The sequence below is a fragment of the Scomber scombrus genome, chromosome 11 (genome assembly GCF_963691925.1).
Source record: "Scomber scombrus chromosome 11, fScoSco1.1, whole genome shotgun sequence".
NCBI classification, from domain to species: Eukaryota; Metazoa; Chordata; class Actinopteri; order Scombriformes; family Scombridae; genus Scomber; species Scomber scombrus.
The window spans coordinates 22721560-22865738 of record NC_084980.1 but is presented as its reverse complement, the minus strand read 5'-3'; the positions used below and the strand labels follow the sequence as shown (position 1 = coordinate 22865738).

The 144179-nt window shown below is 38.6% G+C and overlaps 1 protein-coding gene across 1 annotated transcript; it reads right to left on the bottom strand.

The window, feature by feature from the left end:
* Positions 1 to 78684: 78684 nt before the first annotated feature.
* On the bottom strand, positions 78685 to 143705 carry LOC133990405 (rho GTPase-activating protein 12-like). Its single transcript, XM_062428710.1, has 18 exons — positions 143028 to 143705; positions 100091 to 100360; positions 96774 to 96980; positions 96156 to 96236; positions 94981 to 95109; positions 94702 to 94764; positions 94064 to 94138; positions 93203 to 93264; positions 92044 to 92125; positions 89744 to 89845; positions 89185 to 89283; positions 87546 to 87648; positions 86999 to 87118; positions 86401 to 86499; positions 86063 to 86140; positions 85762 to 85896; positions 84814 to 84919; positions 78685 to 80265 (listed from the first exon to the last, which is right to left on the bottom strand). The coding sequence occupies exons 1-18, from the start codon at positions 143703 to 143705 to the stop codon at positions 80091 to 80093; spliced, it is 2664 nt and encodes an 887-aa protein (XP_062284694.1). The 3' UTR covers positions 78685 to 80090.
* Between the last annotated feature and the right edge of the window lie 474 nt (positions 143706 to 144179).

Below are 144179 nucleotides of genomic sequence, written 5' to 3'. Positions count from 1 at the left end.
GCTCAGCAGGTTGAAGCTCCGGCGGTCTGGACTACATTAGGATGTTTGGTTGTGCCTGATTACCGACCACTGGATGCCTTCAGTGTGACAGCAAAGGATCCTGGGTCAACCTCATGGAGCGAGGCGGAAGAAATCTGCGAGCTCTCCATCAGGCTCAAAGAAATCGAGTTATGCGACATGATAGGAGAGACCTTGGGCATCCCACAATGTAGGCAGACGATAATAATTATCTGTGCTAGGCCATTCAATAGCCCACTAGTGCTAAGGCTGGGTAGCTTTTCAGTCATAAGTCGCGATCAATAAAGTCAGACAGCTTTACAGTCACTTCAGCTTTATGACACGAGCAGAGGAAAAGAGATATTGGAGAAAAGGAGAGATGCTGTCATTCATATACCATATATTTTTTAATCCACTTGCAATATGTGCGTCTCTCTGTTTCAGATACATTTCTGAGGAACATCAAGTATTACAGGGCCAAGCAGAGGAGAAAATGGAAATGAAGGAGCCCCGTCATGAAGCCAGAAAGACATTATTTTTTAATAGATGCAGCTCACTTTTTGTGTAAATTTTTTGAGTAAATCTTTAAAACCAAAACAAACCATCTACAACCTTTTTTCCTCAGTTATCTAAGCAGGGGATTGTGTGGAAGAGTTAATAATACAAAATGTTTATTTTGGTGACAGAATATAGTCTATTCAAGTCATTTCAATAGCTGTAAATGGAACAGTGCATTTATAAGTTTATTCAGCTGAGGTCGGTGGTTATAATTACAACAGGTGGGTCAAAGCAACATTGATTCAACACACAGCGGGAGTCTCTTGAGCAATTTGTGTAACACAGAGTGGCTTGGGGGACGAGGTTATGGTGTCACATTGAACAGAGCAGCTACAGTGCTGAATATTACCTGAATACATTTATGAGTGGAGAAGCTTATGGTTGAATTCTGCAGATGGGAGAAAGAAAAGGGATTGAAAACACGGAGCACGGAGGAGAGGTGGAGGGCGTGCTGAGAGAGTCAGCAGGGGAATCTGATAATGAAAACCCACTGAGAGTGTAGACAGTGGGGGAATCAGGTGATAAAAAACCTGTTGAGAGCAAACACAGCAGGGGAATTCAAAGTCCTGTCCTCCCACGGAAAAATAAACCACATTAGCTCGAAATGTCAGTCAGCCAAAATGATGCATAGTTGGTAATTACGACTCAGAGAAGTGATACAGTTCGGATGACGTCTATATAACAAATTGATATATTCAGAGGTGACAGTTTTTTTAAATGACGTAGCTATGATAGTCGTGATGTTTACTATTGCTATGACGACAATGGTTGCCTAACTTTAAGGAAGTAGTGATCCACGCCATGTTTCAAGTGATCAGTTGAACCCCAAAAAAGTTCTTTCCCTACTACTAACTAAGTGTTTTTTGTGCCTAAACCTAACCAGACCTTACACACTTGCTATGTCTTAAATTGCATACTTACACTTAATATTTTGAACGCATAAGTGCGCTCACACTGCTAAGTATGAAAAAATGCAGTGCACTATGGGCCTGATTTACTAAAGGTTTGCATGTGTGAAAAAACGTGTGTAAACTTGACATCACCCGCAAAAAAATGTGGAAGCTGATGTACTAACACGATGCACTGAGGCTTGCGTCTTTCAAATGTGCAAGATAATACGCACTGTCCATTTAGTACGTTTGCCATAATGAATATGCAATGTGGGGTGTTTTTACCCCAGTGTGCAAAATAGAGGGAGGTAACTGCGTTCTATAAATAATACGCTTGAAGGGTAGGTATTAACTGGCTGCACGCTGCACACAGATGACTGCTGTTACTGTGGAGAGGAGGAGATGGAGGCACAATGGCAGAATATGCAAAGAACAGGTTTTTTCCAACCATGGTAATATTTTTGGAGTGGAATATTTTTAGCTTTGTCACAAAGATTTTTTTTGCTGTAACTCAATATATTTGTTAACCTCTTCCACTAGAACTTCTAATTCCATGGGATCAAATTTAATTTTGCGCTTGCAGGCTTTCTGCTCATTCAAACTCTCTATTAAGATGCAAGACCCTCAATTAAATACTGCTGTCTGTACCTGTTGACATTTGGGCAGGTATTCTTAGTAGATTATCTGCAAAACGCACCCTAACCAAACGTGAAACCTGTTGAACTGCAGACGCAATTTAGTACCCTATATGGGGGATCTTTGTAAATCAGGCCCTATGAGTACCCAGATGGTGCACTCAGAACGGTCAAAAAGTTGAGTGTGATATTATGGACACTTCTCCCCCTCAATGGTCACAATCTTGGCTACGTCGTAGAAGGGGTGGGACCAATTTTCAAACTGGAAATGGTAGCCGAGGATGTTGTAACTACGGTGAACATCGCAGCGTTATACAAATGTAAATTATACATGTGTTTTTTTGCACTAAGCACCACTATACTGTTGTCACATATAAGCCATCTGTAGATTTACTGTAGAACTAGTTAACTCTAAATTTGTGTACACAAGTACACAGTGCACTAACGGAAGTATGTGATTTGAGGTGCAGCAACAGTGTCGTCACATCATATAACATCATTATTTTTAACAGTGATTTAACAAATGATGTCCTCTTGATTAGAAAACACTCCTATGGGTTGTGATGGAGAGCGTGTGGTCAAACCGCCTATGTGGTGGTTTAATTTGGAGGACTTATTCAGGAAATTAAATAACACTGAAACCAGAGTCAATCCGGAAACAAAGGATCACAACTCGCTCACGCACAAACACTCATCATGTGAACGTCACACAGCTCGCTGGCCTGCAGACACACGCTGCACACAGAGGAACCAGCTGGCTGTTTTAATGTTTAAATCAGCCGGCTGAGACATTTTAAATTCATGTGAACCTGAGATATACTGAGGCTCACATGAAAGGGAAGAGAAAACAGCGGGCTCCTCATCGCAGAAAGACTTGAAAGACTTAACAATACAGTCAGAGACAAACGCAAACAGTGACACACAGCGGGAGAGCTGGCGAGATAAAGAGGAAATGAAAATTCACAAAAATTTAGCAGCAGAAAAGAGAAGAAAGCAACTGAAACAGTGTTTGATGCTCACATTATTTTCTCAAATAGCTTTCCTCTCTGGAGTTCACGGCTGGTATTTATCAAACCTCTCAGAATCACTCATAGGAATTTCACTGAAAGTTAAATCAGGACTAAAAATACTCGTATGGCTTAAGCCTCATTATGTCAGTGTCACTCTTTTATGACACTCAGAACAAAAAGTAGAAACTATGTGTTGTAGTTCTCTTACACAGATACGTACACCACTGTATGCCATCTTCTCTTCCACTGTCCAACTCCTTTTTAACTAAACCTCTTCTTAGCTTCTGTTCCCTACATGAGGGGGGAGAAATGATTATTAATGTAATGTCACAGTGTTGGGAAATGAACCATGTGAATATAGCCACTCTCACATGTGCAATATCTGTATAAGCACAAAAAAATCTTTCAACATGCTTTTTCTCCTCAAGCTTTTTATGTTCTCACAGAATATCTCTTAGTATGCTTTTCATATCTGTTTTACATATATTTGGTGCACAGTATGGTCTAACATTCAGTCAGTGGAAATGTCTGATGCCAGGGTTTCTAAACTTACTGGAAAGTGCTTACACATTGGACAAAAATACTTGGCAAGGCCCCAGCTGCCTGGATCATATTCAGTTTAGGTTACCTCCTGGGAAACACCTGACATGCCAGAAATACTACTGTTATAGCAATACTGTTAACTCTCGTATTAAACTAAACATATTAAAATAATCACGCATTAAACGTGTATTAAAGAAATAACTCCTGATTTTATCTCATCTTTGCATCTTCAACATCCTCACAGAAACATCTGCTCTCAATATCTCACCTCTGGAGCTCTTCTTAATATCAACTGAGATAGGAGCGATTTCCTAAGCTAAAAAAATTGATAAGATGGTCTTACTCATAGTCCTAAAAATAGGACCAGAAATACATTACAGTGAGAATGTTTTTGGGCAGTTAGGAGTGATTTCCCACTCTGAGAAGCTTGATAAATACAGCCCCAGAGTTTCTTCTTTCCTCTAGTGAAGAAAAATGCTTTACCATCGCAATTTTTAAAGTGTTTATTTATGGATTAAGTTTCTCCTGTGAAAAGAGACTGGTGCTGTTTATGTTTTGTTACATGAAGATTAGTTGCTTCGTCCCAGAGGTTTGATAAAAAAATCCCCTGGCAGTCGTGAGTGAAACTGGGCCACAATAGAAAAGGTGAGATAAGCAATTAGTTTAATTTCATAGAGAAATTACATTTTTCCTCTTGGCTGACTACAGTAGTTGTGTGAAATTGGACCTGATTTTTATTCCACAAGTAGAAGAAAAAAGTCTTTGTAGTAATGAATACTGTGCTGTGGATGAATTGTGGCCAACATGTTATCTGTGAATATTATGTCACTCTACATCCCTTCAGGGGCCAGTTTCACAAAGAGATTTCAGACTGGTTTTAAGTGTTATGCCAAACTTTTTATTTTGCTCTTAGATTAGTCTATGCAAATTAGACAAGCTTCGCAAAAATAATGAGAATCAGTGACATCTGCTTACCAGCGCCAATGACCCAAAACAGTCAAATATGGCTCATAAATTGTGTTTTGCCAGCAGTAATAAGGGAAATGGTTTTAGAGACCACAGTAACTGGTTGAAAATATACTCCAGTAAGGACACTGCCAAGGAAATACTTCTGGGCCCGACTAACGAGTTAGCAGAAGTACTAAATCCTGAGATGTCACAGTGTATTAACTCTGCAAAAGGTCTGCACTGACATTATATGCTACTGGAAGTTGTTTTTGTTTTTTGTTGCACTTTGTCAATTTTGATTTTTCCCAGTAAAAAATCCATGAAACTTTTGATAACCTTTCCAGGTTTGTTTCCTGCAGTTTTTCCAGGTTACTCCACATTTATCTTGGATGAAAGTTGAGTTTTCAAGGTTCAGTTGTTGCTAGACTCCAGATGGCCTCACTCGCACTTGGCCAAATGAATCAACCTAAGCTGAGTGAAAGTGTTCAGAAATGGAGTAAACTGCTCCACGTGCTTTTTATTCAATTGAGCGCTCATTCAGCCGGTGACTCCCAAATGGTCTCTTCACTGCTAAACCAACTCCACCGTTTCTGCCAAAAAAACTGTTCAAAGAGGTTTTCTGTGTCTGACCTGCCAAGTTAGTAAGTCAAAGCTGTTTCCAGTGATGACATTTAGAGAGAGGTGCGACGATAACAACCTCTCTCTAAATGTCAATAAGACAAAAGGAATCATTGTTCAGAAAGATCAGAGAAAATCATGTTTTTTCCTCAATTTCATCAATGAGTCATCTGTTGAAATTGTTGATAGTTTTCTTAGCGTCACTTGCTCTCTCAACACCGATGGCATCCTTAAGAAAGCACAGCAGAGACTAAGTACATTCAAATTCAAAGTACAATTAAAATACAATTTAAGAAACAGCTTAAAATCCACCTCATGAATTTTCAAGATATATACTGCATTTGTGTTTATGTGTGACTGTCTAGATGCTCACATGTATTGGAGGAGGTGTGTGTGTGTGTAAATGTATGGATATGGACCTGTCTTTTCGTTCTCTGGTATGGTTTAGGAGTTGTGAGGTTGTCTCTTCACCTTGCTGTACATTTCTGAATAATGGTTATAGTATTGTTGATTAGCTGTATATTTTTTATTATTATAGGTTTGGTATAATGTGGCAAGAGACTACCATGCGTGTCATCCTGAACTAATGGGGGATGACATTATTTTATTTTACAATCTTGTTTAAATTTGTGTGTTTTACATTTATTTTTCCTCTTTCTAGTGTTTTTTACCTATGCTTTTAGCATATATTGCTGCTCTTTTTTTTTCCTTTCATTTTGTTTGTTGAATTTTTGTATAATATTGTAGGTTTATATAACTGTATTGTTTTTTAATGTGTTAATTTTGGAAGAGTAGCTGGTACCCAGCGCGATGGCTAATGGGGATCCTAATAAACTAAAGTCAACTTTCTAATGCGTCTTAAGAGGTTTGGTATGAGCGCCAAAACTCTGCTACACAGGACTGTAACATCAAAAATTATTGGCACGGACATACCAGAGCAAAAAGAAAGCTGAAAACATCATTAAGGACATCAGCTATCCCACATATTCAAATCACATACCACTCATCTCCATAACAGCTTCTTTTCACAGGTAGTCAGGTTGCTGAACAGCTAACATGTATTGTATACTGTGTTTATAACGTATGTATTAATGCACTGTGTATAGTCTATATACTGTAGGTCTGTAGTGTTTTGTAAGTTTGTTTTTTTGCTGTGTTGGGATGATATGTCCTTTGTCTTCACCTAGAAAGAACCAGAGCACAAGTGTTTGATTGTATGTTTAATACACACGACAATAGAGATGAACTTGAACTTGATCCCCGCGGAGAGGCAATACGTTACTTCTGCACCAAACATTCATCAATGGAGTGGTTTGTGTCACCATGGCAACTTTGAAAACAGCCAAACAGAGTTGTTGAATGGACTTTTAGAAAAAAACAGAGAAATGAGAGAGGCATGAGAATGAGCTTAGTGATACACTGTTGTGGCTGTGGATAAAACAGAAACTAAAGGAGAGATTATGAGTAAATACACCATGTAGTGAATAGGGAGTGTTTCACAGCTGTTACAGCTAATCATTAGCATTCACCTTGACTTTTTTTCAATAGCTATCAGTGTGTGTTGTAAGAGGTCAAAGCTGCAGTGTGCTCTCTGTTAAATGCTCAAAGGGGCTCCGACATGAAGACTCAGTTTGCTGCTGAATGATGTGTTGTTTTATTGTTTGTTTTTTTGTTTTGCGGCTGTTCCTCACCTTTTTCCACGCTAGTATTTATGTTGAATACCAGATGGAGCGAGATGGTGATCGATGCACTCTGACTCTGCTTTATATTCACAGTAGCAGCTACAGGCTGTTGGAGGCCTGCTGCCCAACCTGCCGGCCAGTTGGCTGAAACAGAAAAGACACTCAAAGTTTCTTTGAGAGTGGAGCAGAGATCAAGCTGCTGGCTGCCAGGCGAGAGGAAGAGAAATCAAGTAGTTTCACAGAGGAGTCAACTCTTCTGGGTACTGTACACTGATGTATTGCATTGTAGGTTGTGATGACTGGAATAAAAGTAGCTCCTCTCTGCTGTAAAAACCCATTTAAGCCAAATATTACTCTGGGTTATGTCTACAAGAAAATTGCATTTTTGGCTGAGCTTTTTTTTTTTTACAGCTCAAAAAGCATGCATGCTCATTATCACATAAGAAATGTTGCAGCTCCCTTTGGGTTTGTATGTGTGGTTTGGAGCCGGAGGGGCAATAAAGTAGGTGGTGTGCAGAGGCTGGAGTTTGACCATGATGTCAAATTATTTCGTCATTTAGTCAGAATATATGACAAGCCCCCGAAAAACCAAAAGGTCTCTCCAGAGTGGGAAATTCTTGTATTTTTTGTATTGTCAGTGATGATAATACAGTTACAAAGTAGTGATTGATGTCTCAGTGCATTGATGCAGTAATCAACAGGAAGCCTCTATAAACCAAGATCTAATCACTTTTATATTTATCCATTTGTGCGACAACAGAAACAAAAAAAATAAGCACAAGATCAACTTAAGAGATCAGCTCTATTAAAACACAGTGTAGATTATCACAAAGAGGAGGGGATTGAATTGAGGAGGTTTAATCAGAAACAAGTGCATCAACTAAGTGCGTTTCCATCCACAGATTTTATTTTGTATTTTTAATTTTTATGCATAGAAATGTTTTTTACAGACAAGAGTTGTTGTATTGATAAAAGTAAAAATGTGATAGGAACAGACATAAATCATGAAGCGCAGGAAACAAGTGATTTAATGATCACTGCGATGTTTACTCCAATGAAGAGACAAAAATTTGCTACAGGTGATCTACGTGGACCAATGAGGAGACTGCAACTTTCCTAAAATTAGTTCATGAAACCAACATAAATGCCATATTTCCATCATGTTTTTACAACATTGTTTTTTCTCTGTTTGAGATTTGACTGGTGCTTTTTTAATGACATCATCTTGTAGCACCTTCTTCTTTTGCAATGGTTTAATGAGCTTGAGCTGATTTTACCAATTGTTCACTTTTTTCCCCATTAATGTTTATTTTTTAGGGGTTTTTTTTCTGGAGGAGTTTCTCCTTTATATGAGTCTACAGTCCAAGGATAGATGATGTATGCTCTACAGGCTCTAAAACTCCCCTGAGGAAAATTTATGATTTGTGATATTGGTCTAAAAATTGACTTGACTTCAGGCGTTATAGTGTAGGTGGAGATTTGTGATGCTCTCTTGAGGCTGCTCCAATTTGTACTCCCCTGACTATAGCGCATGTGTTCCCATACAAAACTGTACACTTCCATGTTTATAACCTTCAGAAACTGGCTGACGGTCACGGCTTTGGCCTGCAGCCTTATCAATAACACATCAAGATGGAGGAGCGTGTGTGTGTGTGTCCTGAGGTGCCAGTAATGCTTATTTCAGCGTATTTATGTGGTTGAGATTTCTTGTCCTTTACAATTAAAATTGATTTGAAACGTATTCCTACAGAGATCCACACTGGAAAACTTTTAGCGCTTCACAACAAAATTATTTCTGAATTGTGCATAATCCACACAATATTAGAAACAGTTATAAAAATCATACTAATATTCTAAAACATTATGATTTCCCTCTGGTTTTTGCAGAGTGAGATTAATTAAAGCCTGTTATGCAGATCCTATAAAATGTGAAAGTAGACACATTTGAATAGATTTCCATTTCAATGCAACTGACACCGTTTTTGTTGTTTGTTTTTTTTTGCATTCCTTTCTCTGAATCATGTTCCAGTTTTATTTCGAGCTAATTCATTTATTCATGTAACACATTTCCACGTTGGCACAGCTGCACAGAAAGTTCCCGCCGGGTTTCGATGTCTCGGAGTCACGCTGTCGGCTAACAACATACTGATCCCAAAATCCCATTCTGCGTTCATGATGAAAGTATTTGTTTCCAGTTTATATATCACTCTTTAAAGGTGCAATATGAGAATTTAGTGGGAATCTATTATAATCATAAGTGTGTTTTAATTAGTTTATATGAAAATAATAATTTTATAAATATATATATACAAATGGACCTGGTCCTCCTCCACTGAAGCCACCATTTTGCACCACCATGTTTCTACAGTAGCCCAGAACGGACAACAAAATACTGGCTGTAGCAGACATCCCAACTCTCCCGGAAGTTCCGGGAGTCTCCCGCTTATTGATAGCGTCTCCCTGACGCCCGCAAATTAGATAAAACCCCCCCAGAATCTGAAGCGAACGAGCAAGAGTGCGCGCTAGAGAGTGACTGCGTGTGTCTGTTTGTATGACTATCAATGCAGTGCATATGAGAGCAAAGTGTCCTGATAGCTCTGTGTTGCTGCTTAGTAGACCAATCGCCAATCTGCCCTCTGAACTTTTTTCTTTGTGAAAGCTTTCGGAAATGTTTGAATTGTTCTATTTATTGTTTTTACAACTTTTTCTTAGTCTGATCTTAGTCTTCTGTGCCTCTATCTTTATCTCTGTGCTCCTCGTTGCTTTACTTTCATCTGCATTGTTTGGTTTTATTTCTTCTGTAAAGAGCTTTGTAACATTGTAAAGAAAAGTGCTATATAAATAAAGAATATTCTTCTTCTTGTTACGTGCTTGAAAGGGGAGATGTGCCATTTGTAAGGAGCCCACAGAGAGACCCTCCAGCCGTACTCCAGGTGTCACCATCAACAGAGCAAGAAAACACAGGTATGAGTTGTTCTGGAGTGCATGGACTAACAACATATTTTGTCATTAAAATTTGGAGGACTTGCTGTAGTAAAATCTATATAAAATGTAAGTGTTTAGTGTAAGACATGATGTGAAAGATGCAGTCCCTTTACAAGGAGTCAATTACTGAAGGTGATGACAAACAACCTCAGATTGATCTGCTTTCTATTTTTTTGCCTTTAAGCAGCAAAAGAGTCAAGAGTAAAGTCTAAAGTCAAGTAACTTTATAAAATACACTTATAGCAACATCTTAACAAACCACTGTCAGCATAGAGGTGGTGTGGAGATGTAAATATGTTCACCTTGTACTGATTTCAATGCATTGTATCTTTAAAAAAAAGAAAAAAGACAGCGCTCAAAATGGGATCACAGGTGTATTAATTAACCTTCTGGTTGTCTTCCAACTTTTGTCCTCCTGTGTCAAAACTGACCTGGTTTGGTTTGACTGTTTATAAAGCATAAGGTGTAAATTATCATCCAATTCTATGTTAGACCTTTTTAGCCAACTTCATTCCAACTTATTACCTCAGGTTTTACAAATATTATGTTGGAAATTATGGTCAATAGGCCTCATTTAAAGAAACTAACGTCTGTTGTCCTCCTGGGTCAAAATTGACAACAGGAGGGTTAACTGGAGTAAAGAGCAGTGGTATTTTACTGATTCTGAATTCACGTGAAAAAAACTTTAAATGGCTTACATAATTTAACAAATTATTGTTACTTCATGTAAAAGACAACAAAGCTGATTAACACAGTGATTAGCAGCAGATAATAAGATTCAACACTGTAATAAGACTAATGGCCCCGATATGTTGACTCTTCTAGGACAAACAAGAATCTGTACTCCATAAAACAAATGAACAGCACTCAAATTATCTTCACGTTTTTCTGACATAATCCTCTGACGATCGATGATTAATCAAGTCCCTATCTTACGAGATCAAATCTAAGAATATGTGATATTAATCAGAGATTTGACGGGAAAAACACCTACCAGCCATGCACTTTAATGACTTATGTAATTATCTCTGCTGTCTGGATTTTAATGAACTTCTCTAGGAATTAATGACTGAAAAAAAAAATCTCTGAAAAGTGCACAAAAAGTCTAGATCCATACTTTTCTTCTTCTTCTTTTTTTTTTTTTTTTTTACCTCTTTTGTGTGAGAAGGTAGATTGTTAGTGTGTGTGAGAGAGAGCCTCAAGAATGGATAACTCAGCATTGTTTAATCCTTACCTGACAGATGGTGCGAAATGCCCGCAGGCTGCCAGTCAGATGATGAAGACGGCGGGCAGGTTTCCTCAAAAAGAGACACTTCCTGGCTCTGCCGGTGAGAGTACAGGTGAGCTTTTCTTTATGTGATCTTAGGAGAGGAGAGAAGATTTGTTGAGATAGTGGGTTTGCTTGTCTGTCTGGAGCTGTACGTCTTCATCACTGCTGGCTCCTAGGGGGGGGGGGGAAAGGAGTAGGAGGTCAGTATTGTGAAGATGTGTCTAGAGAGAAAACAAAAAGTCAGTGTTTATCCACTCCAAACAGCCATTTTACCAACTGTACCCAACATAAACCCTTTCTCCTTTTTTCCTCTTTTCATTTTATTTTTATGAGGCAATGCTGCATTAATTAAGCCCCAAATGTTTTGCTCAAGTTAACACATTTTCCACTTGTAGGGATGTGTCTTGGTCTCATTTCTTGCTGCCTCAGGCGAACTTGCGCCCATTCACCTCTTTCCATCAGCTTTATACTGTATGCAACCGCACCGCCTCCAACATTTGCATCCTCAGTGTATCTGTAGCCAAAGTTTAAAACTCTCACATAATCAGTTTTTACTTGTTAAATATTGTGCTGGTGGTAAGCAGGTGTTTGGATTTTGGGAAGAGCCAAGCTAGCAGTTTTCCCCCCTGCTTCCAGTCTTTATGCTAAGATAAAGACTCCCGGCTCCAACTCAATACTTAACACACAGACATGAGAAAGGTATTAATCTTTTTATCTACTGTAACTCTCAGGAATAACGTGTATAAGCTTAATTTTAATTATCAATTTATCAAACTTTTCCAATAGCTAATTGACTGAGCCACCAGTTAGCATTTAAGCATTTGTTGCTAGCAGAGATTGCTACTTGTTTAGGCTCTATGGATCCGAGGAACACTGACCTCTGCACACCTTAAAATTGTCACTAGTGCCTAAAAAAATGACCAGTGAAGTTGGAAAAGTGCAAGAGCAGCTCCTGTTAATCCTAAAATATCTAGCAATATATTAATCAACCAGTGAAATGTTTGTACATCTCCAGAAGTCAAAAATTAGCTCATATAGCAGCTTTCAAATGCAGTAATGTCACAGAAGAAATAAAGTAAAAAACATACATACAGATATAAAACACAATAAAAACAGAATTTAATAGAAAATAGAAAAAAATACATACAGGCAAGTCTAAACGAATGGCTGTTAAGCTGCTTTTTAAAGGTGCTAACAGATCTTACATCCAAAGGGAGAGAGAAATTTAGGAGATTTAAAGCTACCCTTACCTTTGTTGCATTTTTACAATTTTTTTTGTTTAGGTTAAAATGCTATTAATATGGTAATGGAACTCTAAAATCTTAGAGAGATCAACCAGGCACAGAAATAAAACATTATTCCATTCTCATAATATTCAGTGAAAACTCCAACCATTAGGGAAAATAAAGTTAGCCGGCTTCATAGCGTGTCACACAATAACCGGGCAGGGAGGAAACCATGGCAACAACAAATTTAGGTTCCACCTTCAGTCTTTCTAACAACATCATATGTGATAACGTTACGTTTGACTGTATTTGTTGTAACATTACAGTTACCGGATCAAGTTTAGATAGGTAATTACCTAGTGTTGGGTAACCTGTGCGTAAATAATGGCAGATCTCTCGTGATTGGTGCTTTTTCCATGTTTGGTAAAATGTACAATGTACAAATTTATCAGAATTTAACTTTCCGCTGTAACAACCCTTCCACTCACGTTACAATATGTATGTGCATGTGCATTGTCTTGGTCATCAATATTGTAGTGCGTGTTTGCGAAGGTGGAGGGGAAGGGAGTGCGGGGGTGGGACATAGGAGGGAGGAGGGGTTGTTGTTATTCAAGTTTTTTCAATGTGTTGTGTGAAATGCAAGAAAGGTAAGAGTAGCTTTAATAGATTTAAGCCCAGATCGATGATCCGCCAGCAAACCCTGATCAGAGTCCATTAGAGACCTGTTGCAGTACATCTCTAATGTAGGCAGGTGGTTGACCATGCAGACCCCTATATATATGTTAAGTGTGAATACAGGAAGTAGAGCAGAGATGCTGTCTGTTTCTGTGTAATCCAGCAGTAAGTGTGAGAAACCAACTGGTTTAGTGAAGGCAATGTCTGGACTGCTGTATCACTTTCCCCCGCCCAGATTTACCGAGCTGGTCTGAGGACTGAACCGATCACCTTCCGATTACATGCTGGCTTATCTAACCTCTTAGGCCATCACTGTCCACTATGTGGTTCCTTGTGTACCACCATAGAGCCTTTGGGTGAGGTATTAGGCCCCTTCATGGTCAAAGTGTTGGATTGAAGTGAACAGAGTTATCTCGTCTGCCTTTCTCTCACCTTGCTTCGACTCCTTTCTGATGTTATAAATATGAATGCTGTTTTTACTTGACTCGCCTGGTGCAGTAAGGGCTTATGAAACTCAAGGTGTTTTATAAGCCTGGATTTATGAAACCATGTCAGAGAAGAAAGAAGAGCCAAGTGGCATTAAAAATGAGCTCGGCATAACCTTCTGCTGTTTTATCCTTGAAACACTGATGTTAGACAACTGCAGACGTTGCCTTCGCTAATCCTGTTGGTTCCTCTTTCAGGGCAACTCAGGTTTCTGTTGTTTCAGAACAAAGCTGATCAGCCTGGCAGCAGCCTGCTGAAGCTTCAGACAGTAGAGTTGTTGGTCGGTACACCACAGCGAGTCTCTGCCAGGAATTAACAAGCTTACTGCTGGATTACACCGCAACAGGCAACAACCTCCGCTCAGACAAAACTCTCAAACAGTTTTTTGTTCCCTTCTTGGAGTGAAACATGAGAGTTTTTCTACTTTATTTCTACTAAGATGAGAAAATAAATAAAACTCAAACTATTTGATGTCAAAATGGCAAAAAGGAAGTCAGTCTAGTAGATGTAAATATTCTGTTTTCTTCTATATCAAAGTCATATTTGAATAACTGAATGTAGTAATTAACATTGGAGACTGCTCAGTTTGTTCTGTAGTAAATACAAATGGTATTTGATGTTTTAATGAAGTCAAAAGCTCAGTTTTCATCATTTTTTTTCCATTTCTTGGATAGAAATTTGCAATGTGAGTGTTGGTTAATAGGACTGGGTGTTACATTCCCTGTAATTCAGCACTTTACTTGATTTTGTCTGGTGAATAACAATAAGTAAACGAGTAGAAATTTTCTAAAACATCAGCGTACCTCATTACTCATATTCATCTTGGTCAAAAATCCCACATAAGAGATGTTTAACATCCTGTATCCTCTTAAGGGGATATTACACTTTGGGTTTGCAGGATCTTATACTTCATTCTGCTTAACTCTGACCTGTTGACCTCGTTCGTACACACAGTTTTTCAGGATGCAAGGATTGATCGGGATGAAAAGTACTTCATTGATACCTGTGGCGAAACTGATCCTCTGGATATGAACCATCCTATACTCAATTAAAGTTTTATATCATCTGACAGTGCTTTTTCTACAACAGAGGGTTCGGGAAACTTTGACAAAAAATAAAAATTTCAAGAATGATTTGTGAATCGTGAAGCAGCTAGTTACAGAAATGGCTGCTGTAAAGAAGCAGCTGGCCAGCAAAGAACTGACCTGGGAGCAAGAACGCAGAGAACTGCTTCGTGAAAAACAAGATTTGAAAGCAAATCTGTGTCAGACCAAAACAGACATTAAGGACACGATGAAAGACTATACAGACCGTATAGCGCAGTTGGATGACCTGCGCTTGGAGATGGGACAAAAAATTCAACAAAAGGACAAAGAACTTCACTCCCTGAAGGAAACTCAGGACCAGGAAGTCAGAAAACTAAATTCAGAGTGGGAAAGTCGGCTCCTTAAACAGGAGACGGTCGCTTTTAACCACAAACATCAGCATGAGGACCTGGAGAACAAGCTGCACCAGGCAACCCTTGAGAAGACCTACTTGATTGCCACCATCAAGGAAAAGAAGAAGGAGCTTATGGGCAGTTTGGCCCAGCTGAGCCAAAAGGAATTTGCCTTCAAAAAGAACGGCTCAGAGTGGAAAACTAAATATGAAGCTCTGGAGGTTCGGCTCAACATCGAGGTGGCAGAAAAAATGGCCATTTCAGAGAAAGCACAGGAACTGCAGAAGGACCATCTCAAAAAGAAGAAGGAGTTTATGGGCACTTTGGCCAAGCTGAGCCAAAAGGAAATAGCCTTCAAAAAGAACGACTCTGAGTGGAAAACTAAATATGAAGCTCTGGAGGATCGGCTCAACATCGAGGTGGCAGAAAAAACATCCAGTTCGGAGAAAGCACAGGAACTGCAGAAAGAACATACAACAAACAAAAGATGAGTAGCTCCAGAAAGAAAGCCAAATGGAGGAGGAGATCAAGCTCCTGAAACAGCAAAATGCTGAACTGCATTTTGCCCAACCCCTTCTTCCTTTCACCTCTACTCTTCAAACCTTCACCCACCTTTTAGGGCGAACTCACACTAGGGCCATTTGATCCGTAACGTGCTGAAGCACAAAAGGCCCCCCCTCCCCTCCCCGCTGTCCTGCACTCACATTATCCCAACCGTACCGTACTCAAGCACAGTTACCTCCCACACATTGCGCAAAAACATATAGACAGTTGACTCTCATAAAACATGCACAGGTGTGTGTTCGCGTGCTGTGCGCTGGTAAAACATAACACAGCCGATCAATTAACACAACGCACTATGATTAAAAAGTGCAAGCTTGTTCTTCTGAGTCATGCCTGTGTAGTATGCAGTACTAGATACTTGTGTAAAAAAGACTAGTAAAAGCAGACATCCTGATTCAACTCTTTACGCCAGTAAAAGTGAGACTTAGTTTAATGACTTAGAAGTCGCCAAATGACTTACTTTAATGAATTTCGTTAGTTTATATAATGCAGATTTGTAAAATATTACTTTTATGAAGTTCACAGCCACAGACAGTAAACTTACCATTTCATAATTGTGGTAGCAGCGGTGCAGCAGATGTAATGAAGTCAACACAGCACGCTGGATGCAAACTAATATTAAGCCTATTCATTATAATGTCGATGGACATAAATTGAGTTCTTTTGCCTTAATAATGTTACAATAATACACAAAAAATGGTTGGATTGGGAACCCATACATACATAATGTCTCCACGTTGCATTTAGTGTTGCTTGTGAAATGACCAGGGCTCAGCTAGTGTTGCCTTTTTGCCAGGGATTTAAAATGTCGTATTTTCGGGAAAAATATTAATCCCTAGTGCATGCGTGACCAAGTGTACCGTGCCTAAACACACCTCTTCCAACCGTACCGTACCAGGGAAGTGTACCGTACTCAAGCACGGTACACTTGCACTCACACCAGTCAAATAATCTGGATTTTAGGGGGCAAACGTGCTTGGGCACGGTACGATTGCCTAGTGTGAGTACGCCCTTAACCTCTTACTACCTTCCCTCAAACCCCCTCCCTCCATCCAGACTCATCTCATCTCTCTATTCATCCACCCTTCAAACCAGAAATCAAAACTATGATGCACCTCATTACTGAATAATTTATTAAATAATTAATTTTAAAAAGATAGAAAAAAAATAATACTATAACAATTAGAAATATATCTGTAAAATATAATGCAGAATATATAATGTAAATCATACTGTAAATACATAGAATAATAGTGTAATTACAAGACAATATAAAAATAATCTAAATTAAATGTTAAATAATGTAAATACTAAATAAAAATAAAATAATAATAATCATAATTTATAATCAATCAAATATTTTAATAATAAATCATATATTTTATAGTTAATCATATATTTTTTTATAATAATCATATTTTATAATCAATCATATTTATAGTTAATCATATTTTATAATAATCATATGTTTTTATAATAAATTATATATTTATAGTTAATCATATATTTTTTTTATAGTAAATCATATATTTTTATAGTAAATCATCTATATTTGAATAATTAATAAATTCAAATAAATAAAATAATATAATAAATGAAAAGTTGTTTCTTGTTTTGTTTTTTTGCATTTTTATTTTCAATAGAAAGCATTCAGTCTATTGTACAATATATAAAATGCATGTTACTAACTTCACTTCTTCCCTGGAGTGTTTGTGCTCTCTCTTCTCACAGGTTGCTGTTGACTCGGTCCTGCCTGACATCCATCTACCATGTTCTGTTTGACGTTCATGCTCCCTGCTGTTACTATTATTGTCATTGTTGTTGCTGTGCTTCTCTGAGTCTCCCTCTCTCATCTCCTTCTCTCTCTTTCCTTCCTACTCTCTCAACCCAACAGGTCGAGGCAGATGGCCGCCCACCCAGAGCCCGGTTCTGCTCGAGGTTTCTTCCTGTTAAAGGGGAGTTTTTCCTTGCCGCTGTCGCCGAGTGCTTGTTCATGGGGAAATGTTGGGTGTCTTTAAATTAAATTAAAGAGTACTGTCTCAACCTGCTGTGTGTGAAAACTGTATTGAGATGACTTTTGTTGGCACCATGTAGTAAATAAAACTAAATTGAAAATGTAATTCTTTATTCTGTGAAGCACCTCAGCATCAATGTATAATAACCAATGTTTTATCTTAAGAAAAGAAACAAGGAGAGAAAAAAAAAATAAATAAATAAATAACAAAGTGCTTAAATTTCCTTTATAAATGAAAGCAGACTTGGTTTAATCACTCATTATATGAGGGCTGAAGCCTCTCCTGGAGTTGTCCACTGAGAGGGAAGTCATAGTTGACCATAACAAGGTGGTTGAATGGCCCGAAAACAGTTTATTACTTTATTTATTTTTGGGGGTAAGAATTACCAAAGTGAAAGGGTGTTTTTACTGTCACTTCTGCATTTATAGTCAGTGACGCAAGTACCATCCATTTACTAGAGTAAGATGATATCATCTCTGATAATCTATTGATTAGTCTGTGCAGTTACTGGAACACACATTGATTTATATTTGCTTTAAAAAAAAAAAAAAAAAAAGGATACTACCGTTAACATAATAAACAAAGTTAAAAGTGGAAGTTGTGAAGAGAGTGTCAAATGTGATCCTTGAATGTTGTCAATAAGTAATTAATCAACTTGACAATCAGTGCTCTGTAGATAATTTGAGTGTAAATGGAGCTTCACCGTTTTTGTGCATTAATGACCTCATTAGAGGAATAGGCGGGAACAGGTTTAATTAAACCTGAAAATAGCATCTCAGTTCACTTTCATTAAAAGTGTTTTTCAGCTGAAACTTGTCTGGACCCAATTCATTATTTTTGTGGAGGAGCAGCTCGAACATAGCGAGGATTTAATCATGGAGTTCATACATAATCAATGCACAAGTTTAATATGGATTTACTTGGACAGATTTTCTGTTGTAATGTGATGTTATTGAATGTAGATTGGTTTCTTCATTTCAGTCACTGCTGCCAATGTGCTGTTCTCCCTCACTATCACTATAACTATGCTGTATTGCAGAGGGGAATAAGAAAAGCTTTATCCAAAATAGCTCAATTACCCAGAATATTGGCTGGCTAACATGGTGTGCAGACAGGCGGGAATAAAGAAAAGAAGCCAGATAGACTGAGGGGTCGGATGGCTGGACAGCCAGCAGAGTCCTGGGAAGATGAAATTATTATGGGGGAATAATCAGTTCAATTCAGTTTCACTTCCTGACAAAATCTTATTAGTTGACAGCAAATATTTTTAGTAAATACTTGAAACTAGAAATACAGCCTCGCAGTTGTATGTGAAGTAAGAGTTTACATGCATGTCTGTCCAGAATACAGTAATTACTTTATTCACATGTATGATTCAAGTGAATAATTTCATGAGAGAAACATGCTGTCCTCACTTAGAGGCTATTTTTTTCAGAGGGGTGCAGAGGACTGATAGAGAGCTTTGTCACATGGTGCAACAATAATCACCTGAAGCTCAATATCAGAGAAACTAATGAGTTTGTGGTGGACTGCCATAGGAACAGGAGGGCCCTAAGGAAAGCAATTGTCACAGACGCTTCAAATACTAAAACATGGATGCTTCACACACACACACACACACACACACACACACACACACACACACACACACACACACACACACACACACACACACACACACACACACACACATCTTCAACCCAGCAGCACAGAAGATCCAAACAATCACCACAGTTTCAAGGTGGAAACCAAAAATTAGTGTCACCAATTTAGCATCTGACCAACGGTGTGAATTGTCTCCCCTTCTATTCCTGAGCTTTAAGGTTGAATAATGGCCAGAAAAGTGTTTTTGCAGAACATTATGATGTTACAGTGAAGCTGACCTTTAGACTTATGGATATAAAATGTCACCACTTCATCATTTTATCTTATTAGGCATTTGTGTGAAATGTTGTAATCTTTAGTGTATGAATTTGTGAGTTGTGGCTCACAGTGACTTTGACATTTGACCATTAAATTGTAATCACTTCATCCTTGAATCCAGTTGGACCATTGTGCCAGATGTCATCAAAACCCCTCCAGGTGTTCTTGAGATATTGCTTTGCGGATCTCACATCTGTCCTGTTCTGCTCATCCTATCATAGTGACCTTGATCTTTTACCTTTAACCACCAAAATCTAACCAGTTCATCCTTGAGTTCAAGTGGACGTTTGTGCAAAATTTGAAGTAATTCCCTCGCGGTGTTCCTGAGGTATCGCATTCACGAGAGTGGGACGGACAGATATGCCGAAAACATAATGCCTCTGGTCACAGCTGTCACTGCTGCAGAGGAATAATAAAGAGAAAGAAATGGAGAGAAAAGCTGAACAGAGAGCAGAGCAGCTGGCTAATGAGGAAGCAGTGCGACAAACCTGTTTTTGTCAAACCGACTGGATGACTGCAGGAGCAGCCTGCAGCGCATAGCCGAGGCTCTGGAGGATGAGCCCACTGAGAGCCCCCAAAAACCACCAGGAACACTCTTGGATCTGTGGCATTAAATTTACCCAAAGTGAGTCAGATGAAGATGCAAAAGCTCACGAATCAAACCTGCAGGAACCCATGGAGGCTCTCCTACTGACTCTCTGAGTAATGCTCAATGAAACCTGAATGATGGGCTTGCTGACACAGAAACAAATAAAGGACTGGCTGACAGAGACGCAGGCAGGGGGCTCTTCGGTGTAGATGCAGGTAGGGGGTTAGCTGGAGGGGGTCATGGAGAGAAAACTCCAGAGAAGCAACTTAACGAGCCGTGGCTCAGAAGAAACCTGCAGCATCTTCATCTTCCACTAGAAGCAGTTCGTAGGCAGTAAACACAGTAAGAAAGCTTTGCAGATTGTCAAAAAGACACAAAGAAAGTAAAGTTGTAGACAATTTTCTGGATGGTTGGCAGGCTTACCATTTGAAGAAGGAATAACAGGACAACAGGTTTATGAAGCTCACTGGAGTCAGAACGAGAGAGAGAGAGAGAGAGAGAGAGAGAGAGAGAGACCACTGCTACTGTTCTGACCAATTTTAACCTTGAATATTACCCTTAGAAAGTGAATATCTTACTTTTTGAAACATGTATGAACTATGTAGTTATCATATAGTTAGGACTATAGATATGGGTCAGAAGCCTCATGAATTCTGTGCAAAGGCGCACATCGCCTGCTGCCCATTGGCTCCCCCTTTTGCTGCACCTGCAGGCCCCCCCTTTGCGCTCAGAGGCCCTGAGGGGCTGCTCCCCCAGACTGAGTGGTGCCTTCGAGCAGGCTGGGAGGGGCCAGGCACGTGCCGGGAGGGGGAGTTGCAGGTGACTTGCTGACTGCACATTTTAGCTAGTCAGGCGACAGTATATTCATAACATCATGGCTTCCGGGGTTGGGTGTTAAAACAATACACATAAATTAGGTTAGGAGGAGTTAGAACAGCGCAGATGTGTCTTTTGGTTGTCATCAAAAAACCCTGAGTGGCCCTTAGCCAGCCGTCTAGACCGCTTGTAGATTTGTTGTACTCTTTGATCATTGCTAGCTCAATAAACCTCCTATTTTCCAGTGGTCTTCTTGCTTCGTCTGATTTGCTCTTCAACCTCTGATTTAAGACACAACACTACACTCACTCAAGCATTGATTGGTGACGAGGAGCAGCTGGGGAGGCAGAAGATCAGGACTGATTAAGAAATGCTACAACAAACAATAAAATAGACGAAAAGAGATTATGCATCTTACTTCAAATCCTACTCTTTTCCCATTTGCTCGTAGATCTCAAGTCCTAAGACACAAGGTCCACAGTTGGACACTATTTGGACAAGGGAGCATACAGAAGTCATGGTGGACAGGTGAAGAACAGTGGTAAAATATACAGGAAAGGGCAGGAAAGCCAGAGACAGCACAGGAGCAACAACTGAGGGCAGAGGAGGATGGATAGAAGATAGACAGATAGAAAACTAGGGTACAATGCTTTAGCTGCACTTTGTGGCACCATGCTGTTAAGATTGTTGTTTTCATTACAATTTCACAGCAGGCGTGGCGTGATGGTCCGCACTTTTAAGTATGAGCATTGTTGAAATCTATTATTTCCATGCTCCTACAGACAGACCTCTTGCCCTTTTCATCTCTCTCACTTACACCTCAGTGCATTACTATGAGTACCCAAAATATAAAGGACTAACCAGGACTGTCTCGGGAGAATCTCCAGCAGAGTGCATCCTCCTGCAGACTGAGACGGTCCGCTCTTGTTCCCAAATGGTACATGCCAAAACTCTTCTGGGATAAGTCAGCACCTTATTTTAAAAAAACAAAAATGACCACTTTATTTACTTGTATTTAATAGTAGAAGCTTTATGAAGTGCTGACAGAAAAAAGCATTTATTTATCACCTTCATGGTCATAAGAAAACATGATTGAAGCTTCTGAAGCTTTCAATCATCCAATGAACTCTGATTCAGAGAGTTAGTGAGAAGCTACAGTACTGTACAAAGGTTTTAGGCCACCACCACCATACAAAATGCAGTAAATATGTACACACAATTTAACAATTATTAAATATTACTATTAATTAAGGTTTCATTTAGGTTTAAGAGAACCAGGTTCCTGCAATTGCTCACGTGTAAGGAGAGGTCACACTAAATACTTTAGCCACTTTAGCCAATAGAAACTGTTTTTCCTCTATTTTTTAATACTGTATACAAATTCCTGTATTTTCTGGTTGTATTCTAATAAAAAGACTGAGAAATAATTATATTTGGTCATTATAGCATTGGTAAAACAACAAATCTAATGGTGGCCTAAGACTCTTGCACAGTATGTCAAAAAAATTCTACCAATTCAAGGTACATACAATTGAACAACCACCTAAACTAATCATACTCCATACAGGGTGATAAAGAGTCTGTATCTCCTGGTGCACAATGCCTGTTTAAGTAAGAAAAACAAGTTTACAGAAAATCAGTCATGTCACATTTGAGATATTTCCATATAAATTTGACACCTAGGTTTCATATTGTGATGTCCGTACCAGCAGTGGAGCTGAAATGATCAGTGTTGACAACAGAAACACATAGTGTAGTCATAATGTTAATAATGGGAGAGGAAAAAATACACATCACTCATCAGGAAATTGTTTTTTTTTTCTTCTCTCTTCTGAGTGTTCAAAGAAAAATGCCTATAAAGTATGAAATACCTGCACGATTTGAGGTGTGTAACACCTTCAGAAATGTGATATTCTATCTGTTTTGTTTCACTTCAGATCTCTGTTCACTTTACTCAGATTAGATTTATTCACACAATGTCAGACAGGAGTAAAAATGTGCATAAAAATGGTGTGAATTGTCTGAAGCTGCTTTTTTATCTGTGTGGTTTTATCTCTCCAGACACACTAACAGCCTCAGAATTGGAAACGTCGGCTTCAAGATAAGGGACAGCAAAGCTCCTTAAGCTTTCTCTCAAACATATGAAGGATATACAAATTACTGTGTATCTCACATTAGTGTCCGGCGGATATCTTTTGGTCAAAATGTCACGTTGATCTATAATCTTATCTTCCAGTGTGCATATTCCTTTCACTTCTCCTGATATGAAGAAAATCAGAGTCTGAGTTGATTTTAAATGAGACAAACTCATTCCCTGATATTTAATAAAGGCTGGTTTGATTTCTGGTTGAAATAATTGACCTCTGTGGATCTGACAACACGCTATGAAACAATCATAATGTTTCTGCTGATTATCTCCGTCTTTTCAAGTGAATAAAGATTTGAACTGCCATCCTGTTTACTGTGACACACTCAGAAAGAGATTAATAGAGAAACAGAGTCGGCGAAGTTGCGTTTGCCTGCAGATATTTTCCATGGAGAACAAGATGCTGCAGTAATTTCACCGAGGACAGTGAGACAGATACCGGAGTCAGCAGAGAAATGTTTACTTGCTGTTAAATCTGTGAGCCCCTCCGGCTATTCCAGCAGGAGGAGAGAGAAGAGAAAAATGGACTGAGGTTAATAGAAACAGACTGAAATATACTGCTGTAATTATACCCACGTTCAGATACCCTCAGTGTGATATGTGAAGAGGCGGGTTGTAAGAAGGCATACATTACATTGATTTTAGGCCGAGATTGAAACTCAGATCTGAGCCTGAAGCTAGTGCAGGACTAGGGGGGGAGGATGGGGGTTTCTGACACAAGCTTAAATCTGTTGGTGGGAAAAGCTGACATGTGATTTTCCACTTTATGATAGACTTAATGTGTAATGGACTGATGGATTGTTACTGTATTTCTTTATGATTTAATTCATCTGATCATCATCATTGTTTTGTTTGACCAGTTATCTAAAACCTAAGAACACTGGTAAGACTTTACTTTAAACTCCCCAATTTATCATTTATAACCAGTGTTTATACATATAATAAGAGGTAATGGTGGGGAAACAGGTGGCTGATATGAACAATGGTGAATTTAAGAAAAACCGAGATGAGATATTGCAGAATAAACCTGATATCAGTCTGAAAAATGTCCTTCTAGCATCTTATATCATTCATACGCTTCTATTTTATTTATATTAAGAAACACAATGTCTCTGCTTTGGAGTTAATAAAAGGGAATAACGTTAAATATAACTGACTACATTTTTATTACTGAACATTGTCCCAAAAAAAGCCCAGATACTAAGACACCATCATCATTTCAAATGTGATTTTATGTTATTTAATTTAATTCAGTCATAATTTCTGAGATTAATACTAAATCACAAGCAGCATGTGTCATTTCCTCTGGTGAATTTAAAAGCAGCAGAAACAACTTCATTAAACAACTGGTTGATTAAAAGTGTGAAAGGCATTCTGTGTAGACAGAGGAAATTAATAGTTCATTTAAAAGATAATTAAATTAAAGGACATAAAGGGACAATACTAATAAAGCTGCTTGTGCTGCTTCTAAACTACATTTCACACACTTTAACTTCACTCTGAACAAACAGGCTGTGATGACCTTTCATCAGATTATAGATCAGTGAAGTCTGGAAGACAAAGAAAGCTTAAAATGCAAATCTGCCTCCAATGTTTTGGATGGGATTTTGGGAGAAAGCTGCTGTATAAAAAAAATATACTTGTGCAAATTTAGAAAGCCTGAAGCCATCCTGCTTGAGTGCCAAGGACATCTTCAGCTGGGAGTCCAGAGCTTACAGCTTTGTCCTGTGATTCAAAGCAATTTTTTTGTATATAAATGTGTGTATATATATATGTACATATAGAAACATATTTTGTGTGTTTGTGTGTGTGTGTATTGTATCATCTTTTGTGTATGTTTTATCTTGCTTATGTATGGCACATTCAGGGTTGGTAAGGTTACTTTGGAAATGTAATAGGTTACAGATTACTAGTTACCCCATTTAAAATGTAATAAGTAATGTAACTATTTCAATTACTTAATCAAAGTAATGTAACTTATTACATTTGATTACTTTTTGATTACTTTTCTAACCAGTGTTTTCAGCTGTTAGGGTAAGTGATCAAACCAAAATCTAAGTTCAGGTGTTTTTAATGGATACTGACATGATTTATAAGGGAGATACGGAAGAGCATTAGGGCCACGGAGTAATATATTAATTCTAAATCTCTGAGAAAAAAAGTCAAAATTTTAAAAAGTCGAAATTTTCGAGAAAAAAGTCGAAATTTTCGAGAAAAAAGTCAGAAATGTAGGCTACCAGGAAGAACCAGGTCATTCAGAGCTGGAGCTGACAGACTTCGTGTCCTGGCATAGTGCTGCTGAAATGGAGGATTTAATTAAATGTTACTTCGAGATTGGATTATCTAACAAAGAGATCCTTGCAGTCTTAGCACAGAATCACAGTATTGTGATTTCTATTCGGACCTTGAAGAGGCGGTGTCGTGAACTTGGACTGTGTAGGAGGCGAAATCAGTCGGACATAGACAATGTGATAGCCTTCGTGCAGGAGGAACTGCATGGGAATGGACAGATGCAGGGGTATCGTTGGCTACACCTACGAGCTATCCAGAGGGGGTTTGTGGTGTCTCAAAGGACTATAAGGCTGATACTCAGGGCACTTGATCCTCGTGGGTTGGAAATTAGACGGGCACGAAAGTTTTGACTTTTTTCTCGAAAATTTCGACTTTTTTTCTCGAAAATTTTGACATTTTTCTCGAAAATTTTGACATTTTTCTCAGAGATTTAGAATTAATATATTACTCCGTGGCCCTAATGCTCTTCCGTAGGGAGATCATTTCTTATGAAGCAACATTTATCTCTCATTTGAAAATGTATTCATTAGGTCATGTAGATTTTGGAATATAAAATAAAGATATTTGATGAAAGAAATCAAAAGTCTGGCATGGGCTTAATTGGTACTGTGACACCATTTAAGCCCATGTGTGCTCCAAATAAGCCCACATCATGATTTATTTACAAAATATAAAAAATATATTGTTCTCAAAGAATTAAACCAGCAATATTAAGAATCATGTTAAACATTAAAAAATAAGGGGGAGAAAAAAACCCTCCTCCTGACCAAAATCTTAAAGGTCGGAATCTTGTAATCATCAGCATTTTCATAAGTAACTGTAATTGAATTACAAATTTATTCTCAGTAACTATAACGGATTACAGTTACATTTATTTAGTAATTAAATTACGTAACACTGTTACATGTAACTAGTTACTCTCCAACACTGGGCACATTTCGACTCATGTCTGTGAAAAGCGTTATATAAATTAATTTTACTTCCATACTTACTTACCTATAAGCTCATGCTTTTAAAAATGAATGTTGTCAGTAAGAACAAATAGTCTTTGAGGTTGAAAGCCACAGACAAGGAAGTGGGAAAGTATTGAAAACCGATGCTGATGAGATTATTGATCATCCCTGAACTCCATTCAGCTTTAATGTTGCCCCAAAAATCCCTCACACAGTCTCGTGTACAATATTTTCTGCATCATAAACAACTATAAAGCTGGAGGTCACGTAGTGGGTGTTGCTTTTCAGTCTACTGTATGTATGACATGCTGCCAAATGTCAACAAAAAACCTTCAGTGTTTTTGTTAACTTCAGCATCACTGAAGGACTGTCAACACACACTTAGAGGAGATGCTGGGAGGAGATTCAGGCGTGTTGAAAAGCCTGACATGACACGGCAGATGAGATCCTGAAGCTGTCTAACTTGACGTCTGCCGCTGCTGAGATTTATCTGCAACAAAGTGCTGCAGGAGTTATCACCAGTTTTGTGTATTGTAGCATGCTGAAAGGAGTTTGTCAAAACATTTCAGTGAAGAGCTTTTTGCCCCAATTATATACACGACCGTAACTGACATGTTTCCTTCAAAGAAAAATGCAGCATTCATCATGTTATAAAAGTACGTACACAAGCCTCAGCTCCAAAAGACAAGAGGTAGAAGTTGGAGACTAATTCAAGTGTCTTTTCTTCATATTATTTGTACTTTATTTGATTTAATGCACAATATGTGGAAGGCTTTTTTGAAACCTAGAATAGTACCTTATAGAGCAGAAGTATTCAATGAAAATTCACTGAGGTCCAACTTGTGAAAATGAGAGTACATCCAGTATTTCATAATGTCCATGTTATTTTTCAGTACCTTGAAGTAGCGTTGTAGTTACATCAGCATCTGTGTCTAGTGGGTCGATTGTAGACTGTCAAATAAATACAGTAGAATTAGAAAGCAGATAAGTATATTTTCTTTTCTTATATCAAATAAAGATGGCATTTTAATATTAAGTGCATTACAAAAAGCTTTTGATTGTGCTTCTTAAATAAAGTGCTTAGTTTTCTGGCTCTTATCTGCTACCGCTGTCTCTCCTCTTCCCTCTGCGGGGTCATCCCTCATTTCTAAGAAATGTTTCTCCCATTTAAAATGAGGCCTTATGTTCCCTTGGCCTTATGTCCCTCAAGGATTTTTCCACCATTTTCCCTAATGCAAATAATGTGTTTCATGTATGAAAATGCTTGAAAGACAGGTGAAATTATTTATTTTATTACTAAACTGAGGGAACATAGACATGCTCTGTTCTCCGTGTGCATCTCGCTGACAGTCGAGTTTATCTGCGTGTGTGAATGCACAGATTTGATTGGCTGATTAGCGTCATGTGAGAACATTGGCTATGCACAGTGGTCTGTGAGTTTCTGAGGGCTGCTCCATTAATAACAGTAAAAGCTGTAGAAGCTGCGCACGTTAAAATAGAACCGCCTGGACAAAATTTAACAACCCTTAAAGCGATGGTTCGGCGTAATTTCGACCTAGCGTCATATGCACCATGACGTCTATCTAATCACCGCCTCAGCCCTTTTTCATTTTGTCGCAAATTAGTGGAGTTAGAGCACTTTCCTATGCATCGATTTATGAGTCAAGACCCTATCTGTACTACTATAGAAGTTTGATAACAATCCAGGCATTATTAGTGGGGTAATTTACGAGATACACTGGTGGTCCCGTTAGCGACTGTACTAAGCCATTCGGCTGATGGCTCTAACTCCACTATTTTGCGACCAAATGAAAAAAAAGGGCTGAGGCGGTGATTAGACAGACGTCATGGTGCATATGACGCTAGGTCAAAATTACGCCGAACCATCGCTTTAATATTTCATCAGTTACAGGTCCGGGTCCGGATAGGACGATGTCTGGATCCAGCAGCGGTCAGCCTATTAGTGACCTCTATCCTAGCGTGTAGAATCAGCTCTATAAAAGAAATGTCAGGGATTTACTTCATGAACCAGCTGATTTGTGAGAACCCATCCTGTTAGGCTTCAAGTAATGCAGTTACGTCTGAATCACCGGTCGCTCGGACCAATCAGTGTCATACGAGTATTTTTGCCTGATCTCTCAAAGCTGCCTTTCAAGGTAAGACGGTGATAAACAGATGGTTCATCCAATCACCTATAGCCAAGTATTTCTCGAAAGCGCTTACCCCTCTCTTTTCCAAAACAGTTTCCAAGGACAACTTCTCAGATGGTTCTGTGTAACAAACAATCTGGCGAGATAGAAGAGGATAGCAGCCCAAAGGAAAGAAAAAACAGACTTGAGGAAAAGCAGTGATTGAACCATCGCAGCAAGACAGGAAAAAAAAAAAAAAAGCTCCAACTCCTCCTGCTGAGACTCTTCTTACAATCTGGAAACACACTGAGAAGTGGTCTCACTTGGCAAAAAAACTCACTCAGGCCCCAAAAAGCTCCCAAAACACCAAGAGCATAACTAAGTGAACTAAGTAAAACTAAGCACAGTCCGGTTTGTTTATCGTCTACTTGTTTAATGAGTTATATGAGTATTTTAAAGGGTAGCAATTAGGATATTTAGTCTTTAGTCAGCTTTATCTAATCTCATCACACACCTAAACAACGCAGCGCTCCTTAACATCTTTTGCCTTTCTGTAATTAATGTTTTATACTATTTGATGCCTTTATTTATGTCTTCATGGACTTTTTATGTTTTGGGTTTTTTTGGTTTTGCTTGCTGCAGATGGGGGGACGTTGAGGTGTTGTGCATTCTGGTTTTATGTGCGTTAGTTTTTTGGGAAGAGGATTGTTTAAAGACTGTAAAGTGAATTTTTCTTCTAAACACATTAAATAGGTCATAAATGTATTTCTAAAAAAGGTGTAAAAAGCATTTCAACCATTTAGATTTGAATTGTGGAGCTAGGTTTCACAAACTGTTTCAAGATTTCTGTGTCTGGATTTAATGGGCGGGTCTGAAAATCTCCGCCGGGTTACGTAACCCGACAATTACGTAACCGGTGACCAATAGCAAGGTTACACACCGGAGCATAAACCCGCCCCTGCTGCTGTAGAGGTATAAATACATTCAGCGCACACTACTACTACTACAGTCTTCAGTTAGCTGAGTTAGCCGCCGAGTTAGCCACCGAGCTGGCCACCGAGTTAGGCACCGAGCTAGCCGCCGAGTTATCAGCTGAGTTAGCCGCCGAGCTAGCAGCTGAGTTAGCAGCAGAAAGCTCTCAGGCCTAGCGTCCATGTTTCTGTTAGAAGTGGTGACTTTGATTGACAGGTGACACTTGGTAGGGAGCGGGGTTTCAGCGAACTCGGCGGCCGCTCCCACAGCGTTTGGGAAAAGAGAAATAGGTAGACTTTTACACAACTTTGAAGCCTAATTTAATATATTTGGAGTTTTTTTTAATCATTCAAATTTTACAGGGTGGTTAACAACACATTTTTCTGTGGTATGTCAAACTCAGAACACATTTATTTTCACTTTACAGACTTTAAGGGAGTTTTAGTTTTCTGTTTTTATTCTATACTGATTTTCCCTCCTTTGCCCATCTACACACCTGCCTTGCATCTAGCCTCGTTAGCCCTGCCCTGTTCCCGGTGTCTTTCCCAGCCAATCAGCTCCTTGCTTTTTCCCCCCACTGTTCCCTCATTATTTCAGTTTATATTTTAGCCCTTTGTGGGTTTCAGTTCAGTGTTTTTTGGATCCTTTTGTTCTGTCCTGTTCAGTTTGATGTGCTCCTGCTGTATTCTTCACACGAGCCTTTAATAAAGAAAGGTCTTCAGCCTCGCTCAGCCTGAAGTCTCTGTATTTGGATCCGCCTGCTGCCTTTTTTTTGTCCTTTTTGTTCCTCCATAAACTCTGTTTATCATAACCCTAACCCAATTCTGATCATTAAAAATATCTTGGAGACGATGATAGGTAACACAAGAGGTAACAAAATCTTCATATTGTCTTTTACATCCTCTATTCATAAAGCTTATATTCATAAATCATCACATTGAATCTTTTAATTAATAGACACTTATTGACACTCTCTTGACACTTATATTAATATATTTGTAATGATATTAACAGTTTTATGGTAAACAAAATTAGGTCCATCTCATGTCTCCAAATATTTATTTTACAACCAGACTAACTAACCTGATTATACATTATACATATCATTATTTGACACTGGCTTTCATCTCTTTAATATTTGTATTTTATTTAAATGCTTTCAGACTTTGTCCTAAACTGACTCTACAACTGGCTATAAATACCTGTTTTTACCACCAACTGTCTGCCCATTTGACTGACTTTTGAGGTGCACCGTATATCCAGCTGTGGTACTCTGAGGAGTGTTGTGAAGCGTGATATTAGACCCCAAGCTTCGCAGCTGGAGGCGTCAGAGTACTAACAACCTCTGAGCATCTCCGACCCGTCAGCGGTGACTGACAGCTGCTCTTATCTGGAACGAAACGCTGCTAAAAGAGAGAATATGGCTTCAGTGAAATGAAATGAGGAGGAGAGGGTCAGAGGAATAAACCTGCTATTAGGACAGAGTGACTGTCTACAGATCGCTGAATGCTCCAAGGACACCGATAGATTTGGCTGAGACTAAGTTGCTGTTTTTTTAGGGACAGTCAACCAACCACACATCACTGGACAACACGATGACACTGCAGCAAGTCCCAGTAAAGAGACAGAAAATCTATGAACACTTGAGGAAAGAAGGAAGTAACCACAAATCTTGAATCTTGAAATCTAGGATCCCTAAGTAACACATGATAGGATACCACGACCACGAATCTAGGATCCCAGGACCACGAAGCTCCAAGCTGAAATTTTTCTAAGCGTTTTACCTCTGCAGTGGGATATGCCAAACCCTTTGGCATGGAGTGATTTTGGTCTCAGTTTGGGGGTTAAGACCAAGCTACCATCTGCGAGATTTCAGAAACCCAGTTTTCGGAAACGTAAAGCTCCATAAAGCGACGCCCACAACCCACCACACACAACAAGGTTGAACTTACACTGCATGGTATGGTTACTGAGCTTTAAGGAAGGTGTTGTTGAGTCTCTGGTTCATAAACATGGACAAAAGGTATTATTCTTGAAAAAAAAGGAGCATATTTTTGGTGAGAATTCCCAATATTCATATACAAGTAAACTGAGTTTAAATGGAAATGTGGGTTTTGAAGGGGCTGAATTCTGAGGGTTTTGTATCACATGCTGGTTGGAGTCATTTTATGAAATGCTGCAGTACTGATGTACTAGTTTGAGGGCTCAAACCTATAAAAGGGAAATTGCTCGCATAAAACTTTTGGACAATTATTCATTTCTAATAACCTGCTTCACACTCCTTGGTAATAACATAATTTCCTGCTCTTCACTAACTCTTTATGCATTTAGCGTTGCCTCAGGCTACATTCTACATGTAGATTAGGTTTTCCTGCACACATGTAATTTCCTCCTCTGACTCTGCTGCTGTCTCGCTGTGTCTCTGCATTGTCCTCCTGTCTGTCTGTCTCTCTCCATCCGTCTATCCATCTCGTATCGGCTCGTTCTCTCTCTCTCTTTTTCCTCTCACTCCTTCTCTTTCTTCCTTCCTGTCAGTGTCGGTCATTTTTTTCTCTGCAGGGCTCCCTCCTGTCACAGCTGACACTCATTTCCCCCCTCTACCAATCTCCTGCTGACAGCAGCCGAGCTGATCTGAGCAAACTATTTCTCCTTCCCATGTAAACATCCATTAGTGACCACCGACAGACACAGAGAGACACGGGAGGGGTGGGAGTAGGGGTGAGAGAGGTTAAGATGCCACGAGGTGTTCCTGCCTCCACAGCTGTGTCAGACGTCTTAAAAAAATCAAACCTTGTAAAAGTTTGACCTTAATTCCACAACAGGTGAAGACATGATCTATACTGTACATACAACAAGTGTATAATCAGCATTATGGATTGGAATATTATTGACATTAAATGTATCCCCCTGTAAACACTATCTTTATTATGATCAAAGATGATAAATATAATCACACATAAGTTGCATTCATTGATTCTGCCACTATGAGGCAGAATACTGTGACACCTTAACCCTTACATACTGTTCATATTCTGACTCCTAATTAATCTCACATTCATAAATTTCCCATCAGTCATTAATAAATGTTTAATTAATCCTCCTGTTTGATTAATTGTATGGAAAAAATACATTCAAAATCACTATTTTATGATCTAGGAGAACATTTTATAGAATATGATTAAGAATACAGTATTGTATCCACACCAACATGTTTTGTTATTAACCCTTACATAGGATACTGTTCAGGGTCAATAACATAACATGTTGGTGTGAATACAAGACAATACTGTATTCTTGAAATTCAATCAATCAATCTTTCTTTATATAGCGCCAAATGACAACACAAATGATCTCAAGGCACTTTTCACGTATAGAGCAGGTCTAGACCGTACTCTTTTAATTTAATTTAATGAGACACGACATTCCCACATGAGCAAGCACTTGGTGACAGCAGCAAGGAAAAACTTTCCCTTTAACGGGAAGAAACCTCAAGCAGGACTGGCCTCTAGGTGGGCGGCCATCTGCCTTAACCAGTTGGGGTATGACTAATGATGACTACATATGAAAAAGTGCGCTCGTCTTTATATTTTAGACAGTTATGTGTTCAAAACCCTACATATTCTTTTATGAATGACAAGGTTTAACACTGGCTCCTACAGAAAGTATTGCATTATAGGTTGTTTCTTTGCCCTAATGTTGCTAAGCACGTACTAGTATGTCTTTTTTGGAGTCATTGAGCCCTAAAAGTGTCTTATCCTTAGCCCAGTTTAACTTGGAGGAGTTTCTGTGATGCATTTTTGCAATTTACGGCAAGTTTATGCAGCTACGAGAGTTTGATGAACTTGGAACATTTCCACGTCCATCCACAAAAATTATTTCTGGTCGATGACGAGCTCGATGAGGAGCTCGAGACAACAAAAAAACTGCCTGGAAAATGCTAAACTGCCAGAGAAAATAATTTTGACTGCTTACAAGAGCCTGACAGGAGAGAATGTGAGTGTGTGACTGACAGATAAGCGACACAAATGTGGGATTTATGCTCTGCTTTATATGGAAGTATTTAACCTCTTACACTAAGATTGAAAAGGTTTCCTGTATGAAGACTCTCTTCTCCTCCTTGAACTGCTTCTCACCAGCTCCTTAAAAACATATCTGGCTCTTTAGCTCCTAAATGCTCCACTTTCTTCACCAAGAAAGGTTTTTGCCTTCTTGTTCGGTACAGGGCAGTCGGTAAACACTTGAATTGACTGAGTTTATTTGCTGTAACAGCTGCCTACTTCTGCTTGAAAAGGTGGTTATTGAAAGCTAAACTTAAATGAAAGTGCTATTAGAAGCTTCAAAGCTCTATGGAGCATTTTTGGAGTATTTTGGCTGATTAAATTTTCTTGAAAGCTGAAGTTGAGTGCAGTTAGCTACTCTGGGAATCAAGTGAGAGATATGTGTATAATTTCAATAATAATCTGAGAAACTTGTTGACAGCCAAATTAAGTTTGGGAAGGCCACATCATTTTAATAAGTGGTGCTTTATACTTTTTTATACTGAGAATCACTAAATGTAAGTTAGAGGTTTTCAAAGCTATGGTTAAAAGTGACAGAATTGCAGATTATAATAAACACTTCATGTTTTGTGTCAATATGAAAGGATAATTCACCTTGCCCTCATTTTTTTGCTCATTTCAGGTCCAGCTTTCATATTTCCTTTCCAAATAAATACATTTTACATCTTATTTATCATCCATCATTACGAATGGAGCATCAAACAGAACCAGATTTAATGAAGCCTTGGATGATGAAACTTCGCTCAGGAAATGTTGACACCTGCTTATAAATCTGTCAGATCCTTTTTATTCCTTCACGTTCTGTCTCGGCTTCATTAAAAGGTGCTATATGTAAGAATTATGCAACAACTTTAGTTTAAAACCTTCAAACACCTTCAGTTTCTTTCTTCTTATATCAAGTTTACTTGAATGCCTGAAGAGTGATACAATTGAATCGGTTTTACCCACTCCGGTGTGAAACCACAATCATGACGTAATGTATCAGATCAATCAAACAGCTGCAGCATCCAATCAATAACTGATATCCAATAAGACAGTGTGTCAGCCTGTAAAAAACTACTGTGGATCCTCGCTCCTCAGAACAGAAATAAGAGCTTTGAGGCAACCTTCAAAATGGCAAACCAGAACTTTGTCCATGTCAAACTCAAATTGAGAGGCGAAGAAATATCAATTAAGAGGCTTCAGGTGACTCAGTGCTGCAATGTCAGCTCCGTCTCGCTCTGCCAAAACTCCCCGGTGCTTGGCAGCTTTTGGGGCCAATGGCAATACGGATATTAAGGAGTGAAAAAATTCTGATATCAATATTTTGGCCGATAATCTTATTTATACAGAATATGTACATAAACACATTTTTTTGTAATGATATATAATATATAATGGAGGCCGTGATATTTTACTGTTTCACAGTAAACTTTACTGTAAAAAATGACATCAGTGCACTGAAACAGTAAACTTCACCATTAAATTAATAATTATAAATATGAATAAAAAACAACCACAAAAAATCTGTACGTGTATATTAACTGATGTAAATATAAGTATATAACTTGAGTTAAGAAAAAGCTTCAAACACACATGAAAATGCTGTCTACATAAGATTTAAAAAAAAGTATATATCAGTACATATCTGACAACATATAGGCCTATATCTGTGATAGGCTGATATCGACCGATAATATCAGCTGACCAATATATATATAATAATATATCAGTCGGGCTCTACTGCACTCTGTATGGTCCTCCCTTCATACTCTCACGGACTTGGCGCTGGAACATCAGCTCCAGCTCCCGCAACACCATCTAACGCCCAACCAACAGCTGGCTTTCTTCCTATAGGAAAAGTAAAGCTAACATTACTGCAAAGCATGTGAGCTATATTGTGATACTGTTGTTTGAATCTTACATACAGCATCTTTAAAGGGCAGACTCGAGCTACACTGACATCGAAGCTCAGACTGACACAGAGTGGGAAATGCACAGCCAGGTTAAACACCTCATTTTCCGTCAGTACTTTCCTACAAAAGGTCAAGCAATCATACGACAATCCAGCATTTTTATGGGTGAGCTGCTCTGTTCATCAGAGCTCGGGACTGTCTCGACACCAGACATCGAAATGTCACCATCTGTTGATTCAGTATCTTCATGTTTGACCTGTATGGCCGCAGTGTATTTGAACTGAGTTGGGAATTACTCCGCTGTAATGATATTCTTCTCGGTAACTGAAGACCTGCTTGTTGAGTCCACAGGCGGTTTGAACTGTTGTCTACAGGAGGTGATCAGCTGAGTGTGTGAATTAATGGAGACGCTAATGACTCCACTGAATCAGAGTGGAGCTGTTTGTGCTCCAGTGGCTGCAAGTTCAGAGGGTTAATGGGTTATTTTTCCTTCAGGGCCAGAAAGGCAAATAATGTGGCGATAAAGTAATTTGAGGAGAGAAGAAGAGGAAACAGGAAGAGAGGAGTAGAGGAGACTAGCTGAAAGAGAGGAGAGGACAACAAGAGGAGAGGAGAGAAAATGAGAGGAGAGAATGAGTCAAAAGAAGATGAGGAAACTAGAGGGGGAGAAACAGGAAGAGAAGAAAGGAGATGAGCTGAGAAGAGGAAACAAGTAGAGAGTAGAGTACAAGAAGAGACAAAATGAGAGAAGAAGAGAAGAAGAGAAAGGAGACCAGCTGAGAAGAGTCAAGAAGAAATACAAAAGTAGAGGAAATTAAATGAGAAGAAATGATAAGAGAAGAGAGGAGAGGAAAGGAGGAGTCCTCTCTCCTCCTGAAGAGAACATGAAGAGCGGAGGAGAAACATGAAGAGCGGAGGAGAAAGAAGAGAAAACGAGGAGAGAGGAGAGGAAATAGGAATGGAAGAGAGGAAACATGAAGAGAAAAGATGAAACAAGAAGAGAGGACAGGAAACTTGAAGAGAGGAAATTGAAGAGAGAAGAAACAAGGAGCAATTGAATAAGACCATAAAGGTGCGTACAATGGTCTATCTCTTTTATATCTTCCTTCTATTCTAAACTTCTCTTTCTTTTCCTCTCTAAAGGAGCAAACACCTTTTAATTCACTTTAACTGTGTTAAAAAGCAGCTGTGACGCAGCTGGTCATTTATTTATAGTTATACTCATTTATAGATCACCAGGACTCATTATCTGCTTATTATTCCCTTTTTGTAAGGGCAGAATAATGAATGCTCTGATGCTGGCAAAGAAAAGAAAAGAAAAAACTCTCATTCTACATCATCTGTTTCTTTCTGTAATGAATAAATATTGTGATGAAAACTGGCAGTGTTATGCTGCCATTCAGCAGTTCAAAGTCTTAATTGTGATTAAATGAATGCTGTGTACAGTGATTAAAAACTCATTTAGGTGACTTTGAAGTCAACTCCAGCCTATTATGAACCCCGGGCCTGTTGGAAATAACCAGTGTGCCAAATTCAATTAAATAGCGAGATAATGGATGAAGTCTTTGGTTTGTGAAGCTCTGAACTCATAATTCTTAAATGGATTCAAGAGTCAAACATTAGTTTCCAAATGTGCCACCTAAAACTTGTAGTAATGTGTAGTATTTTACTTTATTTTATATTTTAATTAAAGATCCTAAATCTTTTTTATTACATTTTTATCATTCTGATTTTCTCTGACGTGAATTGGTCTCAAATTGTTCTTTGTTCTCTTTATGTTGTCTGTGTTATTATCAGCTTGTCAATCAACTGTGAAGCACTTTGAACTACATTAGCCTGTATAAAAGGTGCTATATAAATACAGTTTGATTGATTAATTGATAGATAATGTTGCATAAGGTGTGTAGTATTATTTCAGACAAGGGTAAATAAACTCAGTCCTCTCGTTGTTGTCAAGACAAGATTTTAACAAGGAACACAAAGTTGTGGTTTATTATAAGTAGGGTTTCATTTAAGTATGATACCAGTACCGATCCAAGTATCCTTAAAGTGGTACCAATACCAAGTGAGTACTTCATTCGATACCCATCATGTGAAAAGAAGCATTAAATTGCATAAAATGCTGCCACTCTTCCACATCTAAATTATTCGATTCACTTTGAAAGTCTTCAAATTATTTATTAAATAACAATAATTTATTAAATGGCTGTGAGCAACTTCATACAAGCTAGCCCTGGGTGCAAAAGGATCGATTGCAGGCATCGTTTGACGGGAGACATTTCGATACTACTTGGTATCGATTTATTTTGGTCGATACCTTAAATGTAGTGAGTAACGATACCCAGCCCTCATTATTAGTATTATATCACTATTATTAGTAGCATTTTCAGCCCATTTCAATTTTGCAGGAGAAATCGAGGATGATCCTTCAGATTCAATTTTTTTTTATTATGACATAACATTAGGCATTTCTTTTTGCAATCTATGTATAATTACCTAATAGTCTACTTTAACATTATCTCTTAAAATATGAGACAAAGAAGTTTTAAATGACAAATAAATGACAAATGTTTTTTGTGTGAACTCTCCAAATTAACTCAGTGAGTTCATGCTCACAACAGCAGTAAAATCTAATATGTAGGCTAGAGACCGATCCATATTTCTTGTATTGATCAAACTAATAAGTTTTGATACTCAAAACAATGCTTGGTGTATGGGTGTTGCCAATATTTTAGGTATTGCCCACAGCTACGATCCCTTTGCCTTGGAAGTAATACTGACTTACCACTGCAGACAGTAAACTGTAATTAGCTACTGTTGTTAGCATTACAGCAATGTTAGAGAATATTAATCCATTTATTTGACTTGTGATTCTCTTCTTGGTTTTTTAAATGTCGGGGAAACAAGTCACCATCCTCCTAACTCTTTGGATATTGATTATAGAGAAACAGGACAATTACTGATCAGGTCGATAGGGTTCTAGCGAAGGATCAATTAAACAATTAAAAGAGTAACACAAAGTAAAACGATATCCTCCACAATGTTTGCGTCTGAGGTGCACAGTGAACGTTGGAGTCAAAGAGATGGTTGCCACCCAGCTTAATCTAAAACCAGCCAATGGCAACCTGCCGCCACGAAAAAACAGAGCAGTGGATTGTGGGCCGTTGGTATCCAACCAGGCTTCCCATCAGCAGAGCTGGACTGGGCTCAGTCACATCATATTGGCTGTATAAGTGGGACTCTCTCAGCTCTGTGTAATTATCACCCATTTGACACAGTCTGAGCGTCTCGTCTGGAATATGAATGAAGTAGATAAAAATACTGAGATCACAGTGAACCGCAGCCTTGTACCTGAAAGAATTATCAACGCCTAAACTCCCATCAATGTCCTCGCTGAGCCCTCGCTAACACACAACAATTATCTCGTTTGTGGCCGCTTTGCCTCCTCTTCAGGTCGGTAATTTATTTCCTTTGAGATGTGTGAATTCCTGCTATAATTCCTAAACATCAGCTGGTGTGTCGCAGGTTTGTAGAAGCTATATGGCTCAAAGCCCAGACCTGCTATTGATGTATACAGCATTTAGTGATGCAGCTAATAGGAGCTTAATGATTCCTGTGTGTGTGTTTAGGTTATTTAATGCTTACTCTCCTGAGAATCTATTTCTCAGATATCAGAGGTCAGGTCCAGACAGTTTGTCATCACATCCTGTTTACTGACCTTTAGTAAAACACATGAGAAATCAGGCCTCCTTTACCCTTGACCTTCCTAAATTATGCTAATCCAAAACACTCACTCGTAAATTGAATCCAATCCTTTGGTTTCAGTTCTTTTCAAAGGCTGACGTGACAAAAGAAACTAAACTGCATTTGAAGTAGCTGAAGGGAAGCGTGTTAATTGTTGAGGCTGGTTGAGGAGCGAAAAGACGCGTTGATGGACACATACATGAAGATCTCCACTGTTAAATGTAGGCTTCGTATAAAAGGTCCTTCCTGCACTGTTCCTGAAATCTTTTCTAATAGTTTGAAATTATAGTTTATGCACATTTCCGGGTCTATATATATATATATATATATATATATATATATATTTGTGGGCTCAACTGGAAAATCTTTGCATGATTTACAGTTAAAGATTTCACTTTTTCTTGTACTTTAGTCAAAATGTCAACATGCTCAAGCTCTTAATATATTATACGAACAAAGATCTGATTCAGACATTATTGATCCCAAAGAGGGCAATTCATTTGGAGCTCACCCCGTCCACAATCACACAAACAACATCCAATAAGTTACATGTCCAAAACACAGATCAACAAACAGAGGTCGGTGAAGGACAGCAAGATAAAGATAACTAAAGTAAAATAAATAGCTATAAAATGAATAAATAAATAATTTGTTACATTTGTAATCATGTGATAGGCAGAGTCATTAAAATGCCATTTAAAATGACCACTGTCAGAGTTTAGTAACCTGATAGAAGGAGTGAAAGGTTTGGAGTGTCTATCAGTTCTCCTTCAAGGTACATGATAGCAGCGGCCTGAAGGCATCACCGTAAACTCACAAGAGAAAACGTGATCAGGTTGGCTGATAATATTATTTTCCCTCTTTATCAACTGATTCTCCCAGAGGGAACACAAGTTAAAGAGACATCAGATCGCCAATGGTCAGACGTCAGCTCGATGGGAAAGTGATATGTTCACCTCAGGTTTTGGACCTTCTACCATGTTTAACACTGACAGCCAACATTATAACAGCCTCTCAGTTCAGCCTCTGTCTGAAACACTGTTTACATGTTTCTGGTAGCTAAGCAATCAAACAGTAGTATTAGGTTTTTATACTATAGTCAAAAGCCGAAATTCAATTCGAAATATGCGAGTGGAAACGATAACAACCTATGGAACAAAGAACGCTTACGATCTGATGTCAGTTTGATGGGAAAGTAGAGGCACCTTAACAAACACTGTGCCAGGATGAAGCCCTCGCTTTTGACTTTTAAGGAACATTTTTACACATGTTCACCTCAAGTTTTGGGCCTTTGAACACGTTAACATGGACATCCAACATTATAACAGTACATAAAAGAAAGAAAATCAGAGCACCCTGTTAAAAAGCATCTGATGTGATCAATGACATTGGTCATTCAGTACAGTTATTTCACTGTAAAGTTTTTATCAGGCACTTGATTGCACTTTAATTTAGTATAGCACTGGTCTTTTTTAACTGCTGCTTTTTTAAAATTGTCTTTCTAGTTGTTCTTTAGTTATATTTAGTTATTTATTCTATTTCTTTTGCACTCTTGTAATGAGGAACACAATTCTGTATGTATGCAACCTTCTATCACAACCAATCTATCAGATGGATTTGTCTCAAAAGGTAGAACCAAGTATTAATGACCTGATGGAAACAATTCATTCACTAAAACCAGGATAAGCTACAAAACTGAGAACCACTGTGACTACATCCTCACTGTGTCATCTGCAAATATAACAAAAATGTGCGTGTATGATGGCTCTATATGCTATTGTAGGCTGCATTTCAGTAAGAAAAACTCTTTCTGATGGTTACAGTAGCTCCGTCGGGAATATAACCAACCACAAAGAGATGACAGAGAAATTCAGCGCTTCCAAACTGCTGTCAGGTAGAGTAATGGATTTCAGCGGAGGCAGAGAAAGAAAGAGGCAGGAGAGCAGGGGAATAAGAGGAGGAGACAGCCAGTGAAAGAAAAGAGCGAGAGAAATGAGATGTTTCAAGCATTCAGCCGACTTAACATGTGACGTATTCTAACATGGACACAATCAAAGAGAAGTAAAGAAAGAGAGGAGATAGGAAGAGGAATAAAGGCTGTTTTTTTTGTCTGACACATCAGCTGTCCAAGAGTTTGCGTGGAAATTAGAGAGCAAGAAGACGGGACACTGGAGTTGTGGGCTCAGCTGGTGTGTGTCTCCTCTGAGAGATCACACACACACACACACACACACTTACTTACTCTCTCTAATGTTTATCAAACTCAAATCTCAGTCATATAATCCAGAGCGGCTCCTCTCAGTGCTTTAGCCTCATGTAGAACTTTAACCGAATATGTTACGTTGTTGACAGCATTTTTAAAACAATGACGGAAAAATCTGAAGACAGAAATCGGCATGACATACAACAAGAGTCCCTTGTCGGAATCGAACCAGGGACGTTGCAGGTAAAGGGCATGCTCTGAAACCACTTGACTACAAGGGTGCTCTGGCTGCCTGTCATTTTGACAGATTACACTGAAGGTGATCCACCGTAACTTGAAGTTATTCACACCCCTGTCCAGTTGGTTATCTAGTCTCATCCTATCTTTGGTCTCACTATAGCAAAATGTCACTGTAGCCGAGTGTCCAAAGTTTCTTTAAGAAGTCCAATAATTGTGACAGCATTGTTAAATTCGGTGGCAAAAAGAGGGATGATGCATGGGAAGATGAAAGCAACAACTGATAAGGTGTGGCTAGAAAGGATTTGATGAGTCTTTCAGGTGACGGCAAGTTCTGCGGCATCAAGTTCATACAGGTAGAATTTAATGCAACCACAGCTCATACGAACACATCTGTCATAAATTACATGTACTTGTATCGGCATTGATGTGCATGTTACACTACTGTATATTGTAACTTGGCTTCAGACAGGAACGTTTTTTTAATCAATTTATACAAAAAAACATAATACAATTGTTTAACTAAATATCTCCACTATCAGTAAGTGCTGTTTAAACTCTAACAGATTCAACTATACATTGAGTCACACTGTGAACAGTCTGGTTAATGTATTCCTGCAGTTTTTAGGGACCGAGCCGAAGGGCAAGAGGCAAGGACTGGAGGCAAGGACCCTATCGAATTTGTGTCGTTTTTTATTATTATTCTATCGACACTTTCAATTCGACCCCCTAAACCTGCTCCCCTAAGCCTGTTCCAAAACTCACCAAATTTGTAACGCACCACAGGTCTGGTGAAAAATTAGATAATTAGATAGATTAGTGCACAATTTGCTGTTACATGTGGGATTTTCGACGATTCTTGGTCTCCTACAAACGTTATCTTGTCCGAGGGCATTCATCGTGGCGGCTTCAAACTTAAATAGCTGACTGAGCACACCCTGCTGCACAAACGATCTGAACAACTTTTTCATTACTCGTCCGGTTTGGATTTTAGAAGCCCTCAAAGGTAAAGTGCCCAAAAACCCTTGCCAAAACACTCCCATAGACAATGAATGAGAGGAGAGTCTAATGCCACTTTGACCACCTAAACATGCTCCAGGACAGACCAAATTCACCACGCACATCAGGTCTGGCCATACATTTGATAAAATGGAAAAATTAACCCCAAAAGTGCCAAAATGGGCTCTCTAGCGCCACCTAGAAACAGTAAGACGGCTACAACGCCTGATAGGAATGTCGTAGATGTCACAGCCCCACCTGTGACCTCCTGAGTTTCCCTGTTTGTCATGTCTCCTCCCCTTGTACTCCTCCCCTGTTTGTCTGTGTTTCATTGGCAGAGGCAGGGCTCAGTGGTGGAGGTTTGGCACACCTGAAATCAATCTCTCAATCAACAGCTGCAGCATAAAGACCTGGTTCACCCTTCCATCCCCTGCCAGGTAGTGTGGTAACGCTGGGCCAAACCTCTAGTGTGGTCTTGTGTTTTTGCTTGGTGAAGATTATTGTTTTGTAACCGCTCTCTCCTCCTGTTCCCTCTACAGTTTTTGCCTTGCCCTTGCTGGTGCCCTGCCTCTGTCCCCTGGATCCCTCTCGGGATTACGGCATGTGTTGTGCTGCATAATATTGCAGCCATGAAGAAGGAGAGGAGCCCTCTCGTTGATCCCCCTCCCCTTGATGTGGTGGACCCCATCACCCTTGATTACCCTGCAGGGGCGGTCGTAAGAGACGCCATTACAAGGCAGTGTTTCAGTTAAAGACGTGTTTTTTTTTGTAGTTTGTTTATTTATTTCTGTTCCTTGTTTCCCGTTCCTGAAAAAGTGGACACATTTTAGTTAGTGGACACATTTTAGTTACATTCAGGTGCTTGACATCCTTGACAATGCTTGAATTTCAATCTTGTGTTCTCAAGGTCTGAACAGTGCTTGAATTTGACCTTGTGTACGATTGTTTCATCATGCCTGAAAATAAATGAGCTTACATCACTGAATTACCTTCTTTTCATGTTCCAGTTTCTCCAGCTCCAGCTTTGCTATTTTAATTTTTAGTTTCTTGTATTCAATGTCAAGCTCTAACTTTCTTTTGTAGAGCCTCCTCACAGAGTCTGCTCCGACCTGGAACAAATTGAATACATACAGTTGCTTCAGCATATATGCATAGCCACTTTTCATGGCTCGCTTTAAACTAATGCCAATGTCACTGACTACCCTCATTAAATTAGAGTTCATTACATCTCTTGACTGTCTTGTGGTGGCTTGTCTTGAGGTGGAAGCCACAGGCTCAGGCGGGTCTCCCTCTTCCAGTAAAATAAGCATAGCAATTGATTATTTATAGGATAGAGAGCACTTGAGCACACTTATTAGTTCAACGAGCAGACCACCACCATTAGTGAGACAGTAAAGATACACCAGATCCACCACATTGTCCAGACTCCATCTGTGTCAAGACAGGCAAATTGTTAAGTGCATAACATTGGAAAATAAGGACCACATTGTACCAGCGATGGTCTGAGCACACAGACAGTGTCTCTTCATCAATGGCCTCCACCTGACTGGGCTACATAAGATGTGGAAAAACAGTTTTGATGTATTGTCACTAACCACAGCTGAAATATATGACAGATTGATTTTACTGTTATTTTACCGTTTACCTCTGTACAGAACAGAGTTCGTGTGGGTGGGGGCAGCAGTGTGAGGGTTAGAGTCTCACGATCAACTGTAGAGAAAATGTATGTTAGCCTAGGCTACTTACTCCCACAGTAAATGGTATATTGGATAATTGTGGTTCATGAGCAACCCAGTGTTTTAACATGGACTCACTGAGACATACCCTGAACATATGAGGTGCTGCTACCTCCACCGGTGTCTGATGTCACCCCCCCCCCCCCTCTACACCCTCCATCAAGGGGCGACCCTCATTATTTGAGAGAACAAGCTCCTCTGCAGGTGTATACTCCCGAGACGGGGGTCCTCCCCCTGTCTTTTTCAGGCAGCATTTTTTTCTGTTGGCTGCAAACAATATCAAATTAATTCCGTTGAATTCATCCTTACAACAGGGACAGTGTGAAAAATAAAGCCTTGTCACTGACCGCTTTGTAGTACGTTTTTGTACTTGTTCCTCACTTGTTCCCAAGTTTGTGTCGCTCCACTAGGGTTGCATCTGAAATAATGAAGTTAATAATAATAATGGTCACACATGGAATAACTGCAGAAACATGAATTTATGGAACGCACAACTACTCTTGACGTCATGGTGAGGAATTAATATTCCAACACAAAACGCACTCACACAGAGGAGCTGAGCCTCAGAACTCCATGGAAACTATTAAGGAAAGGAAGGACTCTGGAGGAAGCGCTCTGCCCGAAAACGTCTGTGCCGTAATAAAGTGTAATTAAGTGATCAGAGTGCTGTCCGTTTATATTGTCAGATAAATTAATATTGTAGCTATAATTTCACGGACTTACGCATTAACACAGTCGGCAATTTTCTGCCAGCATTCCTTCCTGGCTTTTGCTGCGGCAACAGTGTTGCTTTTGGCCTGGATAATGTGATTGAATCCTTCATATTTTGCGAGAATAATTGTCTGCTCCTCAATTGTAAAGTACGTTGCTCTGCTGTGTTTCTCCATGTTTGCCTTTGGTCAGACGCTGCCAACACCACCCCTTTTAAGTGAACGCGCACTGATCACGATTGGAAAACCCTGGGTTAAATTACCGAGATGATAACCAGCTTCGAAGTGCCGTTTATCAGGATTGTGAATGTCTGGGTAAATCAATCCAGGTAACAGAGGGATATCCAGGGTATGTTAATCCAGCTTCGTAGTACAGGCCTCTGGTGCAAATCTCTGGATGCCTGTATGTATGCCGCTCAAATGTGTTTTCCGCAAGCCGGAAAGATTTACCCCCCCCCCCACTTAACTAAAACCTTTGTCTAAAAATATAACATGAAACTATATTTTAATTCATTCAAATGTCCTCACAATCTCCCAACCCTTTTCTAAAAACAAGCACACAGCCTACCTGTTGTTGCAGCACGTAAGTTGTAGGAGCTTGAAACTCCCGAAGCCTTAAATACACAAAAACAAGGTCACATATACGTTATCAATACATTCGGGACAATGCTAATGTCAGAGTTATTTCGATTTTTGTCATGAACTAACAGATACTCTTAACATTTTGTACAATCAGTAAAAAAAAAAAAAATTTCAACATACCTCCCTGGGTGCATCAACAAAGCTTCAACAGGAGTTCTTTGTCTCGTCATCGGCAGACCTGACGGCTCAAACCGTCCTTGAAGTAAAGAGGCTGGCTTGTATTTCAACAGCTGCGATGCTTTCGTGTTTGGCAACAGGGATTTTACAGCAGGCTGCGTCAAGAACGTCTTCCGGTCACACACAATGTTCGATGGCACGTCTGATGGCACCTGACCGACTGGCTTACTGGGACCGTCCCCATACAGTTTTTTCTGCGCCGCTTTTGCTTTGCCCTCATCCCGTTCAACATTCAAGTTGACAGTTTTGCAATTAGTCATTGGGGTTGAAATAATCAAATAGCCTGACTTCCAATCTAGGGTGTCGTCCAAATTGAATGTATTTGCTTTGTTGTTGTCCAGGTGCATGCTTTGATGGCCCATAGAGTCAGAAAATCCATCTGCCATAGAAGACCTGATGATGAGTGATCCTTGGTCTCACACGGACCGGCTCCTGATGCTGCCTCTGCTGCAGGATTCACTTCAAAGGTGCTCTCAGGAGGGTCAACCATCTTGGCATTAGTGTCTGTACTGGCTGGTGTCCCCCTATGGTTTGACAACTCAGGAGAGTGGACTTCAGACTTTTTGTCCTTTGGGCTAGTGGTTGCATTACAGACCTCGGGAGGACAGGACTTATCTAGTGTTCTGGACAAATCACAACACAAACTGTTTTTAATCATAAAATAAAGCCAAATGAAGACCTCTAACCAGCAAGGGCGTAGATTTGGATATGGATGGTATGGACACTTTTGATCTTAACATTGTACTGCTTGTTTTTAAAAGCTTTGAATGGTCAAGCTCCTGCCTATATCTGTGATCTGCTAACTGTCTATGAGCCAAACCTACTTCCTTGTTAACCAGTGTCGTCCATGACATTTAGCACTTACAGTATGATTACATGGAACCATTAAAGTTTGACTAACATAGATGAGTTTTGTTCGGTCAGAAACCTAAAACTTACAACAAGGTGTCACAGACAGGCCAGGTAACACACATACCATTACACACCACGGAAGTTTATAAGCACATTAACCAATGTTGGCTGGAGATACTACAGAAAAGGGGAGTTCAAGCAAACAAAACATGTCAGTGTGATCTGTTCCCAGTTGTTTCTTAAATTCAGCCTCCTCCTTGGAGTATTTTGGAGGCACAGAGAGACAAGGCTCTGTGTAAGACTCAATCAAAGCTCTTCAGGCGGAGCTTTGATTACATTTTAGAAACAAAAATCTTCAGTTTGTCCAACTGACAGAGGAGATGCTCGGATAATTGCTTGATATTCTTTTCCAAAGAGGCTCTGATTGGGAAGAGTTACCCTCATCCTCATCATCATCATCTCCTTCATCAGTCTCTGAAACTCTACATTACGTAGCGCTTTGAAATTAAAGTAAGCAGGCTCAGACTGTGAAATGTGACCAGTACTGTTAATTATGACAAAAAGCTGTGCTGAATCATAATGATGCTACGGCCATCTCTGTCAAAACTTCACCTACATCTGACTCTGGTCCGTGCTAAACTAAAGTAGCTTCACAGTAAAGTGAAGCAGCTTTACTTGATTCTCACATTCCTTATATGTGATCAATTTTCTCTGCGTCTCTCTCTTGTGGATACAGTAACAGGTGGTGACAATGAACTCGGCTGCACATTTTTAAAGGACACTGATGATGTTTGGCAGCGTCAGAGTACAAAATATGTAACTGAGTTTACTGATTGTTGTCGATTTTCCTAACATCCCAGCCAGCATGTCCATGTGGTGGGATTACATTTGGGCTGCAATATGGGTCCCACGTGGGTTTGTCTTCAGTTTCCATGGTGGCCCCACCTGTGCTTGGGCTTCAAGTGGGGCCAAACTGGGTGAGTTACACATGTGGCCTTTGGTCCCACATGAAACCATGTTGTAATATTACAACAAAATTTCCTTTTGGGTATCAACACAGTCTAAGTTCTTGTCAATTTCCTAGTGAAAGGTAAGTATTTCTGTCACAGTTAAAGTATAATTTTAGGAGACTTAAGGGCTGTCCACACTGAGAACGATAACTATAAATGTATAGTTTTAAATATTGTTCTAATTCTAGTGGATGAAAGAATCCACACTGCAACTATAATGATAACGATAGAGTAGATATCGTTGGACTTTCAGAGCAATTTGATGAACAATAAAAATGCTGACAGTCTTCCTTCCCTTGACTGATGTACTTATTTATTTTAATGCAGCTTTGCTCCTCTCTCACCATGTACTGACGCACTGTAAATCGCTGTAAAAACAGAATGGATAGGTCCTTATTACTACAAAGACTGTGTGTCACTGCTGCAACTCAGTTTGGTTTGTAAATACTGAAACATAACAGCAACTAATGTCTGAAATACTTCTGATCAACACACTGAATCACCACCCACCTCTGAACTCCTCTATTTTTATTTTTATTTCTCCATACAACGTACAGCAATAACAGCTCATCATTAATTAGCTGTAGACACAGCTGGAGCGTGCAGCTTATCTAAAGTTACAGACCAAAGTATCAATAAGGAAATTCAGTGAAAACTACTGTCTCCATGTAAGAAATGATGTAAGAAAATTCTCCAGGTGCACAAGATAAAAGAAAAAATGTGGCGCCACCAACCATAAATCAGCTTTAATACTTCATGGAATGACTCATAAGCAAACATATACAAGAATTAAGCTTCCTTGTTCATGTGAATCACAATTTTCTGATTTTTACATAGAAAAAAGAAGTGCATGAAGAGAAGAAGATGCTCATAAATGTGACGGTGAGCTGATATGCAAAGAGGCAAAACGTGTCACGCTCAGCGCCTGAGGAGCAGCACTAAGCCTGGTGTGTGCTGCCAGATTACAGCTATTCATGTGCTCATGTGTTACATTCATCTGAAGCATTAATACTGTACATGTTTACACTTTATATTCTCACAGTGTTTTTCCCCCTCTATTTCTGACACATAGCTGTAACTGTTTGATATTAAAATAAGGCAATCATTCTCTAGTCATTACGACAGCAACATTATTTATTAAGAACATGAAAACTTTAGATTGAAATTGGCGTAATGTATTTTTTATTTCATATTTTAAATGATTTTTTTATCACTAATTAATCTGCCAATTATTTTCTCCAGTAATTGATTTTTTTCTTTTTTTCCTAATACAGAACCTGGAGCTACCATAGAGAAAATAAAGACTCATTTGTGCTGTTGATTCAGTAAATCATACTCACAATGAATAATCTGTGATCTTCATTCAACGCAGTTCAAAATATCAAGAAAAAACTGACGTCATTTTGTCACTTTCTTCAAACTTTCAGGTGACAGGATGCATTTGGGACAGGCTAAGTAGAATTTGATTAGCCTCTACTTTCTTTCAATCGACTAATCGATCAATCGTCAAATCATTTCAGCTATAACGTCCTATTTTTCTTTAATTGTATTGTTATGCCTCGGGCAGTACTATCTTAATTTCATTATATTGCTGTCTGACCCTCAATATAATGACAATAAAGCTACTACTACAATTCAATCTCAACACAGCTTCCTGTTAAGAATTACCCCCCAAAAACACAGGCTGAGACTCAGCTCAACAGAAAGTTATGAGCAGGGAGTCGCTCTCTTCTATAGATGACAGACTGCATCCCTGAGAAACTCCCATTAATTTTCATGACAAGTCATTTTTGGAGAAGATGAAGTTATGAGCTGTCATCTGTTACAATTTAACACAACAATACAAAAGAAGAAGACAAAGAAAAACCCTCTGGAAACAGCAGGTACTTGCAATTAATCAAAGATTTTTTTTTTCATAGAAAACGCTGTCAGGTTCAGTTTGGTGGAAATTCAACATTTTCCCTGTAGAGTTAACACCAAAGAACAGGATGACATTTCTTATTCAGATTTTTTTTTCATATTTGCATTTCAATACATTCTGTTCGGGTCAAATTTGACCCATTTTGACATGTGAAAACAACTCAAATGTTTTTTTTTTTTTACCTGAAAGTAAAATAGGACATGATATTGTGTGATAGAAGCTGTTTTTTCTCTGAGTGGTGTAAAACCTAAAAAATATATCACACTGTATAACAATATAAAAGTGGTTATTTTGGCTTTGTATAGTGAGAATGTGACTCCTTGCCTTATTGATCAATAATAACTTCCATTTACTCTTCAGATTGATCAATGTTGGTGCTTTCTTTTCAAAGCAGCAGTTCCTCCACAATACTGGTCCTTAAAAAGTCTATTTATACCAGAAAAGGTCCCAAAGGGGATTACAAACACACGCACAAACACACATTGGGCTCTGTGGGAGTGGGTTTGATGCAGGCTTAATTAATGATTTGTTAACCATCGAGGCGTTAAACAGAGCATCACGGAAAAAGAGCAGAGCTGAACCTTCTGTTAATACAGTGTGAGTCTCTACCTGCTGTAACACGGCGCCTTTCAATCTGTCCTCTCCGTCTGAATCATCTCCCTCTCTCTCTCCCTTGATCTCCGTCTCAGATCAGCGCAGCAGGACGCCTGCAGCACGCTGCCGGTGATGCTTTTAAATGTGGAGGAGGAGAGCTCTCGTCTCTCTCTGCGGCCGCCATTTCATTAGAAAGCAGCGGTTGTTCTTTTTACCTGGGCAGAGTCGGATTGTTATTGAAACGATCTGCCAGTCGACTTCAAAAAGGGAGAGAAACAGTGAGGAGCAGATTCAGTGTGAAGCTTGTTATGTCAGTGGATTGTTTCTGTAGGTGGGAAGAGTTCAGAGAGGGGAGTGTGACTTATGTGCATGCATTTGTTTTTCAACATGATCATTAAGCAAGAGTATCAAGAAATAGATTAGGCTACTCAATAACTAATTAGATATGTACCTAATCAATATTTTTTCCCTATTTAGTATACTTTAGTATCTATCTATTCAAGGACAAAACTATTTACTGCAACAGTTAGTCAATTAATCAATTAGTTACTAATACATTAATAATCACCCACTATTTTGACAATCAATTCATCATCAAGGACGTCACCTTGGACTTTGGGAAACATTTTCAGACCTTTTATGGAACAAACAACTAATTGAGTAATTGAAAAAATAACTCGATAATGAAAATTATGGTAAATTGCATCAGATATTCTTTCTGTGAAAAACTAAAAAGTTAGTGAGCCCTGAAAGACTTGTTCCCAGCTCAAGCGACAGGAGTTGATGGCTCGTGTTACATGTTTTACTGCCACAGAGGATCTAATACTAACAAGAGGAAGCTTGACACTTGCAGGAAATGCACAGAAGCAATACAGTAATGCTTAAAATGTTAATCCCTGCAGCCTCGTGAAGGCAAAAGGACACATGTTGATAAATCTGCAGCCTCCAAATTGAGAAGTGCCACATCTGAACGTAGCGCCATTACACACGGCCGTTAACTGTGTTTACCTTCATTAAATCACATGCAGATGACAGCAGGTTGCTATAGAATAACCACATAAACCTCTTCACACATCAGGCTGGTCTATTATAACTCGATATTCTGCCTGCTAGCGGGAAACGTTTGAATGACAGGATTAATCCTCATCATCACGACGTCCTTTTCAACTTTTTCTTTTTCTTCCAATGTGTCACTTTTTGGGATGTGATGTGACAATTTACAACATGAGATACAGTCAATTGAACAACACGCCAATTTTTTGTCATTTTGCATATTATCAATACACGTTTTAAGCTTTTTGTGTGTCATTTCATGATGTTACGTTTTGATTGACAGGAGAGGTGACGCATTTCAGATGTCGATATAATGTGACTTTATCTTACGAGGTGATTCGGGTTTATCAGTAGGAAGTGGGTTGGGTGGATGGCTTGATAGCTTGTCGACAAAAAGCTGTAGAAGCAGCAGGAGAGCAGCGTTCGAGACTAGCAATCTTTACCAGAAATGCTTAATAAGACATTCATAAAAGACAGAGCTTAACGAATCTATGTATTATGCTTACTTGGACAAAATAGAAGCAGCTATTAAAATCCATCCTTATCTAAAACACATAAGGAAGTATACAAGTACTGTAGACCAAGCAGTAAGAGGAGAAACAGGCACAAAATAGAGCTGCAGTAATTAGTCGTTCGACAGACAATGGATCAGCAGCTATTTTGATAATAAATTAATCGTCTTGGTCTGAAGCAGAAAAGCCAATTTAGTTGCCTTTTTTGTATTCTACATCATTATACACTGAATATCTTTCTTTTTTTGACTGTTTGTGGCAAATTATAACCAACATTTTTCACTATTATCTGACATTTCATAGATTAAACGATTAGTCAGTTGATCATGAAGATAACTGGCCAATTAATTGATCATCAAAATTATAAGTTGAGTATGTGAGAAGCCCTGATACAACAAAAATAATTACAACACAGCATAACATATGGGCTTTTCATGTCATCAAACAGATGGAAAGACTTGTGTGCGGCGAAGAAACTTTCCATCTTGGTTTGAAGTCATCTATAAGTCAAAAGGTACAGTGTCGGAGGTTCGTAAGTGCGGCTCTTCTCTGCTGTCATTAACAACCCGGCCGCAGCTCCGTTCTGCTCTCTGAGCTGCAGGAAAAGTCAGCCAATAAAGAAACAGGACAATTACACACATAATGAACACTGCTGAGAGGAGAAATTAAAATTTAAAGCTTAGCTCAGGTGTACTGCTGAATGAGAGAGAGAGAGAGAGAGTAAGAGCGAGTCGAATGTGCTGGCAGGTTTTTGAAATCCGACAGGAGGAGGAAAAGAAAAGTTGGGACTGAATAAATGATCAAACATCAAACTGAAGCGAGGCTAAAAAATCAGTCCAACTCTTTACGACTTCATATTTCTCTTCATCAGCGGCTGGTTTCAGAGCAGAGAGCACGCAGTGACGGACACAAAGAGATGAAAACAGAACACAGAAAGTAAAAAAAACACATGATGTCCGTTATATCTCTCGCGGTCAGCTGCGTTCTCATCAAACGTTTATACAGTCGGTTTGAAGGTTTTTTTTACAAAGGCTGCTACTGATTAAACACCTTCCACCGTTTTAAAAGGATGCAGCTACAGACTTCTGAAAATGTGACTGTGAAGATATAAGTACTTTTATTCAAGAATAGAAAGTTGCCTTCTCATAACTCTCTGCCTCTCTCTCTCTCTTTCTGGTGACCTTATTCTCTCTCAGCTATCATTCAGAGGTCTCGAGTTAAGTGGCCTTTTGATACAAATGATGTTATTAATCAGCTCTCAGAGGACAGCGACCGCTAACGACCTTTATAATGAGAGGGCTGGAGTCAACATGAGTCTTCTTCTCTCCTCTCCTCCCGCTGTGCACTCTTCTACCCATCAGCGTCTGTCCTTGTGTCTTGTCTTTTCTTTTCTACGTCTTCCATTCTCTCATCGTGATTTTATTTTTACATAATTATTCATTTCAAATTTAAAATGTCCTCGGGGGGGAGAAGCTGAGAGATTGAATAAGGAAATGGTTTTTGAAGGGGAATAAAGGAGTTGTCAGTGGGTGTTTTAATCCTGGGTGTTCTTGCACACTGTGTGACTGTGTGCATTTTGTAAAACATGTTATCCTCAGCAGGAGACAAACCCCACACAGTCTGTGTCATCCGCTGAACCCGTGAGTCTGAAATTAACTACTAACTCTCATTGTTACTCCTCCTTAGACGGTAAAGACTCTGTCACACCCCAAACAGCTATAAGATAGGAAGATAACCCAATAATGTCATATGGAGTACAGAACTGTTGTAATGATATAGCCTAACAACAATCTTAAGTCTTCATATGTTAAGTGTTGCCTAATAAACCCAATGAGTCTCATGAGAGGTGATGCATATGAAGAGTAAACCCACTTAAACTTCGACTTACCGTCCAATAACATAATTATGGACATAATCATGTCTATTTTCTCGACTTACCGTGTGATACATGGACATGACCTAGATTATTTTTTTTACCTCAGTATTGCCACGCTTCACATTAGCAGCTAAGAGGCTAATCATATTACATTGGCTAAGCGAGTAGTTTCCTCCATTCCTCACTGTGTAGGGAGACGGCAGAAGCAAGCGGCACCGCTTATATTTTATTAAAGGTAAATAACTGTCCCGACTCATAATGGCAGTCTGTGTTTTTAAAGAAGGGTAGCATCTACTCTCCAATCCCATCCCTTGCATTATTATGTTATTATATTATCATTATATCAATGGTATAAAATGATCTTCAAATGACAGTAATATTCGTTTATCGCGATTATTTCTGAGACAATATATCATCCAACAAAAGTAATTATCGTGACAGATCTATGATGAAGAAAACAATCACAGTACCACAGCAATAAAATACAACAGAAATATAACTATATATGATCAGAATATTTTGATTGTTTGTCTATGTGCTGAGTCGCTCGCACCTGTAGGTCAAACAATTATTAACGATTATACCAGTACGACTTTCAGAAAACAAAAAGAAAAAAAAAGGATCTTACTTTCCATCTAAGAATGGGAGGATTTTAAGTATGCTTGCAATAAATGCATAATAAATAATTGTTGGTAATATATTATTGTAATATATGTGTAATAATCGGTTTTACATTACTCTTAAATCATTTCAAGTTGTCCATTACATAAAAAAGTGTTTGAGCAACACTAAAGTCTAGGTATGTTTTTTTATTATCTAAAAAAGAGCACAGAAGCCAATATTCAGTCTTCCTCAGTCCTCTGCAGTGTTTGATTTTCTGTTAGCACCTCTTTGTCATTAACCAAGAAGCTTCACATCTAACTGCTGAATTTTTCAACGAGTCATCTCACATATTTTCACTGTCGGAAAAGAAGTAGAAAAGCATTCCCTCTCAAAAATCCCACTAATTTACATTTTAAGCAAAACTGCGGAGTAAAATACAAAAGCTACGAGGAGCTTCTGAATAAATAAATAAATAAATAAATTGTAGTTTTCTAGTGTGAGGAAAAATGAAAATGTAACCGAGAGATGAAAACACAAACACACACATTCTGTCCATCAGCAGCTCCGCAATCCAAAACCGTAATCATGCAAATCCTGCTGCTGCTGGAGAGTTTTGTCCTGTTTGTTTCTTCTGTGTGAGAGCATCTGTTTTTTGTTTTTTTTTTGGAGACGAGCTCACACTTTGGCTGATTCTGCCTCGACTGTTTTGCACAGCGACCGGGAAGTCACGCAGTGAGCAGCTTTAAGTACGAAGACTGCTGGAGTCTCACTTCAGGAGAAACACAGTGAATATTTAATGCTTTATATGTAAAAGTGATAATATATTCTGCTGTGTGACTTCCTGTTCATGTATGTCAGTCTGTGCAGTGTTATTCTTGTTTTTTACTGTTTACTACAAATGCAGAACATGATGCAAATCAGTCTGTTTGTTCATCTGATCAGTTAATTGATTCATGGTGTACTACCATTTTGCATTAATGTACATAGATTGTTCTTTTTTTACTTTTCTTTTTTCTTCTTTTTATTTTTACATTCTTTTGTTTGCACCTGTATGTACACCTGAAAAGTATTAAGAGGAATTGGCACATCATGTGACTGTCAGGTGACCATGGCCTTTTGTGTATTTAAGATGGTTATGTTCTAGTTGATTTTTAGTCTGAAGAAGAGCGTTGTGCTCAAAATGTCACACTGGTGATATCCTTATAAATACCTGCATTGGGAGCTGCAGTGTGCAGACTTTTCTCTCGTTTCTCATTTGTTGTTTGGTCCAGCGCCTGCTTTATTATTTAAAATTGCAGACTCTTTGTCATTTTACCATCTCTGTCAAGCGCCAAGATCTGCTGGATTTTTAAATAAATTATTATAAACTATCATTATATCAGTGATATAAAATTATCTTAAAATGACAATAATATCGTTTATCGCGATTATTTCTGAGACAATATATCGTCCAACAAATGTCGTATTCGTGACAAGCCTAATAGGAAGCAGGAAAAGGAAGAGAAAGAGATGTGTCGATAAATGGATTGAGACTGAGGTTTCACTTAGCCTCATAACAGCAAACAATTTAACACGCTTTACGTAATAAGTTGATAATTTCCCCCTGCAGTAAACAGAAACATGCCTCTGGCTTCCTTTAGGCAGACAACAGATCTGAGATAATTTACCATCTTCCTCCTTTTCTCCAGAGCTACACAATCTTGTTTCATTTTGCTGCAGTTTTTAAAAAGAGAAACAGGTTTGGACTACAATTAAAACCCCAAAAGTGTATTGAATATAGACAGAAGTGATCTACTGTTCAGAATAGAGTTATATAGTGACGCTGGGAACATGAATGCTGTCTGGAGACTGAAAACTCAATGAAGCAAGGTTCATCTTTTCTGCTCAGACACCGAAACTGAAGTTCAGATAAACCACGCCTGTTTACCACCAACGAGCTGCAGTTACTGAACAAGTGCAACTCCCATCAGAGAGAAACATCTCCTGCTGCTGTGGTTGTGATTGTGATGAAGTGACCTCGGACTTGTTGTGCTGTGAGAATTCAACACAAAGCTCACAGCGGCGGATAAAGAGTCCTCAGAGAGAGCCAGACGTCCACAGTCACGACAGGCTTTTTCCCCCTCCTTTTTCCGTGCTTTATTATTTAATAGTTAAGTTGCACATTTCCCTCATTAGTCGCTGATGATTTTCCCAGATGATGGTTATCACGTTAATAAGTAATGAGAGACAGGTGTCTCTGCAGCAGCTGTGACTCTCCTGGATCACCTCGGCATGTTCAATATCAGAGAGGATAAAGCCAGAAAACAGAAGCAGCTATAACATTTGCATATTTCAGATAGTGGAACACCTCCACAGATGATTTATAGTGTATGAATTATTGATATTAACCGTTACTGAGGATCACCAGCTTCATCCTCACCACACTGGCGATCACAGATGAGGAAAAAGTTAGTTAAAGTCCTTTTGAGCATTAAAGTGAAGTTTGAGAGTGTAAATGTTTAAATGTTCGGCTTCTGCTTCACTGACAGACTTTTTGGCAGTCCTGAGGAGTAATTATGAGTCTTTGCTCCGAATGGCTTAAAGTCATCAGGCAGTCTCTGTCCTTCTCGCCACGCCTGAGCAAACTCTAAAGAAGCCATTTAGTAAGCAGGATTTCCCCTTTAAATCCGCTGATTAAGGCGCGTTGGATTAAAACCGGCTGAATGCATAAAGAGCCGAAGTGCAATAACTGTGTGTGCGTGTGTGGATGTTTTGTTTCAGTGTACAGTGAATTAACTTTGCTTTATTTATCAACGGCTATAATTTTCAACAAAATGATCTGAAATAATGGATTTTTACAGTCAATACATAAAGCTTTATTTGTTGTCCCTCACAGTGAAGTCAAGGGCATAGCTGTGGATCACACAAACACACTTCCTCAGGAGCTAACCACAAAAATAGCCCTAAATCTGTATGATGCATTTTTCCCCTTTGCTCCAGTTTTACACTAACAGGTTTAAGAGAAGCGTAACATTTATTTAAAAGGTACCCGGGGAGTTTTTGACCTCTAGCAGTTCAATTGAGCTTTGTTTTTTAATGGGTGCGCCGCTGTTATGTTTGCATCATGCACACAAACACGAGCACGTGGGCTAACATCACTCTAATCCGCTACTCGACACTTACGTGCAAAGAAGCGTAGCACTGATGCACCAAAAACGCAGGGAAGAAGACGATGGCGACCTAATTTACATAAACATTAACAATGAACAATAGAAGGAAAAAAAAGTCTTTATCTTGAAGTAACCGCAGTCAACATGTTTGTTAGGCCTCAAGGCTTTTTGGTGAGTAACAATGAGTGAAAACATAACCCCGCAGGGCAGCTTTCATTTGGTTTTAAACAATGCTGGTGAGATTTGGTATTGTTTTTTTCATGTTTTATTTGTTCTAAGCTCCTGAGATCTCTCCACGTGTGTCTCCATTCAGCCCCTCCATGTTAAAACTTTAGATGACTTGAGAGCAAAACTGTCAGGAAAGCGTTTGATGGATCCGACAGACAGCAAAGAAACAGAAAGAAGTGCACAGAAAAGTCCAGAATAGAGAAACTCCTTCACGGTCAGCAGGTTTCATTTCCACCGGGACTCTCTAAAACTCAGAGTCCGTGCACTCTCTGTGCTGTGAGCTGCTGCAGATAAGAGCACCATGTACATATGATGACACTGAGGTGTTGATATCCGTCTCTGTCTGCTGCCTCTGTCCCTCCGTCTGTCTGAGCCAAACACTTCCTGATACGATCCAGAGGACACCGGACTCTTCCAAAGGTTTATCAGCAGAAAAACAGCAGCATAGTTACACCAAAACCTACAATGGAAACGATTACTGTGAACAGCTTCTGGAAATTTTTACATAACTTCAAATGACTATCTGTCTCTCCTTCATCATGTCTGCTTTTCTTTCTTTTTTTTCCTTCTCTCCTCAGTCCTGCAGCTTCCATCCATTATTCTCAGCTCCACAGTTAAACCTGTTAAGTTGCATTACACGGAGCAATAGGATTCCCTCACTTTCAATTGCGTTGCTGTGATTTCCAAGACTGTTGTTGTGTTGCTCTGGCAGGTTTCAGTTACACAGCAGTTAAATGAGAGAACATGAAGAAAAAACACACCATCATCCTTTCTATCCAAAGCAGCTTAACACACACGCGAACATATTTCCAATCCATCTTTAACAGATGACAGGCGCTTGTTTTTTTGGGGATGAATTTTCTTATTTGTTATTGTCTTATTTCTGTTGCATCACACGATTTCAGATCTTCATAGGAAAAAAACAGAATGAAGAAACAGAGGAGAAAAAAAGATTTGTTTTGTTTTTTTATCCCCCCAGAGGCTCATAGTGACAGAGAGGGCAGGTTTTTGTCAAGCACGGACCAGGTGGACTCAAATGCAGACACAGGGATGAAGAGTTCTCAGTAGTTTAATTGGTCCAGAAGTCAAAAACCGGGAAATCCAAAACACAGGGCAGAAGTACAAAATCACTAGGCAAACTCGGGATCCAAAAGGCAAAACTGGTCGATACACTAGAATATATATCAAGATATGAACGCCGGAACTCTGACAAGAAACTTACATGAAACTGACCAGACGATCTGGCACAGAAGGGAACGAGCACACCACATATATACCCTGGATAATAACGAGGCACAGGTGTAACACATTAGGGGAAGGGAGGCAAACAGGAGGGGAGGAAGCTAGACAAGACAAGGGAAACACACCAAAATAAAACAGGAAGTAGACAAGACAAAAACTAAACCTACAAAATACATAACAACACTACCGGGCCCTGACACTTTTATGCAAATACTCCAGAAATCAAAGCGTGGTATGTTTTTTTCTGACACCAAATGACTTGGAGAAGAAGTGGAACTTGTTTGGAGTAATCAGGCAAGACGGCGAAGCTCGAAACTCAACACGGTGGACAAACTTAACCGAGCGTGTAAAAATCATAACGTTGGCGTTCCTCACTGCTTTGTTGGATGGCGTCCCTGCAGAGGAGGAAGCTTGCTGATATCTAACCAAGCATGCTGTGTTAGCAGATGCTGCGATGATCTGCAGGATTGCTTTAATGATTTCAGATGGAGGTTTTGTCTCCCAGTTTCTTATTAAAAAAATAACACAAACACAAAAAAAAATAAAGACAAAAGCAAAACAATCAGTCATCCTTGAAGCCCCGAGTATAAGGGGACGTGTTTTTGCTAGTGAATAAATTTACAGCAGTGTGCAGTCGAAAGTGTGGTGACAAATCCCAGAGCTGATTCTTGACACTTTATGCTAATCTGCTCTATTATTTGCTTCCATTTGCCCTTGATGGAGACAGTTGCACCCTCGGGCGCGTTGGAGAAACAGTTCTTGGATTAATGCTCCTGCCACACACACAGAGACATATAGACAAACACACACACACACACACACTGATTTTCAGTTCTGATCTGTGTCACCACTACAGCCAGCAGACATTTATGAAATTTGTCCGTTTCACTTTGCTTGTGTACTTTAACAGGTGGAAAAAGCTCTGTGCATCTTTCCCTTGGCGAACTAACATGTCAGCCATTCTCTTCAGTGCAGCCCCACTCCATCTGGTGCACCCTTTTCATGACTTGCCTCCAAGAAGTTCCATGTCACGACTGAGAAACCTCTCTGGTGTGGCTCAGTGGATATGATATGAAAGTTTGAGCGGTTTTTGTATTGTGTGGCAGGGCCATCACTAAAAAAAGTGAAGGTTTTGGACATTAGTGTGGTCCTTTGCCAGGAACTGAAGAATAGGGTCCAAATGGGTCATGCATTCGGCTGGGGGAGATTGTACAGAAAGGCATGGGGGCTTGGTTTGCCAGGTAAAGCACTCCAGGTATTTAGTATTTGCAAGCATAGTTCTCACTAAAATCGACGTGGATCAGGGAGTCTTTGACAGTGAGGCTCTCTCTGAGATTCTTGTATGCGTTGTATTGCCAACGAATATTGAAAAGGTGTCTCCTCAAGTTAAAAAGCCTGTCCAGGAATTGTGTTACAAGCTCATCCTCCTGATTTTGGGATACCTTTTTTTGACAGTGATTGTACTTATTTATGTCTCACCATCTGGCTTTGAGAAGGACACCTTCTCCTGGCACCACTGGGTTAGATTCACCACCCTACTTGAAGAATTGCTCAGATGGTAGGCAGATATCATGCAGTCCACACAATCACCCTAAGCAAGTCTTGGAGGTGCTGCAGACAGTGCTGTCACACATTTCCTCTAAGTTTTTGCAGTTTGAGATGCAGTCTGTATAATTTTCATGTGTCTTACACTGGCATGTCTCTCTGTCTCTCTCTTTTGGTGGAACCACCCAAAATGGTCTCTGACGGCAGAAGAAGGCAAGAGAAATGTGCTGGTGCTGATACATATTTCTGGTGGAGGTTGAGCAAAGAGGAGTCTTCTCTGTCTCTTAACCTTCCTGAGCGTTACTGTGTCCCGTCTGCTGACATCATCCTTTAGGAAAAATTGTCTGACATATTTTGTAGTCTCCCTCTCTATGCCAGTTGTAGTTGTCTGTAAAATGAAAACATATTTTCAAATATTTTCTTGAAAATATTTATTTTTATTTCTTATGCTGTATTACTTTTCTTTTTTTCAGTGTATGTGAATGCAAATATGTGTCTTTGTGTGTGTGAGTGAGTGAGTGAGAGAAAGCGAGAGAGAGATAATGTGAATGTGAAGAAGAGAAGGTAGGAAAGTCAATGTGAGATTGTATTGATGGGAATAGCCTGAAAAGCAAATTCAGATGTGACAAATGATGTAAATGGTGTGTAATGTATACAGTTCAGTTTTATTATTAAGCTTTGTTTTTGTTTTGTGAGAGTTTTGAGAGAGAAAAAAAAGGGGGAAAAAAGTTTTATTATTAAGCTTTACCAGTTTCAATATTCATTTCTGGATTTGTAACAGTTCTGCTTGTACCGTGAAATGCTGGGATCTGGTGATGATGGGGTGGTCAGTGCTTTTTTACAAAGCCTTTTACATAATGGCTGCTACAAAGCATGAAACCACATGTTGTCAATCATGACCTATTCACTAAAGGGACGACTACTTAAATATATTTTATAATATTTATTTGGCATTTTGTTTTAATATGTCATTTATACATTTTGAATGGTATAAAAACATATTTTTAAACTCAAAATACAGCACTTTACCCTCCATAAATATTACCAAGTTGATGGCTCCAAATGGTGTGATAGTTCAAATAATATGTTTTAAAAAAAAAACAAAAAAAAAATGTAACAAACTATTTTTTCAAGAGTAATATTTCTCTAAAGGATAGGGAAAGAAAAATGAATGTTTCTGTAGAATGAACCAAAAGTAAAGAATTGATTATTTAAACATTAGTTAATAACTTGATGTTGACAGTAAACAGTAAGAGCAGCGCAGCAGCCAGACAATCTTATAGGGCGCCCATGCGAGAGTACATCTGTCGTTGTCGTACGCTTTTTTTGGTTGAATAAAAAAATAATTAGTCTGTGAGACGATCGTGATCAACGTTGACACTCAGCTAACGCTAACGTTAGCAGAGCGGCGACCAACACACTGCAGCATGAAACAACGTAAACTCTGAAGTGAAAAAAATAACTCCGTGCTCAGTCTGTCTCACCTCTATAACCCTGCAGCTGCTCAGCGTGTTGGACAGTGATGTCTGTCCCGGAGCTAACAGTGCAGAAGCATGATAACAAAGTATCATCCACCCTGGAGGTAGACGCCAGGCACAAAATGTGCTAACGGAATCCGCGGGTCCTACAGCCTTTGCCAAGCGCAACATTGAGGATGTAAACGGTGGGACCACTCGGTTAGAAAGCCTTCCTTGCTCTCCTCTTTGTTAGAGGAGTTTATAATAAAAACATAGAGATGGACAGCTTTTGGTCCGAGGAGTGGGGGTTGGCGTTTTTTAATTCAACAATGCCATGGAGCAGGTACAGAGAAATAATGCGCTACCTGCGCTTTGATAAGAACGAGAGCAGGCGTGCTCGTCTCTCAAGTGACAAGTTTGCGCTCATGTCTCAGGTGTGGGGGAGATTTGTAGACAATTGTGTTGCTTGTTACAAGCCAGGGCCCAATATCACTGTTGATGAACAGCTTTTCCCAACCAAGGCACGGTGCTGCTTCACGCAGCATATGGCGAACAAGCCCGATAAGTTTGGGATAAAATTTTGGATAGCCGCAGATGTCGAGACAAAATAGATGCTGAATGGATTCCCATACCTCGGCAAAGATCCATCAAATCAAAGTGTCAGCGAAAGAGTTGTCATGAAACTGATGGAGCCCTACTTGGGAAAGGGTAGAAATGTCACTACTGACAACTATTTTACGTCCCTCACTCTTGCCAAGACCCTACTGAAGAGGAACACTAGCCTGGTCGGCACTATGAACAAGGCCAGAAGTGAACTCCCTCCTTCAGTAGTCAGCCAGAGAGGAGAGCTGTTCGCCACAAATGTTACTCGTGCCTCCCGTGTCTGAAAAATCAGACACGGGAGCGTTTCTGTCAAATTATCAGAGTGACGATTTTTATCCAACTTTTAGGATTAAAAAGGGATTAAAATCATTTTTATCATCAAGGTTTGGTTATTATGTTTTTGAGGCACGAGTGGTCAACTCTCACATTTCCCTCCACTTCTAGCATCCGTTAGCGGTGGTGGGCTAGCTGTAGCCAGTGCGTTGTTTTCACTCGTTGTCTTTGTTAGTTTAGTGAATCAAAACCGTTTTGACATAATGTTTGACTTAACTAAAGACTTACCTATCTGCACCAAATCAATAAGGGGTCAGGTGTCTACGTAAAACCTTGAATTCGAGTGCAGCGCCGTCACGCCTGGATGGCCATAGCAGGAATATTAGTGGAGACAGATGTTCAGAAAATGGAATGGAATGAGAGAATAAACACTCAACATTGACATATTATATATGTATATATATATATATATATATATATACACATATATATATACATATATATATACACACATATATATATACATATATATATATATATTTTAAATTCATTTTGGGAACCTTAATGTACGGAAAATAAAATATAACCTAAAAGTGGACAGTTTTTTAGAGCTCCCCCTAAAAGTCTCTTGGGAGGCTTTCAAGGGAGCTCAACCTCTTATCTCGGACTGAAGCTACTGCTAGCTTACTGGGAACATTAAGCACTGCACACTTTTATCTATTTTTATTGTGTTGCGTTTTTAAAAAAAAGTTTTAGCATTCACCAAGATACACGGTGCTCTATAATCCCAGAACCAAGAATCATACTGTATAAAAAGCTTATTCATTCCTGTCACAGCTATAAAAGGTTTGGTTATTATGTGGATAATGCATACTAAACATTATTATTCTTTAGATATGTGTGAAAGCAATTAATGTACAATTATTTGATTGAGGATTTTGCTTAAGTCATGACTTAAGAAGAAATGTTATTGTACAGGCAGACAGGCATGGATGGATGGATAGATGGGGTAGGTTAATAGGTCTTAAGGCTCATATCTTACACTGCACTGCAACTTTTTATTCTCCTGTTTTATCTGTCATACTTTATTTTAGCTTAATATTATTTCCATTTTAACACTTTTAATCGTATATAAATGTCTTTTTTACTTTTCCATGTGTTGCTTTTATATCCTGTCTTGATCCATTTTTATGTTTTATGTGAAGCACTTTGAATTGCCTTGTTGCTGAAATAAAATGGCCTGTCTAAGTTAATCACACTCATATCTGTAGAGGGTTTTTGCAAAAATTAAAATCACCTCATCTGCCTCACAGAGCTAAATCCTGTTGTTTATACTGTTGTATTGTAATGTTTTGCTTCCACAGTCTGGGTGTGGTGAATCAGGTTCTTGCTCAAGCAGGTGCTTGCAGGAGCATCTCCCATCTTCCTCCTCTCCTAACCAACCACACTTCTTACCCTCAAGTTGTTTAATTAATGGTTTTGTTCCTTTTTTTTGGGAGCTAATACAAGCAGATGCTAGTTTGGTTAAACTTACTTTCTCATGTTTATGTTAGTTGGGGAGATAAGTTGATGTCTTTCGGTTTCTTTGTTTTTTGAGAGGTTATATTGATTACTTCCCAGTTGTGTTTCCTTTGTGATGCCAGCCTTTGTCCACTCTTAAGTTAAATGAAGCTTTATCGACATTATTTTTGTGAATAAACTAATTTACTTTATATTGACCTATTTGTCTCTGTGGCTGCTTGGGACTTGGGGAAGATGAGGCTTATTCATGTTGTGTCTTGGACATCTCTAAACTGGGCATGCCACCTGTCCTTCACACGATCAATCAACTTGTGAAGGAGGTGTCACTTTACCCCAAAGAGTAGATCTCACATTCTGGAGACAAACTTCTCCATCGGTGTCAGATGAGTCACGCCACCTGCAAAGTGATGCTCAACATCAAAAGCGCTAAAAATGACAGATGAAAGACTATTAAACATGTGCAGAGGGGCGAGAGTTTAGTTCAAGCTTGACCAACATTCAGAAGGTGAGAGAGTCCAGTTTGAATATGAAAAAATAATCAACATCTTGAGCCTGAGATGAGCTGCTCAAAACATCTTCTTTAAGACATCAGCGTCTGCAGTGATGTAAACTCTGTTAATAAGAGTCCATCTGAATAGCTGAGACTGTCCTCACAAGAAAAATGACAACAGGTCATAGTGTCAATTGGCTTAAAAAACAACAACAGATACACTCTGTTACACTCTGATACACTCAGCTCACAAGACGAGATATTGGGTTCACGAGATCGAGACAAGATTTTAACTATATTTTTAAGAAAACTTCAATGAGCAAATACATGTTCTTTTATTTAAAATCCATAAAATGGAAATTGAATTGAAATATTTTAACTAATCATCTTGTAATGAATCACTTTAGTTCTACTTTCTAAATATATAATTATCATATGAAGAGTTTGGTTGCAAAACGCGATAAACGCCATTTTTTGACATTTGCATTTTATTATTGGAAATGACTGTTCAGATGTACCTTAATCTATGTGTGAATTGTTGCCAGTAACAAAATTTAAGAATGTACATTTTAGGCCTACTATAAAATGTATTTTTTCACAAAACACGATATCCGCCAGACCAGTTTCTTTACAAAGCGCAATATAACGGTTATCCAACGTTTGGGATGCTGCGCGAGCTGAGCATCCCCTGAGAAGAGAGTCACCTGTGAAGCGCTCTGAGTTTGCTGACTGATTTAGCAAGGATATCAAATCAAAAAATAATTGGTAAAGCTATTTCAGATAGAGGATTTAATAGAAACTAGACAATAACGTTTAATTGTATTATAATTAACAACTGTCACTCGATCAAATACTGTCTGTCAGTCAGAGTCCGTCAAGGCAAGTTTAGCTAGGCTATGGATTTCGATGACGGATTGGACCCGGTCATTCCAGCTGCTGTTGGGAGAAAGAGAAAGCCATCAAAAGAAAACCACCAAAGGGAGAAGACCAAACGTGCAAGGCATTCAGGAGAGGGGAAAAATCCGGGGGTTAATTGTGGTCACCGTGCGGATATTAATGTTGGTCTCTGTCATGCCGACAAACTATCAGATGAAGATGTGGCCTTCAACTTCAGCACACTATATAAAAGTGAGACAAAGGTGGACCAGGACAAAATACTCCTTCGTCTTACTACAGTAAGCAAGTGTAGTAGGGAACGAGTCTCCGCTGATGAAAAGAAGAAGCCCAGGGATGTCACCGTAAAATACTGTCTTTTGTCCTGCGCTCCTCCCCACCACAAGATACCTGTCTGCAAATCAACATTTCAGAGTGGCCTTGGTAAGATTATTTTTCAAATCACTTCTTACACGTAGCTGGGTATCTATGAACGTGTATTTATTTATGCGGTTGCACCTTTTATTTACTATTGTTTCAGTCACTGAAAAAGTGGAGATTTTGTCTGTGTATATGGGGAAATCAGCGTTTTATTATTGTGATGTGAATATACATAGATGTCTCATAAATAGACAGGTGCGTGTAAACGTAGTCTAAGACGGCCTGTGCAATCTTTGGCAAAAGCATTAACTAGACTATAGAGATGACATTTATGTAGCGTCTGTTGCCCAGAGTCAGTTGGCAGCCAGCCAGAAAAGTCATGAGATTGAGGAAATTATCTGGGACAAAAAACTCATTTGAAACAAAATCGTATAAATTATTGTTAGCTAAGCTCTATTTTGTTTTTTAGTTTTCATTAGGCTATTATTGTTAAAATGTGTCGTGGGCTAGAGTGTAGCAGTGCCGGATTTAGCAATTTGGGGGCCCAAGGCGAAGGTATATGTGCCACAGAAATAAAAATAAAAGGAATAAAACAATCAAAAGTGTGTTTAAAATCATGCCAATCAGCTGTCAGTCTTTGAGCAGCTACACAACACACTGCTATTGACCCAATTTATGCCAAATGGCTATTATTGGTGCTGCTTAAATAACTTCACGCAGACAAAGTGTATACAAAAGCCTATAATTTCCATAGTTATAGGCTTTATTGATTCTGTACGTAGGCTACCAGTCTGGTTTTGTCATATTGGTAGAAGGCTAGCCTACATACTGTGGTCACCATATCTGATAATCCTATAGGCTACATTCTAGCCTACATAAAGAACCAATAAAACCTAATTATGAAAATTATCGGCTATAGAACGCAGAGGTGGAACCAGGAATGTTGATGAGAAGATGGAGAATAGGCAGGCGGCAGTTCAGCACATGTCCTCATTCATGTGCAAGGCCAGCCACTACGCTCGTCGTGGCGCACCTGGCCGGAAGTACCTCCCGAGTGACTTGTCAGTGAGAAAAATGCACCGGCTATTCCAGGAGCAGAACCACAGGGTCATCAGCTACTCCCTATACTACTATGTGTTCCGCACAAGTTTCAACCTGGGATTTGGGCATCCAGCAAAGGACTGCTGTGCCACCTGCATGAGCTCGAAGCTTCGAATGAAAGATCCCAATCTAACTGAGGACGAGAGGAAGGCACAGATTGTGTCCTTCATGCTCCACCGACGCAGAGCTCGGGTGTTCTGCACCCTGCTGAATGCAGTGGAAGAATCAGTCACAGTCTGCTTTGACATGATGCAGAACCTCTCTCTGCCCAAGTCTCCCATCGGCCAGACCTACTACTCCAGGCAACTCTATATGTATGTGCTTGGTGTTGTGGTCCACCATGGAGAGAGGAGCCTGCAGGCACTGAGTGACCGTCATCTTTATGTGTGGCTTGAAAATGAAAATGGAAAAGGCAGCAACATGATCGCTTCTGCCCTGGACCACTGCCTGAGAACCAGTCTAGCTGAAGATGTCAAGCAGGCTGGCCATTTGAGGCTCTTCAGCGATTCCTGCTACGGACAGAACAAAAACACCACAATGGTGGGAATGCTGTCCAGTCTACGGAGCACTGTCTTTAAAGATACCAAAATGGAGTGCTACTTCCCTATCCGTGGCCATAGTTTTCTCCCTGCTGACAGTTTTTGGAAGGATTGAGCAGGATATCCGCAAGCAGGACACCATACTCCTACCAGGAGAGTACACCAACATCCTGAGGAAGCATGGCTCTGTATATGTGTACGGGAAGGACTGGGAGAGCTTTGACCACAAAGCTGCAACCAAGGCTCTCATGCAGTCCACGCGGTCTTACAAGATCAGCGACGCCCGGGTGCTGGAGATCGATGGCAAAGGGTTGGGGGTGAGAACCACCTTCAACGGTCCCACCTACCAGCACACTCTCCTGAAGAGAGGTAAGAACTGGGGCCAGTATAAAGCAGATCCCCTGCCGATGATGACCACAGTGAAGGCTGTGAAGAAGAAGGACATCATCAGCCTGCTGGAAGCCATTGGTGCCCCAGAAAATGTCAAGGCCTTCTACAACCATGCTTTGGCTGTTACCAGTGATGTCCACAGTGAGGAAGAGTAGGCTAAAAGGCACAGACTGGCATCTAAAGCCCATGTGACACTCAAGAACACACACACACACACACACACACACACAACCCCCGACCCACCCCTCCCCCCCCACCCTACCTGAGTAGACAATCTAGTCATATTTTAATAGTTTGATTGATCCACAAGCTTTTCTTAATGATATTACACTATAGTAGCCTATAGTCTAAGGTGGATATATAGCGTTTTGCAAAATAAATGTTATGTTGTTAGGCTTCAGAGGGTTAATGTGTCTGTATGATTATTATTAATCAACCTTTGTATATACTATTCCATATATTTATGATGTATTGTTTTTTTAACCAATTTAAGATGTTTGACAATGTTAAAATGAATGTTTCATTTCGGCATGGTTTTTTGACTTATTTATGAACTATTTGTGCATATAAAATTAAATAAATATATCCTGGATTTCAAGAACATTGTGTCCCTGGCCTTCAATTAGCTCAAGTAATAGTTTAATGAACAAAAATTGTGAATGAACTTGATTGTTGATGTCTTAAATAATAATGTCAAATAACCAACATTTCTCAAAATGGATATATCTCATTTTGCAACGAGACTCTTCATATGCAGTATGCAGCACTGTAAAAGGTTTCCCCATATAGATATTTTATAGATGGATAATTTTGGTATTTATGGAAATAACAACCATAAATACAAAAGTTAAATACAATCACAAATACTAAAAAGTAAATTGTAAAGAGTAGAAACAATTTTAATATATAAATATAAATTAAATAAAGAACCCAATTATCACAAATTACAACATATTGCTAATAAAAAAACACAGAAATAAAAGTAAATTGCACATTGTTATAATTTGGTAGTGTTTTACTTTTTGCATCATTAGGCTTCCATAGCTGCGATAGATTCCCTGCTCCTCCTACTTCAGGCTCTCAGTGTAGAGACCTGAGCTCAACCTGCTCCTCTCTTCTTCTCCTACTGCTGACTGAGATCTTCTCAGCAGGTAGCAGCTGCAACAAGGTTAATGATCCACACGTGACATTATAAAAAGAAGACATGACGTGCGAATGAGCGATAGAAAACCGATCGTCTTCTTTTTTTTTTTTTTTGCGGCCCTTAATTATAGCTTCGCGAGACAAAATTCACGTTGACGAGAAATATCGTCACGTTTCGTCTCGCGAGATCTCGTGGTACAATATCTCGTCACACCCTTATTAACGAGTAATTTACAATTAGTGTCAGGTCTGTAGCTAAATCTATGCTGTAGGAATACACATTCAAAAAGGTGTGGGTTTCATCAGTATCTCCATTGAAATGAACTAGTTTGTATGCATGCCAAGTCTCTTAAATTCCATCCACATTTCCCGCACGTTCGTCTTAGTCCCTCCCACCAAGGATGCATAGAGAGATGCGAGGAAACCACTGGAGGAGAGATGAAACGAGGAAATATCATTTTATAGACAGGAGATGTTGTTTCTCCAAAGCGACAAGTGAAACGACCTGTTTCTGAAGACGCGGCAGCAGATAACAGCTGCTCAGCTGTGCCTTGATTTTAACAGTTGCAGTGACTTGACGGAGTTTGTGTCTGCATACATATTAACTGCTAATAATACTGAAGGTGCACAGTTATCACTGACAGAGCTGCAATTCTGACTGTGCAGCCTCTTATATATTAAATTGCCTGCACATGGATAAAACCCATATCCTACTGTATCCTGCTCAGAGACGTATGAACTCTTTCCATTCTGGCACCAGAAAACAAATAAAAAATAAAACTTGGGATTGATACACTTGAATTTAACGTTATCAGTTTCCACACTCGTATGAAACTGCACAGATGTTGTGATGTATCAGTCTGATCAGTTGCAGTCCAATCAATAAAGACCTTTATGTCTTTTGTCTCTTGCTCCTGTTTCTTCTTTTTGCATTTTGAAGCTCTACTTACAACCTGGTTACGATCCACCACCGCAAAATGCTAATACAATAGATTTTGTTCAGGAGTGTATTTGGTTAATTAATTTAGAGGACTTGTTGATACAGTCCACCGATAACATATTTACAAGTTCATACAATAAACATTTCTGACAGCTCTAAATTCACCTATTTGACACATGCTGATGTCTTCTTAATATTAAAAAATACTATTATAAGTTTCCCTTTTCTTACTTCTTCATACTGACATGCAGAAAACGTATTTAGCTTATCAGTTTTTATTTTATTTTTCCTTTCCCGTGTTTATTTCCAGTCACTTGGCAACAGCTCAAACCACACGAATGCCACTTCCAAAGTGGAAAAATATAACTACATGATTTCCATTTGAAAGCAGCAACAGAAACCACTTTAGAGCGCACCATCAGCATGTTCGGTGTCTCTGCTAGAGAAGAGAAGATTCAGGCAGCGAATTTGAGAAGGGAGGAAGAAGATATTCTGGATAAGATGAGTTTTTTTCTGTCTGTGATTTAAAGTGGAAATGCAGAGCAGTCTTCTGAGAGGTTAAGCAGCTTCTGAGCAGATTTTATCCTACTGGTTAGCTGTTTTTTCCTCCCAGTACCGACTGGCTTACACCGTCTCCCATCACTGCAAACAAGAGGGAGAAACTGAGAGATTGTTAGCTACTAGAAGCTCTTGTCACTCAGGTCAATCTTAATAGAGATCTTTCTCACAGCATGGAGAAACCGCTGAAGCTCAAAACCCAGTGGAGACTAAAGCTGGCTGAGAGTGACGCAGCGAAATCCATCAGCGCCTTTAAAAAAAACACAAAACAGCACATAGTGGATATAAAAGTTAGTTATACGAGTGTTTTCTGTTCTGCCAGCTTTTATTGTTAAAGTCTCCCTCACTGCAAAAAAAGTGTTGTTCTTACTGTTGCTTCACTGTGCAGAATGATGTATGTGCAGAGTTTGACACTAGAAGGCTGTTTTCACATTCGTCTGTTCAAAAGAGGGGAAAGTTTCTCTGAGCTCGCCAAAAAAAAAAATCAAAAAACAGCCTCCCTGAAAGGCTCTTAGAAGCAGTCAGAATTTTTCTTTTTGAGCCCCTCACCATCTGTGACAGCCGTACATTGGCTGCTCGACAGAGAGTTCAGTCGTTACTGCAGTGAAGATGCTTTTAACTTGTCGTGAATTTCTATATGCAGCAGAAAGACATGCTACATGAGCTTTCAGAAACACTATCTGTGGCCTCAGACTGGAAGAAACCATGGATGTGTTTTAAGAGCTGGATCCAAAGCTCGGCCCACAGACTTTACATTGTGATGATGTCACAGTTTTTTAAATAGCTTTTCTCGGCTTGAGGAAGATTTAACGCACATAAAACCTCCATGGATCAAAAATACATAATATGAAGAGTCATAATTCACCTTGTCTGCAGTTCAAAGTGTATTGTCAACAGTTTTGTAGACATTTTTTTTTATAATCGTGGTCTGTGGGGATCTTTTAAGCTGCAATACCACAAGTGGCCACTAGGAATGCGGTGGCAATCATCCATCTCTCATAATACACCATTCACTAACAAAGACCACACCAACTCGCATACGAGTTTAAAGCTTTATTGCGACAAAGGTAGAAGGGTTAGTGGTGGAGGGATGAGAGTCGAAGGGTTGTGGATGAAGGTTGAGGTATAAATAAAGTTTGATTGATTGATTTACATTGAAGTACTGATACTTTACTTGAGTACAAACATCTGACTGCATCCTTCACGACTGATTAAAGTGCCAATCCACTTCTCCTCTGAAATTAAGTGAAGCATCATTTTAAAACATTTTTCCAGCCTTATGGTTACAGATGATACTTCTGTTATATATTTTTTAAAGTTGTTGAATTGAAAAAAAAGAAAAGAAAAAGTGGATGGAAACTATTGATTGTACAGTATTGTATGTACTGAGAGAGCAGGATAATGCTGTTTGTATTATAAATTTTCTAAGCCAAGGTTTTGATATTTGAGCCAAGAAAAAGTCCAAAAAAGTCAATACCTTCAAGGAACTTTCAATAGAGCAGAGCAACAAAGCATGAAGTGGTTGTACTGCATGTTAAATCTCACCCACCTCTCTCTCCCTCTCTCTCTCTCTTTTTCTTCCTCTTGTAACCATTCACCTCTTAGTTAAAGTGAGCTGCATGTCGACACGCTCGGCCCCACCTGGCTGTTAGCATTCAGTCTCAGTTAAGAGCAGAGAGGTGTGTGCAAACATAAATGAATGTGTTGGGAAAAGGCGATCATGATGCGGAGCTGCTCACTGGAGTCAGAGAGAGAGAGAAAGCCTCTAAGTGTGTGTGTGTGTGTGTGTGTTTAAATGGGCGGAGGACAAATGCAATCGCCATGCAGAGCTGGTAGCCAGAGCAGAGTCACAGAAGAGGTGTTGTCTGGATTTTGTGTGTGGAGGGGATGGGTGTTCCTCTACGTTGGTCAAACTGAAACACACACACACACACACACACACACACACACACACACACACAAGAGATAGTAGACTAAGTATCGACCTGCCTGTAGCTGCATGATGTTTCTCGTGCTGATGTCTTTCCATCGCCTGAGGCCTCAGTCTAGTTTAATGAAAAATACACTCATGTCAAAATATTAATTACTGTCACAAACAATAACACACAGACGCCTTATTAAAAAAACAACAACACAGAGTCACTAAATTAAACCTAATTGGATGAAGCATGAACATCTTTGACTGGTTCAAAGTTAAACAACAGTAAACCAAGACAAAAACTTGAGATTATTAAATAGCTTAAACATTAAAATTGTTTTATAATTGAACTTCATATCCTCACTACCTTCATCATTCATCTTTGAATGTGTTTAAAATATTAGTCGAATAATTTTCTGTCAATCACTACCGTTTATGTCAAAATCTACTGTTTAAGTCCTTTATTAAAATGTTAAATATTCCAGCTGAGTGAGGATTTGCTGCTTTCTTGTATATCTCCACGACAAACAGAGTGTTGAGTATTGGTCGGACAAAAAGAGTAAAGTGAAAATGTCAACTTTCAATCTTGGAAGCTGTGGAGGACATTTTTCACTATTTTCTGACATTTTATAGACTTAACAATCAGTTACTCCTCAAATATAGTGACAGATAAATTGCTGCTTAAAAAACAACATCAAGTCTGATTTTAAGTACTCACTTCTTGTATTAATGATGTGCTATTTATAGTTCTAAATGTAATGATTGTTTTAATGATATGTTTTTTCTCTTCTTTTTTTTAAATGTACATTTACATTGCGGTGTGAACTAATATGTTGACTGATGTGTACTGTACCTGCCAAACATATTGTCAATAAAATAAGATAAATAAATATTAATAAAAATAAATACATCTTAAAATAAAATAAATCCACCTGAAATAGAATTAAATAAATTAATCTTACATACAATTAAATACATAAATACATTTTAAATAAAATACATATTTGATTACAATTGATATAAATAAATAAAGTAATTTTTCAATGACTATAAAATAAGCTCTATAAGCGCTGCATGTTATCATATACAGTACATTAATCAGACAATTAAACGTCATTCATTGCAGCAAACACACTAAAAATATTTACTTTTAATGTTAATTGCAGTCTTCGATATCAGGGGGAAAAAAATCCAATTACAACTTAAAAATTGAATCCAATTGCATTTTCTGGCTGGATTCCAGTTAGTGTTGTCCTGATGGAGTGGACAGCAGCTCTCTGCCTCTATCTATAATTTCCCGTGCAGCCAGCCACAGAGCAGATATTAGCTCGGGCTTATCAGCAGGAGCCACAAAGGGCTGAGGGTGAAATGGAGCCGATGATGCCGAGGAGGGACACGGCTCCGCTGGGAGGAAGCTAATGATTGTCCCCGTTTACGGAGCCTGACACTGGGCCCGGGGCGAGGCCACCACAGCCTCCCTGTGGAGGACTGACAGCAACAGCAACTACTACTGTTTCATTTTAATATTAACAGAAGAATCTCTTTGGTCTATCAAATGACTGAAAACCCATCCTGCTTCCATATTAGATCACAAATAGTGCTGAAATGTTGATTAACCCTTACATACTCTTCGGGTCACATTTGACCCATTTGACACTTGACAGCTGTTAAAACACACAATTTCTTTTACTCTGAAATTTGATGAAATTTGATTTTGTGGCCAAAAATGCACAAAAATTTGAATATTTTAAAATGTTATACTTTTGTATAGGTGCTACAAATGTTTGTCCAGTGAGGCTGTTCTGGGTCAAATCTGACCGATATCTATTGACATGGCTTTTTGTTAAATGAATTTTTGCACAGTTATCTATTCATCCTGTCAGTAAACGATTCAGATTGATTCACTCTACTTTGAATAATCATTTGTGTCTGGGTTTTTTACTGTCTCCATAAATTAGAGTTAAATTATCAAATTAGATATTATCCATTCATCCTTTTTCAACCACTTATCCAGGGCCGGGTTGCAGTAGCATCAGGCCGAGCAATGAAACCCAGACATCCTTCTCCTCCACAGCGCCCTCCAGCTCCTCCTGGGGGATCCCAAAGCGTTCCCAGACCAGGAGAGATATGTCATCCCTCCAGTGTGTCCTGGGTCTGCCCCCGGGTCTCCTCCAACGTGCCCGGAAAATACCTCTAAACGGAGGCGTCCATGAGGCATCCTGACCAGGCATCTAAACCACCTCAGCTGGCTCCTTTCGATGCAGAGGAGCAGCAGCTCTACTCCTAGCCTCCCACAAATGTCTGAACTCCTGACCCTATCTCTAAGGCTGAGCCCAGACACTCTCTGGAGGAAAATCGTAGTTAGAAATTGTTAAAATGCACTGACAACTTAAGAGATCCAGTATCTATGAATATGCAAATAATGTTAATTTCACAAGTTTTTTCTGCTGCTGTGTAATAAGATTTTCTTGCATACTGGACCACAAATGCCTTCCAGAGTAGTTGCTACCACCTTAAAATCAGATTTAAGGAACACACATTAGAAACTTTCTCCCTTCCTGCAGATTAATATGAAAATAAACTCTGTACTGCTCCAAATGAAGTGACAAAAACACAAAAACACATTTTCTTAAAGTGGAGGGGAACTCTAAAACTGGATTATATTTACTTTGACTTTATTGAAGTTAAAGTCACTAGAAAATGCTCTACATGGCGTATCGATATATTTAGTCAGTGACTACCAGAGGAGCAGCAGCGGTTGTCCTGAGATCTAGTTACACCTCTCAGGTGTAACTAGAGCAATTTCAAGTAGGTCAGGTCTAAAAAGAGGAGCATGCAAGCTCAGCAAAAATAAAGGGTTTTCCAGGATAAATGAGGGTAGACTGTGAGATAACAGCAGGAAACTACAGTGTGCCTTTTTTAAAAAGTCAATATGCATGAAGTAATGTGCATGAATGTCTTGAAATGTCTTCTGCTGAGGTGATTTTAAAAACACAAACAAGTGAGAAAAGCAACTGTGTGACATTTTTCTCACTTTGATCACAGTGTGAACAAAAGCTGTGACTGAGAGCTGAAGCTGCTGAGAACATCAACATATCAGAGATCTTAGGAGGTGTTACTCAGTTATTCTCTGGTTTTGCTTTTTTTCCTCATTATCTCTCTCTCTCTCTCTCTCTCTCGTCATTTAGACTGCACAACATGTACTTTGGTGATTCCTGCTCACTAGAAAAATGTTATCTTAATGTTTCTGAGGAAAAAAAACTGAAAAATATGACATAAAAAAGGTTTTCAGTTCTAAAGCTGTTGCACGAGCAAAGTGGAGATTTACACATCACTAAATTAAACCCGTAGAGATTTGGTGTTACTAAATATTTACACCTACTAACTGTCAGGTGGATTTGATATATTATTTATATCTGACCCATTTATACTGAATAGTAAAAGAGGTCGTATGATTGACGAGTCTGACCTGACACTTTAACCCTTGCATAGTGTTCAGGGTCAAATTTGACCCAATCTTACATTTAAAAGCTGTAAAATCACCCTATACACATTTCCTCTAGCTGGACCCTTACAAAAACAGCATTACAAAGTATGAAACACTTTTACATATCATAAAACATAATTACATGAGGAAAACACTTTTACCAAGGAGAAAACAAATGTATAAGATGTGAAACATTTTTAAGAGCGCTGAGACAAATTTACAAGTGACGAAACACTCTGAAAAATCTAGAAAACAACACAATCTTCACGGAAAGTTTTATTGGGCAACCTGATAAATCACTAGTTTGAAACTAGCTGGTCACTAAGAATTTAGGAAGGAGTTAATTGAACATTTAAGGATGGATTTATGATTAACATCCTCACAGAGATGCTGATACTTGGAGGTTTTAAATGATAAAACTTATAAGAAAGTTTTACTCAGGGAATCTTGAAGTCTGTTGGAGAGCAAACACTGTAAATGATGTCTAAAAAAATATTTCTTCAAAGGCAGATATTTCCTTCTCTGTTAATCTGACAATATAGTGTATATCAAAAGAACAGAGAACAACAGGGGAAAACTCAAAATGTTGCAAGTTTCTCTAACATTTAAGATATCTCCACAGTAAGATATGAAAGAAAACCTTTTGCTCTCTGTCAGAAGCTTTGCGTCAGCTTCCGTACACCAGGAAACGTCTGATAAAAGAATCCATTATGGAGGTTTAACACAGACCAGACATCAAAGATCTCATCTGGATAAATGAGTCACAATACTGCTGCCAGTTTGAGCGTCTGCATTACAAAAATAAATCTGACTTTTTGCTTTTCCTTAATGCTTTTTTCTGATTGTATGATTTAAGATCTGATCTTATCTCAGATTCTTATTTATTTGTTGTACATTGGTGCCACTACGTACTTCTGATCAAAAAATACCACTTATTTTAAAATCAGTGGCAGCTGGTGACTCATAAAAAATGGGAATAACAGGAGGAAAATCAGCTCACGGCATCATGTTATTTTTACACTAGTCAGCTTATCTCTGCTTTTGCATGTTTAACCCTTACTTACTGTTCAGATCAAATTTAACCAGTTTCGATATTTGACAGCTGTTTAAACCCTGAATGTCTTTTACTCTGAAATTTGATGACTGCTATTTTAAATTTGTTATCCTTTTGTATCGTTGCTACAAATATTTGTCCTTTGAGTCAAATTTGACCCGTATCTACTGAAATGTCTTTTTGTTAAATGAATAGTTAATAGTTTTAATAAGATGGTAGTTATGAGGATTTCTTTTTATGATGTAGTAGTGAAGACTGATGGCTCTAATGGTTATACAATAAACCCCACAGTTACTTAAAGTTCTTGTAATTTTCAGTTTCAATAAAATAACATTTCAATCATTATTGCTATGTTATATTTTCATGTCTTAGGTAAAATAGGACGATATTGTGTGATAGTAGGTGTAAAACCTAAAAAATACACTCTCTCTGCTCTCTGAAACATGAATCAAGGTTTAATCACCCAGTTATTGATCAGTCAGATCAACTATTGATGCTTTCTAAACAAATATGTGGTTCAAAATGGGGGAGGGAAACATACTACAGGGCTGTAGAATATGGACAGTATGTATGTACTTGTGTTGTAGGCCGTGCAGAGACCTTAAGAGGGGCAGGCTCATAGTTAAGAAAGCAGCACATGGAACAAGTATTTCAGGTTAGAGAGGGGAAAGCATCATCTTAAACATCTCATATCCATGTGAAGATTGTAGCTTCTCTCTGCATCTTCGAGGCGAGACGATGATGTTTGCCCTGCTTCGTCACCATGTGGGGAATATTTTTCCCTCCTCTGCTGCACGACGCTTCCCTCCTGTTTAACATTTCTAACAGAAGTTGTCGTGCAGGCCGATCATCTTCTCAGCAGGACAGCGAGCTGAAGATTCAGAGCTGGCTTCACTTTAAATATTGTATCAGATCATCTGAGAGCAAAATAACACCTAAGTCAAACATCACATGGCCACTGTATGACTCACATTGGACTCTGACTTTCTCTCACGACTATCGGTTAACAAGCTGACTCAAAGTGGTGAAGTTGCTGATGGTTTAATCATTGCAGTGTAGCTTTTATCTATATTTCTGATTCTCTATAGTGTTAAAAAAAAAGATCACCTGAAGTCCTTAAGGGAGCCTAGAGCAACTTCACTGATTGTTTTCTATATATTTGTTAAGTTGAGAATGTTTTTAGTTTTTAATAAGCGTAACATTGCTGCTCATTCAACAAGCGTAGATATTGTTTGGCCCACAAATAAGTAAAGTTGTCTCAGGATTGACAGCAGCAGCAAACTTTTACTGTTATTTCATTTTCTGCTTGTTAAGCTACAGGCTTCACTTGAGCTGATTTTAAAATCTGTAAACTCATCTCAATGTTAAGTCTGTGAGCTGAGCTGGAAAAACACTACTTCAGATATTCAGTCAGCCGCACAACGTGGGAGCTAGAAGCACTTTTTTCATCCGGTATCCAGTTCCTATAATACATCCGTGGTATCAAACCTCCAAATCTAACAGTCGGTATCTCGATCTTCTCGCTGAACTACATGGAAACAAGACAGGTGGAGTAAAAATAATCACGGGAACAACATAAAGAACATCTCTCTCTCGTTTGAGGTCTTTATTCCAGTTCGATAAAGCCAACAGACGTTTCTCTGCAAAGTTACATTCACAAATCTTTTAACTTTTTTACCTCTCAGGTAAACCTCCACATTTCCCCCACCTCATAACTTTATTCCTCACAACTGTTGGTTACACAATGATCACAAAAATAGTGATTTATCCCACCGGTATCTTTTTTTTTTTTAACACTCCAGGCATACGTACTTATATTTACTTTTTGTACAATATATTGTCATTAAATCCATTCATCCATCCACCATTTTCCCATTTATTACATGCATACACATAAACACTGTACAACTGTTTCGATGGAGACGCGTTTAAAGGCTGTTTTTTTTATTTTTCTTGTCTAAAATGTTTCGTTCCCATGAGTCGAGGAGAAGACACAGCTGAGTACCGTTTGTTTGTGTTTTTTTCAAGTTGATGTTCTGACCGTTGCAAGATCATTTGTTCTAAAAGCCAAATGTTGAAGGTGTCGTGCAGATATACTGTAAATATTGAGAGAGAGAGAAGAGCGATGATAACCTGTCATGTGTTCAGAGGACCCTGCTCCAGTATTTCAGAAAGGAGAGAAACAGATTCAGAGAAAGAGAGAGATGGAAAGACGAGGAGAGACAAAAAGACATTTAAAATAAAGTGAACATGAAAAAGAGAGAACCAAGAAAGGAAAAAGGTTCTTGAACAATAAAGAGACCTCCACATCATCCCTTCTGATAACTTATTTCTTCTCTTATTGCCTAAAAAAAAGTCAAGCTTGAAGGGGTAGAGGGAGGGTGTTGTTGGTTTCTTCCCAGTGTGGTTCATACAGGAGTGATGATGAGTCTATACAAGAGATGAGGTTTTTACAGTACGGTACATACAGGGTGCAGCCAGCGTCATTAAACCTTCCAAATACTGACGCCTCCTCTGTAAGAGCTTTACAGAGGCTCATTATTCTGCAGCTCCTTTGGTCTCAGTCTGTGCAGCAGTAGCGGCTTGTTTGGCCCACGTATCAGTTTTTTTAATTTTAGGAAATCCAGTGTCGGGACAGGAGGACGTCACCTTTTTGCAGTAAAGTGGCACAAATGCAGCTGCAGGAGGAGAAAAATGAGATACTGAAAAGTGCAAAGAGTCTAAAATTTTTGGTCGCTAGTTAGTTAGTTACACTATGTTTTTTTTGTTTTTTTGTTTTGGTTCATCAGGAGACTTTTTTTGCGTGGCTCTGGTCCGGTAGGTTTTGCAATATTTGGAAAAAGCCGGTGACCACAAGTTGGTATGAGATGAAGAAAAAGCTGCCCCTGATCCAGACCACGCTGAGCCGAGCCGAGCTGATCCTAGCCATGCCGGGTTAGGAAGAGCTCTGCGTTGGTAGAGGATGGGGGAAAATAATAATAATAAGAAACGGCTCATCCTCAGGCGTCTCCTCCGTCTACCTCCCAAATATGTTCTCGTACTCCAGCAATATAAGCTCCACTATCTGGTTCTGGTAGACCATGTGGACCGCCATGTTCAAGGTCTCCGTCTCAGGCCGCAGCAGCGTGGGGCCGAACACGATGGCTACGCTCTGGGTGGTCATACGGTTCTCCTCCCCGTGGTCGATCACCCTGGAGGGAAGAGGGAGGTAAGATACATTGCTCATTAGTACGAGGTGGTAAATTAAGAAGATTTTAATTGAAAAATAGATTTTTATGAGCTTAAAATAAAATAAAATAAAAAATCAGTGCCTTCTTACAGAAACACTGTATGTCAACATGGCCAATAAGGCCATTTTGTAGTCAGGTTTGTAATAAATTTTGATTTACAATAAGAGTTCACACTTTTCAAAACGCATGTAAGGAAATAGACATACATACAGTTGAAACCAGAAGTTTACATACACTGTATAAAAAGACATATAACCTTTTTTCCCTCACTGTCTGACTTTATATCAGACGAAACTTTTCCTGTTTTAGGTCAGTTAGGATTACAAAAATGATTTATATTTGCTAAATGCCAGAATAATGAGAGGGATCATTTTTTAGACAATTTTTTATTACTTTCTTCAAAGTCAGAAGTTTACATACATTTCATTAGTATTTGGTAGCATTGCCTTTAAACTGTATGACTTGGGTCAAACGTTTTGGGTATCCTTCCACAAGCTTCTCAGAACAGTTTGCTGGAATTTTGGCCCATTCCTCCTGACAGAACTGGTGTAACTGAGTCAGGTTTGTAGGCCGCCTTGCTCGCACACGCCTTTTCAGCTCTGCCCACAAATTTTCTATAGGATTGAGATCAGGGCTTTGTGATGGCCAATCCAAAACATTGACTTTGTTGTCCTTAAGCCACTTTGTAACTAATTTGGCGGTATGCTTAGGGTCATTGTCCATTTGGAAGACCCATTTGCGCCCAAGCTTTAACTTCCTGGCTGATGTCTTGAGATGTTGCTTCAATATTTCTACATAATGTTCTTTCCTCATGATGCCATCTATTTTGTGAAGTGCACCAGTCCCTCCTGCAGCAAAACACCCCCACAACATGATGCTGCCACCCCCGTACTTCACAGTTGGGATGGTGTTCTCAGGCTTGCAAGCTTCCCCCTTATTCCTCCAAAGGTAACGATGGTCATTATGGCCAAACAGTTCAATTTTAGTTTCATCGGACCACAGGACATGTCTCCAAAAATGAAGGTCTTTGTCCCTGTGCTCATTTGCAAACTGTAATCTGGCTTTTTTTATGTTGCTTTTGGAGTAATGGCTTCTTCCTCGCTGAGTGGTCTTTCAGCCCATGTCGGTACAGGACTCGTTTCACTGTGGATAATGACACTCTCTTACCAGCTTCAGCCAGCATCTTCACAAGGTCTTTTGCTTTTGTTCTGGGGTTGATACTCACATTTCTCACCAAAGCACGTTTGTCTCTGGGACACAGAACCCGTCTCCTTCCTGAGCGGTATGATGGCTGGACATTCCCATGGTGTTTATACTTGCGTATAATTGTTTGAACAGATGAACGTGGCACCTTCAGGCATCTGGAAATTGTACCCAAGGATGAACCAGACTTGTGGAAGTCCACAATTCTCTTCCTGATATCTTGGCTGATTTCTTTTGATTTCCCCATGATGTCACACGCACAGGAAGCAGTGTGTTTGAGGTGTGCCTTAAAATACATCCACAGGTGTGCCTCTAATTAACTCAAATGTTGTCAATTAACCTATCAGAAGCTTCCAAACCCATCACATCATCATCTGGGCTTTCCCAAATTGTTTAAAGGCATAGTAATCTTAGTGTATGTAAACTTCTGACTTTGAAGAAAGTAATAAAAAATTGTCTAAAAAATGATCCCTCTCATTATTCTGGCATTTAGCAAATATAAATAATTTTTGTAATCCTAACTGACCTAAAACAGGAAAAGTTTCGTCTGATATAAAGTCAGACAGTGAGGAAAAAAAAGGTTATATGTCTTTTTATACAGTGTATGTAAACTTCTGGTTTCAACTGTATACAATAATAATAATAATGATGATGATAATAACTTTATTTATATAACACCTTTCATACATAAAACGCACATTTAGAGCAATAAATCCACAAAAATATACCAAAACCATATACTAGAAGGTTAAATATTGTAAGTGAACTATTTCAGTCCCAGATTTTAGGGACTACAATAAGAAAATTGACTTTATTTTGTTGGTGTTGTTGGTCACCCAGTTTACCTTCAAGTGTTTTGCACCTTTAAGGCTGTAATTTTTGGGCCCTGGTTAAACATTACTAAACTTTATAAGCAAGGCAAGGCAGCTTTATTTATATAGCACATTTCATACACAGGGGCAACTCAATGTGCTTTACATAAAAACAATATATCAGAGGATTTAACAGTAAGAATTGAAAGCATTAAAACATACGATTAAAAAAAAGAACCCAAATTATTATAAAAAAGATAAAGCATAGAAAAATAGAAAGAATCTCTGATATGCATTATTTTCAAGCACAGAGAGCCGTGCCTTTTCATTGGGACTTTGTATTAAAACTCACGTTTAACCTTTTGTTTTGGGTGACAAATACACAATACTCACAGAGAAACACGTTAACTAAATCTAAATCTGCTGCTTCCACTCGGTTGCCGACACCTGAGCTAACTGGAGAAGCTAATGTTAGCCCAAGAAGCTACCTGACTACCTGGAAAACCTCTGCTCTATTGTTGTTAGCGGACCTCACAGTGTCAATAACCCCCCTCTTTCAGCCCTGCTTTAAAGCCAGCGACCGGCTCCCTCGAATCAACAAGACATATTTGGACCGAGAACACCAGCTGTGGAGAGAGTGACGGCCCCCGGTGCTAAATCCTCACCTAAGCCTAGAGTCTGCTTCCACCATTACAGGGATGAAGGGTGTGTTTTAGCGAGGCGGCAGGAGGAGGAGTAGGTGGATTAATATCTACCCTGACCTCAGTGTGAGCTGGTGCTGCATTCATCAGTGTGAAATTGGCTCTCTACAGGAAGAACATACGCTTTGGTGTCTGACATCTTCCCCCGGCTCCGTGTGGAGTTCAGGGGTGAAACGCTTTTCTTTGACAGCCTAGAAGAAGCCCAGGTGTTTTATGAACCAACACTTTATGGACTGAGGTGAAGCTGGCTCTTTAACTGTGTGTGAAACCCCTCTTGGGTGCAGCTCATCATAAGTCACACTACATGTAAGTGTTACTGACTTCACTGCAGATAGAGACAATTAAAGGTTAATGTTAGCGAATGTCATATTTTACTGCACACAGGAGCGCTGCCATCTATAATGCATTAAGGTAACTCTTAAACAGTCGACTGTTAAAGTAAAAATGGAGGAAGCGTGTATTTATGTAGCTGCTTTTTCATAAAGAAACTTGACAAGATGAGCAGGGAGGAGACTAATGAGTTTAACTCCTCAACGCAGTGTTTGATGTTTGTCTAAATAAGTCGGCCTGTTGTTTCCAGCTTCCAGCCTCAGTTATAAAGTATGTAGAATAAAAGAGGATTGTGAGGTAACTAAGGCTGGGCAATACATCGATATTATATTGATATTGTGATATTTTATAGATATCGTCTTAGATTTTAACTTTCGTAATATGTATTAAGTGTCTTTTCCTTCTTTTAAAGGATGCATTACAGTAAAAATGTCATTATCTGAGCTTAACAGACTGTTTTATTATCAGCCTTTATCAACATCAGTGATGATTATTTATCAAAAAGCACCAATAATCATCACTACAATATTGTTAAAATATCGATATTGAGGTATTCGGTGAAAAATATCGTGATATTTGATTCTGCACATATCACCCAGCCCTACTGACTTGAACTATTTCACCATAAACAAGCTTCTCGGTGTCTCAGTGATGCTCGTTCTCTCCAAATGAACACACAAATGAACTAGTCTAATAACAAATATAAGTTCACAGAGCAGAGACACCTTTAGAGTTTGGAGTTACTTTGACACTGATGTATGTGTTTGGTATTTATTTGATTTGATGTTCCTGCAGGTATTTATTATTATCTTTCTATCAGTCTTTATTGTCAATATATATCTTTTACAGGTATCCATAGGTCACAAGCCATTTAAAATACAACTGTGTTTGTCATGAGCATGAACTCCTCCCAACGTAAAAATGTCAGATTTGTTTCTTGTGAAATGAATCCGAGGTCTAAGTGAAGAGAACAAAAGTCTTTTCCCCAGTTGAACATTTTAAAGACTTTGGAAATTTGGCTTGAAATAGTAAAAATACATATAAGATAAGTTAAATGTCTTATTAAGCATCTGCAAAAATCTGAGTGAAAATAAATATTGTAACTATTAAAAAAAAACCCTGAGCTTTACATCCAACACAGTTAATATACTATATTCAATACATGTACCATTATAACTAGAGGAAGAAGGGAAATAACTAAACATAAGACACACAAAAAGCGTGTCAGCAACTGTGTGACTTGCGAGAAAGTTGCTATAAGAAAGAGAGAGCTGAGAGTGATTGAGCAGAACTAGTATATGTTTAAATGTACAGCAGGTTATTAGTGGCATAGAATATAGCAACATTAAATGATTTGAGATGCAGAAATGTTACCAATGCAACCAGCAACTAGAAATGAGACTATGTGTTTACAGCAGTTTAGGATTGGTTCATAGGACTTTCTTTCTATTTCATCTTCTTACCTTCGGAGATGTTTGAAGAGCGCCTGCATGGTGTCGTGGTTTGGCTTCGGCAGCTGTCTGACCAGCTCTTTGATGGAATGAACTCGCTGCTTGTAGTCTGGATTCTCTGCAGAAAAGAAACTAAAAGTCAAATTTCTGGCAGGTTTTAGAAGCAACAACAACAACAACAACAACAACCGTGTTCTGAGTTTTTTTACTGGATGTTTGGGAAAGTTTGCTTTGATGCTAAAGTCAGTGAGATTTGCCATCTATTCTCACTGATTCAGATATACTTAATCACTAGTTTTTAAGCAGGATCTGCACACCTCATAAGTCCATGAGGGGGTTTTATGGGTAATTTAACCCTCACATACTGTTCATATTCAGTTCTGTCACAGTATTTCCTCTCATAATGTGTCTCTGTACCAAATTTCTGAACCACATATCATTCATAAAGGCCCCCATCAGTCACATATAAACATGATTTATCCTGAGTGAAGCTTTCAGAGAGCAGAGATAGTTTATTCTTTAGTTTTTATGATAAAAAACTATACAAAAACACTATATTATGGTCCAATGTTACATAAAATATGAGAACATCATATTCTATACAATGTTCAACTAGACTATAAAATAGTGATTGTGAATGTCTTTTTTTCCACAATATGTATCAAACTGAAGGATTAATCAAACATTTATTATTGACTGATGGGGAATTTATTAATGTGAATTGGTGTAGAGACTAATTATGAGTCAGAATATGAACAGTATGTAAGGGTATATATATAAAAGAGAAGATCATCACCAGTTAATTGATAATGAAAAGTATTGTATCTAAATGTGAGTGAGTGAGTGTGTGTGTGTGTGTGTGTGTGTGTGTGTGTGTGTGTGTGTGTGTGTGTGTGTGTGTGTGTGTGTGTGTGTGTGTGTGTGTGTGTGTGTGTGTGTGTGTGTGTGTGTTTTACGCACTGATGGCGCTGACAAAGTCGTGGAAGAGAGCGAAGCTGAAGAGAGGCTCCGGCAGCTCTCTGAAGTACATCTTTAAAGCTCCGGTGGTCACATGGATGTCCTCCCACTTCGAGTCTGCAAGGTTCACCCTCTCATCTGGACACACACACAAAAACCACTTGAGTTCCTTTTTACCCTCTCAACAATTTCCAATCCCACAAGAAACTCCCAAACATTAAAGTCAGAACACTTTTAAATAACTTCTCAGATGATTTTCTTTTGAGATAACGAGGAGAAACAGTTTCAGAGTAGAGAAACGTACCATGATTGACAGCAAAGCGTAGTTTTTGTATGACAGCAAGGTTTCCACTAACTCTGTACAGCCCGTCCACACACAGACCTGAAGGGGATCAAGGGAGGAAAACACTGATTAGCTCATATATATTTATAAGAGGTATAAGAAGAGTTGAATCCAAAAAAACAAAACAAAGTACAGTAAAGGTAAACAACTATTCAGCTACTTACTTACTTACTTACTTACACCACCTGCGTTATCACTGGCATTAAAACACACCCTTCCTTTACTACATGCAGGTCAAAACAAAGTAGGAAATGTTTTGTTTTTTTAATCTTAACTCGAATCCAGTTTAGCGAACCTACTGTTGTTCTCCACATGGTCAATGCATGTCCTGACGAAGCTCGGCACCGTGCTGTTCTCCCTGTGACACAGACTGGAGAGACTGCAGCCAAACACCTGATCTGAGGACACGCAGAGACAAATAAAACACAGTCACAAAGTGCAAGTCCAAAGTCCTAAATTTGTCCTGAATAGGTACTTTAAATTAGAGATAGAAGAAAGGAAGATTTTCTACAGGAAAGGTTCTTTCAAATGTAATTTAAGCTACATTACACCTGCTTGCTGTGGGAGTAATATACAAGTTTAAAGAAAATGGATTTATAGCAATAAACTGTAAAATTAATTTAATCTTAAAGTCAAAGTTGCTTTCTGTGGTTAAAAATAGCAGAAAAACACCAGTTTATACCGCAAATGTATCTGGATCAAACCTATACCTTAAATATTTACTCCTATATTTCTGTAAGGTAATGTATTTATACATTTCCATGTTATTTCTACATTATTTGATTAAAAACAAAAACAAAAAGTCTGGATATAATACCTTCTTGAATTCAATAATCTTCCAGGAGTCTCAACAAAACTGGAGACACACAGAGCATACTATATATTTCTCTCTGGTACCTTTGATGTATCCTTTGTCTCTGACGGCCTGCAGGGTCGGACGGCGGGTGAGGAACTTCTTCAGCTTGTGTCTCGTCTTCTTGTTCTCCGATGTGTCCATGCTGGCCGAGTTCTTCATGGCTGCGGGGTAAAAACGGGACATGACAGCGTTGTCCACAGCTTGTTTCAGCATTTGTAACACCATGACCGACGCTCGATGTGTTGTGGGAAGGGAAATGATAAGTGTCTGTTTTATAGCGCTGGTGTGACGTGTGTGAGAGAGTGTGTGTGTGTGTGTGTGTGTGTGTGTGTGTGTGTGTGTGTGTGTGTGGCTGTTGTGCACTGTACTGCCTTCATTTTCATTTTTTTCTTGAATCTTGAATGTTTACTGTTCATGGCAAGTTATTTAACCAAATGATTTAAACCCTTAAATCTTTCACTTTTGATGATTTATGACCAATTTTGCTTGAACTTTGATGTACTTTACTTGTTTAACACCCCAAATGTGATCAGTGTTTATTTTATATGTTTAATTATCTGTTTAAACACCATTAAACATCACACGGACCTCTGCCTTTCTTGGAGTCTCTGTGTTCTTTCTCCTTGTCATTTTTCTCTGCACCTGGCGAATCGGGCATGTCCTCTTCTATTGCCTCATCAGACTCCCATGCCTGAAACACACACAAATACACACACACACACACACAAAGAAATAAGATACAATTGGTTGTAAAATATCTACACCTGCACCTTTGGACTCTAAGTGCATAAATATAATGAAATAAATCTACTCATAACAAGTGTAGAAGAGCACCTTTGGACTCTCAGTGCAGAAATATAATACAATGAATCTATTAATAACAAGTGAAGATAAAGACGGGAAGCTAAAGTGATGACAGTGATATTATAACTTTATCAGGTTTAGTCGGGCCGGCTCAATAACTGATGTGTTGGAGCTAAAATATGTTTTATATGTTTGAGTTCAATAAATGAACGCAGTCTGTATTTTGTTTCAAACTTCAGAATTGATTGAAATAAATAAGTTAATTATAAATATGTAAAATATCAGCTAAAATCATTTGATATAAGTTGTGTTTATGTGAAAATGATGTTTCGTAAAGGCGACAATATTTTAAGATTTTTGTTATGAATGTCATTTTTCATCACTGTCGCTTTAAGAAAGTACACAGAGGTGTTTTGTGCACACTATGCAGTTTTCTTATTGTAGTACTTTTGCTGATTAGTAGAGCTTAACTTTGAACACTCCTGTAAGAAGATGCAAAGACTGCAAACTGTGGAATAAATATACTTTGTCCTGTGGAAGTTTTTTTGCTGCTCAAGTGAATGTACATGAGTCAAGGTAACACAATCGATGAGCTTCAACTCCCACATGATGATTCAAAATTCAAATTCCCTTCTTCTGTTCCTCTTACCCTGAAAATGTCATATTTGTAGTGTTTTTTATGATCCTGGTGTTGAGAATGAAAATTATTTTTGTATTTGGTACGGTGACTTGAGAAGATTCAGTAGAAGAATCCTTGACATTTGTTTTTGTGGACCCCAACCGGTCGAAGCCGATGGCCGCCCACTTAGAGCCCAGCTCTTCCTGAGGTTTCTTCCCGTTTAAAGGGGAGTTGTTTTCTCGCCACTGTTGCCAAGTGCTTGCTCATGTGGGAATGTTGGGTCTATTACATTTAAATTAAAGAGTTTGCGCTAGACCTGCTCTATGTGTAAAATGCCTTGAGATGACTTTTGTTGTGATTTGCCGCTATTTAAATAAAGATAGATTGATTGATTTATGAAAACTGTGTCCACTGTAACAGGACATTTCTGTCATGTTACTGTTGAGGTTTAGTGTCTTATAAGCCCTGTATTTATGATATTTATCATCACAGTTTGGTGAATATGAGCAGCGGCTGCTCACCTGGAGATGCTGCTGAGTTCAAGAACACGTGTCTTCAAAGCAACCACATTTTACAACCTGGGATGTCTTTTAACTTAACTTAATTATTGAGAAATAGTTTACAGTGATAATAAAGTATTTATTCATTATTATTCATGTAATATAATCTGTTAACATTAATAACAAATACACCATGATATAGAAGATAACAAACAATCCACTCCCTTCTCAAATATCTGGCATGTCCCCCCGATCACCCCCCCCCCCCTCTTGTGACTGGGTCATGTTTTTAGTTGGTGCTCACATGGGTGCTGATGGTGTCCAGCAGCGCTCGGTACCAGTCGTTGACGACGACATCGTTTTCTGACTGGATCAGCAGCTCCGTACCCTGTCGAGTCTTCACCTGCGACAAAGATTAAGAGACACAAAATAATCAATACCAAACATCAACCCACCAAAAATGTGTGAATATTGTGAATCGGTGAGTGTGAGTGTGTGTGTGTGTGAACTGAATAGTGATTGTGAGCACTGATTTAGTATTAATTTTTAAACCACATTTATTGCTTGTTTCGTCCTTATCAGTTAGTTTATAAAGTAAGAACTATGTTTATTAGATGTGTTAACAGTTGGAATGAAAAGTGTGAGTCATATATTTTGTTTTACATATTTATTGCCATATTGTGTGGTTGAAGTCAGAAACATTTTTTTTTACTTTTTGGGGGCTTGAACTTTAAACCCTTGTAAAGGGGTAAACATGTGGACCTGAAGGATGTTCTTGTTTGTATTTGAAACATTTCAGTGTTTTTTTATATATGGAAATGACATAAATATAGATTTTTCTGGGCAAATGATCTCTCCCTCACCTCTATAACATGCTTCTTGCTGGATTTGTCCTTTGATGCCCACTCCACCGAGCCGCCCCTCAGATCCACAGTGAACTCTGGTTTGGACTGACCGACTCCAAACTAGACACAGAGAGAGAGAGAGAGAGAGAGAGAGAGAGAGAGAGAGAGAGAGAGAGAGAGAGAGAGAGAGAGAGAGAGAGAGAGAGAGAAGAGAGAGAGAGAGAGAGAGAGAGAGAGAGAGAGAAAGAGAGAGAGAGAGATAATCAAAGAAAGACAGATTAAGTCACAGAGCAGTTATTCAAATCATTTACAGACTCGACTGTTTAACAAAGTTTTATCAGACACATTATTCTACTTTAATAATGGTGCACATGTTGGCACACACATTCATACACTATTTAAACTTATAACTTAATTTCAAATGAATTACAAAAAGATAATGTCAAAGAAACATTGTCAGCGCTCATCTTTTAGTTGTTACTGCAGAATGAAGCCGGTTAATTGTGAATTCCTATAAAAAGGTCAATCCAATGAGTGAGCTGACATCTTTTATCCGTCTTTATCCCTAATTAGTTCTGGATTTGACCTCTTAAGATGAGACAATCAATCTTTACATCACCATTGCCTTCATTTGAACAAATCTCACGTGCAGAGTCAAACCAACGATGAACTCTTGTTACTTATAAATACTGTGAGTGTATCCAAAGCCTGATATATCTTATTCCTACTTGTACCGTTTTTCTAATTGTACATTTTTAAAGTCAAATGTATCATTCTGGTGTACTCGCAAAATGAAAAGGTTATATAAAGAAATGTGTGCTCTTAACCAAGAACGAGACGAGATTTTAAACACTATTTTTAAGAAAACTTCAATGACGAAATATACGACTAGAAAAATGGACTTATGTTTGACTGAAAGTCACAAAATGCAAAACAATGCAGGTTCATTTTGAAATGTTTTAACTAATCATCTTGTAATTAATGTCACTGAATACTGCTTCGCGAGACAGCATTCACCTCGACGAGAAATCTCGTCACACCTCTAGTTTTTGATGATCATTTTTGGACATCAGTGGAGATTTACAGCACAGAGGAATAATATATATCAGGCTTTTGTATACATGTACAATACTAGTAAGTAGATCAGTTCATCGCTGGTGTGGCTTGCACATCTGCTGACAATGAGAAAAATACAGAAAATTGCAACCATATCTTTTAACACATTAAGACTGGATAGAACATTAAAATATACTGTATATTTTACTTCCACAGGTATAGTTTTAGCTACCCTACTTCAGTCTAAACACATGCAACTGTGGACAATTATAAACTTGAATCTTGTGTCATGCTCTGTCCATGTGACGGCCAATCAGAAAGCATTGACACACATGAAAGATCTGATGTCTTTCATGATATCAGACATAAAAAGCCTCAACTTTTTTGATTGCTCCATTTCCAACACAAAACTAATCAGCTAATAAAAATGATAATGAACTCTAACTTGTCTCTCTCTCTCTCTCTTTTATTAAAACATCAGCTCAATGCCAGTAAAAGCAAGATAAATACACCTGTTTGGAGATTTTGCACAATTTTGCCAATAATTTTGACCCAATCGATGTCTCATGCCAGCGACTGATAACACACAGAGGGGGTTGGGATCAGAGCATGACAGACAGGAGGGAGGTGGCATGCAGAGGAGGAGAGGAGAGGAGAGGGGGAGCACACATAAGGAAGGAGAGGAAGCACATACAGAGGAGGTTCGGCTGCACCCAGAGCAGCCATAGGAGACAGCGGGAAGTTTCTTAGCTGATGGCCTCCAGTTACTCAACAGTGACAGGAGCAATTCAGAAAAGGAGCCACTGTGGTAGTATGGCTGTTTGGAGGGATGGATGGGGGAGAAAGGGGGGGGGGGGTATGTGGGTGAGGCCCGAGGGTGAAGAGATGGAGGCAGTAAGAGAAACACGGAGAGACAAGGAAAAGGAAACATGGAGAGGAGATCAAATTCAACCCTGACTCTGTTAAACCCCATTAATCTAAACTTTTAGTCACTGGCAACACATAAAAATTAAAGAATGAAAATGACACAAGTTCACGTCATTATGGAAGTAATTTAAATTGAGACTGTCGAGATAAAACGACTTCTGAGCTAGAAAATGTTGAATTCAGTGGAGTAAAATATGTCACCTGAGAAGGTGAGCAGCATAACAATGTTTTTAATTTATTCTAATAAGCTATTTCTATTGCTTTTAGAAAGGCAGGATCTTATTGTGCTGAGGAGATTCGACCTCATTTAGCAATCAAAGGTCTCTGTCACTCACCCAGCTGGTCCCGCCTCCCTGGCCTTTAGCAAACAGCAACATGGATCCTTGCAGAACCGCCCAAGAAGAAGTCCAGTTCTTCCTGCAACACATATTCCACAAACACTTTGAGTGAATCTGTACAAACTCCAGAGGGTTTCCCATCTTAAGACCTCGGAGATGAAAAATTATCAAAATCTTTCGCCTCCATTGTACCTGGTGAGCGTTGCGATGTGGTGAATTTCAAGGTTTTGCCATAAAACAGGGTTAGGGTTAGTCCTCATAACTCCAACATACATTGTCCAATCTGCCCCTAATTTCTCGGGCATGATGAGGGTCCCGCCCCAAACTCATCTATGTGTCAATAGACTGAGCCGCGGAGCGAGGGCCCATTCATCGCTACTTGTTTGGTATTGGTTCTATAACCTAGTTACAGTATCATCCTCATGTGTGTGTATCAAGGGTCTGATATATCATATTCCTCTGTGATGTAGATCTCCACTGTTGTCCATAAACTATTAAAAACAAATGTAACAATGTATTGGGGGACACGTTTCTATGCCTTTAACAGTTTTTTGGCACCTTAGTTTGTTTAGAAATGGCTAATAGAGAGTTGTTCTGTGTAAGGCAGACACAGACACTCAGGACAAAGTCAAATTGTCGTGTCATGGAGCTATTTTTTCTTGCGCTGATGTGTCGCTGTGATGACATTTTTTTTATTAAGGTTAGAGTAATTTCTAAACAAACTAACATGACCAAATGTCTTCAAAGTCACCCAGTGCTGCGTAGTGACTCACTGATGTGTTTTTGATACTTTCTGGACAACAGAAGTCTACCACACGATAAAAAATAAGATATATTAGGCTTTGGATAAACACACACACAACACCTGTAAGCAGGATGAACTTATTGTTGGTTTAGCTCTGCTCTGCACATGAGATTTGTTTACCATGAGAAAATGACAGAAAATTGCATCTCTATACTTTTGATGTTTTAGAGATGATGCTCTATTGTAACAGAGAACATCTTTTTGATTATAACGGGTGGGGAAAATTGGGGAAACATACACAGAATCAAACAAATACATTTACCTTTTGAGAAAAAACTAACTCTACATAACACATAATAGCTAATGCTGACATCGGTGTAGTTTCAGCTGAATAATCTGGTGTGTACTCACCGAACTTTCTTGCCGTGCTCTGTTATCTTTGTCACATTCAGAACGCCGCACTTTTCAGACGGCTGCAGAGAAAAAACAAGCATTACTAGGAAAGCACGTTACAGGCATCAATCCTGCAAACTATTATTAAAAAAATACCAAAACCCCACAGCAGGATCACAGGAAAACAAGCTGCTATCAAAAACAAATATCGGGAAACATTATTATGCATGTATCCTGCGACAGAAAGCAGCTTCATTTTTAAAACACCACCACCAGATGATTCCCCAGCCACCGAAATAAATCACCACTTTCAGCATGGAGGGTAAAAGAAATTAATTATTCCCATTATTACCATTCAGGAAAGCGACTAAACACAAAATATGTGCATTTACAGACTAAAATAAGTTAGAAAATGTATAATAAGTATACCAAGGGATACTGTTTTAAGCTACTTTAAGCTATTGATCTTTGATTTTTTTTAGATTGTGACACACAGGGACATTTTTAGGGCAACATAGAGGATCTGTGCACCCAGAAGAAAAAAACCCAATAATGAATATAAATGTTCCCTGGCAAGAAAAGACCGAGCGATACTTCAGGTACTGTAAGCAATCCACCCTTAATATTAACAGGGTGTCTACACAGGCTCAACTTTCCTTTTTTCCGGTTAAGATAAATACTTTGTTTCCTGTAACAAATATCAGAATATGTGAGATGATGATTGAATGTTTAATGTGTAAAAAATATAGTTCTTTTATTACTTTTTAGATCAGACCTGTGTAGGAACCCTGAAATATGCTTCAACATGCACCACTCCCTATAATTAAGAGTCTTGTGGGTAGTAGGTGGTTGTGGTGGTGGTGGAAGACTAGTACTAACAGAGGTGGGGGGCTTGGGAGATGAAGGGTTGGAGTCAGAGTCAGGAGAGGGGGACTTGGGCCCCGATGGAGCGTCCTGGTGAGGGAGACAGGGACCAAAAAAAAACACACACACTGTCACATCAACCGAAACAACAGGAGGTTAATGAGAAGATTACGCGAGGCTAAGAAGACACGGACACAGCTTGAAAGAGTGCATGATGGCAATTAGCAGTGAGATCATGATGCTGCAAAGAGTGTCGGGTACCCCTGTGATGTCCAGGAGGCACAAATGGATTATTTAATTAGATGTGGAGGCAGGTGTTTCTCAGGAGGCTCATCATCTTTAGATAATCAGTATTTTTTTTGTAAGTAAATTCATCACTTTTATCATCGTGGCAAACTCTGTAATATATAAGCTCTTAAAGTTCATGATTAAATGTTTAGTTTCTTGGTGGATTCAAATGAGCATGTTAATCAATTAAGGGAATCAGGTGAGAAAACGGATGTATTTGGTAATGGAGATTTAATTATTATTCTTGTTGTGTTATTCATTCTTTCATTCATTCATTCATTCATTCATGCATTGCTGATTGTCTGCTTGGATTAAAAGTTGAGGGCTCTGATTGGTCGGTGGGAGGTGACAGACAGGCTACTGACTTGGTGTTTGTACGGGTGTAGACGGGCAGAGCCTGAGCGGAAACGCCTGGTTTTGAGCAGCCGCTGTAAAAGCAACCAAGTCTACAACTGAAAACTCTGAATTCACGTCACTCAAGTGGAAACATACAGTATATTAAAAGAAAGATGTGTGAAAGAAATGTGGATTCATAAGATTTTCTCTTGTTTTTCTATAATTTTCACTGGGGATTTTTTATTGTATTTTAAAAATGTTGGTTAGTAGTGATATGAAGTGTTTAAGTGTGACACCAGGTATCAGACCTTGTCGTTGGGATCTTGGACGTAGGCGCTGTGTCTCCACTTGGTCAGGACGATGGGCTCCACGTTCTTCCTGTCCAGACTGCGACTCTTCGGAGCGTCTCCGGATGGCTGCGGAGGGGAGTGGTTGTACTGGAGGGAGAGAACGGCAATCAATAACACTGAATGACTCTGATTCAGCCTAAATTTTACATGTTATCACTGAACTACTTTATAGAGCTGCAACAAATAATCAATAACTATTTTGATTAAAGCCCGACCAATAATTTGGTCAACTGATATTATTGGCCGATATTGGCCTGTCACAGATATATTAGTATCAGTGTTTATTCCATCCGATATGTGCTGATATATAAATATTATTTTAAAAGACATATAGACTCCATTTCATGTATATTTGATCATTTTCCCTAATTTAAGTTTAATATATACAATTTTCAGTGTAGTTTACTGTTTCAGTGCACTGATATCATTTTATTTATTTATTTAAGGTTATTCTTAAACCGTTAAATATTATGCCTCCATTACATATTTTGTTCACAAGTGTTTGATAACCACATAAAAAAAAGTTTAGTGCTGCCCATTCATCTTCTACATCACAGTGTGAGTGTAATAGAGAAGAGTATCATGTCCCTGTTATCTGTAGACAAAAGCATCTGCCCACATAGTAATAGATTTGTTACAACAGCTACTCATTAACTCTCTGACCAGACAAGATTTATGTGCTGACACAATTAGATGATCAATAAATTAGTCAATCAATGACAATTTTGATACTTTATTAATAGTTTCAGTCATTTATCAGCCAAAAACATTTGCTGTTTCCTGCTTCTTAAAGGAGAGGATTTGATGCTTTTCTCAGTTTAATGAAAGTTTTGAACTGCTGCTTGAGAACTTGTGATATTAACAAGTTTTTAACATTTTTATACATTAAATGATAAGTAAAGTATTAAGAATTTAAAATGGTCATTATGTGTAGCCATTCTGCACTTGCTGTTCCCTTCTTAACCCATCATCACATTGATAACAGAGCAGGCTATAATCATTTCACTGCAGAAGTGGACGTAAAGAAGTTCAAATCTCCACCTTTCGAACATGCAAACAGTGAAGCTTTATCATTTATCAAGTGCTTTGAATTTTGTAGAAAACACAATAAATAAACTGAAAGGATTTCTTACCTTTGGCAACTCCCATTCTGACCTGGAGCCATCTGCGCTGTAGTAATACGGTCTGCCCTGGTCATCTACGTGTTTTAACCACTGGAGGTACAACAAGCACACACACACACACACACAAAGATATTAGAAACATAAGACTCGTTAGTGTGATTTCTGACCCTAAAAGTGTATTAGTGCAACGACTTTAAAGTTTAAAGATGTCTAAAATACAAATGTGGTCATATGTCAGTGTCTGTTAGAGTGACTCATACTGTATACACCAATAGCACAAACATCAATCTTTCCTTCTTTCCTTAATTTTTTAAACATCTAATATTTCAGATAAACACAGATGATTCATTTCTGGATACTAAGGAACTAGCTGTGTGTGCGTGATGAGGTAATGGGCAGACAAAACTGCTCTTTACACTCATAATTTCTCTAATAAGAGGAAATTATTCTCCCACTGTGGTGGAACAACGCCGCCTAATGAATGTGGAGGAGGAAACATTTGAGTATTGCAACATGAGTAGGGAAAAAAAGAATCACCACAAATGAACCCGCTCCCCTCGTGCAGCCCCAGAAACCCCACGACAGAATAAAGAGCCGTCAGATCACGCCCCCCCCCTGCAGCCGTACCTTCTCATTAGTATAGTCGCTGACGTACAGCGTGTGGCCGTGCTCGTCCATCTCCTCTGACCAGCCACGCGGTGGCGAGCCATACTGACTGTCTGATTGGCTAGAGTAGGTACTGAAGCAGGTGTCCTCCGACGAATGAGGCTGGAGACGGCCGATGGAGAGCGAGAGGAAGGGGAGGAAAGACGGCGATAGCGAGAGAGGAGTGGTCTAACCATCAGTGGAAAGAGACATTTGAGAGGGAAGAGGGAAGAGAAAGAGAGAGCAGTAATGCACCCACAACCAGTAAATCATCAGAAACACCAATATTATACACAGAGCAGTACAGAGAACCAAAAGACCCATCAGAGCAAAAAAAAAAATGATCATGTTTGATTCAGACAGTAAATGTAAAAAAGAGGCTGCTGCAGTGTGGAAGAGAATAAATGAAGTGACAGTGACTACTTTCTGTCTGTAGGTGGCAGTGTTGGTGCAGCTGATGCAGTCAAATCTGACAGGTCACAAATTGAGTGTGTCTGTGTGAGAGTTTATTATTAAAACATAACATCTAAACCAGCCAACTCATTAGTTCAAGGGTCACATACATACAACCCAATTGACCACTAAAACCATTGCATAACAACCTACAAATAATATATAATATCAACAGTGTTGGGGAGTAACTCACTTTCTACATATGTTCACACTCCACATTTTGACCACCTATCAACAGGATACTCTGGGACTCGCTGAAAACGCAGCTATTGACTGTTTTTCATTCTTTGAAATCAATATTTTTTATATTTTGTAAATAAATCATGACGTGAGCTTAGTTGGAGCACACATGGGCTTAAATTGAGTCACAGTACCAATTAAGCTGATGCCAGACTTTTTACTTTTTTCCATCAAATATCTTTATTTTATATTCCAAAATCTACATGAACTAATGAATACATTTTATATAAGAAATGATCACCCTTATACATCATGTCAGAAAAAGTAAGCTTCCAAAGTAAGCTTCCAAAGTTAACTTTAATTATTCTGGTGTTGTTTATAAATGAGTTGCATGTTAGAAAGAGATGGGGAAAAAAAGGTTTAATCTTCTCTGGGATGTATTTTGTCTGACGATTCAAATATCTATGTCACAACAATCTGTCAAAGCTGAAGGAACAATTTAGCAGACTTGTCACTGAATCTGCATGTACAGCATCGTTGTTGATCATAATACAGTCACAGTATTAGATGAATCCTGGCGTGCTGTGCTGCCTTCTGTTTAATAAATGTCTCTAATATTGCAGCTCTGACTCATGATGAGCACAAGACAGTTAATATGTTTGTGAGTTCTTCTAATTCTGTGAACAGCTTGAGTTCATTTTTCTTTTAAATTATAAACACAAATTCGCTGATTTGTTCAGTGGTAATACTTTCAATTTAGTTATTAGACGCTATTAGACACTATTTTTCTATTCCATGGTTCTTGAAATTTGTGTTCATTCCATTTTAATTCGACCCATTTTTTTTACATTTTTGAGAAGAAGAAAAACACTAAAAAAACACTATAAACTTTTCTTTTAGCCAGACATTTGATTACTTATCCAAATGTGACCCAGAATATACAACAATTAGAAATATGTCACCTTTCTGAAATGTTTCTGTGCAGCTGATACACATTTTTCTTGAGTTTTTGACTCAAATATATTTTAAAAAACTCTCTTTGCTCTCTGAAAGCTTCATAGAAGATTAATCACCAATGTATGATGAGGTTATTCATGAATGATTTGTGATTCCTAAATTCCTAAATTGTGTATAGAGACTAATTATGAGTTCAAAATCCTGAATTAATACAAGTTTGGTTTTAGTTTTACAGTGAAAGGTTATAAGGGTGAAAGGTTTGTTGTTGTGTCTTAAGAGTTAATTTCAGAATTTATGTTTCATATGATCAGAGAGGACACGGTCTGAGTCACTGCAGCTTTCTGAAACTGACATTGAGAATGATAAACCTGCTTTTTTTCTGCAGTGACTGTTGCAGATGTTCACAAATTCACAGATGATTGTCTTTCATGTTCTTCAAATTCCAACAATCTCCACTGTCTGTGTGTTTACATCTGAGCCACGTGAGCTGACGTCTATCTCTGTGTGTTTTTTTGCAGTAATGGAGGAGAAAAACATGTTTTTAAAGAAGACACTTTTAAAACAGATTTATCCATAAATCTCCCCTCTATAGCTCTACTTCACCTTTTTTTTTAAGTTTTCACCTGCTGTTAAACACAAACAATAAATTCAGTTGCCTGTGTTTGTTACTCATGAAAGGAATAGTTCATTTTCTATTTATTGTGTTTTTTGATCTCTTATAACAGTAACAACCAACTCTGATGATCACTGTCTCTCTCCACCTTTGAAGATAGCCGGTTTATATAAAAGTTTGCCAATTTGAACCCTGTTTGAGTTTCATCTTTTCTCCTTTTCCATCTTTCATTTGTATCCAACGGTTCTTAAAATTGGTCTTCCTGCTGTACTCATGTTTTTATTATTGGTCTCCATCTTTGGTTATTGCAGCCTCTCTAGTATATGTTTCATATTGTTCATATTGATCTTTAATAAACTCAGCAATAAGTCTGCAGGAAGTGAACTTTTCTTTTGTATATTTTTACTTAAAACTTATGAATTGATAAGGCTAAACGTTTGGTTTTAGTTTTAGAGTAAAAGGTTAAGGTTCATTTTTGGAACAGTGACTACCAACTCTAGTTGGACGGATAGTCACTTTTCAAAAGTTTGCCTATTTGAACCCAGTTTGAGTTACATCTTTTCTCTATTTCCAGTTTTCATTTGTATCCCACAGTTCTTAAAATGTGTCTTTTTGCTGTATTCCTCTCGGGTACTTATTATTTTTTTGATTGGTTATTGCTGCCTGTGCCTCTAGTATATGTGTCATATTATTCATATTGATCTCTAATAAACTCAGCGTGCAGGGGTCTGCAGGAAAACTACTTTTCATTTGTATATTTTTACTTAAAAATCATGAATTCATAAGGCTAAAATTTTGGTTTTAAATGAGTAAATGGTAAAGGGTTCATTTTTTTAACAGTGATTACCAACTCTGATGACCACTGTCTCTCTCCACCTTTGAAGATAGCTGCTTTTCAAAAGTGTGCCCATTTGAACTGTGCGATATATGTTGTTGTGTATTCTCACTTTCTGGTGTTAATATAAGGTAAAAAAAAAAAAAAACTAAGTAGTTTCACTCATCTCTCATCTTGTATTTGTGCTCACTCTGTCAGCATACATGACCGTCCAGGTGATATATGTGTGTCTGGTTGAACCCACTGTATGTGTGTCCCTACCTCCGAGCTCTCTCCTGCACTGTGGTTGTCTCCTCTGGAGTTCCCGGTGCTGGCGTCCCTGGCTCGGGGCGGCTTCCAGGTCCTTTCCTGGGTGGAGCGGTTGTAGTAGTAGTGCCTGCCGTTCTGGTCCTTGTAAGTCTCCCAGTCGCCCAGCACGTGGACCGGGGAGCTGGAGGGCGGAGGGGGCTGGTTGGACTGGGTGATCTTCAGCTCCTGCAGGTTGGTGTAGACGGGCGACTCGGGGCGGCCGTGGCCTAACGAGGACACCGTCTGATGGGGGAGAAAGAGGAAGACAAGAGAGGTGGATGTGTAAGTCATCTGTGAGTTAAGTCTGTTATATAATCTGGAAAACTGGTCAGAGTGTAAATCAACAGCTGGTGGACACTTTCAAAACAAACAAACATCCCCACATTGTTTATGCCATGTTTCTCTTACTGAGCTCCACATGGTGTCAATCAACTAATGTTTTACCGCAGAAATTTGTAGAAAAGTAATTCAAGTTTTTCAATAAAATTCACTGCTATTCATATTTATTCTCACTCGCCATTCACAGTCAAGGTTTCTTAGTAAAGTTATAATAAATATTACATATGGATCAATGATGTGATGCAACCTAGTGTCAATTGGTGTAACCAGTATTTTTTCATAAAAATCTGATTATATATAAAGGAAAATAAATGTGAACTAAAATGTGGAATAAATATAATCCATTTTTTAGCAATGCAACACTGTTTTGTTTTTTTTTAAAACAAATTTGACATCATTTGTCACAACTTATTTAGGAAAAAATGGTTGTTTTTAGGATACGTCCTGCTCCTGATTACTTACAGGTCATTATGCAATGGTTTTAATGGTCCGGCCCACTTGAGATCAAACTGGACTGTGTGTGGCCCCTGAACTAAAATGAATTTGAGACCCCTGTTTTAAAGTGTGTGTGTGCTTTAATCTACTCATTGAGCTGCTTTAGCACACAGGGGAAATGGCTGAAAGAGAAACAACAAGCTGCAGTTGACGCTGACACGGCCGATTGTTGGTCATAAGGAAGACGATACGTCAAATGACCTTAGAGGAGGACAGGAGGAAGGAAGTCGCTGTTGTTATATAACTGAGAGTGGCATGGAGCCGCGTCAGGTAGAAATGAGGAAGTAAAACTGACTATCAAGATGCATCCTGAACATTGAGTGGACAGTTTGTCCGAGCTCATCCTTACAGCTGTGAACACTGCACACATATTTCCCACAGACAAAAAAAAGCTGAACAATATACAAGTATTCTGGAAAATGCACAAAATAAAGTTCCTCTTTTAATTCGTACATCAAATTACGCAAGTGCTTGTTTTACAACTGCTTTTCAAATTTTGGGTGCTACATTTGTAGATGCAAAGTTAGTCATGATGAAAAAACAGATCATACATGAAGACAAACATGTAAATGAGTCACACCGCTGCACTGGTAGTTCTTTCACCCTGAAGGCAGTGACCACAATCATTTGTTTAGGAACAGTGATAAGATCATCGCTCTCTGACCACAGATGTGTCTTTAATAGTTTTTGGACAACAACAAAGGTTTACGGCACGGATCAACACGATATATCAGGCTTTGGATACACACATACAAAATACTTGTAAGTAGATTAATTTATCGTTGGTTTGGTTCTGCAAATGAAATTTGTTTGACGATAAGAAACAAATCTTAAAATCACCAGCCATTGTTTGATCTTTAAGAAGTAAGAAAAAAGACCATTAAGATTTCCCCCAAACCCTTTAGATCTTCACATTTCTAAAAATATTCAGTTTAGTACAACGTAAGACAAGAAAAAAACAACACATTTGAGAAGCTGGTACCAAAGAAATATAAATATTTGGCATTTTTTGCTTAAAATTGTTTTATTTCCGATCAACCGTCTAATTAATTGACTTTAATCTCAATGATAGGTGATGATAACAATATATCCTCAGTATAGATTGACAGCAAACTACTTTATCAATATCCTTTAAAAAAAAAAAAAAAACTCATTTCAGATTCTCGACTATCCACATTATATTTTAAGTTTCTATTTTTATTTTAACTCATAAAAAAAGCAAAAGGAAAGCAGGTCAAAGAAAAATCTGCAGAAATAGATGGAGAGCACAAACTAGACGCCTTTATGCAGTTGCTGGTGAGATTGGAACGTCTCCTTCAGCAATTTCGCAGGTGACCAACTACAATTTGCAGGTGTCGATATTTTCTTTAAAATACTGCAAGTTAATAAAGAGTCTAGCATGAGGATGAACTATAGCACTATTGGCAAGCTGACATATTTATAGACCCTTCCTGTATTCAGTTTAACTACAACATCATCTCCACAGCTCCTCTCTGATGACAGGGCATCCTTCTAAAAAAACTCCCCCAACGCACGGCTGATCCAGTCGATCGGCTGCTCGTCATGATTATTTCATGCTGACATTACAAAAGAAGCTGCGTGGCTGTGAAGCGACAGGGCAAAGAAAGAGAGAGAGAGAGGGGGGGGGGGGGAAAGAGAGTGAGTCATAAATAAAGCCGATGCCCCATGGCTCCTAACACTGGCTCTGTGATGTTTTTATTGCGCCGGGATCAATAGGGGATGAAATATGCAGGAGTCGAGCAAACAGCTGGAGGTTACTCGGGTGAATCGAATATTCAGTGGACTAGAAGTGCGCCGTTCAATATGGTATCGCAGCACGACAGAGGCAAGGTACAGAGTGCATGTATTACACATAAAACACACATTTCTACCAACTTAAGAGTACCTTCTTCTACCAGTTTTTTTGTTTTTTACTTGAGAAATCAGCTTTTGAAAGACAGTTACTAGTTTGGAAATCTGAAGACATCCAAAGTAAAATGCAGTTTTACTAGAAAGCTCTATTGTGCAGCTTTAGATATTTAAGTAAAAGCATATATAACATTTTACCTCCAGTGGCGAGCAACTAGTAAACACATCGTCGTCTTCGTGTAACGATAGCGCTCGAAGGAAACTTCTCAAACGAGGCATCGCCATCATCCTCCCCGCCAAGTAATGTTTTAATATGAGTTGAGCTGCCTGTATTCTTTCTACTGCACTGCACGCGCCGTTCAGCTCTGTGGTCTTCCTGTATAAAACACCGAGCTAACATGTGATTTATTGCTGGATGTATGTGTCAAAGGGGGAAGTCCTGGTAGTCAATCAACCGTCGAGATGCCAGTTGGATAATATCCTACTTCAGTTTCGGCCACAAAAACCACATCTCCCACCCAGAGGCTTGTTTGTGAAATTGAATTCTCTCTTAAGTGGAAGGAAATTTCGAGGTAACTGACACGCTATACAAAATAAGTTTTAAAGAGGAGGATTTTCGGTGAATTTTTCTGTCACAGCATCATGTGGATTTAATGCTTTCTATGTTTGTTAAGCACCTGATTGTATACCTGTGTGTGTGTGTGTGTGCCAAACTTCCCATTTCCAAGCGAACCTGTGCAGCACTGAAACTGTGTCATCAGTCTAATAAAACCACCTGCTCATGTCTGCTCTCTATCACCTGATTAACCAATTTCAATAAAAGGGAGGAGAAGATGTAGATTTAAAAATAAAAACAAGTTTAAGAAGTAAGTATATTTTTTTAAAGTATAGATGCAGCTTAATATCCTCTCATGGCGACTGAACAGCAATTTCAAGAAACAACTTTATTATCAGACTGATTTTAGAGCTCTTATGTCATTGGTTTTAAGCTGAAAGGTCCAATAACATCAACATTATGCTCTTTGTCAAATAACAGCACTCCTTATGTAACTAAAAGGCTGCACCCACCAGGTCGGCTCATTAAAAATGCACAGAGAGTGTCTTAACTCCATTATAGCAGCGTGTATATTCCTGAGCAGCTGGTGCCGGACATCTGCTGTGAACAGACTGACCAGCTAATCAATACTGAGCTCTAAAAAAAACCGCTGAACCGCAGCGGGAAAATTACGAGGTTGACCTCTTCCACCCGACAAAAGCTGCTCTCTTTGAAAACATACTGCGCTTTAAGTAAAAGGTTGTCAGGTGGACAAGTGCTGCTGTGTACTACGGAGTCTCAGAAGCGGGAGGAGGAATTATTTATAATATCCAAGGTTTCAGAAGCTTGAAGTCTTATTTATTTGATCTGTGACTGACAGTTGAAGCACGTCACAGGTTTGATCAGGTATGAAATTCTTCTCACTGGAATCAAGCATATAAAAAAAAACCAACTGGCTCTTTGATAAAAACTAAAACGTACAAGCTTGTGTACATGAAAAATGAATGAGAGATGTCAGCTACAACTCCTGAGGAGCGTTGTGAAAAGAAACATCCAATCACAACACTCAAAAATCCTGCCATGTGTGCTACTGACCTCTTATCTTCAGGTCAATTTTGACCCAGGAGGACAACAAAAATTGCCAAAAATAACACCAAATATCCACTAATTTGGGTAATTAATAGCATTTGGGAGCTTTTGTGCAGTGCTGATCTGCGTGATTGCCTGGTAAAGTGTTGGTAGCGTAGCTTGTTTAGCCTTTCTGTTGTCCTCGGGTCAATTTTAACAGAGGAGGACAACAGGTGTTAACTCAAAAATTAGGTATAGTTTCATTTAAATGAGGCCTATTGACTATAATTTCCAAAAACGTGTAAAACCTGTGGTTGGGAAAGAAATTGGCTAAAAAGGTTTAACACAGAATTGGGTGATAATTTATACCTTTCTGCTTTATAAACAGTCAAACCAGACCGGGTCAATTTCGAACCCTGTTGCACGGTTGACAACAGGAGGGTTACACTTCTTTTAAAACTTCATAAAAACATTCAGCAGTTCACTTTCACACTCTGAGGGTCTATTCAGGAAGAATTAGGAAGACAGTTAGGCAACAATTACGACTTGATATTGCACCAAAATAAAATGGTGCAACTACCGTTAGGAATTGTTCAAAAAGTACAAGAGCTCCAGATTTACATCAGATGTTTGCAACACCAAAGTGATAACAAAAAGAGAGTTGTAATATAACTGTACAAAGCTGTAGTGTCATTAAATAATGCGTGAGACTTCAATATGATGAAAGAAACAATTAAGCCTAATTGATTTTGAAGTCAAGCTGATGATATGATATGATAAATTGAATATACTTGGGTTTTATGTTGTTGGTAATTTAAACTCTTTAAGGAGATCATTGTCAATTTAGGATTTTCTGACATGTTTATGGCAACTAGGCAATACAAAAATCAAAAAACAGTAAATTTTTGGCTTTGTTTTGATTATTAGAGTTAAAAAAAAATAGGATGGGTTTAACACAGTTCCACAACTAACATTTCCTTTGCAGTTGTGGACGAACCTCTAACAGTGATACCTTAAACAACCTGAATATTGAATATGGTTTATACTTTCTACAGATACTCTTACAGCACACACTCTGACTCCTCACAGCACTGATCATTAGAGCCTGAAATTACACAAACAAAAAGTCTGCTGCAACTAAAGCAACACAGACTGTCCAGACTAGTGACAGAAACACTGAAGGCCACACTGCACTACAGCAGCCAATTAACAGCTCTGATTGCAGCTTAGCATACTCATAATTCCCCCATTTTCAGGCCGGAGAGAGGGGTTAATGGGTAGAGAATGGGAAGGCACGGAGAGTGACGCTGCCAATTCCAAATAAGAGACCTGCGCCGTGTTATCTGCAACGCCTGCAGCTCTGCAGTGGAATAATAATGAACCGGTCCAGTGTTCTTCAGCTGCAGATAAACCACATCACAGCCACAGAGAGAGAGAGACACTGAGAGAAGCAGATATAGAGAGAAAGGCTTCAGGCTTCAGGCTCAAGCTAATGCATCTCAGCTAAATATTAGACAGAAATGGTGTAGTAGTAGTTTATATTTAAACCGGGCTGGCGAGAGATTCAGAACACAGTGTTCATTTTATGCAAAGTTGTTGCTCGTGTTAGACATAAGTTATGTCTGCTGTGAGACTGCCGGGCGGCTTCGTCTGCTGGTTTGTTTCAGTTGTGGTTTCAGTGGTTGTTTCGGTGGATCGTTGGGTCATCGGGTTACACTTGTGGTCTTCAGATGGCTCACTATCTAATATATAACATCAACTAAAAGCTGCTCAGTCTACTATAATGAGAGAGAGAGTTGCCAGTAAGGATGTTAACACCTCTGATAGTCATGTGCACACTCAATAATAACAAGCTATTGGGAACATCTAAATTTAGAAACATGCAGAGCCAACACCTGCACTCTACATGTGTTCTTCATGCTTACATTATTAGTTGATTCATTGATTAGTTAACTGACAGGAAATGACCATTTTGATAATCAATTAAACTTATAAGAAATAGAAATGCCAAATATTTGCTGTTTGCAGCTTCTTTAATGAGAGGATTTGCTTCTTTTTTAGCTGTTTTGCATCATTAGAAACTGAATTCTTGTTGGTTTTTGGCTGTCTAATTCATTTGATACATTTATAAAACAACTCAAAACACATCTGTTTAGACCTTTTAACTTCAGGCTCTCAACACTTCATCTTTATTTGTATTTATTTTTTTAATTATTATTATTATTCCTATGTATTATTGTTGTTTCTGTTTTTATGAATGTGTGTATGTATGTATGTATGTATGTATGTATGTATATATAGTAACATTGTGTGTGTGTGTGGACTGTTGTATTACCTTCTTATGTTTTCTCTTGTAAAGCACTTTGTGACATATTTTGTCTGTGAAAAGTGCAATATAAATATATTTTATTTGACTTACTTTACTTGTTCAGACAGAACATTTAAAGATTTTGGCTGTTTGGCTGATTTTATATGATCGTAGATTATTTTATTCATCTTGAATCTGAAGCACTTTGTGACTGTGACATAAATAAACTTTACTTACTTTCTGCATTTTTGATGATTACTGCACAGTCATATTCAGCATTATTGAGCTGTCTAGCCTTTATCAGCTGACACCTAACAAAAAGGAGTAGCAGATCAATGCAGTTAATTCGCTGTCCAACTATAAATAGAGGCAGAAGCAGCAGAGAGAAAGTCACAGAAGGTGAAGGCAGCGACGCCCTTTAGGTGGCAGCCTGACAACAAAGTTTGTCAAGTCTTTGAGGGAAATGCCAGTGATAGAGGCGGGACTAAACACTTTTACCTCCTCACCTCCTCCTCTCTCTGTCCTCGACACAGACGAACCTGCTCAGCTGCATACCACAGAGAGCTGAGCTACACAAACAAAACATACACACACTCAGAAATATACACACACACACACACAAACACACACACACACAAACTTTGATAACGACCTTTAAGTGTGTGGGTTTGACTAATAAACACACGTGTGCATGTTCACACATATACAAACAAACACGTACACAAAAACACACACACACCCATGTTTACTTAGGTCACTTATGGGGACACTACATAGACTTACATTCATTTTCTGGAGACTTCCCTTAACCATAATCACTACTTAACTAACCCAGATTTTGACACGCACGCACGCACACTTCTCTTCCACTTCCTTGTCCTTTCAACTGGGGCTGAGACATGACTTGAGGTCAACATGTGTTACATATTGCACAATATAAGACAGAAATGTCCATTATATTCCCTTCTTCTTTTTCTTTCTATAACCCTACTGTAGCTGACAGAGGCAGAAATTCATATATCTTTCTTTCACATGTGATATGGGAGATTTACTAGAATAAAGTGAGAAAAAAGCAACTTTTCTTACCAATTTTAGATGTGGATGACATTGCTATAGGGTACAACAGTTGATACTGATGCAGGCAGTGTGTGTGTGTTTGTGTGTGTGAGAGTGAGTGAGTGTACACCTTTTACTGTTATACATCACAATTTATCCGCCAAAGACAACTATCATAATATTGGCAGCTGTGTCGAGCTGCTGTAGCATGACGGACAACAAGAAACTGATATCATCACAGCACAGAAAGCCAAACAAACGCTTTTATTCATGTTTGAACAAAAGCCTCAAAGTAATATTTAAGATTTATACAGTTAATATTTGTTCAAAGCAGTTTCATGTTGAATTTTACAGAAAACCTACAAGAATGTAGCTTCAAAAACTGAATATTGTTAATATTTCTTTCTTTTCTTTTTTAATCTGATACGGTTTGATTGACAGCTTGTGATGAAGAAGCTAAAGTTGTTGTTAGTATGTTAAAGGTTAGCAGCTACACTAAACAGCTGAATGTGGGACAAATTACCGGTGAAACCAGCAGTGAGGTGTGACGCAGCACCTGACTGAAACAGGAAAAAAGGAAATCATATCAGCGTGGTTTCCAAACATGAAAGAAAACAAATAAATAAAAAGCTTGATTACGTCACAGATGCTTGAACACACCTTGAGGTAAGAGTTAGATTAGGTGAAGGGAGGATAAAAGCAGTTTTTTTTTAAATTTATTGCTGTATGATTGCTATTTTTTTATGTGTTAGCTTGCAGATATTTGCAAAAAAAAAAACTTGAGCTTGAACACATCTTGAGTAAAGAGTTAGATTAGGTGAAGTGAGTTTTTATTTTTTATTTATTGCTGTATGATTTCTATTTTTTATGTGTTAGTTTGCAGATCTATTGTTTTTTTTTGTTTTTTTTTTGTGATTTCTTGTCAATTTTTGCCAATAAATATCCAAATCTTAACATTTTCTGGGAGAGAGGAAAAGAAATGTTCAGTGTAGTGACTTAACCCCCAAAAAGTAAAAAAAAGACCATGAAAAACCTTGAGCAGATGTTAAAACAGATGTCTATTCTAGTTTAAATCTGACTCAAATGAATAACAGGAAAGAATAGCCATGAGTGGGACAAGCACCGTGCAAGACAACACACAAAAAAAGCCTCTAAAAAACACAACACAAAACAAAACAAACCACTGACACCACCCCAACCTATTACGCAACAGCGGTGCAATCACATTCAACAGGAGAAAAAAGAGCAGACAATGCAACAGAGAGAGAAAAACAGAGGCAGTAGCAGCGAATCGCCCGAGGTGAGTTTTTGTTCCCAGACTGACCTCATGAAGCTCAGCAGCACCGACCCATCCCAAAATAAAACAAGAGCACTTATCAGGGCTGCTGCATCCGATATTTAAATGAGGACTCTTAACAACTAAAGCTCTCACAACACACAAGTGAACTATTTCTATTTTTGGACAACATCCCATTTATTTCACGTGTTAATTCATGCACAGCTGGTGTGATGGAGGCCGGAAAAAAGGAGGAGGAGGAGAAAAGTGCAACAAGAGGGACATTTTATACTTCATAAAAAGGAGGAATAAGAGGAAAGAAAAGATACAACTGAAAAAAGGTTAAGTTTAATTTAGCCTCTAGATTGACTGTAAAAGCATTTAAAATCAGGCTTGTGCATTACCCAACATTAGGACACTTTAAATAAATTATGGATGGTGTTGAATATAATTGATTTAGAGTTGCAACTCAGGCTGGATATGAGCAGTGATCTCTGTACTTGATTACATTTTGATTCATAAAGTTTCAATCCAACTCAGTTTTGATTCTTTAAGACTGAAAAAAATCAGATAAATACTAATATTAGAAATATATACAAAAGTGTGTCTGAGAATTTAACCTGGAAACAAAACTTACATTACTTTTTGACTAGTATTATCTTTTGGTGCACCTTGTAATAACTTAAAGGTCCCATATTGTGTTACACTTATAGTTATATCTGTATAGTTAAAGTTGTAGTATATATATAATCTCTTTATTTGTGTCAAGCAAAAAGGCTAAAAATATTCTCTTGTTTCAGCTTGTTAAATGTGAAGATTTGCTGCTTTTCTGTGACAGTAAATTAAAAAATGTTAAGTTTTGTCCTGTTGGATGGTTCAAAACAAGCAAATTGAAGACTGCAGTCACTGAGAAATGACTGTCAATGACAATCTACATATAATCTACATATAATATTTACCACAAATGTGCAAACACTTACTGAGAAAGGTGTCGATGTAATGATTAATGTTGGAGTTTGAAGACGTGATGAGAAAAAATCGTAACATCGATTACATTTAGCCAAGTTTAATAGATAGTTTAATAGAGCGTGTTTGATACAGCAGTAACAACTCTACTCTCTGTAGCTGTGTGATGTAACACGTGATGATCCGACCGGAGCTAGAAAAGTAAAAAGAAAAAGGTTTAACGGAACAGTTACAGATCAGAGAGGAGCGATGTACGATGCCCTCCTTTTCGTATAATCCCGCCTTCAGCGTAGCATCCCCTGCTGTCTGTCAGAGCCGCAGGTCCACAGAGGGATCCTGGTCTCGTTCTGAATCTGAATCTAGCTCTGATCTACTTGTGTGTCTCTACACGCGCTGCAAATGGGTCAAATGTAAGAAACAGCAGGAGGGAGAGAAAGTAGCAGAGAAAGTGTAAAAAAGAGGAGGAGGATAATGATGAGAGAGAAGCTGTATGAAGATGTAGAGGGAAAAAAATCATCTTTAAGCACAAGTTTATCAAAATGAGCCTCATTAACTGGTCCGGCCCTCAGTTCTTCATCAATCTACCTGTAATAGTGCACCATGCTGCAGCTCTCTGTGTTTGGACTGAAAACAGGCCTGCATTGATAAAATTCAGGGGCATGTCGTCGTTTCAGGTGCTGGTCAGACACTGAAATACAATCCAGGAAGTCAAATTGGAATAATAGATCCATTAGTTTAGTTTAAAGGCTTATCAGATGCTAAAACAGTGCACAGCAGTTGATAACACTGTGAGAGGATATCAGAGGTGGAAAATTACTTTATATTTTGCAACAATCACAGCATTTACAATACAAGCTAATCTCTCGTGTTTAATTAGCCATCACGGCTGGATCTTGCTGGATGATGCCAAGTTGCGGCTGAGCCAGGTTCACGTTTTTTTTTGGCTGCACTGTGCATCCAGCTAATGTCAGACTGTCCTGAGCACTGTCATTGATTTAAATGGGGGCAGTCAGTTCGGCCAGCAGGGTCGACCAATACAAAGGTTTTTGGCAAAAATAATGTAGTCTTCTGGCAGGAAGTTGAACAAGGTGCAACTTTGGATGCATCCAGAAAGGCAGGATTATTTTGTAACAAGATGTTGTATTTCTACTCTTTACTTTGTGATAAAACAGTGTTTGCCATTATAACTCCTAATATTTAAGTCCACATTGCTGTTAAACCTCTGAGCTGTTTTTCGCTATCTGATAAGCCTTTAAATGTATCAATATGTTGGTCCAACTGGACTTCCTGGATCATACTTCACTGTCTCAGCAGTAACTTGAACAATATGCCACCACAAACCGTTTTAATGTAGGGCTGTTTTGGTCTGCTGCTCTACCTTCCTTCCTAAAATAATCTTTCCTCATGTTTCCTCAAGTAACATTAATTTAGGGACCTACAGGAAAAGCATAAATCCTAAAAACAGATTAGGATTAAGACCAGCCAAGGTAAGAAAAACACAACGATTCTTCTTTAAAAGCTGCTTATACACTAACTAAAACATACTTACACACATTATATTTAATTTCTGCTAATCATGTTCCAGATGCCATTAAATTGTACACACTGCATCTTTAAGTGTATCTCCTAACTTTCTTTCAGCATCTGCAGACTCATCTGCATCAGTGACATATCATTTTAATATTTGGAAAAAACCTGACACAAACTAATAACGTCTCTCCCTCCATGATACAAAGCAATACGTCACATTTCCCAACATCTTCTACAGTGTTTGATCGCTTTAATAATATCATTATCAGTAGAGAGGGTGTAAAAGTTGACTGGATTGCATGCCTGAATAAACAAAAGTGATAAGTGTTGACACTGCCTAAATGTTAGAGGAAATGAATGTTTCCAGATGTGTGTGTGTGTGTGTGTGTGTGTGTGTGTGTGTGTGTGTGTGTGTGTGTGTGTGTGTGTGTGTGTGTGTGTGTGAATCCAGAGTTTATGACCATATGTCTGAGAGTCTGGAGCAGCAGCTGTCTGGATGCAGCTCTGGTCTCTCCACAGGGGGACGAGCGTTATTCCCCGTAGACCGAGATATGAAGACTGTACACACACTCGCTCTTTTTAACCCTCACATACTGTTCATATTCAGACATATCTACAGTATCCCGTCATTATAAGTCTCTTAAATTATTATTGAATGCCTCATCAGTCACAGGTAAATGTGTGATTAATCCTTAAGGAAGCTTTCAGAGAGCAGAGATACTTTTACTCTTCAGTTTTTATGCTTTTTATTTATGGATAATCGAACATTTACAATCACACCTGTGTTACATAAAACAGGGGAACATGACGAGTTCAATGAATTATATTATATGTGAAGAATACAACAGTAATTTATGAATGTTTTAACTGAAATATGGGTCAAACACTCGACAGAAACGTATATCAGCTGCATACAAATGTTCATAAGACACTGATATATTTCCATTTTTGTACATTCTGGGTCACATTAGGAGAAGTTGTCAAATTTAAGGCTATAAGGAAACAGTATTTAGGGCATTTTTACTGCTCTCAAATATCAAAATGGGTCAAATTTGACTCTGAACAGTATGTAAGGGTTAAAACAAGACAGACATCTGAAAAAACAAAACTCTTGGTTTGCAGACACCTCAATGACATTTGTGACCACAGACCAGGAAATATTTTCACTTTCTCTGCTTGAAGCTTTGCCCACAATGACATAAGCTTTTATAATAAGCTGCATAAAATGTCTCTATAATATTTTCGGAGGTGACTCAGCCTTCAGTGTACGATCAGTGCTGCAGTGACGGTATTATTCAAGGCCACAAAGCCTGGAGGGAACACAGAGCGGCCAGGCAGCTGACAGCCTCGACCCAATGATTAATCCTCTAATACCATTTACCTGACTGGTCGCAGCTAATGACGCTAATTCTCCTGCGCGGTGGTTGGCTGGGGGCTGGAGAGCGTAGGGGGGGGGTCTACTAAGGACAGCTGGTGTATATGTACTGTGTGTGTGTGTGTGTGTGTGTGTGTGTGTGTGTGTGTGTGTGTGTGTGTGTGTGTGTGTGTGTGTGTGTGTGTGTGTGTGTGTGATTATGTAAGAGGGAAACGGGGGAGGGGGGGTGAGGTCACTGCTCAGGACACATAATGCAATGAGATGTGACTTAGGAAGACTGTGTGTAGCTGTCTGTGGAGGAGTTGTTATTGTTATTATCTAATACACACACATGCTGAGCTGTAAAACACTGTTGCCAGGTAGAAAAAGTGATATCTTTATAGCGTTATAGGCCCAATTTACATTTGGTATTAACAAAGGATCTATATCTGAACACATTATCTAGATAATAACATCTGATCTGCAGGTCTATCTTGTATAAAATATGCAAATTAGCTTGGCAGATTTGGCAGACTTGTCAATAAACGTGTGATGGTTTAGACCAAGGGTGGGTCATTAAAATTGAATAATGAAATGGTCGTTCTGGGTTTTTTGTTGTTGTTTTTTTGTCATTGAAAAACTTTAATGAAGAGTTGAGCTCTGTATTCTACTATGAATGGTTAAACAACTACTGCAGAGCAATCTTCACTTTCAGCCACTAGGGGGATGTCTAATTTTTTGTAAACCACCTCTACCTTATTTTAAAGTAGAGTCTGACACAGGGTGAATTTTTACTGCTGCCCTCGGCTACTTTGACTCGGTAGTAAGTTAGTCTGCTAGCTAGCTGACTGGAGGGAACATGATGCAGATGAAGCCACACAAAAAGTCCAGCGTGGAAAAACTGCTGACTCGTCTGAAAAAGATGCTGTCTGCTGTGATGGTTACTAAGGGAGACGGACCAGACGGATCACCAAATTAATAATTACCAAACTAGTACGTCAACAATTGGAACAGCTCCTCGAAAGTGTGACAAAAGTCTCAGAGAAAAAACTAACATTACGGCTCTTATTGCTAACATGATTATCATTTAAATAAAGTCAAGTTTGTGCAGTTAAAGCTTGTTTGTTATGAATATTTAAAGTTATTTTTTGACAGATTATCTATTTAGCCTCGCGAATGTTGGCAGGTAGCAAATATTCAGTTAGTCGTCCGTTATACCCAACGGTTAGTCGACCCTTAAAAAAATGGCCTCATTCACATCCCTAGTTTAGACGTTTTCTTACCACTCAGATGAGATTATCTTATCTGCCGCTCACCAGTTGTGTACCTCTAAGAAATAAATCACCAAAAACTAACTACAAGAGGCTTTAGCAGACGGTATCGCCACAGATGTTTACATCTTGACACCTGTTATCTAAATCCGGCTTTTGTTGAGCCTTCAGAACTAAAAAGGATAATGAAGATATGAGGCGGAGATATACTAACTCTCCAAATCTGTCTTGTCATGCTACAGAGCTAATGCCAAACCCAGTCTCAACATCCTCCTGTAGGCCAGCTCATCTATTTATACAGTGCCACAGAGTACGTAATGCACAGAGAGAGCTTTATGAAAGTCAAAATGTACTTTTCGTCTTTATTAAAACTGTTTGTTTATTTATTTATCTATCTTGAGGATGGTGGCGCTCTACTAATAAGGCCTTTTTTTCTAAAGGCGTCCTGATTTTTAGGCTACAAAGCCTGACGAAAACACAACAGCTGGGTGTTAAAGTCCTTGCTCGTGGACAGTGGGATCAGTTTCAAGATTGGGCAATTTTTTGAAATGTATCTCATCTGGCGTGTGGGGATTTGACTACTGTACAGCTGCTCTTCAGCGTCTGAGCTGGACAGAGCGGCTGAGCTGACCCAGAAAATCAAAAAGAGCAGTGACTGTGTAATCCAAAAAAATATGACATTTATCTCCTGTTCTGACTGAAGGACTTGTTGGTGCAATATGAAGCAATTATGGGTAGAATTTTTTGGTGGGGTTGTGACCTTTAAGGAGTCACGAGTTGAATCTGAGCAGTCATGAGATGTTTAACAAAATAAAAGTGATGGGAATATAAACATTTATGATGAAAACAATTGCATTCATTTTTCCTGACCTGACTCTTAATTCGTGAAATTATCTGAGGAGGGAACGTCACGCTTGTTTTTTGCTCACCATTCACAGTCAAGGCTCCTGATCTTCCTGTTGACATCTAACTTCAGATAACGGACTTGTAATGTGATTCAGATTCAAAAAGGACAAATTTGCCTTGGTGGGCTTGGACACATTTTATCAGTAACTCTTATCAGGGTAACCCCAAACTGACAGTCCAGGATGTGAAACTTTTGTGCATGTTTGGGACTTTTATCTATTGTGAACAAGGTTTGTCCAGGCTCACACTGAGACATAATATTGTTGAAACTGCACTCATTTCTCTTAAGTTGTTCATCAGTTCATCTGTTTCACAAATAGGTTTATTAGAATAAAGTTATAACATATATTATACATTATTTGTAGTAGAGCCGGACCAATATATCAGTTAGCCGACATTATCAGCCGATATTTGCCTATCACAGATGTATCGTATCGGTGAATATGTTGTCCGATTTGTGGCGATATTTTTTCTATAAGCAGCATTTTATGTATATTTGATCCTTTTTCTTAGTTCTGTGTTTTTTTTAAATTCATAGCTATTTATAATTATTAAAATCCCAGCTGTGTTTTTACTGTTTCAGAGCACTGATGTCATTTTGTACAATAAAGTTTATTGTCAAACTGTAAAATACAATTCCTCAATAACATAACTTTGATTACCAGATTTAAAGGAACGTTACAAAAAAATGTAATGTGTGTGTTAATGTATATATTATGTACATATAACATTATTGGATCATTTTTTGCTCCCTAATATAGTTATCGGCATCAGCCCCTAAAATCCAGTATCAGTCGGGGCCTAATTTGTAGCTTATTATGCAGTGATTTTATTAGTCGGGCCCACCTGAGCTCAAATAGGGCGGTATTTGGATCTTGAACTAAAATGGGTGTATAAAAGGGTCAAATGCCCTTTTATAGCAGGTTGTAACTGTAGTATTTCCCTAATATAAAATAAGGGGCATGGAAAACCTCCACAATAATTTCTCTGTTTCTGAAAATGTGCATTTATTCTCTTTTTGGTATTTCTGTCAGGAGATACATTTCTCTAAATAAAAATATAAAATGGAAAAAAAGCAAGAAAAGCAATAAAATCAAGAAAAGGGGGTATGGAAAAAGTTCAATCACTCCTTATTGTTACCTTCCTGCATGGGTGAATGTAAACAGACCGACACACAGAGCACACCAAACAACTGCTGAATGAGAATTGGGGGAAATGTGGTTTAGAAATCTGATGAGGCCGTGAGAGAGAACAATGTGGAGCCTGATACACCTGTAGAGTCCCGTCTTTCTCAGCCTTTTTACTCTGTTCAGTATCACTGAACTTCAGCACACAGCTAAACTTTTTAGACTAGTTAAGTCGGACCTAAAGTTGATATGTCTTAACCCTCGTCTTGACAGAGAGAGAGAGAGAGAGAGAGAGAGAGAGAGAGAGAGAGAGAGAGAGAGAGAGAGAGAGAGTGTTGTAATCCGTCTTTGGCAGACAGAGCACATTCAGTTCATTTCCCATCCAGCAGCACATTACACAAACGGGACACTGCCTGGTTTTCTACTAAGGTCTGCTAATATTAATAACAGGATTACTTTTCTTTCACCTTTGGTTGCATCAGTTGTTTATTATTTCGACTAAAATTAACTACGATCAGTTCAGGTTATTATGTCGCATGTCTGTGTTAAACATGATCAAAGTTCCCAAAACTTCCAGGCTTCAACTGAAGGCTGTTTTTTAATATTACCTCTGTTTCTCCATTGAGCTGATTTTGTTTCTAACGTTGTTTTACAGATTGTTTGTATCGTAAACTTGCACATTTTGGATCAGATTTCTGCTCCAGAATGTACAGATGTATTTGAGAAGTTGATATACTGAGTAAAGTAATACCGAGTAAGTTTTGTTTAAGTACAAAACTGGCCAATCAGAACAGAGTTTGCTCAATAAGGAGGGGGGCCTTAAAAAGACAGACAGAGGCTGAACTGAGGGGCCGCATTAAGAGCCAGTTTACAATAAATAAGGATTTTTTAAAAACTGTATATCATGCAAAGATATTCCAGTAGAGTAGGGCTGCACAATTTAGAATTTTTTAAAATCTAATTCAGATATGATTTGCACTATTTATAATTCATTAATTCACTGAAAAACACATTAAAACAATTATGATTTTATTTTCACAGGGATCTGTACCCAACAAAGATGTTTTCTTAAGTATGTAGAATACGATGTGGCCAGGACATCTCTGCAGTACCACTATATTTTATTTAAAATGATAATTTGACACATATATTTACACATTTCTCCTAAAGCAAATATTGGACCTCCTGAGACTTGAATTAAAGGTAGTAACAGGCCAAATTTATGTATTTTGATGTTGCCAGCTGTACAGTTTCCTTAATCCATTATCATACCATCTTACTTCATTAACACCTGATGATACATCCAGCAGAAACAACTTCATCAGATGAGTTTTTTCTTCTACATACTCTATAACTGAGACTGGAGGCTGGAAACAACAGACCAGCAAATTTAGACAATCATCAAACACTGTATTGAGGAGTTAAACTCATTAGTCTCCTCCCCACTCATCTTGTCAGTTCACATTACAACAGACACAGCGTCACTGTTGTGCAGCCTGACCCAGCTGGGCCCGCTCAATGGGTTAAGACCAAAAACCCAGCCGGGAGAAACAGAACTGAGTATTATTCCTTCAAACGCAGACACAAGTCCTTTAAGGTCATCGGTCCGAATGTGTTAGACGTTCCATTTAGGAGGCATGAATGAGTCTATATGTCTATTAATGCAGCAGACAGGGACAGGACACTGAGCTTTGCTGGTGTAACTGACAGAGATAGAAAGGAGGCTCAGTGGGGGGAGCAGTAATTATCTAAGTAGACTTTATTCATTGGAAGAACCATGGCAGCCTTAAGGCCACAAAGCTTAAACACAATACATCAAGAAATGTCCTTAGAGACAGCGACATGTTGTCTAATTGCAGCTTAAATGCTCGTCTTGTTTCTGGGCCAGAGCTCCCTAAAGATGAAAAATCAATGCTTTTCAAAAGTGCAACCCTACGGAGTCAAAACCTTGAAATTCAGCCAGTTTGAAAAAAATCATTAAACGCACAATATGTAGCTAATTATTTGAAGCTAGGGGTCTCTTGGTCTTGTTTGAGGACATCATGAAGTAGTTTAGGGATCATGGGAGTCATTGCAGTCAGCTTCTCTCAGTTATGAGTTTTTCAGTGTTCATCGTTCAGGACGTTTTTAGCAGGAGCTGAACTATTCATTAAGGGTCTCATCCTCTTCAAAACACACACCTCAGTCTAGTTTGAAGTCTTACGTATGATAACTTTAAGCAGGACTCTTTGCAAAAGAAAAGCAGAGTAAACAGTGTGGTGGCTTAAAGCCAACTCATTTATGTTGCTTTATCTGAGTAGAAACTAGAAAATATTCCCGTTTAAGAAGCTGGAACCTGATCATTTTAGCACTCTTTCTTGAAAAATGTCCCAAAACGATGAATCAATTATCAAAGTAGTTGCCAATTAACTTTCTGTCACTCTACTAATTGATTAATTTACTAATTGTTGCTGCTCTATATCACAATTTTTCATGTAAAGTAGCATCTCATTTGTCACCTTAGAGGTAATAATGTGGAATATATAAAGCTTTGATCAGAATATTTATTCTTGCTTAAATAAAAAGGTTTTCCTCATATTCTTGTGAACACCTTGCAATAATTAAATGGACCAATGGACCCCTAACCCTAACCCCCCTCCTCACTCTCTAGAAGAATCAATTTAACCATCAGTAATAAAAACACACTAATACCACTCAACTTACAACGGCAAGCTCCGACCTTTAGGCCACAACCATTTCTTCCCACTTCAGAACTCATGAAAAGCCACATTCTTCTCCTCGATGCATTAATAATGACTGCGGGGTCAAACGTTGTGGGGGAAGAAGTCAAATGCCAACAGGGCTGATGAAAGAGACTCTCTGAGCGACTGGAGGTACATAAAAGACAGTCTAGATACAGCGTGATGACTTAATATCGCCTCAAACGTTCCCTGTTTAAAGTGAAATGAAAGGATGATAATGTATAAACATGAAGAAAATTACAAGAACTAAGGATATAACAAAAGATATAAAAATAAACTATAAAAATAAACACTTTCTGCTCTCTGACAACTTCATTAAGGATTAATCACACATCTATATGTGACTGATGATGTATTTATGAATGATTTGTGGTTCAGAAGTTTGTTTTTGAGACTTAATTATGAGGAAATACTGCGACAGATCAGAATATGAACAGAATGTGAGGGTTAAGGAATACATAGAGGAAACTAATAAATAACGGGAATGCTAAATGGCAAACAGTCAAGTCACAGACCGACAATGGACGTCATCAATGAGCGGGCAATGGAAAAGAGTGAGTCAGTGAGACGTGACACATACTGGGCTGCTTTCAGGACAGCGAGGCAGAACCCACAAATTAAAGGATTACTGTAAATGAGATGAATACATGACACAAGAGGGAGTATGACATTACGGTAGCACTAACCCTGATGGCATTCAGGGGTTATAGATACATATATTCTGCCTTCTTCTTCCTCATAAAACACATTTCCATTGAAAGACAGCTTAAAAAGTGTCAAACATCACTAAATTTAGCACCTTTTTAGTCCACTTAAACAAAAAAGAGCATAAAATGGAGCAGTAGTAGTGGATTAAATCAAACTATTGTCTTTATTTGGTGTTTTATTACAACACGATACATTGCCCGTACTTTCATTTAACTGTCTCTCACAAAGCTTTAAATAATTTTAATGGCAAATGATGAAGTGCCTACATTTCAAGGAGGTCTATGCGGCGCTGGCCTGATTGGGTTAACTGGGTCACCGGCTGGACATTTATATAGGACGATCTCTCTGATGGAGCCAGTTATATTTAAATCTAACTGGGCTTTATTTAGAAAGGCAAAAAAAAAAAAAGAGGCAGATAAGAAATGAGAGGAGGTAATTCATCTCTCATACTTCCTTTGCACATAGAAGCATCCATCTATCTATCTATTGTTAGTGTAAATATACAGCAGTCGACTTTTAGCCACTGAAGATAAAAATAACGCTTGATTTATACTTTATTTCCAAGTAACTTTTTTCCTTCTGTATCACCAGTGTTTCCCAAATTTCACAACTTTATGATACCATAAAATCAGAAAGAAGCATCACAAAATTCCTGAAGAACAGCTACTGCTTGGGAAAATACACATCAGTGATGACATCATGCTGTACCGATAGCTGTTAACTAAAAAGTCCGACCAATAAAGTCATCATGAAGGTTTTATCCAAGTCACACAATGAGTCTTTTTATTGGTTTATAAAGCTCTTAATAGTCTTAGTCCTTCCTATTTATCACATTTCCTTTTTTTATCCTATGAACCCTCGAGAACCCTCAGGTCTTCTGATAGCAGCCTTTTAATTATTCCCAAAGTCTGGACAAAATTACAACAATTTTAGCCTTGTTTACTACTTGGACTATTGTGTTTATTCTATTTTATCGTTTTCTTCTTCATAACCCACCTTTTAAACTAAAACTATTTAAACGCTTGTTAAACTAACTGAAAAACTAAATACTAATACAAATTTCAAAACTATAATAACTCTGATACACACTGATTTCTGCCCACATGAAAACTCATATCGCATGACCATCCATTCACGTACACTGGGCATGTGCGTACTGATGTAAACAGGAAGCAGACTGTCTACTGTCTCATTGGTTGCTTAGTTGCAGAAAAATATTGTGGAGGAAAAAACAGCACACGGTGAAAGATAAGACCACCATGAGGAAAAGTAACTCATGATAAAGCCATAATCAGCAAATGTGGGTGTCTGTCTGTGTCATTGATCTAAAAAATCTCCATTTCCATCCGCCCACCCAGACTAAAATGCATCCTGGAGTGTTTTGAACACATACAGCCTATCCCTGATCGTCCCCGACCAGAAACTATATGAGTACAATTAGATTTAGATTATTTGACAGTTCAAGCTTCTTAAAATTGAGAATTTGATGTTTACATTATTGATTGTCATTTTAAATTGCTTTCTGATGTTCTTTCTGAGTATAAAATAAGAAGTGACTGTAAAAACCGGTGTTTAAGACGCACCTTTAATGAGATTTGTTTTATTTAAAAGTGGGGTGCGTCTTATACACTGGTGTGTCCTATACAGGAGTAAAATACAAAGAGAGGTTCGATCTGAATATGATTATAGGTATGTAAAGGGCCGTCCACACTAAGAATGATAACTATAACTTTAAACATATTGTGAAAGTCCACACTTATGAAATATAAAATCCTATAAACAGCAGTGTCTAGAATGCGCTGCACACTCCAGCTGTGTCTGCAGCTAATAAAAATAGACCCGTTACTGCTGTGTGTTGGACGGAAAAGTGATTGTGTTGATCAGAAGTATTTCAGACACTAGTTGCTGTGATGTTTCAGTATTTACAGACCAAACTGATGTTGAAGCGCAACTCAGGTGCAGTAGTCTATTTGTGTACAGCGACAGCTCTGATGAAGAGTTTTTGGGACTCGAGTAAGCACACAGCTACACACTGTATTAAATATGTAAAGTTACTGTGCTCTTTTAGGTTTAATTGAAACTTATAACCTAACCCAAACCCAGTCTGAGTTAATTTACCGGTCCAGTTCAGTTAAACAAATCATTACCGGACCATTAACCATTAACCTGACACACTGTTTCAGGTGTAATATGTGTGTTTTAATAATGTTTCTTTTAAAAATGTGTTTTTTCCCAGCATGACAGCCCCCAAAATAGACTGTGACTTATACACCGGTGTGACTCGTACACTGGTTTTTACAGTAAATCAGAGTGATAATTGACATTCTACAACAGATCACAGCATGTCTTTAGGTCCGAACAGAAGGTTGAACCCGCTGTAGTACAACCAGTTAAAAAAGACAGATAATTACAATACAGGGAAAGCTGAGCAGCAGCATGCAACAACAAAATGACAGAGCAATTAGAAAAGCTCTGAGTGTAATTAAGCTTGCCCGAATACTCCCTTCGATGTCTTCTCACAGGGTCAACGACAGTGCAAAGCAGTTGGCCGTGAGTTCTTAGACAACAGTGAACAAACCTCGAGCCAATCTGTGCGAACCCCCCACCCCCCCTCCCTCTACCCCCCCACATCTGGTCATGGGACAACTGCACATTACGAAAATCTAATTACATTACATGTCTCTGCTTTGTAGCCGTTCTCTGCGGCGCTTAAGTAGATCTGAGTGAATCTGCATCTCTCTCTCTATGTAGGACTCGCCTGCTGTGTTTTTTAAAGAGCCTCATTGATCAAACTACATCCCAGATAAAAAACCACAAGACACAGCAGGGAGCCGCTACTAGAAAACAGGCTGAACCATGTGTTTTCCCTTTTTTTTTTTTTTTTAAAGAGGAAAAAACCACGACAGACAGATCACTGTGTAGAGGAAAGTGCTTTTACTGTTAGTTTAGCAATGCCTACACCACAAGAGCTGCTGGTGATGTAATATTTAATGTCATAGCGGGTTTCCTCGACAAACCAAGTGGTGTGATAGGGGGCCACAAGCTGTAGTTTAAAATATTAAACAGCAGCACCTGTTTCTAACATCACAGTGGAGCCCTTTAAAAAATCTTTCCCCGTCTTCTCCTCGTGTTAATCTTTTAAAAAATCTTGTTCCTCTCCCTTTCGTCCAAATCTGGATCTCTCAAAGTGATCTCTTTTTGTTCATCGAAGGAAAAAATCGTGTATCAACCCGTCTCTGCACACCTTAAAGAATGTGGCGGAGAGAGAGAAGAAAAAAAAAAGAAATAGTTTTCACCTCCTCCAGCTACACAGAAGAAGCCACGTGTCCTAGTTTCCTTACAGCCGCATGCCTCGACAGCGCACCTCTTTATGATGGAGGAGGAGGAAGAGGAGGAGGAGGAGGATGGTGAAAGAGCAGGTATGAGGAAGACAGGGGCAGGAAGAGAGAGATTTCTCTTGACAAATGGTGATGGTACATTCAGGCCTGTAGCCTGTCAGAGTTCTTTAAAAAATCATTTCACAGGCTTCAAGTTGAAAGAAAATTTGTGTGCAACAATTAAGATTTAGTTTAATCAAATGAATGAATTAAAGATAAATACTCCAGTGCCATTAAACTGATGAATTACTGGGATATTAGAGGGAAAAATCCACCCAAAAACAGAACTTCAATGTTGAGACAGAGCCTAAAACACTTGAAAAAAGTTATGTGCTACTCAATAAATAAATACAAAAAAGGGAAAATGAAACATCTGGATTATTTTCAGCATGTGTGGCTCACTTCTTGTGTTTAAATAAGGTTGCCATATTGTTGTTTATTCAATATTTTTCACAGTTTCACAGTCCATGAGTGAGTCGAAGTGTTGCAGCGAGCTCAGACATGCCTGTAATGAATAGCAGGACAGAGAGAAGTGAATGATTTATGAGACATTTTTAGACAGCAGATATTACACCCAGAAAGTCTAAAAAAAAAACTCCTTCCAAAGAAACTGAAAGCATGTGACAATGACATACGTGCCTACAACTGTAGTTTTATCTGTAAAAATCAATCAAGGTTTCAGTTTCCTATTGCAGCTGCAGAGGATGACTGGATGTCTTTACAATATGTAAAGTAAACCACAGGAACATGTTTCATTTTCTTTTCAAGAAAGGCAGATGAAATGAAATGTTAAATGAGAGATTGCACTGAGGAACAGAAGTAAGTGGAACGGAGACTAGACCAGACATGAGATCATGACTTTGGCTCCCATGAAAAGAAAAAGAAAAGAAAAGAAAAGAAAAGAAAAGAAAAGAAAAGAAAAGAAAAGAAAAGAAAAGTGAAGTAACAACAGAAAACAGCTGTCACTCTGATTCCAGTCTTAGTGGCTTAAAAAAACTGTCCTGTAATCTATTATCCTGAAATATCATGAGGGATATTTAACCTCTACATAATGTTCAGGTCAAATTTGACAGCTGTAAAAAAAAAAAAAAAACGCCCCAAATGTATTTTATACTGAAATGTGATGACTTTTTCTAAAATGGTCCAAAATGCAAAAAAATTAAAATATTTTAAAATATTATACTTTTATATAGGTGCTATAAATTTGTGTCCATTGAGGCTGTTCTGGGTCAAATTTGACTCATATCTATTGACATGTCTTTTTGTTAAATGAATAGTTAATAGTTTTAATAAGATAGTAGCTATGAGGATTTCTTTTTATGATGTAGCAGTGAAGACTGATGGCTCTAATGGTTATACAATAAACTACACAGCTCCATAAAGTTCTTGTCATTTTCAGTTTACATAAAATACATTTCAATCATTATTGATATGTTATATTTTCACGTCTTAGGTAAAATAGGACATGATATTTTGTGATAGTAGGTGTTTTTTCTCCAACAACGAGTGTTGTAAAACCTAAAAAATACACTCTTTTTTTCCTATAAAACATGAATCAAGGTTTAATCACACATTTATTGATCAGTCTGATCGAATTGATGCTTTATAAACACATCTGTGTTTCAACATTTGGTATAAACACTTTTTATGAAGGTCAAAACTGACCCAGAACAAACTGCGAGGGTGTAGAATATGAACAGTATGTAAGGGTTAATAGTAACGTGGGCTTGTGACTGCAGGGATGGTGTTAGGATACAACTAGGTGGCCTCATGAATGAAAAGCCCTGCAGGAAGGCAGCTGCTAAACAAGAAAATAAGACAGAAGCTACTCTATATCTAAAATCACTGTGAAACTGCAAACAAGAATGTGTGTTCAAAGACAGCCTATCTTGAATAAATCCTAAATTAAAAAAACGTACAATTGTGAGGAACTGAATGAAAGAAAAACAAGGGTGAAAGAAACTGCATCACACAGCTGCTGTCAGCTGCTGCAGCTCGTCTCTTAAAATGATTCCTGGCAGTGTTTTCATCACCGTGCCTCCACTGCCGGGCAGAGAGAGAGAGGAAATGCTGGCTGTGATTACTTCAATGACCATGCAAATCCTGCAGGTCGGTCTGATAGGCGTACAGGGATGCAGAGAGGTAGAAAGGAATAACTCTAATGCTACAGTTGTGCAGCAGTGAGAACAATTCGACAGGGAGGTTTGGGGGAGAAAAAAAAAGATGGTAGGAATCTGCTGTTTCCCCTAAAAACCTGCTCAAACCTGAACCACAAAGTGAGACTCTGCCCACAAAGCATGCAGGATCACTAGGGCGTAAAGTAAGCGGTGCAGTGATGAAACGACTTAGTTAAATAAACCCAAAACGACCACAAATCCATAAAACAATCCAGCGGTGTTGCAGCACTGTTCTTACATAACAGGGTCTCCGCCACACTGCCCACTATTCATCATTTTTCGGTGTCACTTCCTACAACCGAGGGTAAGCATGAGAAGTTCAACCTTTAACATAACAATATGAGACTTGTTCTCCAGATATCGTGTTCCCTTCGACAGATTTAAAGATCAAATCTGATAAGGTGTTTTTCCCCAATGTGAGATCTAGAGGGCATCAAACAAAGCAGAATCTTTATTTTTCTATACTAAGCAGCGCCATCTTTGTAAAGTCTGATTAAAATTCTTCAAACTAGGTGGTAAAACCACAATGTGCACTTGTTGAATTTTGGGATTTGCTTGAGTAGCAGGATTTGTGAAGGATAATACCGGTTTATTACAACTTGAGATTTATTTTTGTATTCGTATTATTGTTGTACATTTCTGCATCATCCAAACCAAATTAATGGAGGGTTGCCACAAGACTAGAAAACAGACAAACTGGTCAAATTATCTAAACCACTTTCCCACTGGGAGGTGAAACCACAAGTGAGCAAACCTGAAAAATCCATAATAATTTCTCATTTTGCAGGAAAACTGTGCACACAACTGTTCTGTAAACCGTTGGATGCTTACAACAAACAATTTGGGTAATATTTTTCACATATTTCAAATAAGTGAACCTAGAAGTCTGTCACAGGCATTCTCAGATCTCACCATTTAACGTAGTTCGACTTGGTCCAAAACTACGCAAATAAAACCCAACTTATAATAATCCACAATAATTCTTTCACCTTTATTCACGTGGATGTGAATAACAACACTTTATTAGCTTTAGGGGCGCAGGGACTATTCTAACTTCGGGGCTTCACTTTTCTAGCAGTTGGGACAACAGATGAGATTTTTCATCATCTTGAGAAGCTGCAGCATTTATTTATTAGCCTAAACTGTACATTTTCTGCCAAATTGACAATTTACTGCAAACCTTTTGTCTGCTGCTAACTCTGGCTCAACAACACACTTACTATGCACGCACATTGTTGCACGGCCCAACTACTTCAAAGGGCTACACGACCAAGAGTTTTCCTGGCAGTGACGCAGATTTTGACTCGCATTTCGTAACAGTGCTGCACAAAGGTTCCCAAATGTGATTGATTTCTGAATTAATGGATATTTGGCATTATCTTCTGTGTTTTTGACCTATATACAATTACAAGGGTGAACGCTGTAGCCTTTTCATCTGACCCCTTTTAGATGCAAGTGGTTTCGACACTTTTTCATCTCATTTTATCATTTTACCCTGAATTTTTTTTTAAATAAATAAATAAAATGCTGACATCTCACAGGTTCTGGGTCACGATGAACTCTAGTCTTTCATACTCCCCCATGATCTCAAAACAAGCTGATAAAACACAGATGAAGCCAATCTTGACCCCTTATACAGACACATTTACTCTATTACTGTGTGAAGCAGAGCGATGAGGAGGATCAGATCCAGCTCACAAAGACAAAACAACTCTGGCTCCCTTTCAAAATACAAGTCATTAATTAGTCCTAAACCTGTATTTCTGGTTTTGAAAGCAAGTGAACAAGCGTGCACCACGTCTTCGGCGTCTTTAACAGCAAACCTGAGCAAGTCGCAAAGAACTTGCTCATGTCTAACCAGTTTAGCCAGACAAAAAAGGAGGAGCTGGCTGGGTTTTCTCTGCAGGATTTAAACACATTTTACAGTGAGTTACAAAAGCAAGACATAACACAGAAAACCTGGAATGATATTTGATAACAGTTTAATACTTATCATGAATCATCAGTGGGCATAGTGGTAGGAGGAAAAGGGAAAAGGAGGAGGAACAGGAACCAGGCAGCCAAGTCTTGTAGAGAATAATCTACTAATCTAATCTAAAATGGCATTATCCCCAAAACAAGAAGTTAAGGAGCTTTTATCCTTGCGGGAAGAGGAGCTGACATTAAAACCTAGAGGAGCTGACAGTGTGGAGCCAATTCACCCAGCATGACACTGCAAGTCCGTCTACTCAAAAGGCTGTAATCTTTGTTTTATCGGAGCAATTCAATCACAGTGTTCCAGACGGTGCAACGTGGGAGCTGATTTCTCTGCAAATCACTCGGAAATGTGCAAATTGCTCAAGGATTCAGACGGGGGGGGGGGGGGGGGGAGCAAGGAGACGTTCAAGGCCACACAGCTGCTTGATGACAAATTAAGAGATACACACACACACACACACACACACACACACACACACACACACACACACACACACACACACACACACACACACACACACACACACACACACACACACACACACACACACACACACACACACGAGTCCTTGCAGAGCTAGGTTTGAACTTGCAGCCTTGCAGTTAAAAGTCGAAACGGTTCGACTATTATGCCACGAGCTATCGCGGTGCTGAAGAGAGAGAGAGAGAGAGAGAGACGTTTCAGCAAATACTTCTAATACATGCGTAAACATGCCCCGGCTAATTTATGATTCGACTCCAAATAAGGAAGCCTTGAGCCATGAAGAAACACAAAGTACTCACTGAGGAGCTTGAAAAGACGAAGAAAGCGTCAGTTCAGTTTATTCTAATGTTCGCACCAGTAAAATGAGACTCTGATGATGAGCTGGTTGTGTCACATTTAGCTGTAGATGCATCTTTAAAGGATACAATCTATACAGCTTTGTGTCACAATAAAGTACAGACTGCTTAAATGGATCTTGACATCTTTTCTCTTGTGACTCTTCTCTTTTTTTCTCTCTGACTAATCCATTTGAATGGAGAGAAGGTCAAGTAGACGTTGGCCAACATTCACCTCCGTCAAACACTGAAACGAACTCAGTTGAACCATGTTTGTATTATAGGAACTGGATACTAGACTAAAAAATGGCGCCTATTCACACACAAGTTAAAAGTGTTTGCCTGGCACATGAGCCAAAAAGCTTTTTAAACTTCTGCGTAGCGTGATCCAGTGATTATAGTATTTCTCCTGCAAGACGTCACAAACTTTAACCCTTACATACTGTTCATATACTGACTCATAATTAGTCTCTACATCAATTCACATTCATAAATTCCTCCATCAGTCATTAATAAATGTTTGATTAATCCTTCTTTGTGATTCATCTTATGTAAAAAAGACATTTACAATCTCTTTTTTATGGTCCAGGAGAACATTTTATAGAATATGATGAATACAACATGTTGTAAAGATGATTTTTGAACTGACACAGCTCAAATTTGAACATTTGCATATATAAAAATGTGTATCAGTTGCACACAAAAAAATGATTTTATTTTGTACACTGTGGGTCACATTAGGAAAGGTCCAGCTAAAAGAAACAGTGTTTTTAAGGCTCTCAAATGTAAAAATGGGTCAAATTTGACCGTGAACAGTACGTACTGGTTAAGATTGATTATTTACAGATATAAAACCTTCACAGATTAAACCGTCATAATTGACCTTGTTTGCAGTTGAAGGTGTCCTATCAAAAGTTTTGTTGTGCTTGTTTGGGGGCCACTATGAGTATACTATGAGTGATCATTGGGGGAAATTGGTAGCAAAGGCCGAATGGTGGTAAGGTATCCAGTTGTTTTAAGACATCCATGAGTTGAAGAGAGATGACAAGGAACTGGTTGAATGTTTCTTAACTGCAAACTGCCATCTTATTCCCAATTTAAGGACACACTTAACAACGTTCCAACAAATAGGTCTTCTTCGGGACCTGAAAATGAGACCAAAATGACCATTTGTTGGCAATAAACTATTGAGAACATTGGTCTTTTATTCTACATGTACATTGTCTTTACATGAAGAATAATAAAGACTGAATTGGGAATGACAAGGCAGAGTGCCCCTGCCAAATGGCCCTTAAAAACACAAGAAGACATATGCACATTTTTTGGGGTAGGTAGTTTTTATCATGTCTAATATTTCATTTCACTAACCCCGATAATGTCAGTGTCTTGCTGCACCCACAACACAAGGAGACATGAGGTTTGGTATTATGAGTTTTACATAATCACAGGTTTACATGTAACCACGAGCTTCAGCTTCTAAATTATGACAAAATGAATAGCAGAAAAACAGGTCTTTATCGGCCTATTTGCCACGAATAGCACCAGAACAAAGCTTAAGCTTGGATCACACTGTCATTGATCCCCAACCAGATCATAGTCCTTCCATTTAAACACTGGTTTCTTCATCCTGTGACCTTTGCCCTCTGTGATTATAACAACACTGTAAACCAGCATGGATTATACAGTAAAGCTTTAAAAAAAAAAAAAAAAAAAAACCTCATTTGCTGAAGATGCACTGACCCACTGACATCAAACCTCCAACTTGTGGCATCTATAAGAAATGTAGTGTACACCCTGTGAGGAAAGTAGGTCATAGTAACTGATGGTTAAACCAGCCTAACATGCATTGTCCTCACCTACCTTTAACTGCTGGAACACACACAACATATGAATGACTCCTACACACATACACACACACACACATACACATACCATACATGATCCACACCTTGAAAGTTAAGGTAATTGTTATCCTCATGTTTAGCATGACATAACGACGATGACAATCTAAATGTCACAGGTGAAGAAAGTTAAGACTAAACTAAAGATGATTCTTTGGTAAACTGCTCGAGATAAACTGAATATGCCGAGGTACAATTAATGATTGATTGAATTCTCAGTTAACCTGCAATTTATTTTCTTTATTAATTAAGAATTGTAAAAGTTCAAGTTGAGATTTTCAAATTGCTTGTTTTGTCCAAACAGTGAAAAAATTAAGATATTCAATTTATGAAGATATATATATATATTTTAGCATGTACTTAACACACACACACATATATATATATATATATATATATATATATATATATATATATATATATATATATATATATATATATATATATATATATATATATATATTGGTAAGAAATATATCTCAGTGACAGTTTTTTGCAGCCATATAAGAATGTTTGCCTTCTCAACGGATATATAATGTCTAATTTTAATGGTGTTGGTGGTTTTATTGGAAATCTGTAGTTCACAGTAGATCATCTGTGTTCACAGTTAAAAAGTTGCTATTAAATAATAGTATTTGAATCTAAATATACTTCCTTTGTGTTAATTCCATGATTTTGGGTTAAATAGTAATTATTACAAGCTTCAGTCTTAAGAAGAAAAACAGCAATAAGTCACAGCCAACTGAACAATACATGTATATTTATTTTAATCAATTGGCGGTCCTGATATAAACATTACACACGTGCGCGTTATAATCAGATCAAAAGGCTCGATATAAAACTTAAACCTGTTGCCAAGTTAATCATCTCTGACTGTGAACTACACTAGGGGTGGCAAGGGGGGCAAAGTGCACACAGAGACGGTCCTTTCTTCTGTAAATTGAGAAATTACAGTGCACACTGTCAACAGCCAGACAAGCATGAGTACACATGGGCAGGGCCACGAGGAAACCTTTATTTATGTTGGAACAGGAGATTATATGGTGAGAACAGCTCTCTGTCATTTATAGACACTCAGATAAACACAAAGATTTAAAGAGATTGATCTGATGACTAAAAACTGTTGCATTAACTGAGTAATATCAAAACAACAAATGTGATTGTAACAGCATATCTTATAAGAGGTGAAAAGGTTTCTAAAGATGCTTGGAAATAGTATGTAACACTAGATTAAAAAGGACGAAAATGAAGGATGTCAGTTGAAAGTAATGTTATATAAGATGCATATAATTGTAACTGGAAGCATTAATAATGAAAAAACTGTTTAAAAAAGACTTGAAGTGATCTGAACTGAACAGTTTTGGGCTATGACTGCCAGTACATTCATGTTTTAAGACACTAAAGGTAACAAAGAGCTAATCCTCATTCAGTTCTTCATTATTTTGAAAAACATAGCTCTGTCCTGTAAAATGTATTCTGTTCGGTGCACTCAGTAACTAAAATCATGCTTTGTGTGTATTAATAAAAACTCAAGAATAATGTGTCCTGCGTGCCAGCCCGCCTCCTCCTCGTCCTCTCTCCTATCATCATCGCTGCTGCTCTGAGCTCGTCTCACCAGCCAGCTGTCCAAACAAATGTTACATAGCCGGCGCTTATGTAATGAAGCATGACAAGTGCTTAGCGCATCCTCTCGGCTCTCCTGTCGCATGCCATCATCAGTCTGAACGTCTCTGGATACGACTGAACATCATGTCTCTTTCCCCCCTTCCTGGCTGGTTGCTGATTTTTTTTTTTTTAATGGACTCGGTGGAAAAAAAAAAAAGCTTGGATTTCCAACGATCGATTTTATGGATCACTGTGAGCACTCTTGGTGAACGAATGGATAATAAAACACAAAGTCTGCCCCAGAGCTTGTGAGAACAGAAGCTGCAAGATCAGCAGCTTTGATTGTGATTGTGTGTGTGTGTGAGAGAGAGAGACACACACACACACCCACAAAGACAGAGCTGAAGAAACAGTTGTCACGTAAGCTTTAAGGATAACTTTAAAGCTCGGCTGCTATTGCATGACTGGGCTCAAAATATCAACACTATGTAGGCAGGACTTCATTTAAAGATAATGCAACAAACATAGCAAATGCTATAGATCCAGCTGTGTGCTCAAGTGTTTCCTGCATCCCCCCCAAAAATGAGTTGTGCACTGTGCACTGCATTTTTCTGATACAAAACTATGACTTAGCATAAAATGAAGTTGATTTCTTTTTGAGGGTCCGGCACACATCCGTGAATAAATAAGCTGTCTTACCGTCTCGTTCTCATCTGGGTACATACTGTCCTGTAGCAGAGTTGCCGCTGCAGAGGAAATAAGTCTCGTAGCCGGCGGTGCTGACACGGACACTGATGATGAGGATGATGATGATGCAGAGAGAGAGAAACACACACACACACACACACACACACACACACGCAAAGCAGCAGCCTCTCTGCCTATTTGCAAACTCTCTCCCTGACTGACATGTCACTGTTGCAAAAGCAGATAATCACACTCGGGGGGGGGGGGGGGGGATACACACTCAGAATCACACACATACATGCTCACTCTTATTCACTCACACGTTCTTATATAAACAGAGAGAGAGAGATAAAGAGAGGGGGAGAGAGACAGAGAGCACACAGGGCTCAGTGATACTCGCTCTCCCCGATCTGCCATAACAACACACACACACACTGCTTGACCTGCCCCCCCCCCATAATGTCATAATGCTGTGCTGAACCACACACACACACACAAATATCCAATTGAAGCTCACAGAGGGATTAAGAGAAGCTCCATAAAGTGAGGAACTGTGTGCCTCCCTGCCCCCTATACACACATACATATACACACGCACACGCACACACACAATACTTCACTTCTTTGTGTCTAATCGTAGAAGTCATACAGGGCAAAGTGAAGGATCATCTCCCATAATCACCATCCAGAGCATCTATAACACCATTCAACAGTTGTGTGTGTTTGTTATCTTCTTGCTTATCAGCAGAGTGATTCTCACCATACTGAATTAGGGCTGGGTGTTGAACTTCAAAGGATTCAAAATCTTTATGGTTTCATTTAACCTTCACATACTGTTTATATTCTGACTCATAATTTGTCTGCGTACCAGTTCACATTCATAGATTCCTCCATCGGTCATTTATAAACGTTTGACTAATCCTTAATGAAGCTGTAAGAGAGCAAACATTATTTATCTATGGAAAAAAGACATAAGTAATCACTATATTATGGTGCAGGAGAACATTTTATAGAATATAATGAATACAAATGTTTGAAATGTGATTTTTTTTTGGACATTTGCATTCAAGAAATGTGTATATGATGTTTTTACAGCTCTCAAATGTAATAATGGGTCAGATTTTCCATGAACAGCATGTAAGGGTTAATCATAAGCTGAATATAAATCATTTAACTATAAAGAACGTTGACTTCCTTTGTTTAATTAAAGTGAAAAAAAAGTTTTGTGAAAAACTGCTGCTGCAACTAATGATTATTTTCATTATTGATTCATCTGTAGATTATTTTCTCCATGAATCAATTAATTGTTACGACAATAAACTGTCAGACAACTAAAAAATGTCAATCACTGTTTCCCAGAGCACAAGATGATTTCCTTTAAAGTCTTGTTTGTCCACAACAGACCACAAAACCCAGAAATATTCAGTTTACTGTAATAAAGGACTAAACAAACCAGACACATATGATCCACTGCTTGCACAAAATATGTACAATTTGCAGTATTTGAGCTACAGGAGCTCATCTATTTTCTAGAATAAATTCATTACTGCATCTTAGCCTATTTTTTGCTGCGTCATAAAGAGCTTCAGTTGGACAGCTAGACGAGAGCGGGAAGAGGAGCAGGTGAATTTTAAATAGAATACAAAAGAAAACAGACAGAAACTCGCTCCTGCTCTCCTTTTACACAAGAACCAAACACGTTGCAAAGCGGTGGGTCAGCTGCCAGACCGCCTGCAGCTCGGTGTGTTTGTGTCCCAGGTGAGCACAGAGCAGAACGGTACTATAAACCCTTCAGGGCTGCTTCATAATACTGACAGCACACACACACACACACACACACACACACACACACACACACACACACACACACACACACACACACACACACACACACACACACACACACACACACACACACACACACACACACACACACACACACACACACACACACACACACACACACTCTTCAGTACACCACTGAGACTTCCCTTTTTTCTTCCCCCCAAATGAACTGATGTTTGCTGATGGTGATTTTTTTCCTGAAAGTCATTTTTTGAGGCTCAAATCCCAAAATACGCTTCAATCCACGACAGAAACACCAAAGATATATCTTGTGTCTCCAATCACATATTATAGTACTTGCAGTTCATATTTTGACTACATAAGTGCGTTCAAGTATGGCTCAAAATGGTCAACAAGTTGAGTGTGTAACTATGGACGCTTCTCACCCTCGATGGTCGCCCTCTTGGCTACGTAGCAGAAGGGGAGGGACCACTTTACAAACAGGAAATGGTGTCCGAGGAGGTCGTAACTATGGTGAACATTGCCGCATTATACAAATGTAAATTATACATGTATTTATTGCACTAAGCACAACTATACCGTTGTCACATATAAGCCATCAGTAGGTTTATTGGGTTAATTTAGCAGTCTGTAATGATTTGGTACCACAAATGCTAACACTAAATGCTAATTATCAATTCTGGTAAGAGCGCAACAGACATGTTTGATTTGAGACGACACTAACCTGTCGAAATTTGCACACTACACAAGTACATAGTGTACACAGTGTACTAACAGACGTATGTGACTCAAGACACAGCATTTGCCTTCATTAAAGGACCAGTGTGTAGGATTTAGGGGGATCTAGTATGTTTTCATTAGTGTATAATCACCTGAAAATAAGAATCATGTTTTCATTACCTCATAATGAGCCCTTTATATCTACGCAGGGAGCCGGTCCTCTTCGGATGAGCCCACCATGTTTCTACAGTAGTGGACAAGGGACAAACTTGCTCAAGAAAAGGGCCTTCATGTTTTTCATGAGTTTCGTAACCACCGTTGGTTCTCCTACATGCTCATAGAGGAGGGTGGGTGTAGCGGTTATCAGTTAGTTGTACTTTAATCCTCCGCACTGCTCCTTTAACTGATACTGATGCATTTCAAGACAGTGCAGTTGGAAACCAGCAATTTGATAGTTTAACTTCATTGTTTTCTTACATTTTACGAACCAAATACCTCGAAAATACTGCATTTGATTAATTGATAAGGAAAATAACTGTTCAATTCAGTCCCAAATAAACACAGTCATCTGGTTTAGCTGAACGATGGCACAGATGATAGAGAAAGTGGGTTCGTGACAGAAAAATCACCAGTTGTAATCCTGAAAAACAATCTGGCAGGAAACCCGACAGACGAACGAGAAGAAAAAATAAACCGCACAGATATAAAATTATGTAACTCGACAACTTCAGCAAAATGTCGGGAGGACAGTAAGAGCAGCGAGCCTGGTGAAAGTCTGCTGATAGCTTATTTATTTCAATTTCGGTGATACTTACACTCCCTTTCTGTCAACAGTTAGCGTCATTGTGCCCTTGAGCAACGCATTTAATTGCTTCAGTGATGCTGTTGAGTATCCGACAGCAGTGTTTAATCTGTATCAATGCAAACAAAGTCTAAAAAAATGAAGATAAATTCACGCTGTACTACATTTTTTTAACTAATTGCAGCTGATGGTTTATTATGTTTCCATCTGGGAGGGGGGAGGGGGGGGTTGTAATAACATTTGGGACCCCCTGAAAGAAGATGATTTAGCATCCATGTAACCCTGCAGTGAGTTCAGCTCCGTCCCCCTGCCAACTTGTGATATAATAAGCCTTTTTTATTAGGCACAGAATGAGAATTAACAGTAGTACAGATGGCTTGGCTCCCATAACGGATCCCTCTCACTGTGTATGTGTGTATTTGTGTGTGTGTATTTGTGTGTGTGTATTTGTGTGTGTGTGTGTGTGTGTGTGTGTGTGTGTATTTGTGTGTGTGTGTGTGTGTGTGTGTGTGTGTGTGTGTGTGTGTGTGTGTGTGTGTGTGAGAGTGTGTGTCTTTGCCGAACTGAACATAAATGAATCCTAGAAAGACACGTTTTTATGTGTGTGTGTGTGTGTGTGTGTGTGTGTGTGTGTGTGTGTGTGTGTGTGTGTGTGTGTGTGTGTGTGTGTGTGTGTGATTGAGAAAGAACGAGACAATGAATGAATGACTGACTGGTTTAATAAATGACCAACTTTATATGCTATACGGACATATGTGCGAGGGCGTGTTTCAACGACTCAACGTAAAACAAGGTGTGACAGTGTAAAGACGAGCACACTTGCCAACTCAACTTCCTGCCGCTCCAGGCAATAAACAAATGAGGAAGTGCTTCCTCCGATCAATCATCCTACTGAGAGTCATTAGAGGTTTTTAGTTGATTACAGCTGTCATAAGGAACGATGTGAGTCTGCTGGGTTGAGTGGGTGTTATTGACTGTGACAATCAGAGAAAGAGAAGGGGGGGGGGGGTTTACAGTGAAAGTGAAACACTGGCCAGAAGCTCCATTCTTCTACTTTGTTTTTCTATTTAATTTGGCATCTCACATTTAATATATTTTCTACTGGATCATTTCCGACTAAAAATGAGAGTGCCAAGCAACAAGAACATCTTATTTACAGACAAGATGTTGATCTTTTTCTTGTTTTGGGGGTAAATTACAGACTTCTTAAGCTTTTAATGTAAGATTTGGAATCAAAGGTTTATAAAAAGCTTCCTCAAGACTTACCACGATACTCTAGGAACACAGAGAAAAGAACTTTAAAGAGAAAGGCTCTGGCTAAAGAGGACATATCGTGCACATTTCAGGTCTATGTTTGTATTCTGGGGCTCTACTGGAATATGTTTTCATGCTCAAGCTTAAGCCTTAAATCGTTCATGAATATCTTATCAATCAATAATAAACTGGTGAGTATTTCTTAATGACGCTTTCAGAGAGCAGAGAGTTTATTCTTCAGTTTTTTACGCTTTTTTTTGATGAAAAAAAAGAAAAAGCATTTACAATCACACTGTACAGTACAGAACAGTATGTAAGGGTTAAAGAAAGCACCTTTTATATTATACTGGCCCTCTCAAGCAGCCCAGCAGGTCAGCCTCTGTCGTAAATAAGCTGTTTTAGTCTCTTTAAGGTTTAAGGTATCGACTGAAATAAATCAATACCAAGTAGTATCGAAATGTCTCCCATCAAACGATACGTGTAATACATCCTTTTTGCACCCAGAGCTACAAACTATGACTATTTGTATGGACTTGCTCACAGCCAATCAACGCAAGTGTTCTTCGATTAATAAATATTAATAATTTGAAGACTTTCAAAATGCATTTGTGTAAAAATCTAATCATTTAGATGTGGAGTGGAGTGGTTCTATTCACATGAAGTACTCACTTGGTATCAGTATCACTTTAAAGACACGTGGCTTGGTACTGGAATCGTAATGTTTTAAATGATACAGTCCTAATGAGTTATTAGACAACTCAACTCTTTAACAAGGTGGTCCAGCTTGTAAGACATATAAGCAACATTTTAAGCTCTGCTCTTGAATTTAATTTGTTATTTCCCCACCTGAAGAGCCAACCTCTTAAACCCTTTTTTCAATATTATTTTTGCAGGTTTTTAGAGGTCCAGATATTTTTATGCTTCAACTGGAAACTTCTCCTGATCCACTGTGACAGCTCAAAGTCCAAACATCACAGGACAAGAGGAAAAACTCAGCGTACAGTAGACAGAATGTTACAGCCTGACTCTGCTGTTTTTTTAAAGCTGAAACAGAGAAATCATTTCCCACAGTAATTATGCAAAGTTTATCAATTTAAAGCATACATATAGCATACTCAGTGTTTCTCACATGTGCTGTAGGATTATTACGATCCTGAAGGAAGAGGAGGGATGATGATGAAAAGCAGAATGGACGAGGCGGTGCAGCGAAGCAGCAAATTAAAATACAGTGAGACCTTGACGGCCATTATATTCAGTGGCTGGAGGGAAACATCTGCTTCAGTGGATTCAATGATCAATCCACCGTGGCCGGGGGCTTTACAAGGCGCAGTGTGTATGGAAGTATCAAGTGATATCTCAGGTGGTAACTTCAACACCTTTCAACTAAGGATCAATGGCTAATGGGCTTATAAGAAACTCAATAGGCATGTTTCAAGAGCTCTGTGCTGGTTTTCGAACAGGCCTAAACCATTTACTTTGCACTGCAAAATTCCGGGAATTTTTAAAGTTGGAAACTTTCCATGGGAATTAACAGGAATATATGGGAATAATCTTGGTCGAAACAACCAGATTTAATGTAAATACAGTTGAATATCTTCCCTATTCCTCAATCACATGCACATAGCTCATCACTTACTGCAGGGCCATACCTCCTACATGCACACTTTTGAACCCAAGGACTACATAAAGTCAAGTAAGTTTTGATGATATTAGTGCTCTGCTGTATGTATATGATGGAGGAGCTGATTCCCACCCTCAGTCAAACTCTAAGGAGAGGCTACAGCATGACCATAAGTTACACTAAAACGTATAAAAGTACAGATAAAAAAAACAAACTTAAGATTTTAGAGCCAACTCAGAACTGGGTTTCAGGAGGCATCACTACATACAAAACTCCTAAACTTTATTAAAAAGCCGCTCAGCTTTTTGCGATACTGCAGAATAAATGATGTAATCACAACCCTGCTCTCCTTTCTAGTAACCAGGGAACGAGGCCCGGCCGATGATGCAACAGCGGCGACCGGAGAAAGTGGAGTAGCTGTGAAAGTAGCGACAAAGTAGGCCTGAGTGTCAGGTCCAGTGTAGCAGATAAGAGGCTGACGAGGAGTTGTGGAGCTCTGCAGACGCATTCATCTTAAGTCTGACTGAGGAGCTTATCGGAAGAGCTGGAAACAGAAACACACAGCTCTACTTTCTATATATATGGGTCAGTGACAAATAAGGGTTGGCAAGATGAGCGATCCAAAAATATCTTATAGTTTTAAAAGCAGCATCAGGTTTGTTAACCAAAGTAAGACTGAATGCTCCTGAAAATGTCAAATGGTGCAACCACAAATCATCCTATATATCGCAGCTTTGGTTTTATGGTCAGTCATCCTTCTCCTACTTAGACAGTCACTCCCTTCTTCCCTTTTTAAAAATTACGCAAAAAAGTAAATAAAAGAGGATAAGATAAGACATGAGAGGAGAACATTTTTAGACGGTAGGAAAAGGCAAGGCTTGCCCTGCATATTTTTGTAAGTCCTGACTCACACCTGATCTGTTGTCACTTGCATCACGCCGTCAGGACAGAACCAAACACAAACAAGCAGACCTGTGCAGGAAACACCCACTATCTGCCCCACCTGAGCTCTGCAGGACCCACCTGACCCAAAAACAATCAGTCACTGAGGAAATATCATGGTGATAACAATTCATCACTCAAAAAAAAAACTTTAAAAACTTTACTAAAAATCCCTGTTGACTTCTCAACTGTGTATTTAAAGTGAAAGTAGGTTTCAAACTTCCAAACTACGGATTGTACCTTTAAGTGTTTTACAGTATTAGTACTCCTAAAACTAAACTGATGACCAAAGTTATGTTTGAGGTGTCCTGATATCTCATTTTAAATAGCTAATAAGAAATAAATACTTTATGTTGCCATGAAATAACATTCTATTCTACTTTATTTAGTTATTTTATTATATTATTCTTGTCATTCTATAATTTTTTATCTTGTTTTCAATTTTATTCATCTGTTTCTTTTGTCTTTTTAATCTCTTATTAACTTAACTTTTAGTGTAGCTTTTATTAAACTTTTATTTTACTTTTGTTTTGTCTTTTTAATCTATTTTTCCTAGTTTTTACTCCAACTTTCTCTTAGTTTTACTTTATCTAATCTCTTTTTTTACATTTTTATCATTCTATAATTTATTTATCTTATCAATTTTATTTTTAATCTCTTTTTTAACCTAGTTTTAGTTTAGCTTTTGTTAAACTTTATCTATTTTATTTAATTAAAGTTACTGTAACATTTAATGAACTTTCTCTCTAATACTCTTTTTTTCCTCTTTTATTTTACTTTCTTTAATTTTAGAGTAGTACATTGTGTGCACTGGTCTCAGTTATTCCTTCTCTTTATGTTTTCTTTGGTCTACACCTGTTCTGTCTTATTATCAGCTTGTCAATCAACTATGAAGCACTTTGAACTACATTACCATGTGACTTTGTATTCAATGTGATATTTACACTTGTTTAAATGACTCACATAAATGAGAGATAAATCACAAGTGTGTGTTACTTGCAGACAAAGCTGACCCGGTTCTCTACAAAAATAAAACAAGCGTTACTACTTTGACCTTTCCTCCTGCCATTTACATGGCACAATGACTGGTGGAGGAAGGAAGGGACTCCCATTGTGGAGCGGGGCTGAAAGGCTTTCACTTGAATATATGGACTTTTTGAAATTGTATATGTTCATTTTTAGATAACCTTTAACAAACAAACCGGTCTGCGGGTTACGTCAGCGTGTAAATGCGTCACTCTGAAATAAAACTGAGGTTTCGGTAGATCTGTTAGATTGTGTGTGTTGTCCCTGCTGAGTCGGCTTTGGGGGCGAACTGAAAACGTGTCAAAGAAAAATGTCACTTAGACAAAGCTTATTTGAAAATATTTGGGTGGATTCATGTCTACAGTGTTAACCTACATTTTGACATTACCTTTTTTACCACAATGCATCATGTTAGCCTTTAAGCAGCTTTTCTATCAGTCGTCTTCACACTGATTCACAACTTCTTTTAAAATGTTGTAGTTTACTTATATTCTGTTTATTCTATGTTTTAGCTACTTTTACTATGTACTATTTAAACTACATTTATTTTCCATCATATATTACATTAATGTTTTATTATCCTTTTTTATGCTCTTTTATTGTGAAGCACTGTAATTTATCTTGTTGTAAAGCACTTGGAGCTGCATTTATTGCATGAAAAGTGCTATACAAATAAAGTTATTAATACTATATTTTTATAACATAAACACTTTGACCAAATGTGTCGTCTTAAGTCCATTTCTGAGGTCATCTGAGAATATGTGGGTGTCTTAAAAAGTGAATTATTTATTACATTTTAAGCCAAAGCTGTCTGATAATATGTATTTTGCACTGTTCTTGGTGAGCTCTTCTTTATAAATCTCTTCTTCTTGTTGCTCTGCTCTGTCCTGTGTCAGCTGATTTTGGTGTTTTTGTCATTTCAGCCTCTTACATTTGTTTTTCTTAACCTGTCACTTGTTTTAAACGTGTTGCCAAAGGAATCTAGTTGAAAATCTGTCAGCTGGGTCACAATGGCACGTTTACAGTAATGCTGACTGCTGGCGCCTGTCGTCCTTAAGTTGAAAAGAAGAAAACAAATAATTTCATCTCTCGAGAGTAGTTATATTACAAATAAAACAATCAAAAGAGAAAGGATAAGAATAGAAAGAACTGCTCTCAGGCTCTTTGAAAGTGGACATGCACACACCCAAAAAAAAACCTAAATGACATTAAAAATGTTCAAAACTAAGCTATAAATCTGTCAAAGTCATGTGCTCCAACACAAATAACTTTTCAAAGCAGCAGCGATGTTGGAGGATTATTCTTGTCTACCACGGCAGAATTGATATTCATCACATATTAGTGATGGTATTTAGGTCGCCAATTTCTTCAAACTGTAAAAAACAATAAAAAGCATGTGTAACTCGAACACAACTTCAACTGTAATCCACTCCTTCACATAGCAAACACACAAAAAGAGAGGTGTACACCCAGTGGCAGCACTACGCAGACCCGGTTTCTATTTTCTCACAGGCTTTTGTTCAGCAGCAGACCGAGTTAATGATCTCAGGAACAAACACTGCCCCCACCTCCACCACCACCAACTCCAACCCCTCCTGACCGAGCTCGCTTGTAATCAGCAGCCTCATCCCACTGAGGCTTGTTGTTGGAAGCTGCGTTTAGAGGCTTTAGGTACTGAGTGACGACAAAAAGCTCTCCAGTGGGTCAAAAGGTCAGATCTCATAAACATGTAACATGCATGAAAAGAAGGGAAACTGCATGGATTTAAATTTAATATGATGAGAAGAATAAGTAGAAAGTTGGTATTTGATTTGAATTAGCTACTGAACTATTAAATCACAGTATAATAAGAAGAGGCAGAGGGTGAAAAATCTACGTTGTCTACCAGGGCTGGGCAATAAACCGATATTATATAGGAAGGATGAACAGAGGTTTTATTTCACACAACAAACGACAAATGTTTAATAAGTGTGGCTTCTGTTTGACCAACTTGTAATAACTAATGTAATCATGTGATGAGATGCATCAAAACCTCTATTTAATATCTTTTATGGGAGGAAATCCTGCGGTTGTAGATTATTTGTCAAAACTCAACAACAGACATTAGAGTCTGACAGAAGAAAAACAAATACTAAGTTAGGATGGACAATAAATCAATATTATATATATTATATTTTATAAATATCGTCTTAGATTTTGAATATCATAATATCGTGATATGGAATAAGTGTCTTTTCCTTCTTTTAAAGGCTGCATTACAGTAAAAATGTAATTTTCTGAGCTTAACAGACTGTTTTATTATCTGCCTTTATCCACTTAGTCATTATATCCACTTTACTGATGATTATTTATCAAAAATCTCATTGTGTAATTACTTTGTTAAAAGCACAGATAGTCATCCTATGATAGTGTCAAAATATCGATTTCGAGGTATTTGGTCAAAAATATCATGATATTTGATTCTGCCCATATCCCCCCCCTCTACTGTCTTCAAAGATCAGCAATGAAATTCAACAAGTGGCTGCAGACGGCTCCAGTTCTGGGCCTGATGGTGAAAACTGGGTCTCAGAGCTTAACTTAGAACCAAGCTTCACATGTTTCAAACCATCTCACAGCACGAAACAACTCCAACTTTCTCTGACTTTACCTGGAGATGTTCAGTGGAACTGCTGCTCAGTTCGTCTCCCGACTCCGAATCATTTGTGCGCCTCTCTTCGCCCGCAGAGTCACAGTGATGGGTGCTGTCCACATCCAGCGGGGCTCTGACCATGTCTGGGGATCGGGCTCGGTTGCGCGGCAGAGTGCTGGACCCGCCTCGGTGGGGAGGGTGGGGGCCTTGGACGAGGATCTCGGCCAGAGCTCGCTCGTGGTCGGCGGGTGTGATAGGCGGCGGGTGCTGGTTTTTGCTGTCCCTGCGATAAATCGGGGGACTCGAGTGTCCATAAGAGGCAGTGGGTGAACGCTGATAGCTGGAGTCGTGTCTGTGGAGGTTTTCGGCTGGAGGTCCCAGGTCTAGGTTGGTCGGCTTTATCCAGAGTACTCCGCCACTTTGCGTGGGTGGGTTTCCAGAGGCAACGGGAGGATGCGGTAGAGGTTTAGGAGGAGGCATGAGGGCTTTGCGGACCTCTCTGACATACTGAGCGGGTACATAAAAAGCTTTACTCTCCTCGTCCTTCCTCACCTGCCACCAGTCCTCGTTGGTCTTTTTGACCAGCATGTAACATTCCCCCTGGTGGATGGTAATGACGCGGTCCTTGGACTTGTACTCATAGTCGTACTCCACCTCGATGTAGATCTGGCCCGGGGCGATAGGCAGCTCCGCCATGACGCCTCTTACTGTCCCACCAGGCAGCTCACCACAACAAGAAGCTGTTTATTAGCATTGCCTCCTGAGCAAAGCTGAGGGAACACAAACAGATTTAAAGTAAAGATCAATGACAAATACATTTCCATTTCAATACTTCCAATTGTAGCTTTATATTACAGAATAATGATCAAATCTGTACCTGGACATTATAATGACGTAAATGTCTAAGCTGTCTACCATGCAACCGCAATGTCTCTGGTTTAAATCTGATTGGGGGACTCTCTCCACACTTCGACTGCCTCTCTACTTTGTTACAACATGAAGGCAAAATGCCCAACATTCATTTTAATAGTGTTTTTTTCACCTGGCAGTATGAATTTGACCCAATATTATGCAAATATAACAATATACAGTACTGTGCAAAAGTCTTAGGCCACCATTAGATTTTTTGTTTTATAATGACCATATATCAGTATTTCTAAGTCTCTTTAT

Bases quoted from the DNA above. Each gene is read 5' to 3' on its own strand.
- LOC133990405 (XM_062428710.1), bottom strand. From the start codon at position 143,705: ATGGCGGAGCTGCCTATCGCCCCGGGCCAGATCTACATCGAGGTGGAG. The intron at 89,846-92,043 runs GTGAGTGACAGA...CTCTGTGTCTAG, and splicing joins AGGGAGGCGGGACCAGCTGG to TTTGGAGTCGGTCAGTCCAA. The intron at 86,500-86,998 runs GTACCAGAGAGA...GCGTGTCCTCAG, and splicing joins AGACAAAGGATACATCAAAG to ATCAGGTGTTTGGCTGCAGT.